General features: G+C 36.6%; 1 protein-coding gene and 1 non-coding gene across 2 annotated transcripts; one reads left to right on the top strand and one right to left on the bottom strand.

The window, feature by feature from the left end:
• The first annotated feature begins 12,201 nt into the window (after window positions 1–12,201).
• Window positions 12,202–97,858, top strand: LOC118624750 (sucrase-isomaltase, intestinal-like). The gene is made up of 23 exons (XM_036253229.1): window positions 12,202–12,274; window positions 19,085–19,604; window positions 22,168–22,270; window positions 22,479–22,627; window positions 32,422–32,590; window positions 32,912–33,008; window positions 33,678–33,790; window positions 62,421–62,546; window positions 63,325–63,456; window positions 65,129–65,242; window positions 66,752–66,868; window positions 69,851–69,935; window positions 81,713–81,830; window positions 84,187–84,355; window positions 85,789–85,905; window positions 87,775–87,923; window positions 88,654–88,738; window positions 90,104–90,160; window positions 91,934–92,064; window positions 93,538–93,626; window positions 95,534–95,583; window positions 95,772–95,930; window positions 97,796–97,858. Exons 1-23 carry the CDS (start codon window positions 12,202–12,204, stop codon window positions 97,856–97,858), a joined length of 2,985 nt encoding a protein of 994 aa, XP_036109122.1.
• On the bottom strand, window positions 15,516–15,620 carry LOC118624776. Its single transcript, XR_004958447.1, has one exon. It is a non-coding gene; the product is annotated as a U6 spliceosomal RNA (small nuclear RNA).
• Window positions 97,859–116,679: the final 18,821 nt, after the last annotated feature.

The following is a 116,679-nucleotide window of genomic DNA, read 5'->3' as shown; positions in this document are numbered from 1 at the left end:
CTTGAGAATCACCTAACATTTTTGTTTTTAAACATTTGTGGCATGTGCTCTCTCGTCTTTGTAACTGTTTTCTAACTTTTATAAGTGTTTATGATCATTGACTTTATTCCTGCGGGAAGAAAATCCTTAAAAACATTTCAAGGACCATTTAAACTCCCATCTCTTTCTCGTTGCTTTCAGAAATCCTCTGAGATTTACTCTATTTGGTTCTTTTTGAAATTTGACTGTTTTTGTTTTTGAATTCGGTCCTTGATTGATCTCTTATTTTCAGGGTGCGTGTCTGGTCTCCCTAGTAACTGTAAGCTTTCTGAACTGGGACCCTCCCAGTACACATTAGGCATGCTCTAACCTCAGACTCTAGCACTGGCTGTTTACAAGGACTCCCTTCCTCCCTACTTCAGATATGCACTCAAATGTCCCCTTCTAACAGAGGCCTGCCTTCCATTCACTTATGTAAATGGCAACCCTTTCTTCTCTCCTCCCAATATCTGTATCTCAATCACCCTTACTTGGCTTCATTTTTTCCTGTAGAATTTTCAACTTCCTACATATAGTTCTTAATGTTTAGTGTGCATTTTCTGCCTTCCTGCAAATAGAACCTAACTGCTGCCATCTGGGGAGGGGGGCAGTTCTCAGTTCATTGATGAATTCTAAAGCCCTTAATAGAAGACGCTCTAGAAGTCACTTAGTTATTGAGTGAACAAATTTGTTCTTTATACATCTTCTTCAGTGCAGTAGGTCTCATCTGTGGCCTCAATAAGTCCTTGTTAATTTCAAAGAACTGACTGGAATTGGTTCAAAATCTTAAATGTTCCGTAAATTCCTTAAACAGTAACAACTGCTTCTTTTAGCTTTCAGAGCTAGAGACATTTTTCTGCCTAGATTGTCCAATCAAAGGTTTTTCTTTTTGCCCCCAAGCCTTGAATGAAATATTTGTTGAAATTACATTGACTGCTTTTATGTTCCACATTTTTATTTAGAATTTCTTTGATTTTATCTTTTTTATTTGTCTCTCTTTTGTTCCCTTATACTTTTAATTCAGCTTTCTGCCTCATGGTTCTATTTGATGATACTGGCTTAAAAAATAGAAAACAAATTTTTCTTTTCTCCAAAGAAATAGGAAACTTTTCTCTACACTCCAAGGGGTATGCAGGAGGAATACAAACATGAATTCAAAGCTATGACTAAGACTCAGCATGTACTTTTCTTTAGTAAAGTTGGAAAAGTTGAGCTCAGAAGCATTGTTAGGTGTGGTTGAATCAAGAGCAACTACATGAAAAATAAAGGCTGGCAACAGTCTTACAGAAAAAATAAATTTTGCCCTTTCAAGAAAAAGCCTCCTTACTTTCTTTTTAAAATGTTCTCAGGTGAGGTAAACAGGGCCTACTTTTTGCCATCAAATTTTCTATTTCATTCTGATATTTCCCCCAATCAATAGAGATCAGCAGGACACCCCAACGGAAATTACTGTTAAAATGCGAAAGTGCTTTAACCTCTTCTCTAAGATAGATATTGCTTTTAGGAATTGAATTTAATCTATTCGCGCTTTCACTTCCTTGGTTTATTTTCAGCCTTTATTCGTAGTTTGTTAACACATTAAATGCTTATTTTGTGGTTTTGGTTTTGTGTATACATAGTAATTGGATTATATTAAAAATGAAACACCTGGCATGGCTTTCTGCCTGCTGACTTGCTTTCAGTCACTGGCATCAGCACATTCTACGTTGCTGTCAGAACCCTTGGTCAGCAGGTGGATTAGCCAGTGTGCTCATGTACACCATACTCTGAATATCCTTTATAGGTTTAGAGTTCTGTAGGTCAGCTTTTTCTCTTTTTAATAAGATTTATTTTACTAAACTTTATTTTTTTAGACTAGTTTTAGCTTCACAGAAAAATTAACAGAAAGTTCCTACATACTCCCTTTCCTTCTTCTGCACACACACACACACACACACACACACACACACCCTACCCTACCATTGACATCTCACACCAGAGCGATGCATTTGTTATAATCTATGAAACTTTCATTGACACAGTGTTATCAGTCAAAGTCTATAGCTTATATTAGGGTTCGCTCTTGGTATTGTACATTTTATGAGTTTGGACAAATGCATAATGCCATGTGTCTACCATTATATCATACAGAGTAGCTTTACTGGCCTAAAATTTTGTGTTCTCCCTTTTCATCCCTCTCTCCTACCAAGCCTCTGGCAACCTCTGACCTTTTACTGTCTCCACAGTTTTGACTTTCCCAGAATGCTGCCTAGTTGGAATGATACAGTATGTAGCTTGATGTCTTTCACTTAGTAATGTGTATTTAAAGTTCTCTATGTCTTTTTATGGCTTGATCTTCCTTCCTTCCTTCCTTCCTTCCTTCCTTCCTTCCTTCCTTCCTTCCTTCCTTCCTTCCTTTCTTTCTTTCTTTCTTTCTTTCTTTCTTTCTTTCTTCTTTTTCTTCTTTCTAGCACTGACTGACATTCCATTGACTGGGTGGAATAAACAAACCACAGTTTGTTTATCCATTAATTAATTGAAGGATATCATGGTAGTTTCCAAGTTTTGGCAATTATGAATAAAGCTGCTACAGACATTTATGTGCAGGCTTTTGTGTGGACATACATTTTTAACTCCTTTAGGTAAATACCACGAAGCATAATTGCTGGATCCTGTGGTAAGAGTATGTTCGTTTTGCAAGAAACTGCCAAACTGTCTTCCAAAGTGGCTGTACCCGTTTACATTCTCACCAGCAACAAAAGAGAGTTTCTGGCTCAGTCACATGTCCACAAGCATATGGTGTTGTCAGAACCCATCATTTAAAATACATTTTCTAACTTCATGTTAGGATTTCCAGAAAAGAGTCAGGAATCAAAGGATCAAAGGCTACGGATCAATTTATATTTATTGATGATAAAGAGAGAGAGATCATTTTTATTTTATTTTATAGTACAGGGTGGGGCAAAAGTAGTTTTACAGTTGTGAGTACACAAAACAGTTTATTCTTGTATTATTATTTATTGATTATTATATGACTTTCCATATGAATAACTGTAAACCTACTTTTCTTTTTTTAAAAAAAATATGTTTTTTATTGATTTTATAGAGAAAGGAAGGGAGAAGGAGAGAGAAAACAATGATTAGCTCCCTCTTGCTCACCCCTTACTGGGGACTAAACCCGAAACTCAGGCATGTGCCCTGGCAGGAATTGAACCGGAGGCCTCTTGGTGCTTGGGACAACACTCAACCAACTGGCCCTACACCGGCCAGGGCTGTAAACCTACTTATTTGTGAAGTTTCCCTGGAAACTTGCAGAACATTCCAGGAGAGAAAACATACTCACAAGATTTATCACTATGAAGAAATAACTGAACAGGATGGGCAAGTAATAAGTGTTTGCATTTTTGGTTCTATGTTGGAATATTTTAAAAGTACTTATTTTGTAATGTAGGTTAGAACTGCAAAGTCACTTCTCACTCACTACTTTTCTTTCCATTTTAATAGCATTTAAGTCAGATAAGAGCCTTTCATCAAAACTTACACCAATATTCGATATTTATTCAATAGCATATGCATTGAATTCATTATAGTGCATCCTTGACCATTTGAAAGGTTACCGTTATTAAAATAAATTAACAATAACAAAATTAATAATCTCAAAAACCAAATAATATGAATCTTTCATTTTGCAACCTTTTAATGTGAATGCATAATTTTTATAGACTTAAATTCTAAATTGTACTTATTGGGGGAAGTTTGTGAATTGAACTGAAAGTATTGAGTTTGGAAAACTCAGGGAGTCAATGCCTAGGCCAAGGCATTGTTTTTGGGAGGCTCCAGGTCTCTACAGGCAGGTGATGTTTTCTAAACTTCAGGAAGCCTGGAGTTTTCACTTGGTGATTCATAAACCCACAGGTGTGTAAAAAGGAGTTCCCATGGGTTAAAGGTGTCAACGGTGCCTTTTTCATTTCTCCTAATAAAAGCTAACAAATGAAGTCACTGATGATTTTGCACCTTTGAACGGGAGCGGTGTGAAAGCCTCGTCCTCAGTGGTCATCCTGATGAGCTGGAAACCGTCTCTGGGGAGCGAGAGCCGTGCAGGACATGGATGCTCCACTAAGTCCGCTCTCAGAAAAAGAGAGGGTGTAAGTATTATAAGGTGTTCATGTTCTTTTTTTTTCTTTTTTAAATTTATTTATTTATTTTTGTTACAGATGTATCTTCTTTTCCCCCAGTGATACCCCTCCCCCACCTTCCCGCCCTGTCCCCAGCTTTGTTGTCCATGTCCACTGTTCATGCACACGTGCATGTAAGTTCTGTGGTTTATCTCTCCCCACCACCCCCTCTTCTGGGGATTGTCAGTCTGTACCCCACTTCCATGTCTGTGGGACTACCCCATTCCTCAGACTGTTATCATGTTCTTATTCTTATACATTGTTCTGTTTATACCCACAAATAGTTATTAACTCATTAGAAAAAAATGCAAATGTCAGAAATGAAAAAAAAAAAGTGAAAAAATAATTATTTAAATTTACCTAAAGATATTTCCCAGATCGGTGTCTTGTGTCCATCAAATTTTATTCATACTTTAGAAATACTCATTCAAACTTTAGCAATACTTAAAACCAATGTTAAATTGCAAAAATTTGATATTTATAGATAATTTCTTTTTTTGTTATTTGGAAATAAACATGGTTTTGTAGCAGCAATGCATTACTTGAATATAAATGTTAATTTTTTTTTTAAGCTTAGAATTCTCCCTTTTAAAATGTTTTGAAAAACAATTCATACAATTTTAGTTTTATAAGTATGGTAACAATAAGATCATAATAGATACCAATACTAACTTAACTAAAAGTGCTCAAGTCCCTGAGGCAGAAAAACTTTAAACTCTAATGAAAGGGCATAGAAGATGATCTGGATAAACATCTGACATTCCATGCACTTGAATGGGACAAAATAATATAAAAATGTCACTTCTCTAATTAATCCACAAATTAAGGTAATTACTAACAAATTTTCAGTTATATTTTTAAAAAAACTTAGTAACAATGTTGTAAAGCTTAACTGAATGAGTGAAGATCCATGAATAATTAATTCATCTTTGAGGAAGATGTAGAAGCTTGTCTTCCCAAATTGCCCTATTTTGATAATGATCTTTTTCTGATATGTGCGTGTGCATATATATGTATGCACATATATATGTATATCCACATAGTGTATAAACAATAAAATCTAAAATTATATATATATTTTCTTTATTGATTTTAGAGAGAGAGGAAGGGAGAGGGAGGGAGAAATAGAAACATTGATGAGAGAACTTCAACTGGCAGCCTCCTGTATGCCCCCCACTGGGGATTGGGCCCACAACCTGGGCATGTGCCCTGACCAGGAATCAAACCGGCGACCTCTTGGTGCATGGGTGGATGCTCAACCAGTGAGCCACACCACCCGGGCAACATCTAAAATTGTAAAGAGTATTTTAGGAAAACCTATTCACTGGAAGCTTTCAGATATGACACGTTAAACATTATGGGAAGAGAGATGTCCACATAAGCCACAGCCTGCAAGCACAGCATGCATTGTGAAAGCCTTTCACCTTTTCTAATGAGGCAAATGCTATTTGGGCCACTAGATTAGCTTGTATGGTGTTCTGTGTTTGCTTAGCTAAAGTAGTACCCTTTGTTTAAATTGAGGTCTCCTCGGTTTATTGTAGTTCTACTTTCACCTCATTACACAGTGACAAGCTGACTTTCACACACATGTGTGAATATGTGAATTGCCACAACTTTGATTTGCTAACAAGGGCCTGTCTACCCTAGAGAGAAATTTCCCTGGATGATGTCCCTGGAAGTATCAAGTTCTCACTTCAACTAATAAAGTGTTTAATTAATGAAGCTGCCAATGGCAATTTCTTTTTGTAAAGCACTGAATGCTGTTAGACCTTTCACCAGACTAGAAAATGACCTTACTTTTTCCCGTTGCAACTCTTTCTCCTTACCTAATACGTATACCTTTTAAAAGTCCTTGGCTTCATAGTTTCTGCCCAAAGGTTATGGATGTAAAAGCCTTTGTTGAGTCCTCCTTTTAAATGATTTATTTTTTATTTATTTCAATTGTACTTTATATATACTGATAGTTATACTGTTCTAGGATTTCTACCAAAGGATGTAAAAGAAATACTAGAACAAAATAACTTTCTTATAAAAAGACTTCTATTTTTGTGGTTTGAAATGAGAAAAAAAAACCCATATATTTTTAAAATGTGCATTCAGAGAAAATCACACACACAGATTTACAAATTTGGGTAGTTGTAAAATATTTGACATTCTGCTTTTTGTTAAAGGTGTATTATAAATATTTTCCCGTGTTATTAAAAAGTGTTCACAACTATGATATTAACAGCAAAATCATCTTTCATATTATAATAGATTTCATAATCTAGCTATTTTCCTGCTGTTGGATATTAGGTAAGTTCAATTTTCACTCTCATAGTGTTGTAATAAAAAACAAAAGCAGTCTTTACTAAGGTGGACAAATGAGCTCCTTGCAATGCATCGTGTTGGTGGAAATGAGAGGGAGGTGTTTGGTCTATTATTGTAGTTATACTTTGCGGCTAGTACCCTTTTGCTCTAAGGTGAAATCTGATTGAGAAGCATAGCACACACACTCATTCAGATTCACATAATTTGTTAGGAATTTAGTTAGCAGACTGTCTCTTACTCTTACCCACTAGAATGAGGCAGCAGGATGTGGAAATGGTAATTGCAATTGGAGGGAAATTCTGAAACATTGGTTGCCCCAAGGAAGATGAGGCAATTAAGTCCCTAAGGTGCGCTTTGGGGGACACAGAAGGAGGAGTGACTGAAATGAAGAATTAGGGGGGCACTGTTGAAAAATAACTAAATCCTTAACGATCAACTACAACACCTATGATGTGAATGATTGGAAAGTCAAGTAGACTTTTATTGAACATTATTACCTCTCAATATTGTATGTGGGCTGTATTCATGGCCCTGATTAATTTTTAGAATAGTTAACCTGCAGTTAAAGTAAATACTTGCTTGGTTGGTCAGGTGTAACCTTCCCACTCAAATGAATTAAAATAGATATACTCAATCAGTGTGTAAATATTTAGACGATAAGACGGGTAAACTGCAAGGTGGCTTTGGTGGGAGGAATATTGCCGAATAGATATACTTGTCTCCTAGCTGCCTGCTCCTTGTGTCACCAAATCCATGAAGTACATCTTGACTTACAAAAGCGTTTGATTCCCTTATACAAAGGTTTTTTTGGAGAATGACCCCAAATGAGTTTTGTGAATGATTTGACTAGGAAAAGGGAACAATCAGGACTGTTGGTTCAAGTTTGACCAAAGCTCAGTAAAGTTTATTATTTATATCTCTGCCTGGTGAGTAGATAAAAAGATTTATTACTGGCTTGAGAAGGATGTGTGGGTATTGGGAGAGAGGCCTAGAAAGGACACTGCGAGGTTTGGTAATGTGGAGTAGCACATGCTCGGGGAGACCCTGCAGGGCCGTTCTCCCGGGACTCTCAGGCCTGCCGGTTCCCAGTTTGAGCTTTCCTTCTGCTTATACCCTTTCCTTGGAGAAAATGAGAGTGACTGGCAGAATATACTTCAGAAAAAGTGTTAAAAAGTAAAAAAACGGCCCTGGCCAGTTTGGTTCAGCGGTTAGGACATTGGCCTGCGGTCCTGAGAGACCCGGGTTCGGTTCCCGCTAAGGGCACGTACCTCGGTTGCCGTTTGTCCCCGGCCCTGGTTGGTCGTGCGGGTGGCAGCCACTCGATGTGTCCCTTCACGTCGATGTTTCTCTCTCTCTCTCTCTCTCTCTGTTCCTCTCTCTCCCTCCCGCTCTATCTGAACAAAAAATGGAAAAATGTCCTCAGGTGAGGATAAAAAAAAAAAAGTAAAAAAACGGAACAATCATTGCAGCAGATTTATTTTTTTCCCTAAAAGTTAAATGTGTGGCCTGTCTCTTCTACTCAACAGTACCTTCTTACCAGGTCATCATAAGACAAATGTGAGCTACCTTAGGCTATGCAGTTGTCCCTTCTTAGAAGCAATGTTCCATTACATCTATTCTTCTATCTTTTTTTCTCTACATTGGGAATCTGGAATGCAAATTGTAATCCGTTTAGTGATATAGTCCCTTCTTCAGTGAGAAATTCACAAAGGAGGACAGTTTGCTTTAGTCATTATCATTTTTTTTTTTGCTAAAATAATTGACATGTTTGAAGAAACTTTAACCAACATACAAAGGATATTGTTAAAACTTAGATGTAGCCCTGGCGGTGGGGCTCAGTTGGTTGGGTGTTGTCCCCGGTACTGAAAGGTTGCCGGTTGGATCCCCGGTCAGGGCACACACTCCAGTTGTGGGCTTGATCTCCAGTAGGGGGCTTGCAGGAGGCAGTTGAAAAATGTTTTGCTCTCACCTAGATGTTTCTATCTCTTTCTCCCTCTTCTTCCTCTGTCTGTAAAAAAATCAATAAAAAAAAAAATAACTTAGATATAAAGGTAATAGGAAAACACCAAGTATCAAATGAAAGTTTAAGTCTGTCTAGAAATGCATTAATGTCTTGTTACTATAACCCAATTAAACCCCTGAGTATAACTGAACAGAGCTGTGCCAAGTGGATGGGGAGGGTCTCCTATGCCCTCTCACTACTCCTGGGAGGTCCCCATTCCCGGCACTCATCACCCTGCTTGGTCGGTAAGGGCAGGATTTGTGTTGTGTCCACAGTATCTAGGCAGCACTTGGCCCACAGTAGGCACTTAGTAAATAATAAACGTACCTTTCAGAAATTTGTTTTCTGAGCAGAAACCACACCCTTAAGGAACATCCATAATGGAAGTTATGTATAGTATACAAGTTTTGACAAAGATGTTTGAGTTGCATTAAGGGTCTGGAAAAGAGAAATGTGTGTGCATGTGAATGCATATTTCAGATTGATTATATTATTTACATGAACATGATAAATAAAATGCTGTCACCTGTCTGCTTTCTCATTCCTCCATCACCAAATCACTGGTATTTTAAGGAAAAAGTTTGACGTGATTACTGATATAGCTCTGACCTTCTTTCCCCGTATCTGTTGTATTGTGAGATCCAGCTATTTTCCTCATTAGACTATCTCCTGAATATTTCACTTCAATATCTTTCTTATTTAGATTTAATATCCAGAATATTCTCACCAGCAGGTTTTCCTACTTAAATATGCTGAGCCCTGAAAATTGATGGATGTTTTTTATCTATATGTCAATGTGAAAAATGAGAGATGCAGCATATTAGGATTTCTGTTTATATGTGCTTAAAATAGCAATTCACTGTTAACTTGTATAAAAAATATGGTGCTTTATATAATCAGCATAATCTGTTGATGAGATTGTCAGAAAGGAGTGATTATCATCAAGTGAATAAATATGTACAGCAGTAAATATTTAAGATATTGAATTTTTATTTTAATTGGAATTTTAAGATAAATTATTTTAATAAAATCTTATGGAAAGATCTGATTTGTCCTTAGGCTTTTATATTATAAACAGTGATTTAAATCAGTCTACAAAGCTTACAAAACCGTGCAATTCGTTATCCTAAGGAATTAGAGACGTTGTTGCAACTAATTATGGATGATCATAGCACAAATTTATTTTTACACATTTGTTCCTTCCTTTGAATATATTAAGCAAATAGAAAGAATAATTAAAATATGTAAATGCAGCTGGGAATTTTAAGTATACCTGTAGGGTAAAGATAATTAATAAATGTGTACATACAATTTTGCTATCTAACAGAAAATACGATATGAGCTAACTAGTTATGGCAATTTTAAGTTTATACAGGAAATTTGAACAAATACTTTTATTATTAGTCCCATTATTTTAATTTACTTTTTAAAACAGTTAAAAATTAGCCCAGCCTGTGTGGCTCCGTGGATTGAGCATCATCCCATGGACTGAGAGGTCCCAGTTCATTTCCAGGTCAGGGCACATGCCTGGGTTTTGGGATTGATCCCCAGTGGGGGATGCAGGAGGCAGCCAGTCGATGTTTCTTTCTCACATAGATGTTTCTATTTCTCTCTCCTAACTCTCTCTCTAAAAAAATCAATAAAATCATATTTAAAAAAATTTATACATATGTAATACCATATATTCAAGTAGTATTTCTAGGCATATTTCTGAATTTCAGCCAATAATCCAGATTTTTAAAATTCTCTTTTCAAAACACACTGAATTTGATCCTAGAACAGATTGTAAATTTTAGTAAAATATGTGCTGTACATAAATGTATAGTAAATGTTACTGACCATTTCCTGTTTTGTCGTACTAAGAATGAATCAAGTCTAAGACTTTCTGGTATCTAAAGTTTTTCCCAATTCTGCCTGAATTTTAAATATTCTATCTCATTTCCCCTATAAAGACAAATATGTTATATACTACTTTTTGATTTACAAATATGGGTGCCACAACTTTATAAGAACTTGACAAGTTTTTAAATGTGAGGAACTTTTTTTTCATGTAGTTTATTGCCTTTCCCAATTGACATAACTGAAAAGTGGCTAAAATTCAAGCTCCTTTATTTCATTTGTACTATTTACATGGGCCTTTTACATTAAGCACCTGAAAAGTAGTTCTTTGAAGTTGAAAGTTTATGATAGAGATGCAGGCCACTGTTCTCAAGGGTCCCGCTTGGGTCTATCTCAGATGAAAAAAAAATATGATTAGTTTACCAACATAAATATTCAACTGGATGATAAATGTGAATACTATACATACTAGATTTTAAAGTGTTGGTACGATGGGGGGGCTCATACTTCCTTTAGAGAAACTATCTTGTATGTTCTCGTGATACAGAGGACTTAGGTCATAGCCGCCTGTCTTAGTAACCAAGAACTCCGAGTCCCAAGGCTTATTCTTGCAATCTGGAATTAGGAAAGATAGTACAATGATGGAGTAGACATGCAGATTTCTTCCTACTCACACTCCAGCAGTCCCATTGAAATCGTGGTGGTGTGGTTTGGCCTCGGTTCAGATCTGGGCCCTGCTGTTTGATGCTGGGATTCTGAACTCTTCTATTCCATTCTGAGTGATGCTGTGTCCGGGCAGAATTCATTACAAGAAACTGAGTTCTTGGGCAGCTACCAATGGAAGTACTACTGTGTTTGCCAATAGATTCGCTTTCCCACTTAAGGTGATGAAGAGATTCTTTGGTAAAAATGTGAGAGACAAGTCTGTCTCCTCCTTTTCCCTCTGTTTGCTTTTCACAGTTTGATGTCAACTGCTCTCTGTCCCTGTCTTCCTTACTAGATTTCAGGTTTGTCCTTCTGATAAGTAACTAATCCAGTCAATTATTGTAGATGGACAAGTGCTTTCTCCTCCCAGGATCCTTCCTTTCCACTTAGAAAATAAGTTAAACTGTACCTTTCCACTTTAATAAGTCAAAATTACTTCCAATAAAAATACTACTCTCATCCCTGATAACCTTAAAGCTGAGACTTTCTGCTTGGGAGAAAATATCTCATGCTGTGGTTTCACCATATATGGAGTTGCCTGTTTGGTTATATGTAGGATGACTAGGCATTGTTGAATATTGATGGGTTATAAAATCTTGTGACTTGGGTTAACTTGAGTTATTTCCTACATAATCTCTTTCTCCCAACCCTTTTATACTGACCCGTAAAGTAGAGTGATTAACATTGTTGCTCAACTACAAATAACTTCAAAAACCCAGAGAAGTAGAAAGTTTAAAGTTTAGAAAGAAAGAAATTATAATTCATTTGCAACTTCTCTTACCTAGTTCTTAATTCCTTCCGTGGGTCAAGGGACCTAGACCAGATGAAAGTGACTTTGACGTTTGCCTTCTTATGGAAGGCAATGTTATAGCTGTGATCTTTATTCCAACCCCATGAAATAGGCAGGGCAGGTATTATATCCATTTTACAGAAGAAGAAAATGTGGCTCATAGAGGTTAAATGGCGCATCCATTACCACCGTCAACGGAGAGCTGGATTAAACTCCAGGCCACCTGCCTGCTGATCACATGTCTTTCCATTACTCGGTTTGCCAGCCACTGGTAATCTTGTGGGAAGACTTTCAAGGAGTTGTTCTTGGCCTTATAGCTCTGCAGAAAAAATTCAAGGCCAAACTATTTATTCAAATTGTTCCATATAAATACATCACATACCATGGACAAAGGTCACTTTTCAGGGACCATGAAGGCTGTAAGACTTCTCCATGTTTGTTCCATGGTTCTGGCAGGTGAGGAACTTACCTTTTGAAAATTTTTCTTTTAACAAATATTTAGTCAACACTTAATACCAAAAAAAGATGGTAAATCAACCTATCTAATTTTTAATGTTGCATAGTTCTTGTCCTTGATAGGTTTCCAAAAGGAATTTAAGGGTTTCCTATTTATTAATAATAACAATTAGGTATTTTTAGTGTATTCCAGTTTATTGTGCTAAGCATTATATATATAAAAACAACAACAGCTAACAAAACAAGAGGGATGTATTAGCTGCTGACTAAAAAATCTTTACATGTTTTAACTGATTTAATTTCTCAAAATTCCATGAAGCAAGTGTAATTTCTTTTCCTGTTCTGCAGAACAAAGTAAAGTACTTTGTCCCAGGACATAGCTAGTAAGTGTTAGAACTGAGATTTAAACAAGGATCATGTAGTTCTAGGGTCAGTCCAAGCCCTTAACCATGACATCTGCATATTATATATTACTATATATTCTTTTTTTTAAATTATTTTTTCTTTATTGGTTTTAGAGAGAGAGAAAGAGAGAGGGAGAGAGAGTAATATCGATGAGAGAGAACATCTATTGGTCGCCTCCTTCATACCCCCCACTGGGGATCGGGCCCACAACCTGGACATGTGCACTGACTGGGAATCGAACCAGTGACCTCTTGGTGCATGGGTCGACACTCAACCACTGACCAAACCAGCTGGGCTATATTACTATATATTCTGTATTAAGTTACATAGTAGTCATAAGAAAGAGGCAGTTAGCTCAGAACTTATGAGCTAAGCTTTATCATTGTATTTGAAATATGATGGAACTAAAGCTTTGTCATTGCTATTTTAAATATATGGCTTATCTAAAGTTGTACAGCTCCTAAGGTATCCGAGCCATGGTTGACCCTAGAAGCAAATCACTATACTTGGTACAGAATAAGAAAGGAGAACTCAGAAAGGACAGTGGGACAGTGCTGAATCCTTTAGTAGCAAGCAGGAGAAATTGAATGGGAAACTCAGGTGGACAGAGAACAGAAGACATAATAGCTGGAGTACAGTGATCTGGCTTACTTTGAGGGGAAGCTAGGATGATATGTGTGTGATATCTATGTGTGAAGTTATTTATTTAGTGACATTATTTGCTTGGTTTGAATTTTGAGAAACCAAAGTGAGATAATGAATTTTCTGTATATTAGAGTTGGCATTTGGTATTTTGGAAAATTGTAAAGAGGAACATTTTACGGACTGATTTAATTATGTGATATAGAACAATAGTCTTCTAACTGCGGTTTACAGACTCCTGGGCATATGTGATTGTTGGTGGTAGGCAGGTACACATAGTTTTGGAGGGGTTCTGAACATTTGTATATGAGTATGTGTGTGCCTGTGTGCCCAGGGGCAGCCTGGTGAAGTATAGCAATCCTTTCTTAGAAAAGTTTTTAAATGCATAAAATAAAATATATAGAATTGCAGATGAAACTAATTATATTGAAAAATTCTTATATTTAAAAAAACTTGTGATACACCAATGAATGTGCTTCTTTCTTAATGCATTAAATAATAAGATCTAGCATCTTGTCTCAAAAGTACCATAATTTCAAAATTATGGTGAATTTAAATAACACTATCAGATATATACCTGACTATAATATGATACAAAAATATGTGAAATATCTGATACCTATTTGTGATAAAGTGATATGTACTTTGAATGCTACTATAGTTTGTTGCCTACTTCTTAAGTGAAGGAAATGCTAAATTTTAGTTAGAGTTAGTGGAATAAATATAATTTTTTTCCATTCAAGTTCCTAGATCTCTTCATTACATTTGGTTGTTCAGGCTCTTAAATCTCTTATTCTACAGCAATCTTGTCTACCACGGACTTCCTTGCATGCCACTGATTTGTTGGGGAAATGAGGTTATTTTTTTTTAAGGAAGTTCCACATTCCAGATTTGGCTGATTACATATTCATGGTGGGATCATTTAAATGTTCTTCTATCCCCAGTATTACTTCTGTTCCATTTACTTCTTTTTTTATTTTTTTAAATTTAAAAATTTTTTAAATTAATTAATTTATTTATTTTTGTTACAGATGCTTCTCCTTTTCCTGCACTAATTTCCCCCTTCCCTCTCCCTCCCCGCCCCATCCCCAGCTTTGTTGTCCATGTCCATTGTTCATGCATACATGTATATAAGTTCTGTGGTTTATCTCTCTCCCACCACCCCTTCTTCTGGGGATTATCAATCTGTACCCCACTTCCACATCTCTGGGACTACCCCATTCCTCAGACTGTTATGTTCATTATATTCCACAAATAAGTGAGATCATATGATACTTGTCTTTCTCTGTTTGGCTTGTTTCACCTAGGATAATAGTTTCCAGGTCCCTCCATGTTGTCTCAAAGGATAAGAGATCTTTCTTTCTTATAGCTGCATAGTACTCCACTGTGTATATGTACCACAGCTTTTTGATCCATTTGTCTACTGATGGACACTTGGGCTGTTTCCAGATCTTAGCTATTGTAAATAGTGCTGCTACAAACATGGGGGTACATATATTCTTTCTGATTGGTGTTTCAGGCTTCTTAGGGTATATTCCTAGAAGTGGGATCACTGGGTCAAATGGAAGTTCGATTTTTAATTTTTTGAGGTAACACCATATTATTTTTCATACTAGCTGCACCAGTCTGCATTCCCACCAGCAGTGTACTAGAGTCCCCTTTTCTCCACACCCTCGCCAACACTTGTTGTTTGATGATTTGTTGGTGGCAGCCATTCTGACAGGTGTGAGGTGATACCTCATTGTTGTTTTAATTGCATCTCTCTGATGATTAGTGATATCAGAGCCATTTGTATGTCCTGTTTGAAGAGGTGTCTATTTAGTTCCTCTGTCCATTTTTTAATTGGGTTCTTTGTTTTCCTTTTGTTGAGTTGTATGGGCACTCTCTATATATTGGAAATTAACCCCTTATCTGATATATCATTGGCAATTATGCTCTCCCATACAGTGGGTAGCCTTTCCATTTTGATGATTATATCATTTGCTGTGCAGAAACTTTTGAGTTTGATGTAGTACCATGTGTTCATTTTCTTCTTTGTATCTTAGGTGATGTATCAGTGAAAATTCTGCTGCGTATGATGTCTGAAATTTTGTTACCTACAGTTTCTTCTAGGACTTTTATGGATTCCTGAATCACATTTAAGTCTTTTATCCATTTTGAGTTTATTCTTGTAGATGGTGTAAGTTGATGGTCTAAAAATATGGAACGCTTCACGAATTTGCATGTCATCCCTGCGCAGGGCCCATGCTAATCTTCTCTGTGTCATTCCAATTTTAGTATATGTACTGCCGAAGCGAACACTCCATTTACTTCTTATAACTGGTCATTGGTTCTAAAGACTTGAACAGGTCCCTGTTCAATACTTTTTGACAGGAACACTTCACAAGTGGTGTTGTGAAATTCCCATTGCATCACATGAGGAGGCCCACAGTAGCTCTTGTTTTCCCATTTGCAGTGGTGCTAAGATTTATCAGTGTATCATGTGGTAACAGCTGGATCCTTCATTATAAAGGTCTACATTGCCTTCCATGGTATGGTTTTACTACCCATTGATGATCATTATCTATAAAGATTACTTAATTAGAAGTTGCAAAATAAGGTCTAGTTCTATAACTTGTAAGGTATTTACTATCTGGGATTCAATGTTCAAAAAACAACTTCTCATCATCAACCACTTGGTAATCCTGTAATAGAGTTTATGTAAGTCACCCAGAAAAATGTATGATTCTTTCTCTTCAGTTCTCAATTTTCACTGAAATCAATATTCAGTTTTTGTCTGTGCAATCATGCACAAACACACTATTTTATCTATCTGTGTCTATCCATTTAAGTGCCCTTTGTCCCTTGGATTGTTCCATCTAATGCCATTGAGAATCACTTCAAGTTGGTGCTGTAAGGTGTGAATCTTTTCTTCATTTTTTTTTAATATAAAGATGTCCTAGGTTCCTCTTATACATTCCTTACCCTTGATGAAGAATGAGTCATTTCCCCTGAGGAATGAGTCCTTTCCTGTTAATGAGGAGTGGCAGCTGGAAGTCACCGTGTTTACAGTAGAGGAGCTTCTTGCTTAAGGGTTGTCATTGCTTCCAGTTCTCTCAGTGGACAGAGCTAGGAAATATTCATGTTCATAAATGAGTAGGATTAATCATTATTTCATGCTAATATTTTTAAATCAATTTATGATCAGTGTTTTAAATTATTTTCAAATATTATAGTTTCTTATGCTAAAATATTGTTTCATAGAAATAGTAATGTAATTATTTATTTTCTTTAGACTACAATATAATCATAATAATTCCAAAATTAAAATAACAATATTAATAATAACAATATGACCACTGGATTCATGTTAAGATTTCTTTTTTTTTATTAATTAATTTATTTTTGTTAAAGATGTTTCTTCTTTTCCCCCCACTGATTCTTCCTTCCCCCTCCCTCCCCGCCCTGTCCCCACCTTTGTTGTCCATGTCCACTGTTCATACTTACATGCATATATGTTTTGTGGTTTACTTCCCCCCCCCACCACCTCTTCAGGGGATTGTCAGTCTGTACCCCACTTCCACGTCACTGGGACTACCCCGTTCCTCAGACTGTTATGTTCATTATATTCCACAAATAAGTGAGATCATGTGATATTTGTCTTTCTCTGTTTGGCTTGTTTCACTTAGGATAATAGTTTCCAGGTCTCTCCATGTCATCTCAAAGGATAAGAGATCTTTCTTTCTTATAGCTGCATAGTACTCCACTGTGTATATGTACCACAGTTTTTTATTTATTTGTCTACTGATGGACATTTGTGGTGTTTCCAGATCTTAGCTATTGTAAATAGTGCTGCTACGAACATGGGGGTACATGTTAAGATTTCTTTGTGGTTTGCCCTTTAAATAGATATATCTCACTAGAGATATAAAAATATTTGACTTTTTCGTGTGGCAATGATACCAACATGATAAAATAACCAGATGCATCTGTTTCAGTAAGCATCAATATTTTAAAACACTTCTTTTAAAATTAATTTTGTTTTTCTGAAAATTTAATTAAAACATTGACATGATTTCAAGAAAAAACTATATAACAAGATACAGTTAAAGAGTGATCCTTTTCTTTTTCATCCTGTTCCTTCTTTCCCCCAATATAAAACTATTTTTGTTATACTTTTGTTTTATCCTCCTATGGATTCTACTTTAAATTATAAAGAGATGCAAATACATATTGATAGCTCCTACCTTGTTTTTATAGAAAAGGGATCATTCAGAAAAACTGTTCTGAACCTTGTCTTTTTCTACTTAATAGAGTCTAGAGATCACTCTATGTAATATGTAAAAGTATCCTCATTCCTTCTTATGATTTACTTGCCCATAATTTATTTAATCAGTTCTCTATAGAAGGACATTTTGTATATTATTTGCCATTACACATGATGTTTCACTACAGATCTTTGTATATCTTTGGGATAAATTTATAAAAAATAGTATTAGGTCACAAAGTGAAAGCATATGTAATTTCTTAGATATTGTCAAATTCCTTTCAATAGCGAGCTTGCGATTTTGTATTCCCACTAGCCATATACTGATAAGACTGCTCATTTTCCAGAAAGTATGTTTACCAATTTGATAGACAATTCTGAGGCAGGTGTTCCATGAACTTCACTTGCAAAAACATAGTTTAGAAATGATTTATGATAAAAGAGATCAGAATGAAGAGGTGAATTGTATCTGTGTTCAGATGTTTTATCCAATTTATGGAAAAAAAGATTTATAGTGCATGACATTTATTGTATTAGTACAATAAACTCTCACAATACCCAAAGTGATGAAAGCATCACCATCTGCAACACAAACCTAGGTTTAAAAAAAGTCCAACCACAAAAAAAAGAGAATGAAAAAAATACACCAGCATTGTGGCATTTTTGTGGGGTCTAATATCTGATAGGAAAGAACATTTGATTCATTTAAAATATGGTGTTGGAGGAGAGCTCTGTGGACGCTATGGACCACAAGAAAAACAAACAGGCGGGGCCCAGAGCAAATTGAGCCTGAAAAATAATTGCAGGCAAAAATGGCAAAACTGAAATTGTCCTGCATCAGGCCCATCATGAGAAAGCAGGTTCTTTAGAAAAGACAGTAGTACTGCGAAAAATAGAAGGCAGCAGGAAAAGAAGACAAAATGAGATGGATTGACTCCATAAAAGAACCATAGGCATGAGTCCACAGAGCTGAGCAGGGTTATGAAGGACAAGACATTGTGAACATCACTTATTCATAGGGTCATCAGGAGTTGGAGTTGACTCAATGGCACGTAATACACAGTACCTCATTAGTTTAGAGGGAACATGTATATATATTTCTGTACTATTATTATTAGAGAACTGACAACTGCTTTCCAGTCTATAATGAAGGAAGATATAGCAAACAGAAAAGGCAATTTTATTAACTTTTGTGAAATTTATTTGGTAACATTTAGAACATGATAATAGGCAGATGTCTAAGATTGTAGAGATAATAAAGAAAATGCAGTCTGAGAGTATTAGGAGTGATAAAATAAAATGTTAGTGCTAAATTTTTCAGGGACAAGTTTTTGCTTTGCTTTGTTTTACCTAGGATGAAAAATACATAGTCCTGTTTAATGTCCACCAACTATTCCATTCTTAATCTAAGTACTTTGAGAGACTCTTGTTTTAAAGTTCTACCAAAGTGTCATAATAATAATTATATTGTCTAGATATTTTGCACTGACTTTGCTCTGTTTTTCTTCTTGGTTCAGTTACAGTCCAGCCTGTTTGTTCAAGTTCATGCTTGGCATCTCTAGCCCCCCAACTCCGAAAGGACTGTCACCCTGACCCTGGAGCTTCTGAAGCCAGTTGTCTGGCTAGGAATTGCTGCTGGTCTCCATGGAAAACCCCAGGCATCCCTTGGTGTTTTGAGAAGGTGGATTCATGTTCTATAGTACCCGACTCCCAAAGAATTGACTGTCATCCAGAGTCAGGGGCAAATGAAGCTGCCTGTACAAACCGTGGATGTCACTGGTGTGCCTCTGAGAACACCACGGCTCCATTTTGTTTCTATAACTCCAAAGAAGAAGCTACTTGTTCCACAATAGTTCCCATTCAGAAACGTGTTGATTGCCACCCTCAACCAGGAGCTTCTCAAGAAATTTGTGAAGCTAAAGGCTGTGTCTGGTGTTCTACAACCATTGCCAATGTTCCCTGGTGCTTCTACCCAGCTGATGGTCCATATGGCTACGGTATGAAAGATGTACCTCAGAAAACAGCTCGAGGATGGAGGTATATATTTTCCAGAGCTTTTAATAGCCACTTCTACCATCTGCAATTTCTGATCCAGCTTCACGGCTTTGGTGCACATATCACCTCAGAGACATCATGCTATTTTTATTGGTTGTATCCTGAGAACTCTGAGCCTTCATAGTGAATCAAAAAGCCTAAAATGCATGGCTTTTTGCTTCGTAATCATTTTTACTTCTAAATCACTGTCACATTCCTCTGTTGAAGAGTAGGTTGCGCCTCTCTTTCTTGTTTCTCAATCAGTTGTGGGGGGCCTGCCAAATAGTCAGAAACACTCATTATTTTGTGGGCTGGGATGATTTGTTGCAAACAAGTTAGGCTACGGTAAAACTCTTGTCTCTTATACGATCCTGTCAATCTTTTAGAAAGAAGTCTTTTCTCCTTTTTGTTGCATATTATTTCTGAAGCATGATATAGCACTTAATTTTCAGTGAAATGATATAGAAAGTCAGAATGAAAAATTTGTCCTGAACAATCATTATTTCAGAACATCAGAAATTATACTTTAACATCATCAGAGTACTTCCTCTAAGTACAAAAATAACTCAATCATAAATAATAGGCTTAACTTTCATAAGAAGAACAGAATACATTGTTATTTTCCTTTTATCAAGTTTCTCAAGAGAATAGCCACATTTAATAGGTTAAGTCTCAATTTAAAAAATGGATTTCTGTACTGATTGTTAGAGACTAGATCTTAATTTTGAAGATGCTTATGGAGCAATGTCTGGAATGTATAAAATTATGGCATTAATTTGGTTGGGAGTTCAACCAAGTGTTATGAAAGTTGACTTCAATTTCTATTTGGAATTTATGACCTAGTCCCTCTTTACATAGCAAGACTAGGGCTTGTGTCAAAATGTGTTTTCTATTTATGCTTTCTACCAAGCAGTGATATAAAATTTAAGGATGATGGTTAGGAGTAGGGATGTGGAAGACCATTCTCTTTAAAGACAAAGATAAGAAGTGACTGCTCAGACACTAGCCAGAAGCAGAAGCGTGAGGTCTGGGCTGAGAGGAACTGGTTTATGGTCAAGGTGGGACAGGATACTCTTGGAAATATAATGAATTCCAAACTGAAAGAAGGAAAAAAAAATACCATTACATTTTGTTTTTGTTGCTTCTGGACCTTGCAAATGCTCTATATTGAAGACACCAGCCTATTTTATGGCTTAAAAATAGAACTTGATTGAGTTAACTTACATTATATGCTATTTTTTCTTATTCTAAATGTGCCCTTGGTTTGAGTTTTTGCAGATTTTAACAGGGACCCTCATGGTAAAAAATTTAAAAACAGATTAAAATCTGAAATTAAAATAAAAACAGCTCAGGATGAATAAGAGCAGTGAACCATAAAATCAGTAAGTAGGAGATAAATTATAATTATATTAAATTCTGACTGGGAACAAAAATTATACAGAAAAGGGAATTGTAAGAGAAGCAGAAACACCGAGCAATTCACGAAGACTCCAAATGTCAGTGTCTTTACTGTCTGGGCTGTCTTTGGCTTATTTGTAATGTGTGCCTAGCCTGGCACTTAACTCTGGGCCTGGGAGATCTCATTATGTCTCAATTTGACGATCAGATTATTTTGTTTGCTGAATTTATACAGCTCCTCAAATATTAATGGATTTTTTGTAAATCAGAAAAGAATGTTCCACAGCAAAACAGTATCAGTGAGTGGTGCTCTTCCATGCTAGACCAAAAATGTGGACCTACCCAAGCATGCACCTGAAGAAATGGGCCTCTGTCCCTGAATCTAACTTTGGAAGGCTTGGTTAGAGTGTGCAATGGTGGTGATGGCGCTGGACTGGAGATTCTAGTAGCTGGACGTGTAGTAGTTTCACACATGTCTGTGCAGGGTAAGGAGTAAGGACATGACTGGGAGGAGCAGGGCTGTGCCCAGAGCTTTGGGTACATGACTGCCCATTGATTACTTCTACGCCTGGTTTGAAGAAGTCACTGACAACCATCCTGACTGAACATGACAAGAGATTTCATTTTAATACAGGGCAGATTGTATCAATATTAACTAAGTCAGGTGGCCACGTTTTTCATTTTGTTACAGTTTATTCTATTCTTAGGGATGTATTAGAAAGAAAATTCATTGATTTTCCTTATTACCATTCCCGTGTTTCACATCTGCTCCTCGGTGTCTCTGCTCTTACTAAAACATTTCTTGTCTGAATTTTCTTTTCCTTGAAAGTTTAAATTATGTATCTCCCTGTTTATGAACTTACTTTTTACCTGAGGAATTTCACTCATCTATAAAAATAAATATGCTCCATTTGGGTTAATAAAATTGGTTTATCTTCCACAGAACTTACATGCATGTGTGCTTGGCCAATGAACATAGACAACAAAGCTGGCAATGGGGCGGGAGGGAAGGGGAGGCGGGTGTCAATGGAGGAAAATGAGAAACAGCTGTAACAAAAACAAATTAATAAATAAAAAATTAACAAAAATAAAAAAACCAGCAAATAAATAATAAATAAATAAATAAATAAATAAATAAATAAATAAATAAAATTGGTTTATCTTATAGGGTAACATTAAACAAACGTGGTGCCATATCTCTGTTTGGAAATGATATCTCCCCAGTTGTAATGGATGTAGAATTCCATACTGAGAATCGGCTCCGATTTAAGGTAAGTGTAACGGATGGTCTGCATTTTTTATGAATACCAAGTTTGTTAATGGGAAGTTTTAAATGTCATAACATCATTTGATTAAATACTTCACATAATATCTTGTTTTGGAGGTAACTACAGTTTGCTATTTCACTTATTGGTAACATTGCAATTAGGTCATTAAAAAAAAATTAATGCGTTCTTTATTCTATCTAACCTGTTTTAGATTTATGATCCCAATAATAAACGATTTGAAGTTCCACTCAATATTGAATCTTCCTCAAATGTATCTTTTGAACCCAACTATGATGTTGAATTTCTGAATGATACAGTCCTTCAATTCAGAGTAATAAGAAAAAAGACAAGAACAGTATTGTAAGTACTATTTACATTAATATGCTCTTAGTTTTGCCCTCAGAAACAATGCAGAGAAGAGTTATGGAGGATATGGGATTAACAAGCTTAGACAATTAGAAATATAAAGTTTAACTCAAAACTATGCTTTAGGGTAGAGTAGGATAGGAAAAGTATTCATTTAGCCTCCTGTTAAATTGTGTGTTCAGAATTAAATTAGGATGAATTGAATTATAATTTATTTACAGTTTTAAAATTCTGTGTTATCTTTCAGAATTGAATTTAGTTGGACTGGTACATGGTACATATTCTGTTAATATCAGCTGTTATTGTTTTTACTATTAATAATTTATATTATTTTTGAGCATTATATTAATCAAAATCACATGCCTAATAATCTAAAGTAATATTGATAATTAATAATATTATTAATCTGGGTCTTGTCATTATTATGCAAAAGAATATAGTGCCAGTATCTGCTTTGGATTTCCAGGTATATCTATGGCATCCTGACCGTTCAATTCCTTTCAATATATACTGGCCTTGAATTAGCATGAATTGTAATGTGGTTATACCTATACAGAAAGTAAAGCTATCCTTGGTTTAGTAACTCAGATGGAGGATCAGCTTTTGGTTCTAATAGTGCTGCAGCTTTCACTGTTTATGCAGCCCACTTAGCCAGTTTTATTCTGTGAGACCACATTGAGTTCCTTATTGTGGTGGGTTTTAAATGACACAGATACTTTGCAGGTCCGCCTGGTCAAGAGATGGAGTCTATTTCCTCACCTCTTGATTGTGGGCTGGTCCTGTTTTTTGCTTTGACCAATAGAATGCAAAAGAAATGACATGTGCCTTCTAAGATCTGGCCTCAAGAGGCCTTACAGCTTCCTCTCTCACCCTCTTGGACCATTTTTAGCATCATGTGGTAAAAGTCTACGTAGAAAGAGAGGCCCAGCCATTTCTTTTTCCAGGTGAGTCCCTGTCTTGTGAGTGACACTCTTATACCATCTAATCACAGCTAAGCGGCATCTGTTTCCTTTCTGACCACAGAGTGCACCAATCCCAATTTATGTCTATATTAGAGGTAAGGCCAGAATCATTGCCTACTAAATGATTACACTAAATTTTGGAGCGGCTTGGTATGTAGAAGTTGATACCTAAGAAGATTTGTCACAGTGGCACTCCTTAGAAATGGGCTGTCATTGGTAATAAAAACATAAACCATTTATCGTTGGTGTTGGGACCCAATGACAAGCAGAGGCTGGTGGAATGGTGAACAAACTATTAATGGATGCTGAAAGGATATTTCTTCCTTTTGCCTACAATAATTTGGAAGCTAGAAAACGTATCTAATGAACTTGTGTATCTGACGAGGGAGATTTCCAGGCATAATTTAAAAAATATTAATTGACCTCTTTTTAACTGTGTATAATGTTATAAGTAGAGAGAAATAAACCAAACAAGAAACAATACAGTTTTAAAGCAGAATTTAAAAATATATAAAAAGTTCAAGATCTGTTTGTTGGAACATAAAACTGTTTCTTATCCTCAGTCCCTCCAGCCAGCAAAAGAAATGGCCTTACGTAAAGACTGGCAAGTGTGTGACTTGAATATACTGAAATTCCAGATTTATATGTATTGATAAAACCACATACAGATATAATCCTCAATAATTTTATCTTTTCTCCTTATCTCTTTTGTTTGTACTTTCCCCTTTATAATGCTCTGTTTTTTTAGACTCTTCTTTTCTTTAGAACTCTGAATCTCTGTTTCAAGCTTTGGCTTGTTCCAGTTCCACATTGTCAGCCTCCCATAAAACAGAAACTCTCTTGTTCTGCTAATCTTTCAACCTTGCAATGTTCAAAACTTACTTCACACTTCCGCACCCCACCCAAATTTTCTAGTGTCCTACTTGAAGCCAAACTGAACTGCTGCCTTGCTACTTCCGGGACCTACCCTAAACTTTTCTTCCTTTCCACATCCATACAGATTAGTTCCTCTTTCTTGAAGGCCTTTCTCTCTTGCCTCTGCTTATCAACATTCATCCCAAGTGTAATCTACTTTCTTCATAAAATGTCCCTGACTGTATTTCCATACATGGAAATGACCTCTCTTTCTTTTTAACGTAAGTAGAATACAAATCTGTATTTTTCTTTAAAATGTTATATTTCACATCATATTCATTTCACCTTATTATCTTATCTCCCTCTGGATTTTAATTTCCTTTATGGCCGAATCAATGTCTCGTTCATTTTTATCATTTTCAAGCATGCAGCAAATGTTCAGTAAGTAAATATCAGTGAACAATTGTCCACTATCCTGTAAGTATATTTTAGATATGCTGGGAAATAGCAAGACACTCTTAGACTGAAATTAGAGAAATATGCAGTTTCTTCACCTAAGCTGAAGAGAATGAAAAACGTGTCTCAGGAAGGAGGGTGTGAGCAATTCCATCCACTGCTGCTGATGGATTAAATCAGCTGAAGACTGAGAATTGAACATAGGTTATACCAACACAGTTCATTGCTCATATTTAAAAAAAAAATTTTTTTTTATTGTGGCAAGAACACTTAACATGAGACCTACCATCTTAACAAATTTTTAATTTACTTTGTTTTATTTTAAAGAATAGTTTATTGATGTTTAGCAAGAGAGGAGGGGAGAGGGAGGGAGAGAGAGAGAAACATTGATGTGGGAGCATAACATCGATTGGTTGCCTCCTAAACACCCCTACCGAGGGGATTAAGCCCATAACTCAGGCATGTGCCCTGACTAGGAATAGAACCAGCAAGCTTTTGGTGCATGGGATTATGTACAAGCAACTGAGCCACACTGGCCAGGGCTCTTAACAAAATTTTGAATGTACACTGCATAGCTGTTGACTGTAGGTTCAATGTTGTACAGCAGGTCTCTGGAGCTCATTGTTCACCTTGACAAGAGCAGCTCCAGTAAAGCTTTGTGGAGGTTAAGGCCTGAGGGGAGGCTCTTCAAGTGAGAATGGGGAGAGAAACTGGAAAGACTAAGGGTAAGCAACTGTTTTGGAAAATTTAATTTTAAGGAAGAGAGAAATGGCCCTGGCCGGTTTGGCTCAGCGGTTAGAGCGTCGGCCTGCGGTCCGGAGAGACCCGGGTTCGGTTCCCGCTAAGGGCATGTACCTCGGTTGCAGTTTGTCCCCGACCCTGGTCGGTCGTGCGGGTGGCAGCCACTCGATGTGTTCCTTTCACATCGATGTTTCTCTCTCTGTGTTCCTCTCTCTCCCTCCCACTCTACCTGAACAAAAAAATGGGAAAATGTCCTCGGGTGAGGATAAAAAAAAAAAAAAAAAAAAAAGGAAGAGAGAAATGGAGTGAGATGAGGTCAGGAGAGAGAATCTAAGGTTTTGTTTTTTCCTTAAGATGAAAAAAAAGAACAATGTATTTATATTTTGAGATGAAAGACGGTGTACGAAAAAGTGGGGAGAAGGGCCGGAGTCCAGGGAATCACGGAGGAGTTAATCTGGGGAGCACAGGCAGTTCATTCATCACAGCAGACGAGGAGACCGAGTGGGAATTCATGGGCACAGAACACTTGACTTGGTGGTTCCTTCAGGTTTAAAATCAAATTCTTTTGAAATTGCCTAGACTAAGGGCTAAAAAGAACAGTCAGGGTCTAGCCTGCTTGTCCTCTTATTCCACCCTTTAGAAAAATATCCCCGCTGCCTGAGGTCTGGTTGTTGAGGCCACGGTATGAACGGTGCTTGATATCCTCTCTGGCTGAGGGGAGCCTGTGGAGCCCAGCTGCCCCATGCCCAGTGCTGCTGTGTGTGCTGCAGTTCATGTGTGTGGTAGACACCTCCTCCGCCTCCTTACTCACTCCGCTCCCTCCAGGCAGCTTTGTGGGCAGGGCTTGCTCCAGGGATCTGAGAGTCAGCATGCACCCCAGGGAGAGTGAAGGATTGTTTCCTATCACTCTTTATAAACCTTTCCCATAATAAATACTCAATAAATTTTGTTGTGCTTTGTGTTTTCTTCGAGGACATAGAGAAAGTAATATATTTTCAACATTCACTTGGCAGTTATTATAGGGAATAAGGGAGATTATAACATATACTACCTATATCAATAGACCTAATTAGAATAGCTGAGAGAATGAAAGAAATATAAAATGAAGGCATGAGGAATGGAAAATGATATTTAAATTCTGATGGGAAGAATGAGGTAAGACTTTAGGGAGTTGTTTGTAGTGATCCTTTTTTGTTTAAAGGAACTATATAAGAAAGGCACAAGGAAATAAAAAGACTAGATATCTTCTGGCTTAAAAAGACTGGAATGACAGGAAGTACAAGGAGGAATTATGACACGGTTTCAATATTTGTATCGGTACTTAGCTTATATAATAGTATAGGGGAGCAAAATTTTCCTTGACCCTCTTAGGGTCCTTGGTTGGATCTGAACATTAAAACTGACAAAGACATTAACAGGAGAACAGCATACACATTTTTTGAATTTGTACATGTACATGGAAGCTTTCACATGAGAATGAGGACTCAAAGAAGTGACCAGAGCATGAACGCTTCATGCATTTTAGACAAAGAAAGAATAACTTTGTAATAGTTGACAAGCCAGAGGGGTTGGGACTAGGGGCAGTAATGATGAAGGGAGTAGGAAGATAAGGGTCAGTTTACTGAGGTTGGTTTATATAGATTTCCTGGCCCCAAATTCCCTGTCTCTGGTGCTAAAAATGTCTTCCTTCCTCTTGGTACATGAGAGTGTCTTTCACACGGGGGATTTATGACTCATTGCAGGGAATACCAGTGAAGGGGAGGAGGTCAGAGTGACTTTCCTGCTTCTGCTACTTTTTCATTTCAGCTGAAGATATACAGAATGCCCAGGCACCATATCTTGGGTTAGCATATCCTGAACCTCATATAGAAGATAAAGGCAGTAGAGGTGGGGAAAGGTCCTGCAGGCCCTGTTACTGTTTTTTTCAGTGTTACTGACTCATCAAATACTAGCCTGGCAGTCATTGTATGAACTGACCTAACTCTGGGGGCAACATTCTGGTTTAGGCATCCCTCCAAGGTGTAGCATTCAAGTCCTTCCCTCCATTCACTCCTCTGTCAGATGTTTATTTGATACCTACTATATGATGACATACTCATTTCTAAGAGCTACACAGCAGTTTTAATGGTTTGTTAGTGACAAAGTTTTATTCCTATTTTATAGTATCAATTATGAGTTAAAAACTAGTTTTTAAATGTATTTAAGAGATAATTTGGGGGGTGAAGTGAAGGTGTTGTAATGCTACTGATAATTCTTTTGAAGTTCTAGGGAGATCCTTCTACTTTGAATTAGCAAAGGTGGCTTCTGAAAGTTTATCTCATACTGATAGCTTTTATAATAAGAAGGTTTGAACACACCAGTATCAATTTGTAATCACTGGGAACATGTCAACCCTACAGCTTTGTGCATTGAATATTATGAATAATGTGATATTAGGCATTCTGGAATGCACTCAATAATATTAATTTTAATACATGTGATTAGAGTTCCATCATCTATTTATATATCTGAGAGATATGTCTTGCCTAGACCAACTCGGCTTCCCCCTTCACCTTCTAAAAATGTAATATTTCCTTGTATGAGCCATAGCATATACCATTCTGGTTACTTGAAAAGCAAGATTACATAAAAAGAATTAATAAATACAAGGAATTTCTTATGATCAATGCATTAGAGAGAGCTATCTCTTTGGAAAAAACAAGTAAAATTCTAAGGCAGTTCTATTTCACTTTTAATGTACTTTAATTTTTATCTGATCTACTCAGTTTTCTTTCATTTATAAAATATTTAAGGCGAAACTCATCTGGTATTATTTTAAGTGCACTAAAATTATTTGTTTCATTTGAACAATGTATTTGAATATCATTTTAAAGCTCAATCAACACTGTTGACATAATACTGTCTTTTTTTTATTTTACTTATTTGAGTCTAGTAGTCCTAATTTTTAATGCTTAATGTAGGTTATTTCTAAATAAACAAAGAAATTTGCTCCTTTATTCAGAAGTTTTTTTCTTCCATTTGCCTTATTTTAGAAGTATAAATATATATTATATATAATTATATGTATAATCAATGCTCATAAAGGGGAATGAGAAATAGGAAGGAATATTTGTGACTATGGCTTATGAAAATCTTAAATGACTGCATCCCCTTTGAATGGTGCTAACCCTTTGAGAACATTGGGAGTTATAACAAGAAGCAGGAGAGAGAGGACTCACACAGCTCATGCCTCTTAATTCAGTTATTCCAGTGCTAGTGAACTGGCGATAGCAATTCACAGTATGCCGCAAACTTCTAACAACCCAGCTCTTTCAAAATAGCTGACGTGTGAATTCCTTGAATAATGATTTGCTTTTTTTTTTTTTGCTAAGGAAAAGGGTATAAGTGTGTATTTAATAGAATACATATAGGATGTTGCATTTCAGATTTGTGGCTAGAACTAATGAGACCCATAACAGGTTGCTCTAAGTTCTGCTTGCCTTATAGAAATAAATGATGCTTTAGAAAAATCCAAGAAAACCAGGTGTTTTGATAAACAGTAGCAAGGACTAGTTTTTGAAGAATCATTGATAGCATACTACTAAAGCTTAAGTGATACCATTCTTCACATAGAAAAGTCAAGGCCAAATGATTTTTCTTAAATGACATTTTCTGAGAGGTAAAATTACCTTTAAAGTTTATGGCAAATTGAGCTAGAATATAATTCCTTACCTCTAAGGAATGGTTATTCTTCCTTAGAGATAGGTTCCGTTATGGTTATAGCTGTTGTGAAAATGTTGAAATGCCTCCATAAGAGTGAATAGCTATTCCAATCTGGTCCTGTGTCCCTCCTGCTGTTCTGTTGCCCTCCTCAGCCCCTGCTCCAGGATTCTGCAGGTCTCCCTAAGTTCTTGCAAATGGCTAATACCCACCATCTCTGGAGTCTTCAGGTCTTCGCTTCAGCCAGTGGTTCATGGGGGTTCTGAATGGTCACTATGTGTTGATTATAATTTTTTTATATACCCTTTCTGAATGGAGTTCAAACTCTAGATAATTTTTAAAAGAACTATTAATATTTTTATACAATCTTTGAGGCAGATGCTTAATAGTCAAAATAAGTGCACATTTTCCTCTATCATTAATATTTCTAAACAGTCTTTGAGGCAAATGATTACTACTGATATTATTAGTTACTCAGAAAGCACTATGGTAGCATTTTGGTCTTTATTTCATGTCTTTGTGGCTTTATTTCATGTCTTTTTTAAAATTAATTAATTTATTTTTGTTACAGAGCTTTCTCCTTTTCCCCCCCACTGATTCCACCCCACCCCGCCCTGTCCCCAGCTTTGTTGTCCATGTCCATTGTTCATGCACACATGCATATAAGTTCCCTCTTCTGGGGATTGTCAGTCTGTACCCCACTTCCACGTCTCTGGGACTATCCCATTTCTCAGACCATTATGTTCATTATATTCCACAAATAAGTGATATCATATGATACTTGTCTTTCTCTGTTTGGCTTGTTTCGCTTAGGAGAATACTTTCCAGGTCCCTCCACGTAGTCTCAAAGGATAAGAGATCTTTCTTTCTTACAGCTGTGTAGTACTCCATTGTGTATATGTACCACAACTTTTTGATCCATTTGTCTACTGATGGACACTTGGGCTGTTTCCAGATCTTAGCTATTGTAAATAGTGCTGCTATAAACATGGGGGTACATATATTCTTTCTGATTGGTGTTTCAGGCTTCTTAGGGTATATTCCTAGAAGTGGGATCACTGGATCAAATGGAAGTTCAATTTTTAATTTTTTGAGGTAACATCTTATTTCATGTCTTTTAATGAACTTTGAGGAAATTATACTTTGAGGCTTTGATATGTGTAAAAGAAAAATAAATGAGCCAAATCTTATTCTGAGGCTTCTGATGACCTAAAAAATTAAATGTGTTTTCTTGTTTACTAGGGCCTGAAAATCCTGATTCAACTAATACAAGTAAAAAGATAATAAAAACATTTCCCTATGGGAAACAGAGTCGATACATGGTATCACTCTTCATATATAGAACTTTTCCTGCTCATAGTATTTCCCCTGAACCTTCACCTTCTCTGGCTGGGGCGTGTGCCCTGTTCTGTTCCTGTATCAACATGTACTTCTTTATCTCCATGTATCCCATTGTGTTGTAACTACCTAGCTGTTCCTGACTTATTCCTGAGTATTTCTCCAGTGCTCAGTGCTGGGCATTCAGGAAATCGTCCTTGAATGAGAAAGGGAGGGTCAAGGGAAGGGGCGAGAGAAACACTAAAAAAGCAAGTTTCAACAAACAGTTGTGTTGCTACTCAACAGCAGTGTCCTCCAGGGTGTGAGAACTCTCCTCTGGCAGGGACCTGGCAGCACGGGCCTGCCCTGTGGAATAGGCTGGGAACTGGAGCACAGTAGGGGCTGTGATGAGTTTATGGGTCCACAGCAGCATAGGGGCCCTCCCACTGTGACTGCTGTGCTGTCCCCACCTACTCCAGCACTCTCTCCTCGCCCTTAGATGACAACCCTGGCTTTCACGATGTAAACAGGTATTCTAGGACAAAGGTTTCTTTCATCATTTACTTTTGGAAATGTGAGTGTAATAGTCAGCTCTCGGAGATTCAGTCTGCATTGCTCCTCATTAAAAAATCTGAAAACATCTTGCAGAAAAAAAATCTAGCTTAGTTTGGGTAACCCAACATTTTCAAAGTGTTATCTGAACACAGACTACTTTTATTTCAAGAAAGACCTACTTTCCATCTCAACAGATGAAATGCTGCACAAAAATTTGAGCATCAAAACTGACTGAATCCTGGAACTATTATTAGGCAAGTTCTGTAACTTTACTCTTTCCGTGTCTCAGTTTCTTTCTTTTAAACAATTTATTATTATTTTTTGTATATATTTTTATTTTTTACTTTTTTCATCACCATTTACCCCTCCTACCTTCCTCCCCCTCCTCCTTCCCACAGTCACACATCGTTCTGTGTCCATGAGTTCTTTTCTCTCTTTTTTCTTTTTGCTCAATCCCCTCCCCCCGAAGCCCCCTGCTTCGCCTGCTCTGTATCTATGTCTGTCTATTTCACTTGTTAGTTCGGTTTGTTCATTTGATTCCACATATGAGTAAAATCATGTGCTACTTGTCTTTCTCTAATTGGCTTATTTCATTGAGCATAATACTCTCCAGGTCCATCCAGGCTATCGTAAAGGGTAAATATTTTTTTGGCAGAGCAGAGTTCCATTGTATAAATGTACCATAGCTGTTTTATCCACTCATCTCTTGATGGACACGGGCTGCTTCCAAATCTTGGCTATTGTAAATAATGTTTCAGTGAACCTTGGGGTGCATATATTTTTTTGAATTAATGTTTCCAGTTTCTTCGGATAAATTCCCAGAGGTAGAATCACTGAATCATAAGGCAGTTCCATTTTTAATTTTTTGAGGTAACTCCATACTGCTTTCTTTCTACAGTGGCTGCACTAATCTGCATTCCCTTCATTTATAAAATGAAATAATAGTGCCTTCCCACAGGGATATTGTGAGGATTAAATGAAATACCATTTGTATTATACCCCAAATTTAGCAAACACTCAATAAACATGAATGACCATTCTATCAGTTCCCCCACCTCTCGTCTTTATTATCGCATCCCCCTTTAAGATAACTTTACAGATTTTTTTTTGGACAGGAATTTAATGAAAAAAATAATTTTAATAAAAGTTTTTTATAAAAATAGCCACCCAGTCACTGTCTTTCTGCTTCTCTGTCTGTCACAGGTGGGAAACAACTCTTGGAGGCCTGATATTTTCTAACCAGTACATACAAGTGATGACCTCTGTCCCATCCACTTCAATCTACGGATTCGGTGAACATGAACATCCATCCTTTAAGCATGACATGAATTACGTCAGATACGGAATGTTTTCCAGAGATCAATCGCCTGTGGTAACGTGTGAATATAGATTCTTAATACTAGAAATCTATGTATTGAAAGAGAAAGAGGGCATGAATAATAAAAATGATTTTCTGTAAGGTGCAGAAATCATTTTGGTTTATACTTAATTGGTTATAAAGGCAAATTTGAAATTTCACATCCCCTCAGGTTTTCACCAATTTGTCTTTTACCTTTGTAACATATATTACCCTTTTTTTTTTTCTTTCTTTCTTTTTTGGCATGTCACTAATTGCTACTGGATCTCATTGAGATAGGATAATAGAATTATAGCAAATCATGAAAAACAATATATTTTTTTGTGTGTGTTGCAGGCATTTAGTAATCTCTATGGAGTTCATCCTTTCTATATGTGCATTGAGAAAGACTTTAATGCTCACGGTGTTCTCCTCTTGAATTCCAATGCCCAAGGTAATGTGACTGGTTAAATCATAAAGAAGCAAATACACAATTTAAATGCTCTTTATTTGCCTTTTCTCCCTTTTTTATTAATTAGAACAAAATAGAGTGAAAGATTGTCTACAATTGAATATTTTGTTTCAAAACAGAAAGATTTTTTAGTGACACGTATACGTCATCCTAATAGATTGCAAAATACTATTAAGACACAGTATAAAGACACACAACTTAAGAAATCAGAAGCCCTGACCAAGCAACATTGGACATTTCATGGCAACGCAGTGTTGCTGGAACTGTCGTGTAGTCCCAGCAGTGTGAACATTGCCAGTGCCTCCTTTCTGCATGACGTTTGTCTGGAAATATTTGAAATGTGTTACTTCTGCAGCTGTTCTTAATTGTGTGCCTCAAGTTTAAACACACACACAAAAAACACACACTCTGTTACTCGTGTGTGTGTGTGTGTGTGTAAATGCAGTGCAATATGTAAAACTGACTCGATGAACTCTTCAGAAAAGAAAACAGGACACACAGAATTGGAAAATACCGGCAGACACTTAGATGCTGCCAGAACTATATTGATAACCAGCCTAAGTAGCATTTAAATGGTAGAAATATTAAAAGAGTGATCTCTGGCGCTTACATTATTTGTACTTATGCTCTACTTTGCTTTGTCCTCTCCAGATGTCACTCTGAGCCCATTTCCTTCTTTAACATTCAGGACCATTGGAGGAATCCTTGATTTCTATATGTTTCTTGGCCCCACTCCTGAGAATGTTATCCAGCAGTACACAGAGGTGAGTACAGCACTGGAATTCACATTCATATGTTCATCGTTCTGCCTCGGAAGCAAGGATGAGCACTTAGCAACTAGTTCTTCCGCCTTCTAATTTCCTGGCCAATTGTTTCTACATTTAGGCAAAGACTTCTAATTTGGTTATAGTTTCATCTCAGCTCCATTACTTCTGATCCATCATACCCTGTGCCACTTGACTCTCCTCCCAAAGTATTCATCTCACAACTACTTGGTTCACTGGGACCCCGCAGAACTGGGTTTAGAAGAGTCAGTGTTTGGAGGAAAACCTCCTGGTGGGAAATTGTGCAGTAGAAACCTTGGTTTATCATCCATACTCACCTTTCTTTTTGTCCTTTTAAATCTTTCCTTTCTAGATCAAGGTGGAGATACTCTACCATTACCCCCTTCCCCTATATCTACCAGACATCTGGTACACAGATGTACTAAAGTACACTGCCCGTTTGTTGTTCATCCCCTGTCAAACTGTCATTCCTCAAACCATCTCTCCAGGATGAGCTGGTCAAATACCAATATCCACAGGGATATCTGCAGTTCCAAATAGGATCCATGGTAACTCTGAATAACTGACTAACAAAATAATTGTAAGCTTTATACTATATGGATAGAAAAAGTAAGGTGGATATGTTTTGGGATGGGGAGGGCCTTAGTAGAGCTGTTTAAATAATAATGACTATGAGTAAATAAAAAAGGCTGTGGTACATTTACACAATAGAATATTATGCAGCTGTAAAAAGGAAGGATCTCTTACCCTTTGAGACAGCATGGAGAGACCTGGAGAGTATTATGCTAAGTGAAATAAATTAGTCAGAGAAAAACAAGTATCACAGGATCTCACTTATATGTGGAATCTAATGAACAAAATAAACTGACAAACAAAATAGATCCGGAGACGTGGAAGCAGGGAATAGACTGATGAATCTCAGAGGGATGAGGGGAAGGAGGGTGGGAAGAGATTAACCAAAGAATTTATATGCATATATGCATAACCAATGGACACAGACAATAGTGTGGTAAAGGCATGGGGGGGGGGTGCTGGGTAGAGGGAGTCAGTGGGGAAAAATGATAAAGAGGGGGACATCTGTAATACTTTCAACAAAAAAGATAAAATAATAATAATTACTGGAATGTCATCATGACTGTCACTGAATCTGATCAGCAGGCAATTCAAAATGCAACGACAAAGCCTTTGCTGTGATAATCATGAGAAGAGAAAAGGGACTTTACCTATCAAGAGATTTCTCAGCTCTTTTGGAGACCAGGGAGTGCCTGATGGAAGTTCCTGGGCTGAGCTGGAAACCAGGCTTGCACCAAATTTTGTGGTGTCAAGGGATTCCATAAAGATGCATCAGTTCTCTTTCCTGAAGCCTACAGAAGCTTCCGCATGGGGATTAGAAAAGAAGGGATTGAGAATGGAGACAAGAGGGGGTTGAGGACCGGGCTACATAAAGCTGAAAGTGACAGCCACCCTCCGGGTTCTTGGTGCTTGCTTATTTCAGTCCTTTTTCATTCCAGTGGGCACCCATGGCCAGACTTAGGGGATTGGAGCGCTGACCCCACCCGCCCAACCCCTCTGACAGAACAGCTGGTTTGATTCTAAAGCCTTTAGAACAGCTAGCAAAGGTGCTGACAAAAATCAAGCAAAGGTTACTCCCACTTACCTGTCTCCTGAGCGATCTCACGTCCCTGAAGAACTGACCCAAAGCCGACAGCTGAAAAGAAATAGACTTTTTCTTTCATCTCATTTTCAACCTGTTGTTCATAATATAAACTTCCTTTAGCCCACTGAGTATTCTAGGGGAGGTGATGACCTGGCTATATACATCTGTATATCTTGGATTTCTAGTAAGAACACCCCTGCAGGTGGCCTGGGTATGAATCTTGTCTACTACTGATGCGCTGTGTGATCTTGGGCAAGTAACTTAATCTTCCTGTGCCTCTCAGTTCCTGCATCTGTAACATAGGAATAATTATAGTGCCTATTTCATAGGATTGCTGTGAGAATTAAATGTGATAATAAACATAAAATATATGTAAATGACCCATGAAGCTCCAAAAATATCCATACGATGGTACTTATTAGATTTCTCTGTAGCTGCTGACTGTTCTTGAAATTCACTTGCTAGGCTAATCTCCCGAAAATACTTCATTCACTCAGTAATTGTCGGTGTTCCTCAGAGTTCTGTACTCTTCAAAAAGAACAGTTTTTCAGCAATAACATACCCACCATGCATGCACTGATGAATCACAAGTCCCTATCTCCAGTTCAAAGATTTCCCCTGAACTCCAGCGTATTTACTTTTGTCTGTTGAAAATGTATACTTCAGGTCCACAATGATCACAACACATTTTATACAGAATTACCAATCTCTTCCTAAACTTCTTACTTCAACTAGATCTTCCCATTATCATCTTCTGAGTTAACAGAATCATCAAGAACCCAACCATCCAAACAAGAAACTTAAAAATTATCTTCTTGATCCTTCACTGTTTTACAGTCCATGGATTGACTCTGTCCTTTTATTTTGTCTCCAGCACTCTTGCCTTAATAACCTTTCATTTTTTCTCCTCAGAAAGTTATAAAAACTGGGGAATTGGTTTTCCTACTTCTTGTTCGGTTTTCCTACAAACCATTCTTCATTCACACTTTTGCCAGGAAGATACTGCTAAAAGGCAAACCCTATCTTTCACTCCGGTTAAACACCTAACCATTATCTAAAGCATCATTGTCAACTAGAAATATATGTATTGCAACACACATATGTAATTAAAACATTTTTAGTAGCCAATTAAAATATGTAAAGACAGGTGAAATTCATTTTAATAATATATCCAGAACATTCTCATTTCAACATGCAATCACTCAAAAAATAATAATGAAGTAACATATATTTTTTCATACTAAATCCTTGCAATCTGCTGAGCATCATTTTACACTTAACATCACATCGTAATGTGGGCTAGCCATATTTTCAGTACTCACAGCCACATGTGGCTGCGGGCTCCCATACCAGTCTACGCAAGACTAAAGGATAAAACAGCCAAATTAAGTTGCATGGTTTATAAAGGCTGTTAATTAATTGCTGCCATTCTATACCTACAGCATCATCTCCCATTGGCTTTTTTTCAAACTCTGTACTCCAACCCCGCTGACAGTTTTCAAGGGCTGCTATGTTCTTAGCATCCATGCTTTCTCTTTGCTTGGAAAAACACCCATCTCATAACTTGGGTTATACCACCTTCCCTGTGAAATCTGTCTCCTACTGCTGAAGACCTCGACTCCCACTGAACATGCACATGTCCTGGTTCACACACAGTGTGAATGGAAGCTTTGTTGTCTCGCGTGTTCTCGTGCTGCCTTCCCAACCAGTCCAGGGCCTCTCTCCAATACTGTGAAACCAGATATTATGGAGTTTATCCTTGGCTGACATAATCAAGAGGCATATTTGAATCAGTTTTTATTTTCTTGCTTTAACTCATGTTCTGAGCAATTTATTTTTATTATTTTGGGTATAATTTACAAATCTACTTTTTTCTAACAAACATTCAAAACCGCATGAAATTATATTATTAATAGTTGTTTTACACTATTTTTATAATGCTAAAATCCCAGCAAAATTAATCTTGAGGAAAGGAGATTAGGTAGAATTTCAATTAATTAACTTACTAATCATTCTTTAATTAGGTTTTCTTTCTTCTTTAGCCATAGCACACATGACTTACAAGTTCCTAGCATACTGGCACATTTTTTAAAATCTTCATTTATATAGTTAAAAAGAACGTCTACATTTCTAATTAATCATGACTTTGTGAATATTCTAGATTGTTTAAAATGAGGTCAATAAGTATTTTCTTGAATAAGTTTATTTTTAATTACATATGTACCACGGAAATTTGTTCTCCATGAGAAAGTGTCAAATGATGCAGAAGTATATCCCCAAATCCTCCTGCCTTTAGCAGTAACAACCACTTTGAACAGTTTTCCAGATATCCCTCTAGAAACTTACTATGAATTCACACACATATATTTATATTTTCTACTTCTGTGTTAATAGGTTACTACTAGAACTATATTTTGTGACATGATCTTTCCATGTGAGAACATATACATTTACATAATTTTTTAGGACCTAACTTTTTTAGAGAAGTTTTAGGTTTATAACAAAATTGAGAGGAAATTACAGAGATTTCCATATACCCACTGTTTCCCCACAGGTATAGCCTCTCCAATTATAAATCACTCAGGTTGTTACCAAGAGTGAACCTACACTGACACAGCATAATCACTAAAGCCCACAGTTTACCTTAGGGCTCACTCTTGGTGTCGTACATTCTGTGGATACAGACAACTGTATATTGATATGTACACATTATTATAATATACAGAGTATTTTTACTGCCATGAAAATCCTCTGTTCTCTGCTTGTTCCTCCCCCACCCCCCATCAGCAGCCTTGTCTCCATAGTTTTGCCTTTTTCAGAATGTGATATAGTTGTACTCATACCAGATGTATGTAGACTTTTCAGATTGATTTATTTCACTTAGTAATGTACATTTGAGATTTCTCCATGATTTTTCATGTCTTGATAACATTTCTTTTTAGCACTGAATAATATTCTATTATCTGAATGTACCACAGTTTATCTGTTCACCTACTGAAGTACATATTGGTTGTTTCCAAATTTTAGCAATTATGAATTAAGCTGCTATAAACACCTGTGTGCAGGTTTTTGTGTGGACATAAGTTTTCAACTCTTTGGGTAAATACTGAGAAAGGCAATTGCTGGATTGTATGGTAAGAGTATATTTAATTTAGTGAGATATTGCCAACTGTCTTCCAAAGTTGCTTCCAAACCAGCAATGGATGAGAGTTTCTGTTGCTCCATATCCTCACCAGAACTTGAAGTGGTCAGTGTCCCAGATTTGGGGCATTCTAATAGGTGTGTAGTGATATCTCATTGTTGATTTAATTTGCATTTCTCTGATGACATATGATGTGGAATATATTTCAGAGACTTGCTTGTATGTATATCTTGTGTTTTTTTGTTTTTTTTTTCTTTTTTTTTAAAAGAGAGAGTGGAAAGGAGGGAGGAGGGAGAGAGGGGGAGAGCAAGAGAGAGAGAGAGAAACATTGATGTGACAGAGAGACACATTGATTTATTGCCTTCCACATAATCCCAACCAGGGCCAGGGATTGAACCTGCAACCCCAGATATATGCCCTCGACTGGGAATCAAACCTGGGACCCTTTCATCTTTGGGCCGATGCAGTAACCTTTGAGCCTAACCTATCAGGGCTGTGTATCTTCTTTGGTGAAGTGTCTGTTAAGTTCTTTGGAAGATTTTTTAAGTGGGTTGTTTATTTTCTTACTGTTGAGTTTTAAGAGTTCTTTGGATATTTTGGGTAATTGTCCTTTATCAGATGTATGTTTTGCAAATATTTTCTCCTAGCCTGTGGCTTGTCTTCTAATTCTCTTGACATTGTCTTTTGCAAAGCAGAATTTTTTAATGTTAATGAAATCCAGCTTACCAATTTCTTTCATGGATTGTGCCTTTGATATCTGTCTTCTTTTCAAAACTGTACTGACTGACATTTTAATGTTTCCCTATCACAGAGAGTAGAGCATCAAACAGCCTTGTTCAAGTGTCTTTGGGCACATGGATGCTTCTGTAGGATATATTGCTATAGGTGAAATGAGTGAATGAAGAATATGCCTATTTAAAATGCTGATAGACATTGCTAATATCCCTTCAGAAAAATAGACTACTAATTTCCATTTGTATCTAGAATATAAAGGATAGGAACCTGACTTGAAGACATTGACATTTGTTGTTGGCAGAAGCACTGAGCTCAAGCCTCAGAAGAACTGGTTCCAATCCCCTTTTCAGGTGCTCTAATTAGCTCTATGACATGACATGAATCACTTAACCTTCCTGTCTCACTGGGTCCTTCAAACTCTCAAAAATCCTAGTAGATGCAGCTTCTAACCTTGGCTTTCAAGCACGTAGCAGAATTCAACAGGCTTAACGTGCAGTTTATGAAGATTGCATTTCTAAATCGGTGTGATAAATCTTCTGTTGCCTAAATTCCTCTAGAATGGAGCCAAGTGCAGAGAGCAGCTAAGACCCCCAAAACCCACACAGGTTCTCAGAAGCCAGCTCGGCGTTTGGCGCTTTGCTGCCCGGTGCTGCTCTGGCTCGGAGCCCTGCTTTTGGCTGAGTGTCTAAGGCTGGCAGTGAGTCCAGGCAGGCAGCAGACAATCAGTTAGAAAGAGAGGAGCGGGGCCGAGGTGTGGCACTTGTCCACTCAACAAGCTTTCTGAGAGAATGCCGTGTTGCCAGATAAACCTGTTTCTCAGTATTCACAGTGGAGATTTTCCATATTGAACATTTCTGAAATGCGAGAGTTTTATTCCCCGCACTTGTGCCAGAACAGGATTCAACAGTGACTCAAGTAAACACTCTTTTACCAGCGTTACTAATATTACTGTAAATGTTTGTTTGGTTTACATACAATAGTACTGCAAGGCGGTGGAAATAAAATCAACTCTTCAGGCGAACCTGATTCTAGGTTTTGCTGGAAAGCGAGAAAGTCAAGTAGAAGATCAGCTGCAGCTATGTTTCTGTCTCCCTCTCAAATACACATTTCAAAGCGGGGAAAGAATGAAAGGACGTTCAAACTAGAATTCGGAAATGAGACGGGAAGGAAGGTTGCTAAATGATGCCAGTGATGGTGGGTGTTTTCTAGGCCACCGATTCTTCAGTGTTGCTGTACAATAGAATCAACTGATTGAAAAAAATTGACATGAGGAGGAAGGTGGGGGGTTGTGGGGAGGGACTCCCAGAGATTCTGATTTAATTGAGCTGAGGACTGGCCTGACATTAGGATTTTAAGAAGCTCTCTAGGAGACGCTAATGCACAGGCCAGAGAGCCAGCTTTCTAGTCTCATGTTGCCCTACCTGGTCTCTGCCATGCGGCACAGAACACTTGAGATGCGTCCAGGTCAACATGAGACATGCTCAAGGATTTAGTATAGAAAAAGAAAGCAATATTACTAATTAATATATCATTGATGCCATATTTTAATGTCAATAGTATATGTTACACATTCATTTAGTATTATATTAATAACACTATTATTAGTATTATATTAATAATCACATGCTAATAATAAAATATTATTTTCTATGGATTGGATGTTGAAATAATATTTCAGATATATTGAGTTCAGTACGTTATATGACTAAAATTAAATTTTGCCTATTTCTTCTTACTTTTTAAAATGTGGTACTTAAAATTTTAAAATGACCAACGTGGCTTATATTGATTGCTTGCGTTGTGATGCTGTGGAACGATGCTGTGTGTCACGGGCTCGGGCAGGATCTCTGGTGTCGCTGTGCATTCCCACACTGGGGAGGTCCAGGACACTGACTGGGGAGGGGGGAAGTTCTACTTCACATCTGACCACAAGAAAGCTTTTTCCCAATAAGGTTTATTCAGCCACTTTGGAAATAGAATTGTCAACCTAATGTCATCTGGAACCCCTTCATTTCCCTGTTGTAATGTCAAAGCAAATTCATCAAAACTTTTGTTCGTTTCTTAACATAAGCTTAAAATTTGTAAAGATTTTCTCTGTGGAAAATGTAGAGTGTAGAAAGAAATTCACTGACTTCTCCAAAGAGGAAGGAAAATCATGTGATCTTGAATTCTGGGGCACCCAATGCCCCCCCTTTTTCCTTCCATAAAAATTTTATACCAAGAAAGAATTTGAGAGGCATAATAGTAGTCAATATTGAACCAATGTGCTCGGAACTTTAAACTCACTGTTTTTCCCAGCAGTCAGCCCTATTTGCTAGCAGTGGGAAAGCCAGACGGCAAAATTTCCTGAGAACAAACTTACAGGGACAGAGGATTTATCTAGAATTTATCTGAAAAGGAAATATGTGAATAACCCCCGCCCCCTTTGGGAGATAATTAGTGCATTGCTTTGTAAAATTTGAAATTTTAATAATTTTGTCTTACCCAAGTCTTTGCTCACTTGTTTCTTTCAGCTGTGTTCTGAGGTGTATGAAAAAGGTACAAGGTCTCTCTCCCTTTCCAGTCCTTTCCTCTTCCTTCAGCCTCTCGTGAACCAGAAATTGAGGAAAGGCGCACAGCAGATGGCTTAGTGGGAGAATATATAATTATCTGATTTCCCAGTTTTATAGTTCTAAAATTTCCCTAGCATTGTGAAACAGAAGCTATAGTTCACATTCATGTGCAGAATGGAAGGGTCACAAACTTGAATTTTGTGACACAAAGAAAAAATTCTTCAAGGGATTGTTTGAAACGATCCACTTTGCTCAATGGTCACCAAGAAAATCATGATTAAGGACATCATGCAGACTTTAGAGACCCAACAGTAAATAAAGCACATGACAGTATATCATTCTGATGCCTCAGTCCTCTGAGTATTTTTGATTTGGGTCTTTTTCTCTGTACAGATATGATCTTGGAAAGCTTAGATAACAGACATCTTCGTGTTTTAATAGATTATTCTCCAAGAATCCCTTTTGACCATGCTGTAAATGGGCTGTGGTGCTATGTGGAAAGTATTAAAATCTGTTGACATACACCTATTAGGCAGTTAGATTTCCTGACATATTTTACAGTTTCTACCCTAATCCTCCATGTTTGTTCTTTAATTTTTTGGTATGTATGTAGCTCAAGAAGACTTGAGTCTTCCATATGCCTCAGTTTTGTGTGAGCTGCAGTGAGTGTTTGCAATTTTCTGAGAACACAAATCCCAGGCAGTTCAATGTTAGATTCAGACAAAGCTCCTCAACTGTTAAATCTTTGCTTTTCTCTATATGACTCACGTGGGTTTCGTCAATTGGTGTACCTGTCTGAGCTTTAACTTTCATAATTTTTAAAACTCAAGTTATAACTTTCTCTTATACAGTTTTTCTCAAGACTGAAGGTATCTCTCTAAGTAGGGCTATGCATGTAGAAGGCCAATGCGTGGTGACTTTCATTCTTATTATGAGGTAGCCAGTGTTTGTCAGAAATGCAGAAGATACTGTGTTTGTTTGTTTTTGGCCTAAACGACACTGCTCTGTATGAAAGAGAGAGAGGCAGTTGAAAGTAGACACTGACCCTGAGGCTAATTCCCTAAATTTAAATCCTGTTTCTGTTCCTTACAGTTTATAAAATGTTGGGCATGTTTTTCAATCTCTTGGCCGCAGTTTTCTCACTTGAAAAATAGATCATTCATAGTACCTACCCGATAAGATTACTGTAACTACTGAATGAGTTAGTAGATATGAAGACCCTAGAACACAGCTCCTGACATATAGAAAAGCTATGCAGGTATATATTCATTGTGGCACATTCTAGGTACTCAGTAAGTGTATTATTCTGTAATTGGGTGTGGCGTGAGGCAGTTAAGGGACAGTTTAGGGGACAGGGAAGAAAGGCCTAGAACACCAAATGTATTGGGTTATGATTGATCAATAATATATGAATTGGAATGATGATTGTGTGTTATCAAAATTATGGAAATAATTCAACTTGCATATTCCAGATACTTCAACATATATTTTTACAAGTTATTTTATATAAAAACTTGAGAGAGATTCAGGAAAACCATTACTCTCTCCGTTTTAAAATGGAAGAATGGAAGAAACAGCTTGAAGAAGTTGAATGAGTTGTCTAGGAACACATAACAGAGGAGAGCCTCATAATCATGGCTTCAAATTTGGATATTTTTTCTTCCAATTTTGGTTATTTTTATCACTATATCATAGATTCTACATACGAAATGGTGTTGGTAAATGGCCATAAGTATTTTTATGAATTTTCCAACATGTTCGTTTAACTTCACTGTTTTAATTTCTTCCCAAAGGAATCTTCTACACAACCTCTAAGATATATGTTTGAAAAGATTTTAAGTATTAGTTCTTTAAAGCCATTGCTTTAAATTTTAAGGAAATTAGGAGTATTTTTACCACATGAAGTTTTTGTAAGCAAAGCTCTTGGGAGTATTTTTTTTTTTTTTTTTTTTAATATAATCTTCAGGGAACTTGATACATTCTAGATGCTTCTAAAATCTCTTTCATTGTATTTTGAATTTATTGTTATTGTTTACGCTATTACCTATGTCCCCATTGCCCCCTTTGCCCAGCTCCACTCAGCCCTCACCCCCGCCTCCCTCTGGCCATCACCACTCTATGGTCTTTGTCTATGGTTATGCGGATATGTTCTTGGCCAATCCCGTCACTTAAATTGCAAAAGGTTATTGTTTCCTCTGAAGCCCCAGTGAGCTCAAGGATAATGACATTTTTATTTTGCATGGCATTGGCAATGGCTTAGTTTTCACCTTCATCTGAGAATTCGCACAGTTATGCACAAATTATATTAGTATTCTTTTCATCTTTGTGAAGCAAGCCATTAAACAATTTTAATAAAAGGATTTTCTCTTCTTTAAGTTTCAAGATCTTTAGGTTAGGTTTACACTCTTTAAGTGTATGTAGTATATTAAAAATCAAATATTTAATGAATTGCCTCTGTAGTGTTCCAATTTGGGCATGATTTCAGAATATTATTACATTTATTGTAGTTACTTTAAGTTTGTCAAGTTATCAGTCTTCAGTCTCTATGTCATAGGGTATTTGGCTGCTGTAATCTGAACTCTCAACATCTGTCCCATATACAGTCAGTTGGTAGGGGTTTTCTGAACTTTTGTTGCTATTTGAGTTTGAAATAAGGTCTTATCTCTTACACAAGCAACCATTTATAATTTGTTGAAAGGGTGCACCTCAGCTGATAAGTCATTTGCTGAGAAACCACATGAGCACAGAAACACAGGGGACTTAAGTAAAAGGATTTAAAAATAACTCGGGTACTATTTTCTACAACTGAAAGTTTTTTCAGTTTAATAGCATCTGCTGCTTTCCCCTACCTACACGCTCCTTCAGGAGATGGATCAACTGATCTTTGCAGAAGCTCTAAGAGTCCTCTTTTTGTTTATTGCTAGATGGCTCCCACAGTTATTTTTGGACCCAGAAAATCAAATTATTGGTTTAGAAAAGTCTAAGGTTAAGGCCAGTTATTTTATCCCAGGAGCTCTTTGCTGTTCTGCCTGTCCCTTGATCAACAAAAAAACATGTGATGTTTTTGTTAGAGCCCATTTTAATTCATTGCACCCTTCGAGACCACACAGAGAATATCCAGTCCAGTCTCTTTCAGGGCACAGATCACAAAATAAAATAAACAAACAGAGTGGGTGGTGGAAAGTGTGGTCCCTAAAGAGTAAACACTCCTGCCAAGAATGGGAGGGTGGGGAGTGTGGGGAAGAATGTGTTCCTGAATGGGACACTGTGTTTGTTATTTTTATTATGCTTCTAGGCATATGAGTTCCTCATTCCTCTGAATGTCATTAGTCTCCTGGAACCTACTTGCTTCCCCTACTTATGTCCCGCCTGGGAACACATGACTCTGTTGCTCATGTGTGGTGCTTTTGTTGACAAGGGCAGAGATGTGGAAAAGCCAATCCACCCAGTTTCTTTTCTGCTGGCCCCGGGGCCCAGTATCTGACCCACCTATACTCAGGGCATGCTCAGAGCCACTTTCACTTTTTGCAAGAGACTTCTAATGTGTATTTTCTTGTCTAATCAAATCTCTCTGCTTTCTCTGTCCAGAATTTCCCTTTGGTTAATGTTCACCATAGGTACCTCTTGGAGTTTTTCAATGGATGAATTGAATTTGTAAAAAGTATTTTTTTTTTTAATGTTAAGAGACTTGAGGTAGGAAGTGGAGGTTGCAGAAAGTCTGACATCTTGAATCAGAGCTCTCCTATTTCTATTTTATAGAAGGTAGTCAGATTATAAAAGAATAATGCTGAGTGTGGAGCTCATGTCTGTTCCTTAAATGCTCATTTATTTTTCTTAGCTAATGCCTATAGTTATTTTGTTTTGGTATAGCCCAAAAACCCATTTACTTAGAGAAAACTCCTAATTTTTTCAGATGACCTTTTCCTTTAACTGTTCTTCCTGTCATTGCACATTCTACAAGCCTCCCTCCCAGCAATTTTTCCTTTTTAATTCCCCCCGCTAAGAATATCCTTCCTACTATGGTGCTTAAGGTCTGAAAGAAGTAGAGTGTGGGACTAATATTTTAAAATTAAATTTTGCCTACAGGCTGATGCAAAATAATTGAGTGACTAATCTTAAAGCTCAATATACAAATAACATAGCGATTGAGAGGGTAGCATATTAGCAAAATTCAAGACTTATGTGGGGGAGAGTGACAAAGCTATACTCAAAGCAGCTCTAGCTGTTTGCTACCTTTAATTTTCACCTATGAAAATCTGATATCCTGAAGAACAGACCTGAATATCTGATGTTCATAGTTTATATCTTTGTCTCGTTTTTACTTGTGTCCTCAGAGTTTATTACAGCTACTGGTATGTGGTTAGTGCTCAATTAATGGTTATAGAAGAGGATGAGCTATTACCTCTCTCAGAGATTTAAAAGATTTGAACAAATAGAAACCTGCATATAATTATTAGAATAGCTGCTATTCATTGAGTATGTAGGCATTATTAACGGCTTTTCTATATTACCTTTTATTTTTTTCCCTTCTTACCATGACCTCATTTTATGGCTGAGGATTAACTGATGCATAGAGAGCTGAGGACACATAAGAGACAAGGAACAGACCAGGTGTTTGAGTCCAGGGCTGTTTGACTTCAGAATCCATATTTGCAACTAGTCTACTTTTCAGCCAAATTGAGGAGTTCAATCTATAAACACATAAGCCACTTGGGTCACTGAGGTAAAAATCTCTGGTTTCCTTGGAGATGTGCATTTTAGGTTTTTGTGTTAGAGAAGAATCCCAAGCTTTAGGAAGCAATGGTTGTTTTACCTCAATGAATAGTGTCTTTTTGTTCTTTGTTTTTCGAATGGTTATAAAAATATATGCATAACTCAGCTGGTGTGGCTCAGTGGTTGAGCTTTGACCCATGCATCAAGAGGTTGCTGGTTTGATTCCCGGTCAGGGCACATGTCCAGGTTGTGGACCCGATTCCCAGTAGGGGGCAGCCAATCAATGTTCTCTCTCATCAATGGTTCTCTCTCTCTCTTCCTCTCCCTTCCTCTTGCCCTAAAAATCAATTAAAAAAATATATGCATATAATAATAAAAATAAAAGTTGTATACATTTGTTCAAAATTAATGGAGAAAAGATCATCCTTCATCTTTATCTCTAGCCTCACTCTGCCAGGGCAGGCACTTTTATCCATTTCTGCTCATATTTCAGGTCCAGCGATTTTTTCCATACCTCAGAAAAATACATTGATAAAGTGCTTTTGTACTAGAATTTATTTTAGTCTTGTATAGAGGAATAACCAAAAGTTAGAATCATCCTTTTTATGGAGATAACTTTCTAGTGAGGATATAGTCAACAAATAAATAAGACTGATAATTTTAGGGAATTGGTAAGTGCCATGAAGAGAATTTGGTTGATTTGTTTGTTCATCTTGGAATTGTATGTTTTCTATCTTGTTGTTGGGTTTTCTCAATTATCTGTGACTTTTGCGTGGCTGATTTCACTTATGAATGAAGGATCAATCAGGTGGCTGATTAGAGGTGGACTCAATTCTTCTTCCATGAGAAGATAGGACCTGGGCTTCGGGAACGTGTGTAGGGCTGCTTGACAGGCAGGCAGGCCAGCTCCACTTTAGGGTCTGCGGTTGTGAAGCAGGTCAGCTGTGCCCTCCCCACCACCAGGCGCTCGGAAGTGCCTACCGATAGTAGAAACAGATCGGAAGGGCTATCTCGGTGTAGAGGTTAGATTAAAAAAGTGAAGTTTCCTAGTGGGAGAATTTTGCCTCTACTCAGACCCATTGGATAATTATTTTAGACTGTAATGTGGATATAATATATTTTTTAAAAAGGCTTTTTTCCCCAGGAGAATACAAAATTTAGATTTATATATGTAACTTCCTAATTGATAAACATGAAGCCAATCTTTTAAAAAATTCTCTTAGCCAAATGAAACATGCTTCAGGGCTATGGGTATGTGACTTCTGCCTTACTCCAGGGCTCCATTTATCTCTGATATTATATATATATATATATATATATATACACACACACACACACACACACACACACACACACATATATATGTAGCCATAATAAACATAGAAGATGAAAATACTTGGTGGTATATTGTGTTAAACAGACTTAGCTCTCCACCCGACATGGAGACTCTGGTTGCCTCAGGCCCCACTCAGCTTCCCGAAGAGTTGAGAGAATCATTATCTCAAGACACACATAGCTAGAGTGACAACTCATGGGTTTGTCCTCAAGAGTCCCAGTTTACACGTGTTGTTCCAGTGATCTGGTTTGAACGATGTCACATGGTCACCCTACCCATAACCCATTTATGGCACACAAAGGCTGGGGAGTCCTGAGAGGGTTTTTTGGTGGTGGTAAATGGGGGGGGGGGAGTTCCATTTCTTTAGAGATAAAGTCTCTGTTAGACCTGGTGCGAACACTGTTGCTGCTCATGAAAGGAAGATGGGACAGAAACAGCTGGACAGTCTGACTTCTGTTCCACGGCACCCTCTGTTTCTATCACTGCCTATCTTAGATTGAGTTACTGAGAACTCAGCTAGAGGAAATCTCTTCTTCCTCTGCATCATTCTTTCTCATACTTTCTGGGTGATACCTCTCTCAGCACTGGTTATTCATGAATAAAATCTCACCTGCTTTCTGTATTACGTAACTGTTTTAAATCGTGAGCTTCCTAATGTATCACCCCTATTTCTCAGCACTGTGAGTGGAAGAGAAAGGTGGATGCTCAGTTCAACATCTTGATCCAAAGCTTCTGCCACTCTTTCTTAATGACCCAATTGAAACTGGGAAAAACTGGCCCTGAATTCTATTTTCCTCTTGTTCTCTTGGTAAGGTTTTACATGCTTAATGAGGGCAGGACTTCTAACTGGACGGTTGTCCTCTGAAATTGAGTCACAGTTTATCAAGATTATTGTTCAAATGCTCTCAGAGATCTCGTCTGATCTTGGCATGTGGCATTGGGTCGTCCTGCCAGTAGGATCCCAGGAGTTGCCAGGTTACCCAGATAAATTGGTTCACGGCAAAGTCACATATCTATCGTCTGTGCAAAATAAGTTCTGTGCTGTTCAATATCACTTCTTCCCTTGAATCCTGGCTAGAGATCAGTTTAAGACTGGGCCTCCTTAATTGCTCTTTTTATTTACCGTTCAAGATAGATGTTAAGTAAGATATTTTTAAAAGTTAGTAGCGAACTTCTCCTGAAATAGTCCACAGCAGGATCCCTAAACAGACGTTATCAAATAGATCAGCAGCAAAGTGCCAGTGACATTTATAACCAATGCTTGCCAGTGCTTTAGCACTCAGAAGTAGAAGGGGAAAGGATTAGAAAACTCTCATTTGAACAGCCAACCTTTGCCCATTTCTAATAAGCTGCTTCCTCTCTTGCCCGGGAGTTTCCTAGCACATAAGCTGCCAGGGACGCAGGGGGACAGCCTCAGCGGTCTTGTCTTTTCCCCTCCTGCGTTGGTGAACAGCCGGCGCAAACCTGGGATACTCGTCCGAAATCGAACTTTGTAATCTAGACCGGGCAGTTCACCCCGTGCACCTACATTCTTTAAAACGATCATGTCATCAATCCACACAGACACTGCAGGAGCAACCAAGGGAATGGCTCGGGGAAAGCCAGGCTTATGGAAAATCCAGGGGGTAAAGCAGGAAGAGGAGCTCATATTTCAGTTTTTAGAGACCAGTTACCAGGGAGTTGATTTTTATGGTGCCTCCTCGCTCAGCTGTTGGGAGACATTTTTATTATTCTTTCCCTGAGCCAAAGTCATCACTGGATTTAACACGGCAACATGGCACAGTATACACGATAGAGACTAGTGAGTGGATGAAAAGGGAAGTGCCGCCTTTGCAAAGGGGAGAGGAGCTGTCCAGAGAGCCTCTGTGCAGATTGAACCCGGAAATACGGTACAGCTAATTATTCCGTTCACACAGAAAGATAACACAAGGCACCATACACGTGGACCATAAATGACATGGGTTGGAGCCCACGTCTCCCTCTCACTGACAGTAGGAACTTGGCTAAGCTGCTTAACCCTTCAGAGCTGTGGATTCCCGTATGCAGAGTGGAACCGTGGTACCAGGCCTGCCTGTCACAAACTTGCTGTGTCCATCTCATAAGAGAATAAAAGAAAAATCCTCTGGAAAGCTCTACGATGCCATTGAACATGAGGTAGCAGTAGTGGTACCTTTCTACCTTTGTCTTAAAACTTGACAGTTAAACAGTTTGTTAATCCCGTGTCAGACAAGCAAGGTTACCTGTTACAGGTGTTTCTCCTTGCATTTTAAGCTGGCTAAACTGTTACTTATCACAGCTGAAGCTGAACACAGATGTCTGTAAGAAATTGATTCTCTTTAATTCCTATTTCTTTTGACATTGATCAGTTGATTTCGTAAGCTTAGCAAAGATCAGATACATTTAACAACAGAATACTAATATTGGGAGGAGTTGAATTCTTTGATTATATTATATTTTATTCTAAAATTCTGATTGTTTCACTCTCTTAGGATCTTTTTTTTCCTTGTAGACATTTTTTTCTGGCTCAGAGGAATTACATATTAATTTTCTGTCCTCTACCCAAATTCTGGTCCTCTTTTAGTTTGACTCCTGCTCTTTAAACTTGTGAAGCTGTCGTTTACGTTGTATGGTAGAAAGCAATCAGCCTCGTGTATCTGCTCTGTCCAGTTTTGACAAATGTGCAGGGTGTTGCTTCAAACTTCTATGTAATTTAGGTTTCCTGTGAATTACCAATACCACCATTGCAGCTAATTTAAGAATGTTTCTCCCACTTAGCTTTTTATAGCTTCCTCCTACATTTGTTACTGAGAAAAAAATTTAGGCAAATATCACATCTTGAGTCATGAGGTATGTGTCTCCTTAGAAGTCCTTGAATTTCAAAGGAAGCTTCATGGTGAATTCATAAATACAACCTTCTATCACCCCCAACACACACACACACACACACACACACACACACACACAGCTTATCAGTCTGAAAAAGTGAAAAGCACCTACTTGGCTTTAGAGCTTTGAATTAAAAGGCATTGTGTTCCTAAGGTCTATACACAAGGAGAAGAGAATTTAGTGAGAATCCTGTGCAGCCCCTTTGTTGATTGAATGAGAAAGTGGAGCTCTGGAGAGACTGGCTGGCTTTCTGCAAGTCACACCGTTGGCTACTGGGTTCAGAGCTAGAGTCAAAGTGCAGATATTCAGCACAAAGAGCAGATCTTCAGCACAGAGCAGTGCGCTTCCCACTGCTTCATAAAGCTCACCTCATATTCGTCCCCTGCTCCATGTGTCAAGCCTTAAGAAAGCTAAAAATTGCAAGAATTTTGCCTGTTTGAAGACTTCATTTCTAGACTAAGTCTAGTCTATTTGACTACAGTGAAAATGTTGATCAGTGGAGATGTAGTTAAATCTGCTTCCTGCTATAACATTTAGGCTTTTCGAAGTCCAAATATAAATGGAAAATGCAGTCAAACCTTTCAAATTGTTATGAAATCTAATCAAAGGAAGAAAACCTTTTCCATCTCAGCGATCAGCTATGTTGTGAAGTGTCAACTTGAAAATAAGTTTGTTAATTTATGAAAAGCAAATTAATTCTTCCTGGTTCTTAGAATTGACTCCTTTAACCTTTGTGTAAATGCATCTTTCTAATTGAGTACTTTTGAGTAGAACACAGAATCTGATGACTTGTTTAACAGTAAGGAGATTTAGCAACATCTTTGTTTAGAGTCCAAGTTCTTGCTTAGCACTAATGAGCTTTCTGGTTAACAAGGATGTTTTTCTTGCTGTTTAATATATTAAAAAAATCATGAGATAAAAATAGACCTGAGTCCATGGAAAATGGCAAATGACTGCTGAGCAGTTCATCTCCAGTATGCCCCAGCTCCTTATTTATCATGTGTTTACAGATCAGGCCCACAGAAATATGTGCGCAAGAATTTTTCTCAATAGAGGATTATTTGGAAGTTAATTTTTACTTCTACTTCTCTAGAAAAGACAGATTGATAATGTAGTTTAAAGATTAATATTAAGAAGTTATTTGAATCTAACTGGTAATACATTTGAAATCACACTGTGATCTCACGTGACGCACGTGATCACACATGATCTCATCATGGTGCAGTGGAAAGACTAGTGGATTTGGAATCAGAGCAGCTGACTCACTGGGGAAGTAACATAAATTCATTGAGCTTTAGTTTCTCATCTGTTCAACTGAGGTACAAATTCTACTACAATGTTCTTCCGATGATTGCACAAAAGAAGGTTTGGAAAAGATATCACAGGACGTAGTCCAAAGGCAATCAATAAGAGCAAATTATTCTAATATAAAAATTAATTCATTGTAAGTAAGTAAGGAATGCGTGATAAGGTAAGGTCAAGTAGGTAGTGATGGTACGCTTTCAACTTTTTTTTTTTTTAATTCCTCAGAATACTTTAATGTCCTGTCTTAATAACATTTTAGTAAGGTTTAAATTCATAATGTAATTATTTTTTTATTAGCCAAGCTAGTGTCTATTTAATTATGGCTTTGATTAAATGTCTTGGCCCGTAAGAGTGCTGTCAGAGTGCTGACTGTTGAGCAGATCAAAAGGAAGGATTCAAAGCTTGAACAAGGAACGAAGGCCATTTAACTTGTCATGTTCAGGTATGCATGATTATAACAATGATCAATTTTCTAAGAGCTTTCTTGAAAGCAAGCCTAAAATAGATACTTAGCAATAAAATGTCAGAAATGCTCCTTTAAAAGAAAATAAGAAAATTAAAGCTCAGAAAAAATAAAAACAACACTGGTGCAACTCAGCTAATACCAGAAGCTCTCTGCCATTATCTAGGGCACCTTGTTGGCAGTATTTCTTTGCAACAAAAGCCTGCCAAATGCAGTGAATAAGATAGCGGGCCCCACACAGGTTGCAGAAGCTCTATAATGGGCTTTGTAATGGCCTCTTTCCTTACTAGACCAATTCTAAACGATACCTCCAATCCAAGTTTACCACCTAGTAATCCCAGTATAAATTGTCTACTCTGGTCAGCCTGTCTTTACGCATGTATTCTATTCATTCCTGCCTGTTCCTCTTTGCACATATTTCTGTTCACTACCCATCTACCTAAAATAATGTAAAATGTAAAAGTTACATTTCCCAGTTCTTCCGTGACATTTTTCATTGTACTCCAGCCTATTCTAGTCTTCTCTCTCTCTCTGTCTCTCTCTCTCTCTCTTTTTACCTCCAACCCCAATGCACTTTCTATCTGTTCTAGACATTTTGACAGATGATTATGTTCTGACCATAGAATTTAATATTCATGTCATGTATATAAATCTTTAGTTATTATCCAAAGGCTGCATTGGCTGTTTCAGGGATGGGATCCAGTAGGTAGACCCTCATCAGAGCAAGATTTGAAGCAGAATTTCAAGTGTTGGGAGAGCAGAGGGCTGGCATGACTCGACAGTGGGAGCAAGTAGCATCATGCTGTAAAAGCTCAGGTTCTTATAATCCTAGTATTTCCATCCTAGATATGGTGAATGCACACATTGGCAATGCTACCTCCACCCAACTGGCTGTAAGTTTTGCTTATATAATGCAGGGGGGGGAAATTGTTTTTCTAAAGGTATGTAACTGACAATGATGATTTCTTTCTGAGTTTATCTGTACACATTTGCATAACAGAATGATACTTACTTAAATTTGATTGATATGCAAAAGTGAAAAGCAGGTTTCTGTCTTTTCACCCACAGGCCTAAATGGTACTCTGTAGGAGTGAATTATTATTGGTTTTCAGTATCTGGTTAAAAGCTGGAGACAGCCAAGGATGATATGGCTTTAAAGTTGGAGACAGCCCTGGATGATATGGCTTAAAAGTTGGAGACAGCCCTGGATGATATGGCTTTGTTGGTTGAATATCATCCCATGCATGAAAAGGTTGCATGATTCCTAGTCAGGACACATGCCCTGGTTGTGGGCTTGATTCCTTGAGGGGGGGAAGGGGGAGGCAGCTGATTGATGTTTTGCTCTCACATGATGTTTCTCTCTCTCTCTCTCTCTCTCTCTCTCTCTCTCTCTCTCTCTCTTCTCCCTTCTTCTCTGTCCAAAAATCAATACAAGTATTTTTTAGAAAAAGTTAGAGATACACATTGGGGTTGCCAGTTGCTTGTAAATGAATTTTTAATGATAGCCTGACCTGAGGATGTGAATGAATGATTGAAATTCACATAGCTCATAATGAATACATTTTATGGACAGTAAATTAATTCAGGACTTGTTTTCTACTAGCTTTGATGTATATTTATAAGGCCTTTCTCTCTTTTCTGTCATTAGTGAATGAAATAAAATGTTTTATTCGATTTTGGTTGAAGTCAGTGATGGGCAAGGGTGACAGTGTCTGTTAGGGGGAGAGAAAGCTAGAATTTCACCTCCAGTTTACTTAGAATTCAGTGTCTTTAATTTTTTCCTAAGAGATGTCTTAAAATAGTTCAGAGAATGATTTGGCTACCAAGTTCAAGAACTTGAAGAGTTTGGAGTGTAGGAGAATGAGACACATTTTTACCATGAAGCATTTTGTGAGAGATCTCAGTTTACAAAGCTCTTTCTAGTGGAGTCCATTAGTAATTCCCCATAGAAAGTCTATGCATTAGACCTGAGGTTTTTTTCTTCCGCAGAAGGAGAAATTGATTTGGAGATGATAGTGGAGTATTTATCAGATTGGTAACACAGTTAGAAAGAAAGTTTCCGAATCACGTACTTTAGAGTCTGTTGCTTAGTTTCCTGGGTTCCACTTTCTTTCTTTCAAAATGTTCTATAAAATATACATATGGGTTAAAAATGATTAATTATAATTCTCTTTTCAGTTGCTATAGCAATGTTAGTTCTGTAATGCATCCTGTGCTCCTTTATGCCCTTTGAATTAATTTTGCACAAAGTAGCTCAATTTTAGAAATAAGGTCTTTTGAAAATAGATGTCAAGTATTACTACAGGGATTTTATGGTGTTCAGATGAGAGAATCTCTTTAGACTTAATGAGAGACCACGACCTTGTGACTATGTTAGAAGGTAGACTCCTCCTCCACTGTGGTCCTCTTCCCTCCTATGGATGTTTTATTTTGAGAGCAATCAGTGGGAATTCAGATTAAGAAATATGAAGAATAATATTCAGAATCCCCTTTTTCTGGTAACTTTACACTAAAAATGGATTCAGGATCTGCGTATTCTCCTCCTCTTCCACATTGTATTGTCTCTTGACTCTTTCGGTTTTCTGATTACGCCTAAAAGGAAAAATAGGAGTGTTAAAATAATTTTATTCAAAATGACTTCTAAAGTGCAATAAAGCAAAGACTATTCCTGTTGACCTTAATGTAGTTGTAATGTAGTAAGTGATGGGCAATCTGGCCACTCTAGAAGGTAAGCAGCTTTTCTTCCGTTGATGGAGTCATTTCTACAGTTGTCTGTAATTGTGTTAATATTTGAAATAGAATATATTCTAGTAAGTTAAAACATTTCAGATGTTTATATGATTATAGATAATAATTTATTAATTAAAAACTTAAGTTAATAAATTCGTAATTAGTAAATTACTCTTCTTTAGGAAAAAATAGTTTAAATTTTGCCAAACTCTTTGGGGCTTCTTATTAGCCCAGGAGAAAAAGAATGTAAGTGAAAAAGTGTTTGCAATATCTCTCTCTGATATGATCATATATAATTAAATAGCTTAAGGAGTTCAACCCATTCATTGCATGTTATTGTGTCAGTAAGGGTCCTTCCGTGAAGCAGAACCACTATATACATTTGATACAGGAATTTGACCTTATACCTATGTGTGAACTAGTTAGTCCTCAAATATCCCACAGGTATCTCTGTTATGGTCCACCCTGACCAGAAACATATAGGAAAAGGAATTCTGGTAAATGTAGCTCAGCCTACCCAAGTTGACATGTGACAAAGTCACCACACGTGGTTTGAGATTTAAATACTTCCTTTAGAACTTTAGGGATTAAAAAAAAAAAAAAAAGAGCCCTGGCCAGTTTGGCTCAGCGGTTAGAGCGTCGGCCTGCGGTCCAGAGAGACCCGGGTTCGGTTCCCGCTAAGGGCACGTACTTCGGTTGCAGTTTGTCCCCGGCCCTGGTTGGTTGTGCGGGTGGCAGCCACTCGATGTGTCCCTTCACGTCGATGTTTCTCTCTCTCTCCCTTCCTCTCTCTCCCTCCCACTCTATCTGTACAAAAAATGGAAAAATATCCTCAGGAGAGGATAAAAAAAAAAAAAAAATTAAAAAAAAAAAAAAAAAAAGTAAAATGCCTTAGTCTACCCCAAGCTTCTTGCAATTGATGTTTTTTTAATGTGAATATAAAAATCAACCATTAGCATTATAAATATTAAAGTATAAACACACCAAACAAAATATTGCCTCTTAAAAGTAATGATCAATAAACCATGTGTTAATATAAATCACATGTATATACCCTGCTGTTTTTAAGCAATATAATATAATGATTTAAAAATCTGTGGAATCTGACATTTGGGAGATTTTGAATGGTGGCTCTGTAAACTGCTAATTGAGTGATTTGAACCTCTATTTCCTTCTGTACAAAATGAGGACAATCATGCCCATCTCCTAGGATTGCTAGCAGGTTAGTTGAAATAATGTATTTAAGCTCTTAGTTTTGTTCCTGTTATATAGTATTTGATCAAAGTTATAAGTATAATGATTATTAAAAGTAGAATGTTCATCATTACTTTGTAAACATTTTTCTGCTTTTTTTAATGGAGAACAGTGGTGGATGGCTTTGACTTGGTTTTGTTCAAATGGAATTCCTGACTGTACTATGTCAAAAGGTGAATATAGAGATACTAAGACGCGTTTTTTTTTGTTTTTTTTTTTAAAGTATGTTTTTATTGATTTCAGAGAGAAGGAGGTAAAGGGAGACAGAGCTAGAAGCATCAATGCAAGAGAAACTTTGATCAGCTGCCTCCTGCACGCCCCACACTGGGGATAGAGCCAGCAACCTGGGCTTGTGCCCTGACCGGGAATCAAACCAGTGACCTCTTGGTGCATGGGATGATGCTCATCCAACCTAGCCACATTGGCAGGGCTAAGATGCCTTTTCGATACCTTACTGGTTTTTCAAACCTATGATTTTCAAATCCCCAGTGCTGAAATGAGCTTTCTGCTCTCACTCAGGGCTGTTTTTTTCGATCCAGTGGGTAGCAGAGGAAAGCACGTGGTGAGCGGTGAAGCAGGTGGAAACTTCTCTGTTCAGACAGAAGGCTATTTCCCAGCATGCACTTTTCTTGCCCTTGTCATTTCTGTGCAAAGCTGTTTTATTTGCAGATGGTCAAGAGCGTGAAGCCAAATAATAAGCAAATGCAATGAAAGGAAATGGTTGAAATTTCCTTATGTTAAGACTGACTTTTCTTTACTCCCCAGGCTGCAGAAATTATAATTGTTTATAGCAGGCAGTAATAAGAAAAAGAAAATTATTTTGGCTCTATACTATAAAATGAGTGACAGAGGCGATTTTCAATCCACAGTAGGTTTGTTTAATCTATCTGGTGAAGAAATACTATGTTTGTGTGGTCTTTTGAGCCATGAGGATGAACTTAAATCCCTATTCTTCCTGTCAACAGAATCTATTCTAGGAGAGCCTTTCTACTCTAGGAAAACAAATCTAAAATTTGGTTAGGATAGAAATAGATTTAATAAAACGTATCCCCACATTAAGGCATTCTAAGGCCATCCAGCTGTACAACATAAGGGAAATGGTGATGAAAGAGAGAATTTTATCTCTTACCTTCTCAGCAACTCTCATCAGGCATTCCTACAGGAACACTTGACCATATGGGATGACTTCAATGGTGTTTAAGGGGGTGGTAGAAGTTATTAGACCTGGAATCAGAAGATCAAAGTTTGAGCTACAGTTTCGCCCCCTGCTATTTTTTATTAAATTTTTTTTTTCTTTATTGATTTTAGAGAGAGAGGAAGGGAGAGGGGGAGAGAGATAGAAACACTGATGAGAGAGAACATCGATTGGCTGCCTCTTGCATGCCCCTCCACTGGGAATTTGGCCCACAACCTGGGCATGTGCCCTGACTGGAAATCAAACTGGCAACCTCTTTGTGCATGGCTTGATGCTCAACCGCTGAGCCACACTGGTTGGGCTCTCCCGCGCTATTTTTTAACCTGGTATGAGTCTTTTATGACCTTGGACCACAGATTGTTCCACTGTATGAGGGAGAGGATAACATTCATTCTATTTACCATGTATACTGCTGGGAAGATTAAATAATATAATGATACCTCACACAGGAATATATCGCCATGTATGAAGAGACAGAGGTGGCAGTTACAAGCTCTATGGTCAAACTGACAGTTTAATCTCTAGCACTAAACTAACAAGAAAAACCAGAACTAAGGAACTGGAATATTGTTATTTGCTAGGTCAGCATTCACTGACAATGCTTTTTATTTAATGTCATCTATATGTGTTATATACTATGTATACATGTATATAATATAGACAATGCTTTTTATTTAATGTCATCTATATGTATTATATACTGTACATACATGTATATACTATCATGTATAATAATTATATGTTACTTATAGTGCCATTGCTTCAAATTTCAGGCCCTAGATGTGTAGAGAAGGCTGAAAGAGTGGATGGAAGATTGATTGCTCTGGGCTCTCTGTTTAGTATGAGGAGTGTTTCTTGATGTGTATTAGAACTTGTGGTACGGGGAAACTCGTACACATATCTTTCAGCTGCTGCGGAACAATACAAAACATATTTCTTCATTTACAGTGAGGTTCTGTACTGCTCCCTGATGTTCAGGGTGCTTCTGCTTTTTCATTTTTGTTTGAAGTTCGCCACCAGTTGGAACTCCATGCTCTCTACTGCTTTGGTCTGTAGTCTTTCAAGCATATCTTGTCCTCAGCCCTTGTATCCTGGCTGCCTCCTTCTCCTCCAGTGTCTTTATTATCTTTTAGAGGAGGTGTTTGTGTTTGAGAAGGTGGAAATAAAATGTTCACCACTTATTACAAACTGAGAATGAAAGTAAATGAATTTAGAACATAGCAGCAGAGATTAACATTAAATTTGGTTGTAGAAAAATCACTTGGCTAGCCCTGGCTGGATGGCTTTGTTTGTTGGAGCATCATCTCATACACCAAAAAGGTGGTGGGTTTAATTCCTGGTCAGGGCACATACTTAGGTTGCAGGTTCAATCCCTGGTCATGGTTTTTAAGGGAGGCAACCAATCGATGTTTCACTCTCACATTGATGTTTTTTTTTTCCTCTCTCTCTTCCTCTCTTTCTAAAAATCAATAAACATATCCTCAGGTAAGGATTAAAAAGAAGAAGAAGAATCCCTTGGCTAAGGGCTAGGCGATCTAGCCAATAAGGTCTTTGGTGTGCACACATGAGATGAGCTCTGTTTCTGGAGATGGAGCTACAAAGACTAGACCTGGTACCTGCTACCCATTGCTCACAGTCTAGTGCAGTGATTCTTAAACCTTACTCTGCATTGATCATACCGATGTCCTTTAAAAGACAGATGCCTGGAGTCCCCCTACCAAAATTCTGATTGAATTATTCTGACCTAATTAATGTAGGGAGATGCCTGGATAGGGCACATATTTTAAAAAGCTCCTCACATGATTTTCATGTTCATCCAGATTTGAGAATCATGGTTCTAATCAGTTCTGGTTTTAGTCTTTTATGTGGTGTCAAATTATAAAAGTCACAAAAATCTCCTTTTTGACTCAGTTTCTCCATCTGTAAAATGTGGATGATATCATTGGCCCTTCATTCAATTTACATCATTAATAAAATTCATATTCTGTGTTCGACATTACAATAGGGTAAAGGGGAGAGATGTCAGTGTCCACTGAAAAGAATTTACAGGAAGAAAACTTTACACCTGCAGACCTGAACTGCTTTTGACCCCTACTTGCTGTACACAGCAGGCAGGAACTTCGTGTTAATTTATTAATGAACCAGTACCTGCTCCTGACCAGCCGAAAGCTTCTGGCCAACAGTCACCTGATTGTGCTGACAAGAATCCCTTTAATTTAACCTCCAGGTGTACTTCCTTGTCTGGCAATCCCACCAAATGTCCTATTTACAATCCCACCCACAGAGACCTTTTCTTCTGAAAGCAACACCACTTTACTCAACTTTCAGCTGTTGATATATCTTATTATTTTTCAGAGAAAAACAGAAGCAATTAAAAAAGAAACACATTGTTTCCCAAATACAGAACCAGTCAATTTACCTGCAAACATGCCCATACATTTTGCCCTTCTTCTGGTTAAGGTGGCTCCTGCTCATTTCTAAGGGGAACAATTCTTCCCGTGCTCAAAATCCACTTGCGTGATCAGCTGCGGAAACTCTTCAATTGTCTCCACATTCAACTGAATCACCAATTTATCTTTCTTCCAGGTCCTTCCCATCAACAAACCTGCATTAATAGCACCTACTTGAACTAAACGGAATAAGAATATCCTACTAAGAACCTATGTTGTCCTCCATCTCTTCACATCTCCACCCTGTATATCTTTCGTAAAGTGTCAGTGTGGGCTGTCTCTACTTCCTTACCTTCCAATTTTCCACCACATTTCAATTGGGCTACAATCTCTACCACTCTCTATAAAGGTCTTATCAAAGTCAAAAAAATAAGTCACCAAGTCTCTGTTCTCATCTGCGTCAGATGGTATCTTCTAGAAACAGTGGCCACTTGTAGAAACATTCTCTTCTCTGATACCAGATTGTCTTGGCTGTTCTGCTACACTACTAATAGCTCATGTTCAGTTTTCTTTGATGATGTCTTTAAATGTTGAGTCTCCCAGAGGTTAGTTGGAGGCTCTTCTTCCTTTCTGAATTCTCTCTGTCATATCTCCTGGTTTCATGACTCTAAATACATCTATTATTGGATAACCCCATTGGTATGTCCACATTTGTTATGCCCTGTGCTGTCTTCCCACAAACTTGCTCATGCTCCTTCTTCAGACTTTCCCATCTCAATGAATGGAATTAATTGTCCCTGTTATTCAAGCTCCAAACTAAATGCCACTCTCGATTCTTTTCTTTTCTTCATTCTACCATATTGAACCCATTAGAAAGTTCTCTTAGCAATGTCTCCAAAATGTATTCCAGTTTGACTCTCAATATCATATGTGACCTCCTTTGTTCTAGCCACTTACACCTCTGCCTGGACTACGTACCAGCCTCCTAACTGGTTTTGTGGTGATCACCATTGCTCTCCTATAATTTATTTTCCCAAACTGTTGGAGTAGTTTTCTTTTAAAAGTAAATTAGAGTACATTATTCACTTTAATGGCTTGCATGGAAATTAAAATATAACATCTTTCAAACAAATCAACTGTGAAAAATATATTTTTTGAGAAAAATTAGAGAAATTTGTAGGAGCATTTTATGATATTAAGGGGTTATGGTCATTTTGTTAGGTGTAATGATATGTTGGTTATGTAAGAGATTGTCTTTATTTTTAGTAATATATTTATGGGTGAAATGACATGATTTCAGAAATTTTCTTTAAATGCTATAACACCCCCCCCCAAGATAAAGATATATGACAAAATGATTATACTATTGTCTCTTACATATGCTTAACAATTTTGATAACATAAAATTGAAAAAAGACAACTAACAAGTTTCCAGCTCTTTGTTATGGACCTTCATAACTGAATATCTGCTGACTTCCACTTTCCCTTCTGTTTACTCTAGTTCAGCCGCACTGGCCATCTTCCTCTTCCTGAACACTTCAAGCCTGTGCACCCTCTGGTCCCTCTGTCTGGCGCACTGTACATGGCTGACTTATTCAGCTCTTACTGCTGGAGAGGATTTCCCTAACGTTCCTCCACCTCACCCCCACATACTCTATTTCTAAAAATTATGCTACTTTATTTACATGTTTGTTGTTGGTTTTCTTCTACTAGAATTCAAGCTCCAAGAGGGAGGGATCTTGGGTCTAAAACAGTGCTCGGTGAATACTTAATAAACACTTGTAAATGAATGAAGTAGATACTATGCCATTTTAAAATGAAAAAAGTAAGGCTATAAAATTATGTAATTTTATTACTATCACAGATATTAGTGGCAGAACTGAGAGGTGAACTCAAGTTTTTTTGATTGGGATCCTTTCAAGTTTTTTTACATTACTTCCTATTGGAATGGATTAAGTGGGGTCGAGAGGAGGAGTCTGGGGGGCAAAATCCCACAGTCACAAAATTGAAATAATTGCTTTGAGAGGTATATACTTTGGGAGGAGAGTCTATGTCTTTAATTAAATTCTGAAAATGGTTCTTGAGACCCCAAATTTTCATCATTATTTCCTTGGTTGCGACCAGGCTTACGATGTTAGATGCTCATCACAAAATGAGAAGTTTAAATGAAAGCATTGTTAGTCAGTCCTGAAGACCCACACTTGTGAACATTTCCCTCATTTATTTGGATTCAATACTTTTCTTTTTACAGGCTGTTGGACGTCCCTTTATGCCACCATACTGGTCTCTGGGATTTCAGCTAAGTCGATGGGGCTATAATAGCATAGATGTGCTGGAAAAAACGGTTGAACGTTTAAGGCAGTATGATATTCCTCATGTAAGTGTATCCCAAAAAGAATGGGGGGAATGGATCAGAAAAAAGAAATAAGAAGGTGTAGTGATTAAACTCTAATATATGTAATAATATTATTTGTGTGTTACAGTAGTCTATCCTTATTAACAGGAGACATATTCTAAGATCCCCGGTAGATGCCTGAAAGTGCGTATTGTACCAAACTCTATGGATACTGTTTTTTTTTTCTACATGTACATACCTTTCCACGTAAAGGAAGAACTATACAGCTTCTTTTGGCAGCATCACTACTCTTGTGCTTTGGGGCCATTATTAAGTAAAACAAGGGTTACTGGAACACAAGCACTGTGAAACTAAGAGAGTCAATATGATTACTAACTGGCTACTAAGTGGCTAACAGGTGGGGATGTATAGAGCATTGATATGCTGGACAAAGGGATGATTCACATCTCAGGTGGGGCAGAACAGGCAAGACATTTCATCATGCTACTCAGAAAGGCATGAATTTAAAATGTATGAATTGTTTATTTCTGGAATTTTCCATTTAATATTTTAGACTGGAGCTGACCATGGGTAACTAAAACACAGAAGGGGTTTTAATTGTGTGAATGGGATTACTGCTTTTCTCGGTTTCCAATAAAAGAATCATTTTCAGCCTCTTTGCTTACAGGATTGTCTGAAACTCACATCAATATTTAAATTTTAAATTATATAGTCACTTCTTAGCTACTTATGAGTCTTTGACAATATTTGCTTGTTTTCCTAATATTTGAAGACATGTCTACACTGCTCTTTTGTGTAGGATGTTCAGTATGGAGATATTGACTACATGGAACGTCAGCTGGACTTCACCTACGATAAAGCCAACTTTGCTGGTCTGCCCGGGTACATTAAGAAACTGAAAAGTGATGGAATGCATTATGTCATTATTTTGGTAAATTTTTTTTGAAGTTCAAACATTAATACTTAAATTAATATTTTCTAAGAATTTCTAAAAATATATATTACAATTAATTTACCAAAAGGAATTTCCAGCTCTAAAGTATATTTAAGGAAGAAAATTTACTTTAACATATAATGATAGATGTTATATTTTATTAAAATATAATAAATTATAAGCAAGTTTTCTATTGAGTGATATAAAAATGTCATCAACAAGTAATGAAGGAATTCAGTAATGATTTTAATAACTACAGTGTTCTTTCTTTTAAAAAAATGACTTATAGATAGAAGGAAAAATATGGTTTTCCACAGGTCACATAATTTATCAAAATTTGAAGACTTAGCCATAAAAATTCTAACCAAAGAATAATATAGTTATTGAATAAATGCAAGGAACTTAGGTTGAAAGAATCTTTTCTCCATGTTGGGTACATGGGTAAATGAAAAGTCATCTTCATAACTACTTCTAGGAGCATGAATGTTACTAAAAGTTGGTTCATAATGAACTGTTGTCTCACCACAGATGAGATTCTAAATTTTATAAAATAATTTTTCTTTCTATTATCCTAATGTAATGATAAAAATGTTACTATGTGTTATGATTCTTATATGACTTAATGGCATAGAGGTTTATGGACATATTTTTTTTTCAAAGGATGGCTTATTATAAATTAAAAAATATATATATTTATTATCCAACTGAGATAATTTAGTAGAAATGTGTGAAGAAAAATATTTAATTATAAACATATTATGCTAGTAAAATTTTTAGCAAGGAAAACAGACTTGGAATAGGGTCAATAAATATTTTTGGAAAAAACGAAATACAGACTCATAGAAATTTTTCTTCTTGATTCATTTTATGACTTTACTTTTTAAGAGGGACAGTGACTGGCCGGTTTGGCTCAGTGGTTAGAACATCGGCCTGTGGTCCAGAGAGACCTGGGTTCGGTTCCTGCTAAGGGCACGTATCTCGATTGCAGTTTGTCCCCAGCCCTGGTTGGGTCGTGAGGGTGGCAGCCACTCGATGTGTCCCTTTCACGTCAATGTTTCTCTCTCTTCCTCTCTCTCCCTCCCACTCTATCTGAACAAAAAATGGAAAAATGTCCTCGGATGAGGATAAAAAAAAAAAAGAGGGACAGTGACTTTAAGAATTTGCTGACTACACTGCTTCATTTTGTGGAAGAGAAACTTGTGCCCCCTTAAAATTAAGTGGCTTAACCAGGCTTTTTGTAATATCCAAATTTCTGGATTTTTCCTTCCAGGTTTTTGTTTGTTTGTTTTACAGTTTCACAGCCTTATCTCAAAAAAAAGCAACAAATGAAAAAATAGGAAAGGTTGTTTGTCAAAATAGCATGAATATCATATTTATCTACTTACATAACTTTTCAAGAAAAGAATTTAGAGATTTTTGTTAGAAGCAACTGATGACATCGTTAAATTTACATTGCTTGGATCCACGTTTTGCAGCACTAAAAATGAATGAAAATAGACAGCTCTTATATTTGTAACCATACTTAATAGTTTGGAACACCTTTATGCAATATAAAACATATTGTGTATATGAATAATAGGTATTCTTATTTCAAAAGCTTTTGGAAAGTTTATACTTAAATATCAATTATCAGACTATTACCAATTACAATGTTCTTGGAAATTTGCAGGATCCCTTTTTAACAAAGGATGAACCACAAGGTACTTACAGGCCCTATGAACTTGGACAGGAATTGGGAATTTGGGTCAATAACTCTGATGGAATCACACCAGCTGTTGGCAAGGTAAGCACCTTGAAGAATAGATGAATATCTCCTTCTATATTGAGTATTTGATTTTTTAAAAATCATAGTTCATATGGCATCAGTTAACTAGCATCATCTGAGTTTAGTTCAAAACAATTATGAGCAGCTTCTGAAGCTGAATTTGGAGCCTTGGCCTGGATATAGTGGTTTTTAAGAAATTATTTAAGTTCCATAGAATTGGTGAGAAATTCAAATGATATACTAATACAGACTATAACATTCTGAAAAGGCAGTTTAATAAGTATGACAAAATTATAATATTGATTGAAATTACATTGGAAAATAAAGTTTATGTAGATTGAAGAATGACACATATATAGTATTTCTTAAATAAAAGGAATTTTCTTACTTTTTTGTTTTACACAATGGAAGTATCAGCTTTTGCTGATGATCAATGTAGTACAATATTGTAAGAAGTGTAATATTGGCTTATAAAAAGTATAAAGTGACAGTTATTTTTAAAAAATATATACATTTTATTATTTCAGTGTATATTCCTCCAGATTTTAAAGACATATAGCCATATTTTACATAAATGGAAAATAACAGCATATAACATTTAAAACTTTATAAAAACTATAACAACATTATATATATTTCCATGTTAATACATATAAAACTATCTTATCTTTTTATATAGTTACATGATATTCCACTGTTCTCATGTGAGGAAATTAGTTTAAATGATTCCTAATGATGAACATTTTCTTGTTTCTCATATCTTAATATTATAAACAATGTTATAGTAAACATATCAATACATAGTGCTTTATATACTTGTTTCATGAGAGAGAGAGAGAGAGAGAGAGAGAGAGAGAGAGAGAGAGAAAGAGATGAATTATTGTTCCACTCATTTATGCACTCATTGGTTGATTCTTGAATGTACCCTGACCCGGGATCAAACCTGCAAACTTGGTGCATCCAACAAACTAGGCTACCCAGCCAGGGCCATATACATTTTTAAAATGTAATTTTTATGCCTAAAAATTTACATTCCAATTTGAAGCAACTTGACATCTATACAACATTTGAGTCTCCCTGTCCATAAACATTCTATATCTCTTCATCTATATGTCTAATTTTGAACATTAAATATTTTTATGGCTCTTATTGACACCATATATGTATACATATTATAGTTTTGTTGCTATTATACATGTAATTTTTATGCTTTCTAATCTTTATATTTGTATTGATATAGATTTGTGTGTGGAGAGAAATGGCTAAAATATAAAAGAACAATAAAAAATATGACTACATGCACAATTTCATGGTTGAGAGCACTGGACAGAGATATGGGATTCTATTCCCATTCTACTACAAACTTGTTATGTACTTTCACTATGCACTTGCTTAAATTATATAATTTCACTGATTCTCAAATTTTATTTGTATGACTCGAAATGCAAATAAGGCCGCACAGTAGCTATTTCTACACCATACTATGTGAGTTAGTATTATTTAGTTTGACTTACTTGTCCATTGCAGGCCTGGCCTCCAGGAGAATCAGTGTATCCAGACTACACCAACCCTAAAACAGCAGAATGGTGGATACAGATGTGTATGGAATTTAAAAATATTCTTGATTATGACGGGATCTGGATTGTAAGTTTAAATTTATTATTTAAAAAAAAAAAATTTTTTTTTTTTCAGTCCTCACCCGAGAATATTTTTCCATTTATCTTCAGATAAAGTGGGAGGGAGGGAGAGAGAGGGAGACGGAGAGAAAAACATCGATGTGAGGGGGACACATCTACTGGTTGCCTCCCGCACAAACCTGATCAGGGCTGGGGACAAACTGCAACTGAGGTACATGCCCTTGACTGGAATTGAACCCGCGACTCATTGGTCTGCAGGCCAATGCTCTAACCACTGAGCAAACCAGCCAGGGCTAGATTTATCATTTAAAAAAATTTTCCCCTTGTGAAAAAGTAAAATGTTCACCCACTTCTCCCCCTCCCCACTTTTTTCACTTTATAGTAGACTGAAGAAAGTGAAAAAATTTTAACCCGTTTCTTGCTAGTCTCTGCCTTAGATGCTCTAATGTACCACTGGAGGAGAGAACTGCTTCCTGTAATAGTGGCAGCGTCTTATCTGTTATCTTGATCCAAGCTTCATCTTACTCTGGATGAAGCGTGTTTATACATTCATTACTATTTATACCTACTCAGTGCAGGGTACTGGGGGACAACAGTTGGGGAGATAGGCTGACAAACAAGCTTTTGTGTGGCCATAACAGAGCAAGCAATGGATACAATGGGAGGGCATTGAACTCAGGTCAATTGAACTCAAGTCCGGTTAAGATGAGGACTGGCCAATGAATGGGAATTAAGTGAAGCCAGGTGTGGGTGGAAGTGTTTCAGGTAGTGAGAACAGCATGTGCAAGAGTGCAGAGGAAAGACACCTGAGGGTAGTGCTGACCTAGTACTATTGGGACAGTCACAAGTTGCATGCCTAATAGGGCCGCTCTGCCAGAGAGACACTTGCAAACAGAATCATGTGACCAGAGAGGACTAAACAATTCCCCCTACTCAACAGAGGGGCATTATCCCTACATGCAGCGTAATTTGTGGTTTCGGTGCCTTTGCTCATGCTCTCCTTTACATTTCTCCTCCTTTCTACATGTTCAAACTCAATGAGCTGATCAACATACAGCCTCCATATCAACTTCTCCATGAAGTGTTTACTGTTACTCTTACTTGAAGCAGTTCTTCCATTCTCTTACTTCAAGAAACACTGGCCCTGGCCAGTTTGGTTCAGCGGTTAGAGCATCGGCCTGCGATACCGAGAGACCCTGGTTCGGTTCCCACTAAGGGCGCGTACTGCGTTTGCAGTTTGTCCCCGGCCCTGGTTGCTCGTGTGGGTGGCAGCCACTCAATGTGTCCCTTTCACGTCGATGTTTCTCTCTCTCTCTCTGTTCCTCTCTCTCCCTCCCACTCTACCTGAACGGAAAAAAAAAAAAGGAAAAATGTCCCCAGGTGAGGATAAAAAAAAAAAAAGAAACACTGATTTATTGAATACTTACTCGGTGTCAGGAAGCATACCCTCGGTGAGGGTACACTCAGAAAAATTCTTCCCTTCAGGGAGCTGACATTTTAGTGGAGGGTATAACAATAATAATTAAAATATATAGTATGTTGGGTAATAGTAATTTTTAAAGACAAAAATTAATCTGGGAAGTGGGTGTTTTAGTTGATTCAGGCTCTTCAGTCCATTCAGACTCATTAGCTTATAAACAACAGAAATTTATTTCTCACAATTCTGGAGGCAGGAAGTCCCACATCAGGGTGCCAGCATGGTTGCGTAAGGGCTCTCTTTCAGGGTGCAAATTTCTTGTATCCTCACATGAGAGACAAACAAACAAACAAAAACAAACAAACAAAAAAAAAAAACTAGGGAATTCTGTGGGGTCTCTTATAAAAAGCACTAATCCCATTCAGGGAGGCCTTCACCCTCATGACCGAGTCATCGCCCAAAGGCCCCTCCTCCTAGTACCACCACAGTTGGGTGTTTGGATTTCAACATGTGAATTTGGGAGGGCGGGGCACAAACATTCAGACCATAGCAGTGGGGTAGGAAATTGCGGAACTTAAGAAGTTTGGGGTTTAGATAGAGTGGTCAGCAAAGGTTACAATTGATTACAAAGATCCAAGGCTGAGCCCTAGAGAGATCTGAAGGACGAGCCTTAACAATGTGTACAAAGGCCCTAAGCAGAACGTGCTTGGATTTTCCAGGCATAGCAAGGAGGCCAGGGTAGTTAGAGCAGAGTAGTCAGGGAACAATCAGAGAGCACAGGGTCAGAAGGATACTGAGGCAGTATCACAAATGGCATCATGGGCCAACTCTAAGGGCTTCAGGTTTTACTCTGAGTGACATGGAAAAATGCTGGAGGATTTTGAGCCCAGATTTCCAAAGGACCGTTCTAGCGCTACATTAACAATAGACTACGGGAAGCAGTGTGAAAGCAGAGATGAATCCAGATTTTGTGGAGCTTTATAAAATTTTGGCAGCTCTCTTTAAGAAATATTGTTAAAAATTATAGATAGAATTATAGGTATAAAGTTATGAAAGGGTCATGAGGAAAAGGACCATGAAACTTAGGTTTCTTTAGCTCCTAAATAAATCTACCTGTAGACCCATGTGGAAGAGAGAGACCAGTTAAGAAGCTCTTATGACAATCCAGGCAAGAAGCAATGGGAGTGAATAAGACATGGTCAGATTATGTATATATTGTAAAGATAGAGGTTACAGCATTGGTTGATGTGAGCTACAAGAAAAAAAAAACAAGAATAATTTATGTCTACAACCATTGGAAGATTGGAATTACCTTTCACAGAACAGAAATGGTAGTATCTATTTCTGCTCTGTGACATGTATTATTTGTGAAACTTGCTGCTAGCCAGTGTATACTCTGTGAGACCAGGGACACCATCGTGTTTACTGCTGTGCCTCAGAGCTCCTAGCTTACAATTAGATACTCAACATATGTCTGTTGAATGAAAGAATGATCTTTATGTGCTCTGCTTTCCTAATGGAAAGTAGAAAACAATGGCCATATTATTCATTGAGTTTCTATTTTTATGTAAGGATATGAATGAACCATCTAATTTTCAAAATGGCCAACAGCCAGGATGTGAAGAGAATCATCTAAACCACCCACCATATGTGCCTGGTGAGTACATGAAAGTGCCAACTTGTTCTGAAACACTCATATTTCATGGGGAAAAGTCTCTGTGATGCCATCAGTTTGTCTTAGGAAAGTATGCATTCCTTTTATAGCTCACCAATGTGGGATAATCCAGGAAATTTAGAAATGTATGTGTACCTACTGCATCTCTTCGGGGGTTAGGCCTTGCAATGTTTGCAAGTTGTGTCCTCACTTGAATAAGAAGGATCCAAAGACATCCTTCCTGGCCTATCCTCTTAACGGAGGCGGGGAGCTAGATTTGTTCATGTGTCGAAGCTGATTCTTAGATGACTGAGTTCTTCCCTTTGGCTACAAGGTGTTTACAATTTATAATTTTGCTATTTCTGTAATCACATACAATGCAAAATGCGATGGCCTAGAAACGTTGTGAAGATTTAATTGAGAAATAGAATTTTGCAGTCAGAATGAGAGGCTTATCCTTGACTGCAGACTTCCAGTTTGAGTGATTATAGCACTTCATTTACAGTTCCTTTGAAATTACAGCCATTTGCAAGTACAGTGATTCAGTTCCCAGTGAAACCGGAACAAAGGGGAAAAGCAAAAACTGAAATAAAATCCACTTCCAAGAGCTGGCAAACCCTAAAGGCCCACTCACATTCCTTGACTCCACAAGATGTTGTGATTTGCATTCTTGAAGCAAAGAATGAGGAATAGAGAGAATGAAATGTCAGGGAGTTGATGGAATCACACCCCCAAATTCCAGCAACAAGATGCTGTGTCCCATCCTGCCTAGTGGTATGGAAGCGCCTCCCCACCTCGGAAGGCTGCCCGCTGGAGGACGGGCAACAACACAACGAATGTCACACTGGCTCCAAATCCGAGCTCAATCCTTCTCTAGGCTGGTGAACTTTCTCTTGGCTGTAAAATGTGGACATGAATTAACATTTTGCATGTTATTTTTAAAACATTCTATAGAAAGCAGGTGCATGACACAACAGGTGTACAAAAAAAAAATCATTATTGTATCTATTACAAACAATTTGGGAGGATTTAAATTTAACTCCAAGAGCTTTGCCAAGTACTACAAATAAGCAATTAATACAGGGCTAATTATTATAACAATTTTCAGTCCTCTTTAGTGCTTCAGGGTGTGAAGCCAGAATTATCTAAGACAGTCCTCATCTTTTACTCTGACTAAAGTCATTCTTTCACATATGATGGCCTAATGCTTAGCTACCTTGTTCCTGGTTTATATTCTTTTAAATAACAAGTCTATCACTATGTAGAACTTTAAGAAAAGAGTATGAGTCAGAGAAAAAAGTGACTATTAATACCAACTTGGGATATGAAACAAGTCCTGCTAAGCTCTCAGATGCATTCTTTCTAAAAAAATATCACATGATCTCACTTCTGTGTGCAACCTAATGAACAAAATAAGCTGATGAACAAACTAGGTCCAGAGGCATGGATGCATGGAACAGACCTACAGACCTCAGAGGGAGCAGGAGTAGGGGACACTGGAAGAGATTAAGGAAATAATTTCTATGCATATATGCACTGCCCAAGGACACAGACAATAGTGTGGTGAAGGCCTGGGGTGGGGACGAGTGAATGGGTAAGGGGGGGAAGGCATCTCTAATTATGTCAACAATGAAAAATAAAATAAAATAGATTATTTTTAAAAGCATTGAGGAAATCTGCTTGTAGTCAGGGTGAGTGTTACCGAGTGTTTACAATTCAATGGTCTAAAGCAGTGATTTTTTTTTCTTTTTCTTTTTTCTTTATCCTCACCCGAGGATATTTTTTTCCCCATTTTTTGTTCAGATAGAGTAAAAGGGAGAGAGAGGAAGAGAGAGAGAGAGAGAAACATTCATGTGAAAGGGACACATTGAGTGGCTGCCACCCGCACGACCAACCAGGGCCAGGGACAAACTGCAACAGAGATACGGTGCCCTTAGCGGGAACCGAACCCAGGTCTCTCTGGACTGCAGGCCGATGCTCTAACTGCTGAGCCAAACTGGCCAGGGCTAAGGCAGTGATTTTCAACCAGTGTGCTGCAAGAATTTCTAAAACATGCAATACCTGACTGTTTAGTCAGGGGCACTGATCACTTTTCCCTTAGATAGTCAAATAAAAACGTGACAATGGCAACACAACAATAGCTGTCTGGTGTGAATGAATTAAAATTGGAAAATTGGCAAAAAATATATTTTTTGGTGTGCTACAGAATTTTAGTAATTAGTTTATGTGTGCCGTGAGATAAAAACGATGGAAAGTCGCTGATCTAAGGTTTTACCATTTTGTGTAATCTCTTTGATTGGTAACTGTTTCTGATTGTATAAACTTAGGCTTTTGAGATAATTAGGAGTTAAATTCTGGTTGAAGTACAGGAGTTCATAATTACCACTGCATTCCAGTGGGTGATTGTCTACATTTGTTCCATTTTTTTTCTTTGTGGCCAAGCAGACTGGCTTTGTTATGATATAGCTAGTGCTTAAAATGTTTTCTCAGGAGTCAAAGAATATGATGAGGCTGCTGCCTTCATCTACAGGGGGTGAGAAAATTATTCCCCAATATCTAGATTCCTGTGTCCATTTTACATGTACTACAAATAGCTTTAACTCGAGCTGAGCTATGTGTGTAGTTACATTTAAGCCATAATTGATGGCGAAAGTAAGGTGCCTCAGTTGTATTTTACATTTCGAAAAATCATTAAAAGTTCCACTAGACTTATTCTGAAATGCATAAATTTAGAAATTAAATGTCAAGAGGCTCTACATCTCTTTAGAAACACATTCTTTTCAAAATAATAACAAGTGAGGAGAAAAGTTAATGGTAGAAACAAAAATGCTTTAAATGGACATGATTGTCTCCCTTCCCCTCCCCTTTCCAGGGAACCCAAATCCTTTTAATATTTAAGAACTTATATATCTTTAATTTATCATAAAGACAGCTTTGAAATGATATTAAAATCTCCATTTTGAAGATCTAAAAGAGAGGCAAACATTTCAAGGCAGCAGAGTCTGGATTAGAATTAGATTTCCTTGTGTATTAGACTCTGCTATGTTGAACATAATGCGTTTAAAAAGTCATAAAAGCTAAAATTAATGATTCCCAGAGAAAAATCCAAGAAACTACCGAAAAATAAGGGTAGGGCAACTCACAGAATGGATCCCTACAAAGGGACCCCATTAAAGCCATGTCCAAAGGGCTACCTCTGAGTAGACAGTTTTTAAATCAAGCCTTTGTGATACGTGCTGCATATGTTTTGAGAAGTATGATTTGACTTTTGAGAATCTCTGAAACTGCACAGCGATAGGCAGATCAGAAGATTTTGGAATGCCAGGGTTCTTGTTCAAATATTAAGAACATTTCCAGGGCTCATGTTTTCCCAGCAGCAACACTGCTGGAGGTGCACCACCTGCATCCAAACATTCCCTTCAACACCTTCCACGGCAAGGGCCTGAGTGGGACTTAGAAAGGTAAATCTTTGACCATGTGTTGAAACTTTTGCTTCAGTGCTGCATGAGGAAACACTGCTTGGCTTTTAGCATATAACCCCCCCTTTTCACCCTGGTCTTTTATCAGTCTCTTCTTCCCCTCATTGTAGGTTTTTGCACCCACACTTCTCTGGAGAACTATTAAGAGTATATGATAGGAAAGATTTCCATGTTATGGGACTTAGTGTTTTAGTAAGATATTATTAGTGTGACTAAGGTCACAGAATATGATTTAGTCATGTATAATCAAATCCACATCTAATTTAACTATTCCAGGTGTTAACACAGTGATAGAGTTAGGGAGTAGGGAGTTATTATGAAGAGAAGCTGAATCTCTGTCTGGCTGGTATGGTTCAGTTGGTTGAGCATCGTCCTATGCACCAAGAGATCACAGGTTTGATTCCTGGTCAGGGCATAGGCCTGGGTTTCAGGGGGCAGGCAGGAGGCAGCTGATCGATGTTTCTTTCTCATCTCTCTCTCTCTCTCTCTTCCTCTCGTTCTCTCTCAAATCAATAAAAACATGAAAAATAAAAAAGAGTAGCTGAATGTCAACTTCAAAGTTGGGGAGACCGAAAATATACTGAGAAACAATACAAGATTAGTCAATAGGGTTAAGTATCAGAAGGAATCGAACATCTTTGTACATTTAGTGAACTATTTAAAAATAAATTGTACTGCATACAAAGTTATCTTTTTCGCTTGAGATGAGTCCTTCCCAATTCAGAGAAATGGCAACTATAATTTACCTCTCAATTATCCAGTACTAGCTACCATCTTATTAGTAGGAATACTTAGAATTCTTGCCAGGTAGATTAGTTTTCTGTTGAAGCCATAACACATTATGTCAAATATAGTGGCTGAAAAACAACACAAATTTATTATCTTACAGTTCTGTAGGTTAAAAATCTGACACGTGGCTCACTGGGTTAAAAATCAAGATGTTGGTAGAGCTGTGTTCCTGTCTGAAAGCTCTAGGGAGAGTCCCTTCATGTTTCCTTTCCAGCTTCCAGATGCCCACCACATCCCCTGACTCATGGCCCTGTTCCTCCATCTTCAAAGCCAGAGAAGTTGCACCTGTCGTTAACTCTTCTTCACCATCACATCTTTCTGAACACAGCTGGCAAAGGTGTTCCCCTTTTAAGGACCCTATTATTAGATTAGACCCACCTGCATAATTCAAACTAATCTTCCTATCTCAAGGTCCTTAATCTTAATCACACCTGTAAAGTCGCTTTTGACATGTAATTAACATATTCACAGGTTCTGAGGATTAGGATGTACATAGTTTTGGGGACCATTATTCTACCTATCACTTCATGATCCATTTTTTGTTACTCTCTAGTCTTCTTTTGCTAATATTTAAATTCTGTTCACTTTCTCCATATTTTGGTATCAAATTGTGCACAAACCTTTTCTCAACCAAATTATTACATTTTTTGGACTTGATCACTTTCCCTCCTCAATTTTTTTCCTACTCCACCTGATAAAGTTCTTACGTGCCAAATGCTCTGGATTTCATAAGACTCCATCTTACTGTAAATTGTAGCTGTGCAGGAAGTATTGCATTACTTTATTTCCTTTCATACAAATAAAATTTGTTTTTCAGCTCCCATCTCAACCTTTCCAGATGGAAAAAATTTTCTCAATTATTACTAGAGCATACTTCTCTACTTTCCTTTTCATGGAAAGATCCTAAGAGTCTTAGAGAAAAACTATTTGAGGAAGACTTTTTAGTCTTTGGCTTCCTCTGAGATGCAAATCCAGTTGTCCAAGCCCAATGTCTGCCTCAAGTCTGGTCCTTTTGCTGTTTCCCTGCATGCCTGTAGGTAATCTTTGCAGACCTTGGAACCTTGGATTCTACAGATTCAGAAAACCTGTGGAGGTGCTTCACCTCCTTTCAAATGTCTTCTTTAAGGAAGAGAAGAGCACCAAATCTCCATCCCTTTCCTAGTGCTTTAAAAATTAGTACCTCCTAATATGTACACACCTCTAAATCTTACTGAAAAATAATGCCTTTCAGAAAGCCTGCAGAAACATCTGTTGAAATCAGAGACATCTTGAAACAATGGAGAGAAAAATATTGTTAGAATGAAACACAAGTTAATAACTTGATCAATGACTCCTCCATGCTCCACTGTACTTGCTATTATAGATCCCTGTCCTTCCAAAGTTCATCTTATTATTCTTCAGCTAAATGTGCACAGCAGCTTCTCCCCAAGTTGCAATAATTGTCTTGAGTTTAGGCTCCATAATTTTGACTAAACAAATAAACATAAACTCATAGTAGAAATGTTGAGACTAGACTTAAAAGGTCTAAACTGTACAAGGAGAACATGTAAAATAGGAAATACCCTTATTTCATATAAAGGAATAACAATTAGTAGTAATAATTAATATTAATAGAAATGTTAGTAATAATGTTTATTATTGATAATATAATTAAAATATAAATTAAGATAATATAAAACACCTATTATTTATACTATTTCATTTAATCCTCACAACGTAACAATGAAATAAGAGTTACTATTTAATTAAAAAATTAGTTAAACACCTCCATTGTGTTACACAGTATTCTGGTAATAACCTTAGAACAATAAAATAAGGAACAAGCTTTTTATAAAGCTTATTAAAAAGTTAGTATTCCCGTCTTCCAGATGAAGAAACTGAGGCTCAGAATAGTGAAGTACATTACTCAGAATCATGGGGTTAGTAAATGGCAGAGCCAGGAGTTGAGCCCAGGTCTATCCAATTCTGGCTCTGGTCTCTTTTAGAACCGTGAAAATGTACACATCAGTAGATTTCTATGTAGAGGTCCAAGCTGAGCATGACTGTCACATAGTAGAAAACATTTAGGTTTAAAGCTGGGCTTAGAAAGTGAGCTTTCATCTTTGGAGTTTGTTTGACAGAATTCAGTGCAAGCTGACAGACAGGTACATACAACTGTGATAGTCTTGCTCATTTCTATAATCTGTCAGTTTGAAAACCTCTTATTTTATTAATTAATTAATTTATTAATTTATTTATTTATTTTTCCTTTATTGATTTTAGAGAGAGGGAGGGAGAGAGAGAGAGAAACACTGATGAGAGAGAACATTGACTGGCCACCTCCTGCTTGCCCCTCACTGGGGTTCTGGCCCACAACCTGGGCATGTGCCCTGACCAGGAATCAAACTGGTGACCCTGCATGGGTTGACGCTCAACCACTGAACCATACCAGCCGTTCTTAAATTTATGACCATGTCACTCAAATGATACAGATTATAAAACAGGACAAAAAGGTAAATTCTTCTTTTTTTTTCTTTTTGCATCACATTAACTGTTGTTGAGTTTATATGTCATATAGTCCAAGGAATAAAGAAAAATAATTTCCAAAGGCAACTTTTCTCCAAACTTAAATAAAATGATAAAGGTTGCTACATTTAAAAAAACTCTTTTTACAAGTGCTTTGGAAAGTCTATCTTGAGACAGTATATTTTTCAGTCACCTTTCTGAGTTATTCTCCTACTTTTAAAATTTTAGACTTTTTTTTCTTTTGAATTTTTTTTTCTTTTATTCTCACTAGAGGACATTTTTCCATTTTTTGTTCAGATAGAGTGGGAAGGAGAGAGAGAGACGCATCAACGTGAAAGGGACACATCGAGTGGCTGCCACCCGCACGACTCAACCAGGGCCAGGGACAAACTGCAACTGAGGTATGTGCCCTTAGCGGGAACCAAACCCAGGTCTCTCTGGACCACAGGCTGACGCTCTAACCACTGAGCCAAACCTTAACCCTGGCTGGTTTTTCTCAGTGGTTACAACATTGGCCTGCAGACCAGAGTCAGCATTTGATTCCAGTCAAGGGCACATACCTTGGTTGTGGTTCGGTCCTCAGCCCTGGTTGGGGTCATGTGGGAGGAAATCAATCAATGTGTCTCTTTCACATTGATGTTTCTCTCTCACTCTCCCTCCCACTCTATCTTCAGATAAATGGAAAAATATCCTTGGGTGAGGATTAAAAAAAACTTAAAAAAATTTTTTTTCAGTAGTATTTTTTTTTTGTTTTGTTACAGATGTTTTTCCCTTTTTCCCCATTGACACTCTCCTCCCTCTCCCTCCCTGCCCTGTCCCCAGTTTTGTTGTCCATGTCCATTGGTTATATGTACATGTATATAAGTTCTGTGGTTTCTCTCTCTCCCCCCCAACCCCTCTTCTGGGGGTTTTTAGTCTGTACCCTACTGCTACATCTCTGGGACTACCCTGTTCTTCAGATTGTTATGTCATTATATTCCACAAAAAAGTGAGATCAGATGATACTTATCTTTTTCTGCTTGGTTTATTTCACTTAGGATAATACTTTTCAGGTCCCTCCATGTCGTCTCAAAGGATAAGAGATCTTTCTTTCTTACAGCTGCATAGTACTCCATTGTGTATATGGAGTACACAGTTTTTTTATCCATTCGTCTACTGGTGGACATTTGGGCCATTTCCAGATCTTAGCTATTGTAAATAGTGCTGCTATGAACATAGGTGTACATATATCAGCATCAATAATTATCAGAGAGATGCAAATGAAAACAACAATGAGGTATTACCTCACACCTGTCAGAATGGCTGCCATCAACAAATCCTCAAACAACAAGTGTTGGCGAGGGTGTGGAGAAAAGGGGACTCTACTACACTGCTGGTGGGAATGCAGACTGGTGCAGCCACTATGGAAAACACTATGGTGTTACCTCAGAAAATTAAAAATTGAACTGCCATTTGACCCAGTGATCCCACTTCTAGGAATATACCCTAAGAAGCCTGAAACACCAATCAGAAAAAAAATTTTTTTAGACGTTATTCAGCAAATTTTTCTGTATTGATGTACTTCAAATATACTTCAGAGAGAGTATTGTTTTTTGTTTTTGTCAGTTGGTATGATATAACAAAAAATATGGCCCTAACCAGGTGGCTTAGTTGTTTGGAGCATCATCCGATATACCAAAAGTTTGCAGGTTTGATCCCTGGTTGGTGTTTGTGTGGGCAGCAACTGATCAGTGTTTCTCTCTCATATTGATATTTCTCTCTCTCTTTCTCTCCTTCTCCCCCTCACTCCCTCCTTCTTCCTCTCTCTAGAATCAGTGAAAAAATAAAAAAAAATCTATCTATATCTATATATATCTCTCTCTATATATATATATTTTAGTGTGTACCAATAGGGCTCTCAGTACTGTTCTTGATCATGTACATCCTTTCCTCCTCTGTTATCAGTTTTACAACATGAATAACTTCTAGAGATCTGCTAGGTCCTGTAGTTAAAAATACTGTATTGTGTACTTAAAAAATTTGTAAGAGGGTAATCTTATGTTGTGTTCTCATCACCTAAAAGAAAGGACATGAGGAAATTTTTGGAGGTGATGGATATGTTTTATTGTGGTGATGATTTTATGGGCAGATACATGGGCAGTTTCAAGTCATCAAATATTATACATTAAATATGTGCAATTTTGTGCATATCAATTATACCTCAATAAAGCTGTTATTTTTTAAAATAAATGAAAAAACAGAAGAGGATGGCCTAATACTTCCTGCAAATAGTTTTTAGAAACAAGAGTTATTTCCAGTTTTCTCTAAAAAAACTAAATTTTGACTCTATCTTACTTGTTTCATATTGAGTTAACTTGGAGGGAAGATTCTCTTCCTTTCCTGGTATCTCCTTCCCAGAAAGTCCAAGCTTCTGCCACCAACTGGTGAGATGTATTCACTCTGTGTATGTGCAGAGGCCAAAACTTACAGCAAGTGGGACATGTTAGTGGTATCTCGTTTCCCCCCACATAGCTATGACAATGCTCAAGTTTTCTTATATATAATTGTAGTCTTTTCTGTTTAGAAAAATCTCCAGGAATAAAGTTATTATTATTTAGTTTGGCAATTTTTTCTTATGTTTAACCTAAACTTTCTGTACTTTAAACATGTTTCCTCTTCGGTTTTTGGTAGAAATTTGAGACAGTTTCTTAGTTGTGCTGTGTGAGAATTTTTTATACTCTCGATGAACAGTCTTTTGCTCTCTGTTATGCACAGTATAAGATGCTAGACAGCCGTCATCTAGTCTATCTGTTCAAGGTCCTGAGCACACAAACCCAAAAGACAGTTGTCCCTAAGCAGCTGAGTCTAGTGCAGGTGACCAACATGTACACATAAAGTGAAATACAATCAGAGAGTTCTAGGTGGTGATGGTAAAATGAAGCTACACCCAGAATTTCAGATAAATGAAGTGGGGGGGAGGGGAATGGCAAAAAAGAAAATCTTGTCCATAGCAATGAAAAAGTGAAAGGGAGTTCAGTCAGACACCATTATCTTCAAGTGGCAGAGCATGTCTCATCCCATTTTACCCTAGAAAACTGAGCCGAAGCAAATGTTACCTGGGCATGATGGGGTTCTTTTTTTGGTGGACAGTGGAAGAGCAGGAGGTGAAGCAATCCCAAGGCAGGAAGGGTAAGGACAAAAGTGAACTGAGGCGGGGGAGGAAGAAAAGCAAATACCAGATGGTGTTTTACTGAACTGACCAGAGCTTCCTAAGGAAACAGAACCAGTTGTTCAGCCATCTTAAGTTTTCTGTTAATCTAGTGAGTGAGAAGTGTCAGTTCATTATGTATTTAATTTGCAAACCTCTGATTATAAATGAGATTAAGCATGCTTCCTCTTCACTGGTTTTTAGGTTTTACCTGACCTATTCAATGTTTTTTTCTATTTTTCTTATGGGCCATTAATTTTAATTGAATATGTTAAAAATATCTCTAGTAATTTATAGCTTATCTTTTCACTCTCTTTTTAGTATCTTTTGTTGAAAAAAAGTTTCTAACTAAACCACTGTCAAATTTATCAGTTGTAGTCTTTATCAATTTGTAAATTAAGAAATACTTTTGAGACTGAGGTCATAAACATATATAGTTTTTAAAATATTTTATAGTTTTGGGTCTTTAATCTATTGAAGTTGATTTTAAGCAGTGTGAGGTAACAATATAACTTCATTTTTTTTTTAACGTGGAGAATTGTCCACAAATTAATTAAAAGACTATTCTTTCTTTCACTGATCTGTAATACTTTTTTTATGATAGATATCTGTATTTACTATGTGTGACTTTTAGACTGTTATTTCTGTTCCATTGATTTTTCTTTCTCTTCACCAGTTTGACACTGTCTTAATTTCTACTGATTTATAATGAGCCTTGAAGTAATGTGGGAAACAGAGCTTATCACCTTGGCCTTTTTCAAGAATATTTTGGCTTTTGGACATTAAATCCATAAATCAATTTGAAAAGAACTGACATTTTTGTAATACAAAATTTCCAATGGAATGAGTATGGTACTCCCCCTTCTCCCTTTATTTGTCTTTTAAAATTGCTTTTATAAAATTTTAGAATATCTTTATGAAGTTTTAGACTTATTTGGTTAATCTTATTTCTCTAGGTTCTCTGTATTTTTGATACTATGTGCCTCTTTTTAATCATTTCACTTTGTATTTGTTGTTGATTTATAAAATATAATTGGTTGAATTTGTATATTGATTTTTTAAATCCAGAAAATGTGTTATACTATAATACTAATTCTCATAATTTATCTGTTGATTCATTAGAATTTTCTTTCTATGTAGACATTCATATTATATATGAATTACACATAGCATTGGTTCTTCCATTCTAATCCTTTAACTTTGGATTTATTTTTCCTTGCTTTATTTCCCCAGATAAGAACTCTAGTGTAGGGACTGAACAGGATTGGTAATGGCAGACAGGTTCTTGTTCCTAATCTCAATGAAATGTTTTTAATATTTCATAATTATGTATGAATTTGGCTATAGGTATTTTTGTAGATAACCTTAACAATGTTAGGGATGTTTTATTTTATTACTATTTTACTGAGAAATTTTTGTCATGAGTAAAGTTCAGTTTTAGCGAATACTTAAAAGCATCTATGGAGAAGATTATATGCTTCTTTTGAAATCTGTTAATATATAAATTATATTATAATATGTAAAATATATAATAAATCAAATTGGTTGAATTTTTAATATTAAACTAACTTTGTATTTCTGAGAGAAATCCATCTTAGTCTTGGTACTAATAGCCAAATGTATTTCTTAAATTCAAGATACAAGTAAAAAAAATTTCTGTCATGTTATTATAACACTATTGCTACTGATTGAAAGACATTTAATGTCTTCAAGAAGCTCATATACTAGTGAGGGTGACCAATATGTAAATGAAGAAATAAAATGCAATAAGAATATTTCAATTATGTTAAGAATGTATATTTATCTTATTTCATTTTTAGATATCACGGGTGGACTTTTGGCTGAGAAAACATTATGTCCCAATTCCAAGACTTATCTGGGATATCATTATGATACACATTCTTTGTTTGGCTGGTCACAAGCAAAATCTACTTTCTAGTGAGTAGTTTGTAAATTTCCTTGAAATGTTTTGTTTTAGCGTGTACACATTTTTATTAAAATGTCCTTTAAGAAACAAGAAATGTATGTTTAAAGCTAGTGTTACATGTTATTGTTTCTTAATTTATTCAAGGACTAGTAAGTAATCTTCCTCTTCTACGACCTTCATCTTGCTGATCTATTATTTTTATTAAATGTTCTCATTGATTTTATAAATATTTTTAACAACCTGCTGCAACAGCACAAACGCAGAGCAGAATGACCTTATAGGAGGCATAAATACTTGCCAAAGACAACTGAAGCTAAAATCTTTATTTTAGGAAAATGTTAGAGACAATTTGGGGAGGTATTTTTAATACACTTCAAAGTTTTTAGGGGGATGTGCACTGGTACTGCCTGTATCTTACTTTATCACTTCTGAATAGAGTCATTTAAGCTTGGTTAAATATGAATGGGTCAAGTTCCCACCATTAGAGGCATAAATCAGGCTTTGTGCTGCCATGAATTTAAGACACCAAGTGTGATACACTGAAAGCTTGGCAGAAATCCTTTCTCTCCTGGAATGAATAATCCCAGGTCTTGAAGCACCCTTTCAGTGCCACCTGGTCTATGACGCCCGTCTGTGTCCCATGACTTCTGTCTTTCCGTGTGCATTGCTGCTGGGAGATTCGCCCAGCCTGCATTAATAGAATTAGGTTCATGGGCTCAGGTACAGAACACTGTGTTTCCATGTACTGCATCCTTGTCTGTCTAAAACAGGTGTTCATTCCAAATGAGCTTCATTAGAGTACTTTAACAATTTGTCATAAGTATTGACAAAATATATATGACTCATACAGTCAGCCTTTTTGATTTATAAAGTGAACACTCAGATATACTAGGTTTTAAGGTACCAGAATCAAAATAGAACAAATCATTTTGGTCATATACAAATACATTTCATTTTTATGCTTTGGAATATAGCCGTTTTCCTAGAGCTATGATTTCAGGGAACTTAATTAAATCTGCTTGGTGAACATGATAGAGAATTACAAAACTGAAAAATAACATAGGGTCATTTAACCAGGGTGTCTCTTACATACCACCGAAAAATATATAGGACTTAATTGAACTGAAAACAAAATTAATAAACATACAGTAAACTTTATAGACAACATTCTGAATATATTTTTAATGTGGCTAACTAAAAAAACCAGAATCAAGTGGCTTAACTATTTGAGTTTTACTTATATTTAAAACATTTTACTGAACTTATTGGGATGACATTTATTAATAAAATTATATGTTTCAGGTGTATAATTCTGTAACACATCATCTATATAATATATTGCGTGTTCACCACCCCAAGTCAAGTCTCCTTCCATCACCATTTATCCCCCATCCCCTCTTTTACCTTCCCCAACCCCCTTTTCCTCTGTCAATCACCATAGTGTTTATGTCTGTGAGTTGTTTTTTCTTTGCTTATCCCTTCACCCCTTCACAGTTTTCACTCTTATTTTAATAAGCCATTTAAAATTTTTATTGAAAAGGCAAGGAATCAGTTCTTTAGATTTCAGAATGTACCACTCATACCTACATTACCCGAGGAACGGCTAATTATGTCCAATTCATCGAGGAATTTAGGCAAGAAGATGAAGGAGGAGAGAGAGAAAGAAGGAGTAGTAAATTTAGACATATATTCCTCCTCAGTGTTGAAAATTATATTCTGAACACTTTTCATACCTGAGGGATAAGAAATGAACATGACTTCCAAATTCCGAACTTAATGAAAATTACTTCCCACAAGGCATAAAACTAGTTTTAAGTGGAAGCAATAGCAAGCTTCATCTAGAACAGGCATAAGACGTGTTTACTGAATTTATTACTGCAGCCTCTATCATTCCATTTAATCTAACAATGTATATTTCCCCCCCTCATTACTTTAGCCTGGAGAAACAAAATGATTAGTCCTAGGGTTCTAGGTAAATAAATAATGGCTAAAACAGTGATTCAAGTTGTCTAACCAGGGTGAAGCGGTAACTGCTAGACACAGCTTAGAAAGTACAGGGAGGAAATGAGCTGTTACCAAGCACGTCTTATGAGCTACCTGGTTATGAGAGGTGCTTTCATATATAACTTTTTTTTTTTTCATTTAACCATTATAACTACCCTGAGAAGTTAAGCCCCATTTTATGGCAGGTAAGTAACATGTTCAAAGTTATATGTATTTTATATGGAAGAGCTAGATGAACTTTAAACTACATCTGCTTGATTGCAAAACTTATTTCAGTTAACTTTTTATTTATAGGTTAGATTTTACAATGTTAAACATAGCACCAACTAAACTCTGAAGGAAGTTCTTTTATGTTCTCTCAAGTGCCTCCCAGAATGCTACAGGAAAGAGAGCATTTGTTCTGAGTCGTTCAACATTTGTTGGGAGCGGGAAATACACTGGCCATTGGCTGGGCGATAACTTTTCACGCTGGAGAGATATGCACATGTCAATTATTGGAATGCTAGAATTTAATCTCTTCGGAATTCCATATGTAAGTTTTAAAATTAAACATTCAATTAAAGCCTATGTCAACCAATAGTATTTGGGGGTGCCAAACTACTTCTATGAACATGAAATGCACTCCAGTTGTTGTCAGGACGTAAATCATACACTTCATTATAGATAGCCATTGTAGACTTGCCCTCAACCTATGCAGAGTTCAAGAGAACCACATATTTCCTAATTATTTATGTTTGTTTCATGTTACTAAGACACTTGGTCACAGTAGAACTGAGGAAGTTTATTTCCTGTCATTCACTGCTGTATTTACCCCATTCACAATTCTTTTACAACCTGTTGATAATGTGTGAAAAAGAAGGGAAAGACAAATTGGAAGGAGGAACAGAAAGTTCACTGAGGGAGGAAGTAAAATTAAATCGGCAAAGTATTCCAAATACACAGCAAAATACTTCCTTATCTGAGCCCTAGTGATAAAAAATGTAGCTATGAAAGAACTTGCTGCTATGTTAACAAATCCGAAAGTTTTATTGTAGAAGATTTCCCATATCCCAGTGACTTTTTACAAGAAAAATATAGAGTAATATTTGTTCTGTTTTGAAAAGCTTCGAATAAAATTGTTGTAAACTCAAATTTAGTGAGATTTTTATTTGTTGTTCAAGTGATGGATTGGGTACATTCAAAGAAGAATTGCTAAGTAAATATTGAAAATGAAATACAACCTCAAGTTATATCTAGATTAGAAACTGGAGGCAAAATGTATAATATAAGCCGCCTCAGAGAGGAAGGGAGCATGACCTGGTCTTTCTCCACTGAAATTCTTATAATTGTAGTAGAGCAGCTTACAACTCCATGGTTTGGGGAACTAACATTTTTATTACAAGTGAAACATTTTATGACTCCATGCTTTACTTTTTCATGATAGTCTTGCTTATAAACTTCAACATTAATTGAGTTTGGGGATTAAAGATGATATTTTTGAGAGAACAAGTGTTCCAGAATAAAACAATTTGAAGACCGAGAGAGGCCTTCAATAGATATAAGGAAGCAAAGTATCTGTAAGTTAATATGATAAAAAGGAGAGCATAGGCAGGAGCAATAATCCTGGGCCTTTTGTTCAAGCCTGAGTGGCTACACACTAAGGATTTGGATTAGCTAAATGTTCTAAGTCTCTAACTCTCATATTGAGACAAGAAATTTATAGTACCAGTACCGTAAAAGCATTTGTAGGCATATTGGATTATCTAAAAGATTTATGCTGTCATGTAGCCCATAGTATTTTTTAAATCAAGGAGGACAAGAGGGAATGGTCACTATTTTATTTCAAATGTTCTTCTCAAAGAGGATTTTTCCACCTTCAGATTCCACATTAAACATTAAAAACAATGTATCCTAAAAGTTTTAGTGCAGGTTTTATGGCAAAATTAGCAAGTGATACATTTTGAAGTCATAAAACTCTTTCCCCAGATTGGAGCTGATATATGTGGGTTTAATGAAGAGACAACTTATGAACTTTGCCTGCGTTGGATGCAACTTGGGGCATTTTATCCCTTTTCCAGAAACCATAATGCAATCGGAAACAAGGTGAGTGAGAGTTAATATGAAATGATAGCTGCTGTACAGTATCCAATAGTAACCTGTATTTAGGAACTAGGATTAGGAAATACATATAGAGCCCTGGCTGATTTGGCTCAGTGGTTAGAACATTGGCCCGAGGACCAAAGACTCCCGGGTTAGATTCCAGTCAAGGGCATGTGTCTAAGTTGCAGTTGGGTCCCCAGCCCTGGTCGGGGTCATACAGGAAGCAACCAGTTGATATGTCTCTCTCACACCGATGTTTCTCTCTCTCTCTCCCACTCTGTCTGAAAATAAGTGAAAACATATCCTTGGACAAGAATTTAAAAAGCAAGCAAACAAACAAAAAAAGAAAATAGATATAGAATCATAAAAAATATTAATTTTACTGATTTTATCAAAAAACTGTGAGAGAATAACTATAAATAAATGTTGGAGAAATCGCTTTTCTAAAATTGTCCTTGAAAATGCATTGTTTTTTTCTTTACATTAAATAATTTTATATTTTTCAATTACAGTTCATATACAATATTATATTAGTTTCAGGTGTACAACCCAGTGATTAGACATTATATACCTCACCAAGTTATTACCCTGATAAATTTAATACCCATCTGACACCATACCTGGTTATTACAATAGTATTCACTATATTCCCTGTGCTGTACTTAACATCCCCATTACTATTCTGCAATAACCAACTTGTACTTCTTAATCCCTTTACCTTTTCACCTATCACCACAACCCCCCTTCTATTTTAAAGAGGTCCCTTTAACATTTCTCATAATCCTGGTTTGGTGGTGAAAACTCCTTTAGCTTTTTCTTGTCTGGTAAACTCTTTATCTGTCCTTCAATTCTAAAAGATAGGTTTGCTGGGAAGGGTATTGTTGGTTGTAAGTCCTTGCTTCTAGGACCCTTTGCTCACGGGCGGCGGGGGGCTTCAAAACCAAGATATTCCTCCAGATTTGTATTCACTACACATGGGTGTGGGACCAGCTCACCTGTTCGAATCCTAGACCCTCCTTCCAATGGTGTGACTTCTTTATTATATCGTCAGTTGTATGATTTCTCTTCAGCTAGATTTCAGGCGGTTCTGAATAATGGTTGTTCTGTAGTTTAATTGTAATTTTTATGTGGTTGTAGGAGGATTTGAGCACTGCACTTATCTACACTGCCATCTTGACTGGAACTGAAAATGCATTGTTGATAATTCTAAAAGAGGGAGCATACTGCATCTTTTTAAATAACTTGTAAATAAAATTTGCCTTTATAACATAGGTATCTTCAGACAAACCTGTGATAGTGATATATGTAGTTATCTTTCCTAAGTAGCTCATAATCTACCAAATTTGCCATTCCAGTATTGACGGCAGGTAGATTGTACAGTATGATCTGATATGAGAGTCTCTCTTCAGTCTGAAGGTAAAAGCATCTTCAGTCAGTGGCTATGAACCTGTCTTCTCTTTTGAGGAGAAAGCATAGTAATGATCTTTCATCAAGAAATGATTTGAAACTTTCTGTTAGCAGGGCATACAAACTATACACTACATACAAGGGTAAGCAAATGTAAGTTTACAGTTCATATGGAAAAATATATAAAATAAGAATATATAATAAAACAAGAATAAGCTCTGTGTTTCATGCTCACAACTGTAAGCATACTTTCTCCCACCCCTGTATATTATGTTAACTTTATATAATGTATGTAATTGAGAAACAACTCTGCAATAATCTTCTATTGTGTTAGGCTTTCAAATTGAAAGAAATAATATTTTTTCAATGTTCTGTTTCTCCCTCACCCCTAAAAAGAAAAAAGAAGTAACATGTAGAATTTCCCATTTCAGGTAATGAGTCTATTGAAATGTTTCTCTTTTATAGGAACAAGACCCTGGGGTATTTGGAGAAGAGTTTGCTGCAATTTCCCGTTCTGCATTAAGGACTAGATACTTATTGCTGCCTTACTTATACACCCTCTTCTACCATTCTCATGTCAATGGAAATACAGTGGTCCGAGGACTGATGCATGAGTAAATCACATTTAACAATTTTTCTAGTCTTAGATTTTCCTATCCTATAGATCCTAGACGCCTGGGTCCTCCTACAAAAGGATTTATTTGGGGAATAAATTAATGTGCAAATAAGTTTTTCCCCATCGACCATGATTAGAAATCACTTACAGGTTTGAAGAATTTAGTTAAGGAAACCCTTTCAATCACTGAACAAAAGCAAAAGTCGCATTTTGCTGTCTAAGCAGCGTGGAATATAGAGAAAGCGAAGCATGGCCTGTGTCACAGAGAACTGGGCAGATCACAACTCACAGATTAGAAGGAAACTGAGTGTAATATAGAACATTATCTATTTATGTCCCAGTTCTGTGGCAAAACCTATAAAAGTTCAAAGAAAGGCAGGGGCAATTTGAAATAAAATGGACATTTTAGTGAAGGAGATGGGATTAATGCTGAATCCTGCAAGGGTGTTCAGGATGCAAAAAGGAACAACAAAAACTTAAGAGAATTTGATTGCTTTGCACTGTCTTGACTTTAGTTTAATGACCATTTGTCTTCTGCTCAGGGAAGACCACTGATTCCAGTGGCTTTACTTGATGATGAGATTTTATTCCTAAAAACTGCATGTCCCTACGTCTTTCCCTGTTTTTATCTTTTTTGGTTTTTCTTGGTGAATTTGAGGTGGTTGAGTAAGACTTCAGGCAAGACATTAATTTGATTTACTAAATGGTTTTTCACCCTAAAAATCCAGATTTCCATCAGATCCTCAGACTCATGGGATTGACAGAGCATTCCTGTGGGGGCCAGCTTTAATGATCGCTCCAGCACTCGAAGAGGTAGGTACCAGAGCTTTACATCAGCACAGCGAACTTATTCACAGCAGTTTGCTGTGGCGCCGCTTGATACTTCCAAGCAGTGTAGGCTCGCCATATTCTCCTGTTCTACTCACATCATTTTCATTCTTGTATTTGAAAACAATATATTTATATGTTTAATTACTTTGTGTATATACGTCATGTTAAGTAAGTCTCAACAAAACTGAAATATACGCTTCTGCTATTCAGAGATTTCAAAATTGACCTCAATATAATTTGCAGAAGTAAAATACTGACCCCAAATATATGCCATATTAAAAAGAATAAAGAAAAAGTACTCTGTCCACCTATGTCAATGTAATAGCAAAAATGTCTACTCTGAAAACAGCAGTTGCTTCATTAACCTTTTGGGGAAAAAAAGTTCTGTTTTAAATCATGTTTCCTTCTCCTCCAGATAGCCGTCTTACCATACTTTGGTCACAAAGAGAGGGATAAAATGACTGTAATCTGAGAGAATTCGGGGTGAGAGCCACACATGCAGGGGCATAGGCAGGATGGATGTCATAAAGATGCGTTGACAACAAATCTGAGCAAACTTCAGGGACTAAATATTAGAATTCCTAGAGGTAGAAAAATTACTTTCAAGGCTGCCTGTTTATTGTGTCATATTTTACTAGCTTTAATGAACTTGTCACAGCTACACAAGAACTGAAATTGGGCCTTTATGGAATTCTTCAAAGCAACTATTCTCTGTGTTTTTGGATTGTTCTTGAATTCACCACAGTGCTATCCAAACACACACACACACACACACACACACACACGGACATATACAAGTATAATAATATAGGTCTAATATATATTTATGTATATATACACACACATATATGTGTATCAATATGAAACATACACATAATATATATAACATACAAGAGAACAAACATATACTTAGTAAGATCACAGAAAAGTTTTAAAATAAATTAATAAGTATTTCATATTTTACATTTTTGTTAACTATATGACAATTGTCATTGAGCTAAAAATGCCACGTAGTAAGTGCGTGGTTAGTAATAGAATATATCTACATTGTACTGAGATTTAATATTTTGAAAGATAGCAAACCAAATTAGGCTTTTTAGAAAACATTATCAACAGTGTACATTAAAATGCCATAATCTAGACATGAAACATATTTTCTGATAGATCACGCATGCTTCATGGAGACTCTCTAGCTCTACTTCACAATCACGTATGAGCTCACTAGTACTTGGTTTTAATGGTAAATATGATAGGATTCAATATCCAGGGAGCCAAATGTATTTTTACTGGAATATTTTAATTCAACAAAATATTTGGAAAAGTCAAATGTTTTATTTGTTTTTAAAGGGAGCAAGATCTGTGTTTGTGTATTTTCCTGAAGCATCCTGGTTTGATTTTTATACGGTACGTATTTTACAGGAAAAGTAATATAAATTTATGAACTCAGAGATTTATATGTTTTTTTTTTCACTGTTTTTATATGACTTCTAGAGCATTGCACTGTGTAATTCAGATGACTTGTTTTGTTTTTTTTTTTTTTTTGTTTTTTTTGTGTGAAATCCTTGGTTTATAACTGTTTGCTCTTCTCAGAATGGTAGAATTAGGCCATAGATAGATGGGCAAATATTTAAGATAAGAGACAGAATGAATTTTTTTAGAAGTAGAGTAGACGTTTATTTTATGGAAACACTTAAATTCTTAAAAGTAAATGACTCGAAAGTGATATTTTCTTGTAGCAGCGTATAATGGATATTATAATTCATGAATCAGATACTTTATCTTGCAAGAAACAGAAACCCATTCAAGCTTGCTCAAGTATGGGTTTGTTATGGGGATGCACATGAAATGACAAAAGAAATCATATAGGACTCTGTGAACAGCAACTCTAATAGCACTGGATTTCCTGGAGAGATTCAGAATTCAATCGCAAATTTATGAAATTTCAGCCTATAATGTGCTATTACCAGGACTCAGCATTCCATGGGACCATTTTTGTTTTATTAACAACTGGCTTCCAAAGGGCCTCAGCTTCTAATGGACTCTATATTTTGGACTTATATTTTATAAAATTTCAGACTTATATTTTAATATATCATTTGTGCTTCTGTGATAAGTGGCAGGCTCTTTTCCAAGTTTTATAATTCAAATTCTCAAGAACAATAATGTCATTGACCTAACTAATCTTTTGTACATAAGCTATACCTAGTCTACGCAGTGGGATTGTGAGGGAAGCAATGTGACATCTCTCCTATAACTGAGTCCTTTCCTCCCATTCTTTTAGTATTATTTGATGAGCATTAGCTGATTTGACCGTTTTCAAGAAATTTTTATGGGAATATGTTTAGATAATAAAGATAGGACGAACTCCACATTCAAAGAAAGAATATGCAATCTATTTTCAAATTATCAGTCATTTGTGACTGGGAGATACATACCCAGCCGGTGTGCCTCAGTGGATTGAGCGCCGTCCCGTAGATGGAGAGGTCCCTTTTCGATTCCTGGTCAGGCCACATGCCCGGGTTGCAGGCTCAATCCCCAGTGCGGGAGCATGCAGGAGGCAGCTGATTGATGTACCTCTCTCACATTGATGTTTCTATCTCTCTCTCCCTTCTTCTCTCTCTAAAAAAATCAATAAAAACATATTTTAAAAAAAGAATTCTCCATTCTCGTGGTCAGATTACTCTAGTATCTTAAACAGTTAAACCAACGGTTTTCAAACAATATTCTGTTTTGTTTTATAAATTTTCTTGGTTATTTGCATTAAGTTTCAATTCTTAATAAAATTGATTTTTAAGAGTATAATAAACATGCTCACACAAAAGTGGTATTACATCAAATTTTAACACTTTAGAACCCAAAGTTAACTTGTATTCTTGTTGTTTAACTTTTTAGTAAGCAAAGGTGGTTATAAAATTGAACTTCTGAAATGAGAATATAGTAATGAATGCCGCTTTCATGTGTTTTGCATATCGGTGTTTATGTAAGTTTTTTTTTGTGTTTTTTTTTTAACACTTATATAGACGTTTAAGTCACCTTTTCTATTAGTGAATTCCATGGGTGCTTTGCTGCATTTAAACAGAGGTTTGGATTTTAACTTCCTGTGTCTCCTGAAATCTTCCTGTTACCTGTTACCAGTTCTGCAATTGGAGTGGTTAACTCTGGCTTATTCTGTGCTAGGGGGAGCAAGTACCACCTTCTTGGCTGAAGAAGTCTGTCCAAGTTCCTGCTCCTCTGCATGTAATTCCCCTTTTCATTCGTGGAGGATATATTCTGCCAACACAGTTTCCAGCCAGAACAACAGTGCAGAGGTAATAGGCACATTCTGTCAGGAGACTTCACACTGAGCTAGGGATTCAACCTTCCTGTTGTGGTCAAACTTCCTTATGGGGTATTATCTGGGGAGGGGCTATTTGTAAGTAGGAGACCGGTGACAGGAGAGTGGCCCAATCAGTGGGGCAGTTAATTATTGGTCTGTGTGTGTTTGTACATGTGTATGTATGAATCAGTGTGTGCATGTGTGTATATGAGAGAAAGAAGAGAAGGAAGAGAAGAAAAAGGAGAAAGATTAACAGATGATGTGCTTGAGCATTTTATTCAATTCTAAAGTATCCTACCCTAAGTATCTTCCCATTGTTATTTTTAAGACAGCCAGTGATTTCTAATTTATGAATTCTCGCCTAGGTTTTATATAAAAGCTTTTGTCTATTTAGGTTATGCTTAGTCTTTTTTCTTCTTCCGTACATATGTAATCAAAGATTTGCCTAGCAAACAAGCAAAATGTTTTAGCAATAATGATTTTATATTTTTATTTGAAATAAAAGATTCATAAAGCAAATCAGAATCTCTAGTCAACATTAATTGAAAATAAAATCAGCTAAAATATGCATCATTATTAGAGAGAAGTTTTGGCTAGACACTTTGAAATACTGAAAAGTCCCTCAGGACCCCTTGAACTATATACTAGATCTGTAGTTTCTAAGCACTAACTTACAATATAAATTCATGAGTTCAAGTTAGTATGTTATTGTTCATTGCTAAGAAAGAAGAGAGGGTCTCATGCTTAACTTTTTATTTGAATAGAAAATAACATAATGCCATAGTATATTTATATTGTATATAAAACCAAAATATTTTCCTTAAGGTATTCTCACTATAATTCAACTTCTCCAAAAGTAAGATTGTTTCATCACTTGCACTGTGCAGTTCTTTTCTCTATGCAATTTTTGGTTACCAAGTGATTAGGATCACCTCAAGTCCTGTCTCCACTGTGGAATCACAAAAAGAAGGCACATGGATTCTGGCATCCTTGTTCCTGAGATGTTAATACACCTTCCAGCAGAGCAGACTCTCTGAAATACTATTCAAGCTTCATTTCCCTGGAATCCCTTTGGTCATACTTTAAAATCAGCTCCCAGGTCCCCAGATCCAAGGACTTCAGCAGGTCAAGAGAGTGAGGGTATACCTTTGATCAACATGTTATAATTATGATTTTACCATTTTATTAATTATAGAAACATTTATTTTTTTTAAGTGGAACACATTTAAGAGACCTGTGCTATTGCAATGACTTTTTCCCCCCAGCTCGAACAGTCCAGAGCAGAAATAGGTTACTTAAGGATGTTCTAAACTTCCTATCACTGGAGGTATTCAAGGATAAACTAAGTGGAAATTTGGTAAAGATGTTTAAGAAAGGACTGAACATTTTTTTAGGTAATTCCATGAGATGATAGAAGTTATATCCTTCTAACTCTGAAAATACAATTTTTACTCTTTCACTACAGCCGCCTGAATCCTTTTAACCTCATAATTGCTCTAGATGAACAGGGAGAAGCATCTGGCTCCCTTTTCTGGGATGATGGTGATTCTATTGGTAAGTAGACCAACAGGTACAGTAGTTGAAATGTTCTGGATTTCAATATGACTTTCCTTTAAATTAAAAAATTGGAATCCTAGACCAATACAGTAAGTACGATTCAATGGACACCATGGCAAGATTCTACTTTCCCCAACATTACTGTCCAGGAACCTGAAAATTTCCTCATATCTGGCCTCTCCTCTGGGTTAAGCAACACAGGTGAGACCATTGTCTCTCGGAAAGTGCTGACAAAATACAACGTATTTACACATCATTTCCGAGAACATACTAACAAAGTACATTCTGGTTATGTGAGATGAGAGAACATTTATTTGTTAGTATGCTAAAGTAAAAATTTTCTCATTAATGTATTCTCACTTAGGAAGGACTGGAAATTCCAGTCTAAAGGAATCCAATTTTCGATAGAAATTGTTGAGAACTTGGCTCTGGTGGCGTAGATGTTAGGCTAGGGGAAGAAAGAACTGCTGAGATTCTATGGTGAGGAGACATGGACCATCATTTGAAGAATTATGTGTAGTAAAGAAAGGGGTATAGCTTGAACTGAGAAAACAGGTCAAGATTTAGTTGGCTATGCCCAGCCAGTGGCTCAGTTAGTTGAGCCATGTCTAGTGCACCAAAAGGTTGCCGGTTCCTTTCTGGGTGGGGGCACATGCCCAAGTTGTGGGCTCGATCCCCAGTAGGGGGCGTGCAGGAGGCAGCCGATTGATGTTTATCTCTCATTAATGTTTTTATCTCTCTCTTCCTTCCTTTCTCTCTAAAAAATCAATAAAAACATTAAAAATAAATAAATAATAAGATTTAGCTAGCTAAGGCACAATATTATTGGTTTTATTTATTTATTTGTCTCTACTATCCCCATCCCCCCCCTTCAGTCTAATCTCATAGATCAGCAAACTACAGAAAATACTTTCTCTAGAACAATATTGTTAAGAAGATAAGTCTTTACTACATACATAGATAAATATATTCAAAGCAGCCACATTTTAAAAATCAGAAATGGGTTTTCAAGGAAATGGGCACTATTTCAAAGAGGCGGTAATGCCTGTGAGGTTGCTCCTAAGATTGTTTTGTCTGTCACCATATTAGTTGACTTTGCATCCATCTTTCTTTCCTTCCCCCCTTTTCATAAGCAAGAAAAACATGGAAGAAGGAGAATCATTTTTATAAGGAATATGAAAAATTAGAAAAAGAGAATGTAAAAAAGAAGATACTCTTGTAATCTTACATATAGACAATATGGCTGGTTCTGTGGTAGAAAATTGAGAGTACAGAGGCTGCCAAGGCTGGTATTTTTATGACAATCAGCATTCTTTTTCACTCCCCCCCCCCCCCGAGTGAATTACCTCAGGAAGCACTGATTATTAAATCACTAACACTTGAAAGATTGTTTTTAAATTTTAGAGGGCAGGAATTGAAATAACCAAGAAGCAGAGAGAAAGATAGATATGTCTGTCTATGATAGTGAGTTTGTGTGTATAGACAATAAAGAGAAATGTGGGAGGAGGTTGTCTGCAAAGTTTTGTGCTATATCCCTTCTTACTAAATTAAAGCATTAAAAAGATGTCTAAAACAAAGCTCCTTTCTCTCTGTTTTTCCATATAGAGTAAGGATGGAAAATGAGGGGAAAAGTGGGATGCATGGTAAGATGACGAGGCTTACTTCACACCGGGTTAACTAGTTTTCTTTTTCCAAAGACCACCATGAAAACTGTAAGTTTCAGGCAGTGATTATTCACTATTTTATTTTCTTCTCAGTAATAGCTAGGTAATTTAGGGAATCCCTAGTACAAGGTTTAGCTAAGAACTGTGGACATGGAAGTTTAATTGATCAGAATTTAAATAAAAATAATAATAAAAGATAAAATTGGCCTTTATTTTCTAACGTCAATGCTTATTTTGCAGATTCTATTGAAAGGGAAGAGTACTTCTATGTCGAATACAAATTCAGTAATGTAAGTTTAAACATTCAGTGTTTGTTGTGACATAATGGTTCATTCTTATGAAGAAAATATATTCTAAGGGATTTTAAAAGTGAGAAGTATTTACAATCATTAGCAATTCTCCATACCACTTTAAGTTGTAAATTTCTGTGTATTATCATTATTTGTTTAAAATTCTTTTCTCTCCCCCTTAACAACAGAGAGCTCTGAAAGCAACTGTGATAAAAAATGGCTACCATGGAATTACTGCTCTGGCATATAGCACTATTCAGATCCTCGGTTTCACTTCAAAGCCAGATGTTATTTTTATGAATGGGAAAACCATCCCAAGCAACAGAATACAGTTTAATTCCACTGGGGTAAGGTTTAAACACTATTGACTTAAAAGTCAAATTTTCCTTATTAAATCTCTAGGGCTAATAATTGAATTTTCCCTGAATGTTACTTCCTTATAAAAGTCACCGATCACATTTCTAAAATAACAACTTGTGCCCGGCCTTTCTCTCTGTTTTTCTCTTTATGTAACTTAGGGGTTGAGCATTGACCCATGCACCAAGAGATTGCCAGTTCATTTCCCAGATAGGGCACAAGCCCAAATTGTGGGCCAAATCCCTAGGTGGGGGGACATGCAGGAGGTGGCCAATAGATGTGCTCCCTCATCAATGTTTCTATCTTTCTCTCCCTCTCCCTTCCTCTCTCTCTAAAATTAATAAAGAAAAAAATATAAAAATAAAATAACAACTTGTAATATTTCTGAAACTCAAGGAAGAACAATTAGCATAGAGTTGTATTTCTAGATAAAAGTATGCCCATATCAGGTCTAGAAACTTTGTTGGATTAAATATCACAAATGATATTATGCAAGACTGGTGTGTTCCTTGGTCAATATAACATAAAAAAAGGATAAATGAGTGGCTAAAATAAATGAGAATAAAAGTTTATAGAAAATTGGAAGTGAAAGGTTTTGGATAGATTGTATTTCAGTTCTTTAGCTTAACAGATGATAACACTGAGCATCCGTGTTCAGTGGAGGTAAAGTCACTTAGCAAGGTCATGTGCTATAATAATTGACAGAACTGAGTCTTGATCTTGAAACTCCTGACATTTCATAGCTCTTTCCTTCTACTGTTACATTTGGAAATTAAACATTTATTTACTGAGCTCCTAGTAAGACTTTGAAAGTGTGTATTTTCTATAAATCATGCTTATAGATATAAGACATGATCCCCACCTCTAAAGAATGTAATATGAAGCAGAATAGACACCAAAGTCCTAAATAGGAGGAGACATCTATAGATTTCAGAGTCTCAGAAGCCTTCATTGTTTCTAATACCTTTATCACACAATAAAACATAATGGTGTTCAATATTTATACAGAGTAGTAACACAGAGCTTAAGATACTGAATTTTTTTTTCTGTAAAATTAAGAAATAATTGATGACAAAGTCATTTAAATGATTATCTATTCAAAAGTTACTTTTACCTAATTGAATGCATTTTCAATCTGGAAAATTTTGTTGAGCAAATTGTTTGCTATCTTAATCATAATAGTAATTCTTTATATAAAGTGCTATGATTTACAGAAGACTTTTAGCTACATGAATCTGTTTGATTCTGAACATGCTCCTGGGTGTAGATCTGTATGGCTAAGATTATCATCCAGATTTCAAAGAGGAAGAAACAGTGTCTTAGAATGACGTGATAGTTAGTAAGGAAGTAACAGGAAACCCGAGCTGTCCTTCCTTTTTCCTCTGTGCTCTTTTTTCTAAGTTCCTGATTAATGAAAAGTGATTGATAGGTCAAAAAACAGAAACAACTTTGTTGTGAAATTAGTTTCACAAATTTTATTTTCATATTTGTGTGTGGCTGATCTTGAATAAGAGAATAATATCTCAGAAGAACTTGATAAAGTTCTATAGAATACATAGATCACTTTTGAATAAAATAAGCTGTTTAATTGGAGGATTCCATAAACTTATATTGTTAGAGTCTGTGATTTACTTGATAACTGTAATTTACTCTAATATTTATTAGGTATTGATATAATACATATAAAACATACAATATTTACACCACATGTAAATATTTAAGTTATCCCTTAACACTTGGTAACATTTGATTATCTGTATAGCATCATATGTTTATTCTAATTTCTTCAACTGTAATTAAATTTCTTTACATTGATTTATTTTTGCTAATTTATTTCTTCTCTCAATTGTTACAGAAAGTCACTTTATGGATATCTGCACCCCTTTCCCAGGAGCTGACCATTTCATTTAAACATTGAAAACAATGTTTAAATGACAACTGAAACACCAATAGTGAAAAGATATCTACAGCAGTTATTTAGAACAACTAAAAGTTATTTGAACAATATAGATATTGCTGTTTAATTAGAATAGCAGTACAATTAAAGTATGTTAATCTTGTGTGTTGTCTGTGTGTATTACTCAAATTCTCTGACATTGTCTTTTACAAAAGCTGGGCAAAATGCTAGATAAAACTTCCTCTACCCTCTGAGGACTGATCTATGTTGAAATGATGAGCTGATAAGATTATGTTTTCTGGTCTTCAAAGCAAGTCTTTGAAAAATCCATTGTGATATATCTAGTTAAGTAGAGGCTTGTGAGTCCAATGACACTGGGTTTCTAGCAAAAGATAACTTATTGTACACCCTAACTATTCAGTGGGATTTTTAAAAATTGGGAGCATATATTTGATTATCTGAATTTTTCATTAGGAATAAAATAAAATACATTTTGGGGGGCTTTGTGAGTTGAAGAAATCTCTGAGCACAAATTAACTAATGGGAGTCGGGTATTTTAAGAAACTCTTTACCTAACTTTTCAAAGCACTGGCATAATCATTTACTTTATCAAGTTAATTATTCGCTGGTAACTAGGGTGTTGGGGTAGGTGGAAACAAAGAGAGAGAGTTTAAGGTCTCAAAGCCAACTAAAGGAAGTCTTTCATGACTTTTATGAAGGGGAATGAGTAGATTATTTGGGTGATATGCTGTGGACAGGTCAAGTACATAGGCATTGAGAAGTGACCATTGCGTTGGTCAAGGTGGATGAACATGGCAAGGGGACAAGATGGATTGGAGTAGGTGCAAGAGAACGTGAAAGAGGAGAGAGTATAGACAAATATTGAGAGGAGCTTAGTTGTAAGGGACAGCAGGGATGAGGCAGTTGGAGAAAATGTGGGTACGAATGTGCTGTACATGTAGAGTTTTTATTTGATTTAAAAATAAACTGTAGGCAATAGTTCTCTAATGCCTAAAATCCATGTTCGGTTGTACTCTGAGTTTAAGACTGAGTAGAAAGTAAATCCAAACAAAAACCCACAACACATTTATTAGACTGGCTAAACTCTTCCCCAGACTGGTAATAACAGCTGCTGGCAAGGATGCCGAGCACCAAGAATTCTTATTCAGAATGCAAAATGGTAGAGCCACTCTGGAGGAGAGTTTCTTATAAAACTAAACATAGACTTACCATGTGACCCAGTAATTATGTTCCCAATTCAACTGATTTGAAAACTTCTATCCACATAAAAACCTGCATGCAATTTTTTATAACAGTTTTATTCATAATATCCAAAAGCTAGGAGCAACAAATGTGTCCTTCCCTGGCTCAGGATAGTTGTATACGGCAATGACACTGGAGCAATGGACATGACCGAGACTCAGATCTTATCTTTCTATAACATTCTTCAGTAAAAGAAATCAGGCATCTCTGGAGAGATGCTGCTTCTAGGGCTGGGACAGGAAACATAGGATGAATCTGGAGCATAATGTAGTGCCAACAAAATAAGGAAGTTTGGAAAAAAGTGACATGATTGGAGTATGTTAAAGGGACACAGGAGCCAACTGAAAAAGTTTCCAAAGGCCAAGCTGGAACAGTTTGGCAACAAAATTAATAACATAGTATTGGATTTTAATTCTAAGTATAAAATAAATATCCGTGAATCCATACTGAAATCACTAAATGATTGAATAAATAAGAAAACAGGGGAGAAGGGGCATATCTCTCAGAGAGAAGAATTCCAGACAATTTATCAGGAAACCTCAACTATGGGCTATGCTTAGTGACTTCCTTTCAAAGAGAATATTAAGAAAAGGGGTGGGTATAAAAATTAACTATATAGAGAAGAAACCTGACAAACACTTCCTCAGCCAGATGGTCAAGGTTAATATCATCAGTTATAAGTGATGTTGATAGTATATTCTCTGGATATGTGGTGTTGAAAATGACATTTCATCTTCAGTAATCTCCCCCCCCCCCAAACCTATAATCCCAGTCTAATTGTGAGAAAAACATCAGACAAACACAAGTTGAGGGATATTCTACAAAATACCAGACCAGTACTCTTTAAAACTGTCAACGTCATTAATATCAAGAAAAATCTGAAAAACTATCACAGTTGAGAGGAACCTAAGAAAACAATGATGACAGATGTAAAGGGATGTTGGATAGGACCCTAGAACAGAAAAAGACCATTAGGGAAAAACTAATGATATGTGATAAAATATTGAGTTTAGTTTATAGCAATGTATTAATATTGTCTAATTTATTTTGACAAAGGGACCATGGTAATATAAGATACTAACAATAGGAGAAACTGGATGTAGGGTATATGAAGTTTCTCTGTACTATCTTTGAGGCTTTTTTGTCAAGACTTACTTTGATGTAAACCTTTTTTTATAAAATGCCTTTAAAATAAAAAAAGTTTGTGAAAAAAGAAAACATATGGAGCTTCACAAGAGTTCACGTATTTGTCTGAAATTTGGCATCGACTTCCCAGCAGGGGTCACTGCAGTCACTGTTGAATGATCTCTTCAGGTCATCATCACTTCAGCTCCCCATTTGTTATGACTTCCTCCAAAGTTTCTGTGCACCATTATGGCACTTGTAACAAAGTGGCTGGTTATCTTCAGCTTGTACACAGTATAAAAACAATTATGGAAATATAATTATCTTTTTAATTTCAAGGGCTTCCAGCTGTTTACACTATTCTAATGAAACTGCTACCAATATCCAGATTGCTCTAGTATTGAATTTATGTTTGACCCAGCAGTACAGAGATGTAATATGTATGGAGTGGATCTACTTAATGATACTCACAGTTTGCATCTCCTAGTATGGTCAGTATGAGATAAATGAAGTCATTTATTTATGGGGTCTGTCATAGGCCTCCTGTGTGACAATCATGTGCTAATTACTGGGGATATGAAGAAAAGGCGTCATCTCAGACTTCTAGCCTAGTACATTTACATCTGTTTTAAGAAGCCATACAGGGCCGACTAGAAAGAGTAGGTGACTTGTGGCAAAGACCAAGTGTCTTGCCAACCTCTTTACAAGTCCCAGATGCTGGTCCCAAGTCCAGATCCCCAAGTCCAAAAGGCCTTGAAACAGAATAAAATTTCCCAAAGCCCCTTGCAGGGATTCATGCAGATCAGGAGAGACAGTGGAGTGTTTTTAAAAAATTCTACTCATCCTTGATGTCCAAGGGAAAAGGCACCAGACATTTCTTACCATTGAGGACCAACTTATCCTAGAAACCCAGAGATGTTTGAAATTTTCAAGAGGAACTTTTGGAGAATGGCACACAACAAATGTTTCTTTTCAGGAGAGACAGACCACACACTCCATGGCAGTGTGTCCTATCCCATCAAACGTCACATTATGACTGTCTCCTTGAACAAGCTGCCTGTGCTCTAAGGATCATTCAAGAAACTCCGTTGAATTCTTAGCTCTTTGAGAATATCAGCGTTCCTTCATGCTGCAGTTTCCCAAACAAATGTGATTTTACAAAGACAATGATTTTAAAACAAATTGAAACTAATCAGTGGATTATCACCTTAAAAATGTTCCTTGAACTGTCCTTTGTCACTTTCTTAAACCAATCTCCCAAAACTTTTTAAAACCAGAGATCACTTAGAGCTAGGCCACAACATCCTTCATGCAACATCCACCAATAACAGTCTATATGGTTTCTTTGGATTTTCGGGTCTACATAGTATAAAAGACTAATGTATTTATTTTTACTAGACATAAACAACATTCAACAAAAACAAAGCTCAGTGGAGATAGTACGGTTGTCCAGCCTAACCATGTACAGGAAACATAGGATTAATTCACTTTCAAATATATTCTGATGATGACTGCCTATTCTGAGCCCATAGAAAATGTGAATTCAAACAGAGCATAGTATATCAAAATAATATTACTTAGGTCCTTTTATGGCCCCAGTGTATGTAATGGGATGAGCCAGAAGCCGGCTACATCCCCAAATGTATTTCACATATTGATTATGCATCAATTTTTCTTATTTCCAAGCAAAATGAGGCCCTCTGCTTATTTTTATCAGTGTATTGATACAGGAAGCAAATGCACTCTGCTCTTTCACACCAAGGAAAACAAATGATACTGCAATTGAGGGAAATTAGTGCCAATTAAGACCATTGTGCAGCTGTGAACAAGGGCATGTTTAGATTGCTGTCCTTATGGTAAGCTTAATAATGGCAACTCTAACAGTGTGATGTGTAAATCAAGGCTTATAATTTTCAACAAAGTTTTAACTTTTACTTCTCAAATTGTCCTATTTTTATTCTGGTTCACAAATTGGAACAGATTTGTGTAAATTATTTAAAATGCATGCTGGGGTGTTCATTGTACCATCACATTTTTGCATTTGCTTTCCCCATTCCATCTGTCTTCCCCCACCCCAGAGAATTCTCTATGTGTTAAAATAGATCATTTCTTGAGGTGTTAATTATGTACAAGAGAAAACCCAGCTGTGAATGGACTGTCATCATCAAGGGCTTTACAGTTTTACTCTTTCAGTTCTTCCTTATACGTTGGCAGTAAAGAGTTCAGAGCGAGGCGGACACAATAATTTCCCTAGCACATCTTACACCCTCAGACATTTTATAGACGGCTATGTTGGTGACTTCCAGCCATACAGATGGAAAGGATTTCAAACACAGAACAAATAGATGTGAGCTGAAATGTGCATATTGCACAGAAGTGTGGCATAGACCACACTTCCTGGGTAAACGTCTCCGAAAGACGGGAAACATAAAGGATGAGCTTCAGGGGTGGTCCAGCTTCCGTTGAGGGCCGAGCTTCCAGGCCGTGGCTCTCCGAGGGGCTCGGGCACAGCGCAGCTGGACCGCAGGTCGGAGCCATGGTCTGGAGCCGCGCAGCCAGGCTTTGTAGGGCAGGGTGCCAGAGTACCAGAAGTATAAAGATCTTCTTCCTACTTCTCTGAAAGCAGCCTAAGGTTGTTAGAATCATAGAAATCAAATATCATTTTAGAAATTGAGTTCTGACCTACTAATCTACAAATCTAACCCACTAACAATTCTAATCAAATTCTAAAACGCTTTCTTCTTTCAAATACTATTACAAAGTACAATTTCTAATTCACAAGAGTTCTAACAAAAATCCATTCTGTCCCACTTTGCCGCTGACCTGGGGGTTATACTTTATCGAACGCTTCACTCTCTTCAACCCCTCAAACCCCAGCAAGAGGCAAGAACAGTCCTGGCCTTTTCCGTGCTAGCCCTCTCTCCCCTTCCCAGCAGAAAGCCCTCCAGATTCTCCCGCCCTTTCTCCGTTACAGAAGCCCAGCGGCCGGGGTCTCCTAAAACTGTACTCAGGGGAAGGGGTTCTGAGTGAACTGACCTCCTAAGCAGTATTCATGGAGGAGGACACACCTGCACATGAGTAAATCTTGTCCCTCTCATAGAAAGATAAACTGTCATAGATATCTCTCACCCTTTTCTTTTTTGCATGGAATTGAATAATCTTTCAATGGAAGGTCCTAAAATAAAATGAACTAAATTCTGGATATTCTACAGAAAGACCAGTGCTGAATTTGCAGTTCATAATATTTAACATGGATCGCTGTGGCCAAACTATTAATTAATCAACTCCAAGTATTCCTAAAGTCTTCATTCGGAAAAACTATAAATTGCCAGAAAGATTTTTTTTTTGGCAGTTTTCAGTTAAAAAGTCTAAACTACTGAATTTATTCAAAGGAAACACATTTAGAAGCAGAAATAACATTTTAAGCCTCTATTGTTTCTTCAGTAACAGGTCATTTATTTCAATCAGATTTTGCACACATACACACAGAGATGCCAGGTTCTTCCCACATAGATTTTATTAGTAAATAATGAACTTTTAAATTGCTCTCATAACTAATACTAGGTGAAAAGTACAAAGGTAATACTAAGCAGATGGAATTATTAGTATGGTGGTAATAACTTAGGAAAATGTGTTACTCTATGTTGAAAAGATAAATAATCAAATAAGATTATTGCACTTTCATATACTCTGTTACGTGCTGAGTAAAATTCCTTGATTACAAATTTTGAAGCATGAATTTTAAGCTGAATGTTATAATGGAGGGTGATAACCTTATCAAAATTTTCTTGAAGAAAAAATTATTAAAAAATAAATACAAAACCACATTCATATTTAAACTTTTTGATGTAATGTCACCATCCAAAGACACTCATAGGATCAGAACAATCCTGAATAAAAACTTTTTGTCCTCGGAGACTTGATTTTTGTCTTTAGCATCAAACGCAAATAAAACTTTAGCTCCCACCTTTAAGCTCGGATGAATTGCATAGAAGTGTCTTATCACAGAAATTGCAAAGGTAACTTATTTACACCTTCTTAGACATAATTAGCAACAAGGCAGAAACAGGACATATCAAATGGAGGTTGCAAAGGTGCACTCACATGGATCAGGTTTTCAGTAGTAGTGAACAGTGTATGTCCTAGGCCTGTGTAAAGGTCCATGTCTGTATTGGGAGAAGTCACAAGACCTTCATGAGGAGGAAGACAAGAAAAGGGGATCAATAACGGCACCACTGGAACTAAACAAAGACAGAAGAGAGTTGATAGAGTCCAGGATTAACCAGGAACTATTATTACAAGCATTCTTTGATAGCATCTCCAAACAAAAAGAAGGAAAAGCATGTGTGGCCTCATGTCTTAGCCCCTCTTCAACACACCCAACACTGTCTTTCTGGCACTATAAATTCCCCCAGTAGCAAATCAGAGATGATTGCTTGGGATCATTTGAACCAAATCCCCCTTAACACTCAGTCTGAGAGTCAAAGAGATCAGCACTAGCACATCATTCACAACACAAAGCACCTGAAATGTGTGCTGTAGCAGAGATACAGGCTATGTGGTTTAGGATAGTGGGAGCCCGACTCACTCCAATGGAAAGATCCAGGGAGGTCCTGGGGTTTGGGGGGGGGGGGAAGTGAGAGAGAGAGGCCAGTGGAATCATTCTTTCTTTGAGTGAAGAGTAGGTTGTTGAAAGTTAGAGAATAGAAAAGGAAAGAGAATAAGTAGAAATAAAGATTTATGAAACAAAATGTGTTTAAAGTGTTTGTTTTTAGATAGTATGCCAGTTTTTCTTTTACTATTGACTCTGACTATTACTTTGTTTGTACTTAAACTTGGTAGATGGACTAGTCTATACAATGGGATAACTGATTCCATTGATTAATCTGCTTTAGAGAATCTCTCTGTTACTAAATCTATATACTGGCATGTCTCCATGTCAATAATACGTCCCTGAAAATCAGATGTTTTGTGTGGAACACTAACCAGGAGCCCATGGCCCTCTTATTTTAAAAGAGGAAAATTGCAATACATTATACCTCATCAAATTTCAAGAATTACTCTAAAACCCAGTGTGTGTGGGGGAATATATATATATATATATATATATCATACTAAAGTTTTAGGATCTACAATGTTTTAAACACAGCTCCCTGGTCACAAGTGATTATTTAAACAACAACAACACATAACAGCTTCTTTTTAAGCAGTAACATGTAGAATTTGCAATAAATAAATTTGTTATAAATAAGACAGACAAAACTAGCAATTATAAACAAGAAAATTCCTGTAATGCACTTAAGTTTCTAAATCAAGTAGAGACTTGAAATTTGAAGTTGTGAATGAAGGAGAGTTTAAATGTACTTTTGCTTAGTATGGTTTTAAAAATGTCTAACACCTGGTTCTAGGAATCTATCCACTTGTATATGGAATGTAATATTTTTGCACATCCATTTAAAAAATATGTTGTATTGAATTTAGAGAAAATTAATATATATTTTTTTCATATTAACAATGCCCATAAAACATGAGTTGATGGGTACTTACATTCTTTATATTTTATACTAAAAACTAAAAAGCATATAAAAACTGGTGAAATATAAATATGGTATATAGTTGACTTAATAATATTGTATCAATATTCATTTCCTGGTTTGGACAATGTGTTAGATTATGTAAGATGTTTTCAGTTGGAAAGCATGGTAAAGGGTAGGTGAGAATTCTACTAGTTTTTCTTTTTGTTTTTCTGTAACTTCTTGTGAGTCTTAACTATTTCAAAATTTAAAAAGTATCTTAAAAAAGCATTAACTGGGAAGACATTATGTGGAGGATGTCTTTACTTTGTTGATGTTATTGACTTATGGTATTGGACTTAAATTAAGTTCACAAAATTAGTTATAACTATTCTTTTAGAACATACTAAAGGTACTTCGCCTTAGAATTGATTAGAATGCATTATCACAATCTGATTACATTACTGTGATTAGGAACTAAACTACTTAGTGTAAAAAAAAGTCTTCAGTAGAATTGATACAACTTGTTGATTAATCAGAATTGACACAGTGAATGAATTAACAGTTTCCAGCTGGAATATTTCTGTGTTCTATAAAATGTGATGCATTCAATCTAGGTCTTTAAAGTCAACTCTTATAGTACAATGATTAGAATTTGTGTTTCTTTAATTCCTTTTATAAGAGCCTTAACATCTATATGTCATGTTTAGACTGGTCTTTTAGTGAGCACAGGAGAATGGAGTAAAACAATCATACTAACAGAACCACTACTGTGCATCCAACACAATGATAGGCACTTCCATTTTCTCATTAAATCTACCTAATCACCGACTGCAAGTCAACTATTATTCTCACTTGAAAGATGGGAAAATTGACGAAGAGTGACAAGGCAATTTTTCAAATGGTTCACAGCTAGTGACTATTTCAGATCATGATTTAACCACAGATCTGCAGCTCTTCTCTACTGATGAGTATGGTGACTGACATTGATATTGATGCTAGCTTCGTAAATGCACTTGTCTATAGAGGTAATAAATCTTAGACTGATATTTCCTAGTCTGGAAGGGTACTCTGTATTTTATAGAATATTTTGCCCTTCTAACCTACCTTGCTTATGGGGAAATACTTCTACAGGTAAAGACTAATTTCTACTTCAAATATTCCTGGGCACTTGTAATTTCCTACTGTGTTGTACATAAGGTTTCTGTCAGTGTTTTGTTTTGTTTCCAAGCCAGATATTGGGTATGTTAGAGAATTTTCTGGTGAGGCAGAGAAGCAAAGCAGCCATAAACAATATCCAATCATACTATAGGACTTTTCTAGCTAAAATGACACCACCATTGCTGCTTGGTTTTAATATCATAACTAGATATTAAAACCTCCAATATCAGTTACTCTAACAAATCAATGCCTGTATCACACCAGCCAGAATGCAAACTGTTCTAACTATAATTGCAGCCACACAATGCACATTTCCACATGCAAGACTTGTGAAGATATGTATGATTTTAAAACTCTACAATTCAGTGTCTTCATCTTGGATAACTAGAAGGCCAGGTCCATTTAAGGAAGCAACTTTCAACAAGTGGCAAAGTAAAATAAAAGTAAAATTCTTCCTAGCCTTCACTGGAAACATTATAGTCACTTATCAGGGTGGCTGTACCTTGCAGAAAGAGAAATGGCAAGGAATTTAGAAGGTAACAGAGCATTGGTCCTGAACTGACATGAATCCAGAGTACCTCAAGTGCCTTCATGCTCTATCAGTCAGACCAGGGACTGTGGAGGTCAGGAAATAAATGGAGTTTTAGCTCAAGTTTTTTTTGAAGTGGAATCCTAGATCTATGATCCTAGAGTTATTTACCAGGTTTCTGAATTTATAAATAGAATAGATAACTCAGCACTTGCTGAATAACATATTTGTTAGGAGCAAAGACCACCACTGACTATCTGATATGGCACCAATTCCTACAGCATCGTCTAACCATCTTTCGTCCCATTATGGAAAGGGCAGCAATTCGACTTCACTGGACCAGACATTAAACATATGGATTTGTTTTCCCTGCCCACAATATTTTGGCCAGTATTATAATCCAAAGACTTAGGAAATGTTTTATTCAACATCATTTTATATAATAACATTGATCAAAAATTCCTTGGACAGCAAAATTAGTGAAGTTCTTCATTGAAGCACATATCCATGAAGAGTCACAAGTCTTACCACATACACTGTCCACAGAAGCAATTGACATGATAGACCTGTGCAATGATATATTAAACACTAACTTAGATTGCATATTTAATAACCAACTCTGAGGAACTGATATGCTTCTCTAAAAGATTCACTAGAAGCATATCAATTTATGCTTCAGTTTATGATGCTTTTGTCTCCCATATTCAGAATATATGGATCTGAATTCAGAACTAAAGGTGAAAAATTGACTGACCCTAAGCAGAAAAAATGTTTTTTGTTTTGTTTCTCATACCCTCAAGTCTGGACTCTATTAGTTTAAAAGTCTTAGTTCTGAGGGATACAAGGAAAGGAAGAGAGTCATTGTATTGGATAAAGTGACTAATTCCAATTACCAATAAAAAAAGAAGGTTATTGACACACAGTGGGGATCAGTAATGTGGAGCTCAGAGGATTCTCTGGGGTACCTCTTAATATTTCCTTATGCAATGACAGGAGAATAGAAGGCTACATCAACTCAGCGCAGTTAACACTAAAGATTCAGATCTTTCAGAAATAAAGGTTTGGGTAAACAAACAAAACAAAACAAACTTATGACTAATTGAAGAACCAGGTAATAAATATTAAAAGAAGGAAATGAAGAATATCAAAGTGGCTTCATGACTGGTTACAGAAATAAGGACTGCATTATCTATGCATATTTTCTTCCTTGGTTTGTTATGTGTATGTTTGCATATATTATTTTCCTCTCCACTCTCTCAGTGTTATGCAAGATGTATAATTGACATTTTTAATCCTATTAATTCTTGGAAATTTGCATTTCCTTTGCCCCTAAGGTTCTGGTTAGATCCCTTGATGAGAGGCAATTATGAGAAATTCTTGAGAAGGAAAAAAAATATTCTCCAGCAGCAACTGCAAGCATAGTCATGGACATAAACAGCAGTATGAGGAGCTGCGAAGGGTCTGAAATTGAACCTTGCTTGCATCAATTTCTCCTGCCACACACAGTTTCACAAACACTGGCCAGAAGACAAGAGACTCCTGGGTCAGAGAAAAAGAACTTTATTACTCTTGGCACAGCAGGCAGCACGAGCAGCGTGTTCACACCAGCTCCCCATGAATAAATAAAAAGAACTATAGAGCTTTTGGGAGATATGACATAATGATATAAATATTTAAGTTCTTTCTAAATTATATCGAAGCTTAAACACAATGTTTATCAAAATTCCAACAGCATGAACAAAGGCTCAGAACAATGAAAAGTGAAACTGTAGGTGAGTAAATCATCAAAGCCTCCAGGAAGAGATCTGTTACAGAGGTGTTAGAGCAGAGAAGAAAAACAGATAATCATGATTCAAAGTGCTTTTACTTCCATTCAGAGCCCATTTATTCTATTCTATTAAAAGTCTAAATTTGTGTACATTTTTATCATTCTGCAGATTAATGAATACTTTCTTCTCTGACCAACAGAACTTTAATTTAATCCTGATATATATATATATATATATATATATATATATATATATATATATATTTATCCTCACCCGAGGACATTTTTTCCATTTTTTGTTCAGAGTGGGAGGGAGAGAGAGGGAGAGAAAGAGAGAGAGAAACATCGATGTGAAGGGACACATCGAGTGGCTGCCAACCTCACGACCAACCAGGGCCGGGGACAAACTGCAACCGAGGTACGTGCCCTTAGCGGGAACCGAACCCGGGTCTCTCTGTACTGCAGACCGATGCTCCAACCACTGAGCCAAACTGGCCAGGGCAATCCTGATATTTTTAATGTAAGGAATTCAAAGGCAGCCTGTTAAATGTTCTTTTTATTATATGTGACTATGATATCACCAGACAAAATCATGTTTGGAAACCTTTCTAATGGGCTGTGTTTTTTATTATTCTGTATCCACTCCTCTCCCACCCCCCATTTTTGGTTAGAGTGCTGCTATTTTCCTGCAGGGAACCATCTCTTCTCCACTCTCATTCCATGTGTTTTACTGCATTGACTCTTAGCTCCAGCAAGCTCCAACCCTGGGTGTGGGGGTTGGCTAATCACTCAGAGCTTCATGCCTCCCCAGTCACTGTGACAGAATCAAGATTCAACGTGGGTCTCAGTAAGACCTAATGAAATGTAATCAGATAGCTTTTTACCAGGATCACTGAGACAGTCTGTCTAGGAGTATGATAATGAAGACAACAGAGGGGAAGGAGAGAACAATGTGAACTCCTGGGTCAAGCCTTGCTTTTAAAGTATTTAAAATATTATTGCTAAGATTTTTCTGTTTTTGATTCAATACATTTTCTTTCCGTTTAAATAAACTGATCAAATACTCTGTTACTGCAAATAGAGTCCTGATTCATTCTGGCCGGTTTGGCTCAGCCGTTAGAGCGACCACCTGAGGACCAAAGAGTCGCGGGTTTGATTCCAGTCAAGGGCATATACCTCGGTTAGGGTTTGTGCAGGAGGCAACCAATCGGTGCATCTCTCTCATATTGATTTAATAAAAAAGAGTCCCTGCCCTGGCTGGTTTGGCGTAACGATTAGAGCGTGGGCCTGCAGACCAGAGAGTCCTGGGTTTGGTTTCTGCTAAGGGCACATACCTCAGTTTCAGTTTGTCCCCGGCTTGGGTTGGGGTTGTGTGGGAGGCAACCAGTTGATGTGTCTCTCTCACATCCATGTTTCTCTCTCTCTCTTCCTCCCTCTCTCCCTCTGCTCTATCTGAAGATAAATGCAAAAATGTCCTCAGGTGAGGATTTAAAAAAAAAAAAAAGAGTCCTGATTTAACTATTTAAAAGTGACTAGAATGAATACAGTTTTTAGAAAGAAAGTGGAACAATATTATATGTTGATATAATACATAAAATATGAATGTAATACTAGACAACTTCAGTGGCAGTGATGTTAAAAGGCTTTTGAATTCTATTCATAATATACCTGTAGCTTTTTTTTATTGAGACAAGCAGTCCTTTCGAAAGACACTTGCTTTATATGCAAATTTCCTTAATAATTAAAAATTCAATTTGAAGAGTTTCATTTGAAGATGTGTAATAAATGTTAGTTAAGGTAAATATGTATGCACAGTTATTAATTCTGAAAAAAGGCCTGAATCATTTGTAAGAGGAAATACAAAGTGTATGAGAGTTGACAAAATTTAGCTTGACTACTGAACTACTGAACCAATAACATATGTAGATATAAAAATCTTCTTCCCTTTCCATTTACAGTTTATATAGTTCCCTCTTACTATCTACATACCTGATAATTTTTGTCCAGCCTGGGGACCTCATCATCACTGTGGTTAACCATTTGAAACCTGGCTGTTCAATTCCTGATCTATTTCCTACTTGCATTAATGTACAATGAATATTTATCAAGATCCTAGTCTTCATTTGCAATGAGATATTTTTGTGCCCTCAAAGTCCTTATGTTCCACTGGAAAAGACTTGAAAAATAATAAATAACTACATAATAGAATGTCATGTAGTTTAGTGATTTGAAATAAAATATAAAGATACAGGAAACACTATTTAGAGTGGCAGAGAAAGGACTATGACAACTGACGTTTAAGTTAAGATTTCAGTGATCTAAGGGGTGGCCCATGCAACACTTTGGGAGGGAACTGATGCAGTAGCAAGAGTACTGTATCTGAGGCAGAGCTTGCTTGCTATTTTGAAGACAGTGAAGGAAGTCTGCTCCGTAGCAGAGGAAAAGAGTGACAAAAATGAACTTGGAGGGGCACCCAGAAGCCAGATACACATGGCCTTATATGTGGATTTTGAATTTAATTCTAATAAACCTTTGGAGGGTTTTGGACCAGAGGAGATATAAGATGATTTACAATGAAACGGGATTACTGTGGTGGAAGTGCAGAAAATACTAAGAAGAAGAGGAACATCAATGATATGAATGGAAGCAAGGAGAGAAACCGAGGAGCCTTAGATCAGAATGAAGAAGTAGAGGCTGTTGTCACCTTAATCACACATTCCTGAGGTCACACTCACAACCTCGTCATCATTCTTCTGCTCAAGAATTCTGCTCTACCACCAAAAGCTCTTATCATTTCAGCTTGCTTCGTCAATTTGCCCAATGATGATCTTTCTTTGGCATCACCGGGGCCTCCAGGCTATACATTCCTGTGCTCATTCCTGATCCATCAGCCTTCTCCCTTCTTTGCTATCCACCTCATCCAGCTTAGATTGTATGGTTTCTAATTAATTAACACTCATGCTAACACCTGTAACACCCTGTTTTTTAGTTTTTCATCTGACCAATCTGTTAAAAAGGTAAACCTAAACGATTTCATTATCTGCTTTCTTTATTTTTGTCCCAACAACTCTGTACCTCCACTACCCAACACACACCACAGAAAATCCTAGGTGTCATCCTTAACATTTCTTCTTTATCTCTGATACCCCCTTTCGATATATCAAGGAGTTCTTTCCATCTAGTATCCTAAATATCTTTCCAGTCAATTTACTTGTTATCTGTAGGTCATAAGTCTTGTCAGAGTCATTTTCAGCTCTTGCCTGAACTTCTTCAAGAATCTGTCCTACGCAATCTTGCACACTCTACAACATACTCTCATTAATGACACGAGGATGATATATTTTACTATCAAATTTGATCATGATTCTTATTTGGCTAAAAATTTTCAGTCAGTTTTTCTCAGGATAAATTTTGAGGGGTGGACTATAAATAAGGGGACTATATACCTTGTTGTCCAAAACAGGACACTTTTGAAAGCTGAAGGTACATTAGGACAACTTAGATAAACCTGAAATACTCTGAGAAAACTGGGACATACGGTGAGATGATATAACATCCTATTGGTGCAGTAACTCTCCAATCTCATCTCATGTTCCATTTCCATCACTTGAAAATACCCCAGCATCACATCACATGCTTTCCTTTGCTGGTCTAGGGCTTTTGCCCAAAATTTCTCACTCACTGGAGCACACTTCCTGTCCCCTCATCATATTATCTCATCAACTCATCCTTCCTCTCTCAACTCAGACTTCTTTACTAGACTCGATATTTTTTATTTCTCCAGCTAAACTTTTTAAAGGAATTTCTCCCCCCGCCACCATGTTCTATTTGCTCCCCAATCTATGAAGATTTGGCTTTTCTCTTATCCAGGAACAGTCTCTGATCCTCCAGTCTAGGTCAAGTATCTCTATTCTCTTATAATGCCATGTGCCTCTCCTTGTAATTTATCTGTTATTCAGTTGTTTTACTTTCTTGATTGTTAATTTTGCTTATTATATATTTACATTTCCGGGCAAAATTTCTACCACAATAGTAGACATTTAATACATATATGTTTAGGTAAATTACTGAATAAATAAGTGAAAATTTAAAGCAAAGATAGAAAAAGAGCAATCATGCTTATCATTCTGTTCTAATACACGGTAGATCTGAGTAAGCTTCTTTCTGTGTGCTAATTTGAACATGGTGTAATTGAAAAATATGATTTTATTTATTAGTATGCAAAAGTACTTGTTATTGATCTTTAGAGAATCTATAACTTTACCCTGTCTTTCACTGAGGCCTCCAAAATAGACAGAGTTGTACGATATTTTTCTTCCTTTTGTTTTGTCTCTTATACTTATTGTTATGACTGACATATATGCCATAAGGGATATAAGAATAAACATATATGCATGCACAAAAGAAATTACCAGTGGGTTTTTTTCTAACTATACCCTATCCCCATTGTTCCTAACACCACCCAACCAAGAAATTAGTTCAGGAATGAAGCATAAAATTCATCATGTGTAAATGAATGCAAATAAATATTTTGTTTCTGAAAAGAAAATTAATGTTTGCATGGAGAAATAGAGAGTCAGGTAATGATCTTGTCAGTGTTTTAGGGAGCTGGATGAAGTGTTTGGGTTCATTCTAGCTCTACTCTTCCCACATCTGAGTCATAGTTGTTTCCTCAGTAAAATGTAGAAACTAATATCATGCCTGTCAACTTGTGAGTGCAAACTTTGCAACTTAAAAACTTAAAACCTTTTCAAAACTATACATCTCTGAGTCCAGGCAGTGAACATTAATGGCTGCCCAGGTCACAAGGTAGACAACCAGAAACTATGTAGCTCCCTATAGCAGCACACAAAACTATGTCAATAGCAGTTTTTCCAAACAATTGAGTATGAGTCTGATCAAGCCTTTGGGTCTAATGATAAATTTACAGGAAATATAGGGGATAGAGGAGTGTGTTAATTGACACAATAGATATGTAAGTAAAATTGAGATTGTGAGAAGTTACAAGACAAATGCCATAGTTTCCACCATAAATAAATTGCAAGGCTAAGAGAGGGAGAGATTGACAGAAAGAGAGAAAGGGGAATGAAAGACTTTATATTAAGATAAATTTAATAGATATACTAACAATTTGCAATGTATGGACTTTATTTTAATCCTAACGTAAGCACATAAGCATCAAAAATGTGAAAAGCAAAACTACCAGGATAATGTAAAAAATTATTGGATATTTAATAATAATGAGAAGCATGGTTATATTTTTAGGTGTGGTATTGGTTTTGTGATTATGTCTTTAAATACGAATTTTATTTTTTAGAGGTACATGCTAAAGTTTTTATAGATAAAATAATATGATGTCTGGGATTTGCTTCAAAATAGTCCTGGGAAGGGTGGAAGGGAGTCAGGAATAGATGAAATAAGATTAGCTTTCAGTAGGTAATTTCCCAAGATAGATGATGGCTATGTGGGATTTTATTATACTATGGTTTATACATTTTTTTTTTTTTAAATCCTCATCCGAGGACATTTTTCCATTTTTTGTTCAGATAGAGTGGGAGGGAGAGAGAGGACGAGAGAGAGAGAGAGAGAAACATCGACCCGAAAGGAACACAACGAGTGGCTGCCTCCCACACAGTCTAACTAGGACCGGGGACAAACTGCAACCAAGGTACGTGCCCTTAGCGGGAACTGAACCCGGGTCTCTCCGGACCGCAGGCCGATGCTCCAAACGCTGAGCCAAACCGGCCAGGGTGGTTTATACATTTTTATGTTTGAAAACTTCCATAATAAAATCTAAATTAAAAACAAAATCTCTAAGGAATACAAGCAATACTTTTTCTTCCCTTTCTCTTCCTACTCCTACACTTCCTCTTCCTCTTCTTCCTCCTCCTCCTCCAATTTTTCTCTCTCTCTTCCTTTCTCTCTTTTCAATGAGAAAATGGAGGCTAGGGAATATTAAGTGACTCATCCAAGGCGTATTAATTTCCAAACTAGCAGTTTCTGGAATGGAGATCATGAAACTCATATTCTGACATGAAATATCTGTGAGATGGTGCGTGTGTCCTTGTATATTTTTCTCCCTGGAAAAAAGCCTTTCCCTTCTTTGTGGCTGCAGGTCTCTGGAAAGTGAATATGGGTCTGGACTCTGAGGAGGACATAGAGCCAATGGTCTATTTTTTACTTTTTATTTTTCATTAGATTATTACTTTTGCATATCTAGATAATTTTTACTTGCTTAATGATAAGAGATAAAGTATTAACCTACTATCTTTAATCCTGGCTAAATTGCAGCTGTAAAATAATTATAAACTTCATCTCAGAGCAATTTTATAATGAGGAAAGGAAGGTATTTTTTCCTAATTACTCAAGAAATCGACGCATACTGATTATAAAACAAAAACAACTCAGTAAGTATAAAGAACTAAAAAGAAAATCTTACTTCTTCACAAACTATTCTCCTTGGAAGTACCCACTGTTTACAGATTAGTGTGTATCTATTCAGACTTTTCTATGACCTTACATCTCTATGTATATTTCATAAAGCTTTTTAAGGAAAAGAATACATAGATGGAAGCATTCTATACACCCCCACCTCCCACCCCCCGTGGCTTGCTTTTTCCCTTAAAAATAATCATTAGCATACAATTATCTGCAAGTTTGTATTCACTGTAACTACTTTATTTAATAAATAGTATGAATGCACTACAATGGAACTATCCTCTTACTGATAATTATTTAAGTTGTTTCCAATGTTTGCGTTGCAAACAGTATTGTGGTACACATCTTGTACATGTAACTTTGTAAGGTAAATGCCTATTTTGGTAGAATACATTCCAAAAAGTGGAATTACCGGGTCAGTGATTTTCTTTAAATTTGTATTCAGTACTACTGAATTGCCTTCCCAAAGGCTATATAAATTACTCACCAGCAGTGAGTTTCAGAGCCATTTCCCCACATACATGGTAATAATAGTTATATCAATCCAATTCACTGTTATGCATAAAAAGTCAATTTTTCTGACTCCTAGTTTGAATGTCATTTGCAGATTTATAGACCATTTCTACTGTTTTGGTGAAATTTTCAATTTCTTGCTTATTAAAAAAATTTTTGTAGAAACTCTTAAACAGATATCATTTTTCTGTCATTAATTTCAGATGTTCTCTTTCATTCATTTACTTATCTTTAATTTTAATTGTGGCATCCTTTGATATAGACATGTTTTTTTCCTTTTTAAATTAAGTTTATTGGGGTGACAGTGGTTAATAAAATTATATGGATTTCAAGTCTACACTTCTATAATACATCATCCATATATTGCATTGTGTGTTTGTAGTGTTGTTTCTTGTTATGAAAACTCTCTTGCACCTCAAAATTTAGGATATACATGTATATTTTTATGGGTTTTTTTAGTAGTGTTATAGATTTGTTTTATATATTTTAACTTATAATCCATTTGAATTTTTTTAAATAGAGTGTGAGGCAA

This window comes from Molossus molossus, unplaced genomic scaffold (assembly GCF_014108415.1).
Source record: "Molossus molossus isolate mMolMol1 unplaced genomic scaffold, mMolMol1.p scaffold_m16_p_10, whole genome shotgun sequence".
In the NCBI taxonomy this organism is placed as follows: Eukaryota; Metazoa; Chordata; class Mammalia; order Chiroptera; family Molossidae; genus Molossus; species Molossus molossus.
This window is presented reverse-complemented; position numbering and strand designations above follow the sequence as displayed.

Excerpts from the sequence above, each read along its gene's own strand:
- LOC118624750 (XM_036253229.1), top strand. The coding sequence starts at position 12,202 with ATGGACAAAGGTCACTTTTCAGGGACCATGAAGGCTGTAAGACTTCTC. Across the intron at positions 22,271-22,478 it reads AGAATCGGCTCCGATTTAAG|ATTTATGATCCCAATAATAA; the intron begins GTAAGTGTAACG and ends AACCTGTTTTAG. Across the intron at positions 84,356-85,788 it reads ATCTCTTCGGAATTCCATAT|ATTGGAGCTGATATATGTGG; the intron begins GTAAGTTTTAAA and ends CTCTTTCCCCAG.